The following is a 126,001-nucleotide window of genomic DNA, read 5'->3' as shown; positions in this document are numbered from 1 at the left end:
CGCTCAAGCATGCAAGTTCCTGCGCCGCGCGAGACACCGACCCGGTACTATGCATGCGCGTGCGACGTGGTGGCAGGTGAACACTTTCAGCAGAGTCTCAGACACAGAATGTGCAACAAGTCTTCTTCTGCAGCCCTGCACAGCGTTACAGCATTACACTAATGGACTGAAGACTGAATGATATTACTCAGTGGATATAATATTATTCAGTGAATGATATTATTCAACTATCATAAAGCAAAACCTTAAAGCAAAACCTTTGACTGTATAAAAAAAAAAAAAAAGAAAAAAAAAAAAAGAAAAAAAACACTACTTATTAAAAGATAGGCTAAAAACCATTTTTTGTCAGCTGAATGTAGTTAATAAGCTTGAAATGCGACTCCACCACCTCCTTTTTTTCTCATTCTACGATTTGATCAAAAGTAGAGCAAAAAAAGGTGGATTAGTCCATGCGCAATAGCTTTTAATGACATTTTTGATTTTTTAATGATATTTCTAAGGTGTAAGTGAGACTGGTTTGTGCAGGGCACTTGCTCACCGAAGCAGGAGTTGATGAAGCCGTACCACATGCAGCCTGTGCTCCCCAGCAGCCAGCGGCCGCGCACACTGGACGCGAAGCTCAGGCTCGTGCCGCATACACACACCAGCATGTCACTCACACTGATGTTCAGCAGGAGCATGTTCACCGGCGTCCTGAGCTTCTTAAATTTACAGAAAAGCACCAAGACCACAAAGTTGTTCAAAAAGCCGAAAGTCATAATGAAGCCCAAGAAGACGGAGAGCGCAACGAAGCCCGCGGGGGAGAGCTTCGGCACCGCAGAGTCGCTCGAGCTGCCGTCCAGAAGAGTGAGCAGGTCCTTATCACTCATGCTGAAGCTGGACTTGAACTCTGTCCAGCTGAGAGAACAACTATTATTTTACTAAAGCACACTACAGGGAGAAACCTGGTGCGGCACCTGTGGCCAGTAGGATGCGCTCACTTAGTGCTGGGAATTCCGAGGATCTCCTCAATGAGTCACATCATTTGACTCAGCTCACTAATAAGAACCGACTCTTTGAGTCGGCTCCCCAAAATGACTCGTTGCCATTTTTTTTACTGAACAGGACAAACTTCCCCATCATTTCACCAGTGATTATTCTTTTTCACCTAACCATGGCTGATATTGTTTCATAAAATCTCGTTCTATTTTAACAAAATAACATTATTGCATTTAAGAAAAATCTATTTCAATAATTAAAAAATAAAATAAAAATCAACAAATACAGTCAGCATCCTTGTATTAATGTTATTTTAGGCTACCTGTTGTTTCTGTGCACACAATTTCTTTTTCTCTGTCTATTTACTGATCGCCTTCCCTTTATACATGATACAACACAACAAGCAGGAGTGCAGTGGATCCTCCCTCTCACACTGCCTCATAGCTACACACAGCTGGGAGTCAATCACATCCCGCTATTCCATGCTGAACACAGGTTTCCATGGAAGCATTTTGATTACACTTCACTGCACGGAACAGGATCTTTAAAAAAAAAAAAATCTAAACGGCTCACCTAAAAAGAGCCGACTCAAAGAGTCGACTCATTCTCAGACAACACATGACTATAACCTACTCCAAACACTCTTTACATACTCTGATAGAAATTACAGTGCAGGTCGTTTGCTGGTGAAGTTCAAGTTGTCATTACTTTTCTCTTACACTTTCTTTTAGACAGCCTATCCCGGGAACAGGATGCAAGGCAGGTATACTCCCATCACAGGGCAACATGCACACACACACACACACACACACACACACACACAAACACTCATTCATTCATAGGGACAATTTAGAGTTGCCATGTTTTAGGAAGTGGGAGAAAACCAGAGAACCCAGAAGAAAACCCACATGGACACAAGAAGTATGCGAAACTCCCACACAGACAGTAATCCATTTGTTTTTTTCTCTAAATGCACACATGCACATGCAACAAGTACAGCACTTCTCCATGTCCCTGTCCCCATGTCTGCTTGAGAAATGACAGAGGCTCCAGGCTCCCCAGTGTAGGATAAGTGGTACAGAGAATGGATGGATGGATGGATGGAAGTATATATTAGTTAGCTCTGAAAGAGAAGATTGCAACATAAGAGGTGTGCATCCAGGCTCTACAGAGGATTAGTGAGAGCAGCATAGTTTCTGTAAGGGAAAGTCTGGCTGCCTTAAGCAGAGTTAGCAATCCCCCAAGTCCAGCGCTGGAGTAATCTTAGGGTCTTTGGCAAGCATAGGTAAAGCGAAACAAAAAATGTAGAAGTACTCAGAAAGTTTGTTTTAGTAAACTAATTAACATAAAATTGACACATAGCCAGCGCCTCTGATCTAAAGCTAGGACTGTTAACTATTAGATCTCTTACATCTAAAGCACTTATTGTTAATGAAACTATTACTGATAAAGAGTTTAATGTACTGTGTCTAACAGAAACGTGGATTAAACCAAATGAGTATGTAGCATTCAATGAAGCTAGTCCTCCCAGTCCTACAGTTACACGCATCAGCCTCGTCTAACTGGCAGAGGAGGAGGTGTTATAATGACATTTATTTATAATGATAATCCAGGCACAAAAACCTAGTCATAATTTCAACGAAGTTCTTTATACTAACATATCATGTAGCCAAAAAAATAAATCTACTCCTCAGGGCCATATTCTGAATTCCTTCGTGAACTTGCAGCCTTCATCTCAAACCTTGTTTTTTATACAAACCATTAATTGTTAGAGACTTTAATATTCATTTTGATACTATGGAAGACCCTCTGAGAACAACGGTGGTGTCCATTTTAGATTAAGTAGGGGTTAATCAGAACGTAATAGGACCCACTCATAATGGTGGTCACACTCTTGGTCTAATACAGGGGTTCTTCATCTGGGGGTCCAAAGCAGTAGCAAGGGGGTAGAAGGAAAACTTTTATTTTGGACAAGTGTAGATAATATGAGCATACGACTTTTCAAAGTTCTCTGTCAAGAGATGGGTGCAGAACACCAGCAGCTGCTGTTCCATAGTGAAGTATGGTGGCTTTCCAGAGCTAAAGTTCTCAGTCGACTCGATGAGCTCTGAGAGGAGGTGAGGATCTTTCTTTTGGAGAAAAACTCCCCACTAGCTCCAAGATTTTCTGATGAAAAACGGCTTGTCCTTCTCGCCTACCTAGCTGACATTTTCAGCTGAATTAATGATCCGAATACAGGACTTCAGAGTGAATCTTCACTCTTTCTGATAACATTGAAGCATGGATCAGAAAACTGTCATTATGGTGAACTCGCTTGACAATGATATCTTTCATGCTTTCCCATTACTGGATGACTTTCTGAACGAGAGCACTGTGTCAAAAGCCAACTTGCAACCTGGTTCTCGGGGCTCACCGAAATGACTTGCAAATGCAATTCCGTGAGTATTTCCCTGAAAATAAAGCCATGTCTGTAACAGAAGTGTAGATTAGAAACCCCTTTAGAGAGACATCATTGACAGGAATGGCAACTGAATTGAAGCGTCACTGGGTGACATGGAAACAGAAATGGCCCTGAAGCAGAGGTTCCCACGAAAGCCACTGGCGGATTTTTGGATATTTTTGGATTTCGCAAAACATTATCAATCTTAAAAATGGGTCACATTCACGAAAAAGTTAAGAACTGCCGATCTAATACTAACATTTGGATTAAATATAGAAAATATAGTCTATATTTCCACAGTCTGAAGCTATCTCAGATCATCATCTCATCTCATTTAAAATGTGTCTTAGTCATAATATATTTATTATGATAATATATATTTGAGTTTTATCTCCACACGGTGACTGTGAGTGTACCTAACCACTTTCCTTCTCCTTCTGCCGAGCTACACTCCTGAGCTGCCGGTGATCCAGACCTCCCCCCCCCTTCACTCTGGACCTGTCCACCAGCAATGCTTCATACTGCCACGAAAACACTTCAGCTGTTTTCCATGGACTACACCAACACACATTGTACTCACACACACGCACACTACAGTGTAAACCCATATGAGGATGGGTTCTCTGTTGAGCCTGGTTCCTCTCAAGGTTTCGTCCTATCACCATCTCAGGGAGTTTTTCCTTGCCACCGTCACCCTGCTTGCTCATCAGAGACGGCACACACACACACTTCACTTTACTTTTGTTTGTGTAAAGCTGCTTTGAGACAATGACCTTTGTAAAAAAGCGCTATACAAATAAAAATGAATTGAATTGAATAAGCAGCTTGCCATGCTACCTCATCAAACATGCGTTCACATCAGCTACTGCACAGAGTTTCATCCATAATCTCCCAGAGTTTTCAACTATAATTGGATCACTGTCTGACCCCACAGAACTTGATCAGGCAACTGAATGCTTAGAGTCAGCATTCTGCTACACTCTAGATAATGTAGGTCCACTTACAAGAAAAATAATTAGAGAGAAAAAACTAGCACCCTAGTGTAACGAACACACACAAACCTTAAAACAGACCACTCGAAAATTAGAATGGTGTCAAACTAAATTGGTAGTATTTCAAACAGCATGGAAGGAAAGCCTCCAGAGCTATAGAAAATCTCTTAGTGCTGCTAGACCAACACATCTCTCCACTCTAATAGAAGATAACAAAATAATCCTAGATTCCTATTTAATACTGTGGCAAAATTAACTAGGATTAAGACCACCGCAGAAACATGCACACCATCAATATATAGCTGTGATAATTTCATGAATTTATCAATGGCAAAATTGAAAATATCAGCCAAAAAATTCAGACTATAAATTTAAAACCAGACAATTTGATAACTAAATCTGTAGATAACAATAAAACTATATCCGATCAGCGCTTAGAATGTTTTACTCTCCTTTGAGAGACCAAACTAATTTCACTAATTTCCTCATCAAAATCGTCAACTTGTATACTAGATCCCTTACCCACATGTTTCTTTAAACAGATAATACCAGAAACAATCGCATCTCTTTTAAAAATAATCAATTCTTCCCTTATCACTGGCTATGTACCTAAATCTTTTAAACTAGTAGTTATCAAACCCCCGATTAAAAAGCCTGACCTCGACACATGTCACTTGTCACTTGTCCAACTATAGGACAATAGCAAACCTCTTCTTTATCTCCAAGATCCTAAAAAATGTTATACACATACCTACATAGCAGTAACATTCATGAAATGTATCAGTCAGAGGTCAGTCAGGGGCAGAACGTTCTCTTACAAAGGTTATGGAACAGCCTTCCACTTAGTATTCAGGACTCAGACACAGTCTCAGTGTTAAAGTCTAGGCTGAAAACATATTTGTTTAGTCAATCCTTTTGTGAAAAGTTTTTTTTTCCTAGGTAAAGGAGCACATATAGAGAGTTGACAGGCGTAGAATGTTGTGGTGAACTGGGATATTTGGAAGCTGTTGCACCCCCCCATTCTCACGCGTTCACTCAGGGTTGTTGACGGTGGAGTGGCTGGAGGCTTTATGTTACTTTCTGACTCTCCCTTTTAGTTATGCTGTCATAGCTAGTCTTGCCGGAGTCCCTGCTTGCAGTCTGCACACAATGTACATTGTCCTTAACCATTACATGACAATAAGCATACCTAATAATCTGTGTTTCTCTCTCTCTCTCTCTCTCTCTCTCTGTAACTTCAACAAAATAGACTTCATGTGAAAACTATAATGAATTTCCTGGATACAATATTGCACTTGACCATGTAGTACACAGTTATAGAAGGGAATTATTTAGAATTGCACTCTCCGGTGTCACACAGATGAGGATGGGTTCCCTTTTGAGTCTGGTTCCTCTCAAGGTTTCTTCCTCATGTCATCTCAGGGAGTTTTTCCTTGCCATCGTTGCCTCTGGCTTGCTCATTGGGGACAAATTTATAAATTAAAATTTTATATCCTGAATTTATATATTTCTGTAAAGCTGCATTGTGACAATGTCCATTGTTAAAAGCGCTATACAAATAAAATTTAATTGAATTGGTTTCAGTGAAAATGTAAAACTCAAGTCAAGTGGGTTTTTATTGTCATTCCTCTATATAGCTTATATACATTGGAACAAAATGTCGTTTCTCCAGGACCATGGTGTAAAACATAACAGAACACTATACAGACTATACAAAGTGCAGATACACAACAGTGTGAGCTGAATGCAGGACAATAAATACACAGGACAACAACTACATAGAGTAATGAACACCCAGGGCAGCAAAACAGTGTTGTACAATATCAGTAAATCGCCACTTGATAAATGAAGCAAACATGCATTTTTTTGAGGTCCTTAAATTTAAATATTCACTGATCAACATGATCAGAAAAAATCCAAGAAGTCTACTCAGAAGAGGTGCAAGGATTCACAGTACCATTTCCATGTCAAAGTTGGTTTCCATGGAAGGCCAATGTATTATTACTAACACTTAACCAATAAGAATTTTATTTCGTTAAAGCACACAAAAAAAGCTAATTGAATTTACATAATTCAAATATGTACATCTGTTCCACATGATTGAACTGAGTTACATTAATACAATTTGTTTTCGTCCATCCATCATGATTTGATCATGCAATTTCAAAGCCCTGAATGAAAGTCAAACCCTGCGCTCTCACCGAGCTCAAGATTGACGAGATTTGATAACATAATTGGATCATGTTAATATTATGTGAATTGATCACACTCACTCTACATAATTCAATCTAGTATTTAGAAAGCTGTTTAAATTGAGTTTAGTATAAGCAGTTAAATCACATTTTGATGAGAAACTTCATATTGTTTTTAGAGTTGCTGTCTCACAGCTCCAGGGTACCTGGTTTAACCCTGAGCTCGGTTTACTGTAGGTGTGGAGCTTTGCATGTTCTCATATAATGTGCCCCTGGGGTGAATAAGTAGGAATCAAAGTAACCAGAAGGCAAAAAGGTGAAGACTATTTTAGAGGAAAATAAGGTTGCATGTGTCTGCAGTTGTTTTTGTGCCTACATTTGCAGGGGTTGTTGGGTTTCAGTTTTCATTTGTACAAAGTGGCTAAGCTCCTGCGTTTGTAATTATGTTACTGCGATTTTAGGTGGCTTCTAAAAGAGCTAATGAGTGGGCTGAGACTCAAACTTTTCAGGCTGTGGAGGAGATACTAGCCTTTCTATGCCAGATTCAAGCAATGGGTGTCCCAAGAAGCTTTTAGTCAAGAATTTCCTTGGTTGGATTCTTCTTCCTCTGTGATGCAATGGCTTCAACTCATGGTCCGGACTGCTCCTTTGCCTCAGATGGTCCCCAAGATGCCAGCTACATTGCTGTCTCCCAAGGCCCCTGGAATGTCACTGGGCCTGTTAATGCCTCCACAATGTCTACTTTGCCAATAGCTGCTGAGAACCCTTTGCACTGACTGATATTAAGGTTCAAAAGACTTTTTGGTGTCAACACTAACTTTTTATGACAGCTGCCCCATTTGGGAGTCCCACTGTTTTTTCACCACGTTATGGCCATGTTACGTTTATTTGTTTTTGTAAGTTGCCTTTTTTACTATTTATCTGAGTTTGAGAAATTAAGTTATATTAATAAAGCCCTGCTTAGCTAAAACTATTGCTGTATAATCAGTTGCTTGGACCACATATTAGTAATCAGAACTTTAGCTCCTTCAAATCAGTGACTAAAATGCATAGGAGAGGACTGTCTACACTCTGCTTTAAAATGCTGGTTTAGTTTTTCTGCCCAGACAGTGTAAACAATACAAATATGCTCTTGCTAGCAGTGAATAAAAAGCTGCACTTAAGAATTTAGTTAAAAAATAAAATGGCATGACAAATATAGGACTGTAATTAGAAGAGGGAAGGAGACGAAAGTGATCACGATAAACAAATTAATGGATATTTAATGGATTTTAAGTTATATCTGCTTAGTATTTTAAGGAAAATATAATCAAATAAAATGGCACATATTTGTGCATAATCAATACAGGGGAAAAGTAATCTCAAGTGAATCATTCAGATATGGAATTCAGTATATAAAGCACTATTAAAGCTGGCTCTAAGATACAATGCATAATATAACCTCATTATATACACTATATGACTGTACAAATGGAATACAAAATCTATAACAGATGGTTCAGTAAGGACAATTTCCTGTATGACCTGAACGGAATAAATTCCCTAAATCAACATTTGGCTAACAACCATTCTACCCTGTCACATTCAAAAATGTTGTTGGGTTGAAGCTGTTGTGGAAAACTCCTAATAATTTTCTAATCTTCTAAATGTCTTTGCACAGCACTGTGTTATTCACATCAGATATGCATCGTACTTTGCACTATGCCAAAATGTGTGTGTGTGTGAAAATCATTAACTAAGATTTTTTGCAGTAACAGAGTTGAAAGTTTGACCTAAGATCTGAAAGTGTGGAAATATCTTATCAGTAAAGCATACCTTTTAATGTAGCAATTAAGCCTAAATTAGATTCTATGTCCATGGGCTATTTAGGTAAAAATAAAAAAAAAATGCTTTAACAGCAATTGCTTTTTTTTTTTATCTTTGATAGTTTTGCCAAAAAACTGGCCTCCTAATTCCAGGTAGTTCTGACTTTAACTAAATGATTGCAGATCTGCATTCAAATGTGCTATACATGTGATTTTTTTATACTCACCATTTATAATCACCATCTAATGTGAAAATTGAAATGCATGTGCCTTTCTTTATTTAGGACAATATTTCATTTCACTACTAGCATAACTGTTGGTATAAGGAAAAGTATGTGAAATGGAAAATTACTGTATGAAGTAGCCTATGTGTGAATAGAATACTGCTGTGCTGTCTACACTATGAATGGAGCTCTGTTCTCATGGTCAAGAAATCTGTACTCGACTGCTTTCCCCTACCAATATATGCACACTCTTAAAGAAGAAAAAGAAAAGAAGTCGCTTCTTAGCTTTAGTTTTAAACGCAGAGAAATGGAAAACACGTTGTATACAAGTGCTGTATGCATTTGCTATAAAGAGTACACCACTTGTGCACATTTTCGGCCAGTTTAGCTAAACCTTGTTGCTACCGCGGCAGGACAATGAATCGATAGCTGATGTCATCGCTCGTGTTGTGTACAGCTGCTTCAGAGCCCATAAGGGCAAAAACGGCGTGTGGTTGCACTCTTATTTCGGTTATTAATAGCTGGTGATGTTGAGAAAGTAGGTCGGGCTGGCATATAGTTCCTCGGAATCAGGGTCTGTCTCAAACAGTGAAGGAAACAGCTCGTAGCAGTAGTAAGTGAAATGTCTTCGTTGGAGTCATGCGTAGTAGGCTAGCTAGCTGTCGACCTAACTGGCTAGCAAGCTATCAGGAGGTTCTTGTGTGTAACGAGAAGAATGCAACGTTTTTTTTGTCGTACCGGTAAATGAGACGAAAGCACAAAAGGCTGTGAGTGCTAAAACTGTTTATTTGCGAGATAAAAGTTTAAGTTAGACAGTGTTTTAGTCTGTTTATTAACGGCTAGCTCGCTAGCTAGCAGCGCAGAAGCCCGACCTGTCCATACATGTACATGCTGTTGGACTCCTGTAGTCGCCAGCGCTATAACGCGAGTTCTGCTTGTTTTTAAAGAGAGAGACAGAGAGAGGAATAGAAGTGAGTGAATGATAGAGATTAAAGGAAGAGTCGTGCTGGAGCGTGGGTCACTCAGGACGGGATAATGCAGTAGCTGTGAGGGAGCTCCACTTCCGGCTTCAGTGCTGCATGTGCTGCATGTAGATGATGCGGATGCACTGGCTCATTACTGTCATTAACCGAAGAATTATGAAACTCCTCGTCGCCCTCGGGCTCATCGCATACATCGCCTGTGAGTGCACACTACTTACATGACATGACTCCTGGGTAATGTTATTCCACAAATCAAACTTGAAGATCCAGGTTTTTTCTGTTCTACTTGTTCTCTCTCCCTCAATTTGCCTGCTGGTTAAACTGGTTTATGACTGTTTATGAACTGTGTGTGGAGTCACTGCACACCACACCAAGTGCAAGATCAACCAGTGGCTTAGCCAGGCATTCATTTCAGTCTGGAGGAGGAAATAGGCTAAATAAAACCACTGTCATCTATACAATTATAAGTGCATTGTTCTCATAGAATACACCCTAGATGGAAGGCACCACACACACACATTCACAAACATTCACACCTAGGGGCAATTTAGTGTAGTCAGTCCACCTACCTGCATATTTTCTAGAGGTGAGAAGAAATCAGACAACCCACAGGTTGACTCACATGAACATGGGGAGAACATGCAACACTCCACACAGACAGAGCTCAGGACTGAATCAGGAACCCTGAAGCTGTGAGGCAGCAATGATACCTGTGCTGCCCAGACAAGAAGCAAGCTTCATAAAAGTCTTGTTTTGCCAAAGAGAGAATTTTAAGCCTTACATGTTTGTTGTTGTTATTGTTCCTCTTTCGGCTGCTCCCGTTAGGGGTTGCTACAGCGGATTATTGGTCTGCGTATTTGATTTGGCACAGTTTTTATGCCAGATGCCCTTCCTGATGCAACCCTCCCCAATTTTATCCCGGCTTGGGACTGGCACTGAGAGCGCACTGTTGCATGCAACCCCAGTGGCTGGAGTAGGTTCCCTGGCCGAGAATCGAACCCGGGGTGCAGCGGTGAGAGCGCCGTGGCCTAACCACTAGTCCTCCAGAGACGTTAAGACTTTATTTATGCTTTATAAATAGTGCACGTTAAGGTGAAACTTCCTCTTCATCTAACATCACATTGTTACAGGTGGACTTTTTATGGATGGACTGATTATCTGATTATCACTGATTATTACTGATTATCAGTCTCAGGGTTGATTCTAACAACATGCTGGTATCTGATCTAATATGTTATCTGATTTAACATATTTTCTGATCAGACCCACAGATGTATTTTATGCCCTGAGCTAGTGGGATGTTCTCAGAGAAGAAATAGATCTTGTATGTGGACACAGGACACAAATTGTAGTAGCCTGTCTGTTAAAGCCCCCTCTTGGTGTAGATGCTGGCGTCTACAGTGTGACTATTGTGCAAAAATAGCTTTCATATAAAGAAAATAGCGACTATATAAACAAATGCTGCATGTCATCTTTCAAAGTAATAACCTGTCTATCTGCATATGAAATTTGAGCTTTCTCTGTCTCTTTGTTGTGGAGCACGCAGTAACTGAACAGCCGTGTCACCTCAGGGCTTGTTTACAGCCTGCTGGAACTCCTCACGTAACATGGCCAAGTATTTGGGACGTCAAAAACCAAATACTTGTAAGATCAAAAAATTGTGTTCGAACAAGGCAACAGTAAAATATAGCTGACAGTTATATTATAGTTTATTTAGTAAAATGAAACATTTTAAAACCATTATCTATTGTGGTACATGTTTGTCCTTTAATTTAAGTGAGTCGACATTGGTGTTTACATTCAGTGCTTACATTTTGGGATAGTAAGACTTAAATTGAATTAGTGAAAAAGAAAAAAAAAAAAACAGGAAATTACCCTATTTTGCTCTCTGAACAAACAGGGAAAGCATATCGCCATCACACCTCTGATGGTTCACATAACTTGTCAACAGGAGCTTGCAGAGAGTTGGTTTGATGCCCATCCATATCGGATCAGCAGTGGGTATCGGCTGACATCAGTGTAATGTCAAATATCATATCAAACATGACAATGCTTCACTAATTTTTTTTGTTTGCTCAGAATCCTCATTATTTAGGTTGAAAATGGTAGCTAACTTAATGTAATGGTAATGTAATGTAACTCATGGTGAGCTAGTTAGTTAGCTAGTTGCAATAATTCATCAATAGAGAATAAGGGAAACAATTAAATATATGAATTCCAGCAGAGGGGATTGTGTAACCATAGTCCTTCTTATTCGAGTCTGGCTAGCACCTGTATTTTCTCTCCATTTGTTTAACTGTAAAGCGAAAGTGTGGTAGTGGGTAAAGAGGTGCAAGTGCTCTCCTGTTCATCAGCGTGGCGCTTCTTTGTCCCATGAGCTTAACACCTCGCTGTATTAACTACCTTAACTACCTCACTGTAGCTTAACCCACTCTCACCTGTATGAGAGTAAAAAAAAACTACATGGCTGCATGTTCCTAATTCTGAAAAGATCATCTGTCATCCACGTATGCTAATGAAAAAAAAAAAAAGTTCTAGCGCCAGCATATTGCGCCTCAGCCAATGTGTGTAGTGCAGCAGGTGGCAGGGTTCAGAATTTTTAGCTGCACACTATGTAGCCAAATGTTTGTGGACACCTGACCACGCGCTTATTGAACATCCAATTCCAGATGAAGCTCCCCCTTTATAAGAGGTTATAATAACCTCCACTCTTCTGGGAAGGCTTTCCACTAGATATTGGAGCACGGCTGTGGAATGGAATTTGTCCATTCAGCTACAATAGCATTAGTGATGGTGCGTTAGGCACTGATGTCGGGTGAAGAGGTCTGGGGTGCAGTCAGCGTTCCAGTTAATCTCAAAGATGTTCAGGTTGGGGAGTTGAGGTCAGGGCTCTGCGCAGGTCACTCGAGTTCTTCCACATCAACCTTGGCAAATCATGTTTTAATGGAGCTTGCTTTGTGCACAGGGGCATTATCATGAAAATATTTGGCAACAGTTTGGGGAAGAACCACATACGGGTGTGATGGTCAGGTGTCCACATACTTATATTTACCAAACGTTTGTCCTGAGAAAGTCAATAAGAAATATTTTTTTTTCTTTTTCTGATTGTTCGAAAAGAAGAATAAAGAATATTTTAGAGGAAAGAGAAAAAACACAGCTGAAGTGACAGAATTCCTTAAATGTTAACATAATAATAACATTCTTTCATTATAGTTATTTTTCTAGTAAGAGGGAACATGGCTCAATCTTTTATTATCTATTGATCACGTTTTCTTGTGTTGTGTTAAAGTTCACCTCAGTTAATACTTTTTCTTTATCCTATCTGATTACTCCAGGCTTGTTATGATTTGAGCATGTGTATTTCAAATTACTTGCATTACCAGTTATAATGACATTTTGGGACGTAAGTGCACTGACTGAAAACAATCATGTGCAATATGGTGCAAAATAAACCACTTCCCCCAACAGCTTTAATAGTGTTTTGCATTTTGCACAAAAATAAAGGCCTGTGCTTTTTTGATGTTGGTTAAGTAAATTATGCATCGACTATAAAAATCCATGTTGATAAATATTCATAATTTGAATTAGTTTTTGTTGACTTATTGTTGCATTGCTGTCTTGCACATAAACACATTAGTACTTAAGCTCAGCTGTTATGATGATCAGTTGCTCTCCGTGGTGCTGAAAATCCTCCTTAATGGTTTATGATTTATCACTGTTTTTATGCAATATTTGAAAAAAGTGTTTGATGGTTAATGCTCAAAACCCTCGTGATGCTGTATCAGGATTTAATTATAGGAACACAGAGAAATTGCTTCCTTTTTCTAGTAGTAAACATTTGCCTTCAAAATCCGTCAGTTTATTTCAGAAGCCAGATTGCATAATGCTTCAGTATCAGTACAATATTCAGTCCTGTTTCAGCTAGCGTAATAAATTGTATTTCCTTGACAATGCAGTTTTCCATTAGAAATAGGTGAAAGGTTTTAGTATTAAAGATGGACTTGAGGTTGTGAGTTCATCTGTCTGATCTTTAAACTATATCGATTATTAGGAATTGACTGATGTATCAGTTGACCAGTAAAACTGCCTGGTTCCACAAATGTATCGCATTAGTGAACATAATGCTGATAAAGCCCAGAAAACATGTCTCTTTTCCAGTGGATGGTGTGGCATGGCACAGCTCTGCAAATTACCTGTAGTCCTTGACACTGCTGACATTTCCATTGCCATGAGAGCTGGGCTTCACTAAGCACTGTGCAGTTTAAATGTGAAAATCATATTCATGAATGTGCTTATTTATTGGCATTTTTGGAAAGTCAGAGGAGCTCATTTTAAAAGACCTAACATAGTATATCATATATATGTGTGTGTATGTATGTATATATATGTATGTGTGTGTGTGTGTGTATATATATATATATATATAATCTCTTAATATCTGAGGTGTATAGCCTACTCTCTGTTTAATCCACAAAGACAGATTGAAATAAGTCTTCTGATATGTTGAATTGCATTGGTGACATGCTGTTAATGTTATTAATGCAAGTTTTCTTGTTTTCCTTTCTTTTCCTTTTTTTTTTTTTTAGCTGTCTGGGGAACCTACACCAACATGAGGTAAAATTGTAACTCAGTTATTCTTTCTGGATACCGTTTATTTTTCTCTGTCTATTTTTGTTTGTTTTATAGTATAAACCTGTTTTAGAAGAAGATTACACACTTTGCAAGTAATACAAGTTTGTCATTATGCTAATGCACAAGTGTATAATAAAAGAAAACCTATGACAAACCTTCCAAGATGGTTTGCTTTGTGCAACATATGCTGGGTCAAAAAATAGTGAGCAGTAAACAAGCAATATCACAAATACATAATGTACAGTATGGATAAATGCAATACAGGATATTTCTGAATCACTTACAGAGATTAAATTGTGATAAGCCAGTGAAGCACATGTTAAAGTTAAGACATGTATCACAGACAGCATTTGGAGAAAGGAGGATAACAGTTTTTTTTTTTTTTTTTAATCTACGTCTGCCTGATCAGAATGAATGGTTTAGGTTCAGCCATTGCATTGTCAGCGCTTGTCATTTAATAATGTGTGCCTGATTTGTTTAATAAGGTTTATATAAATTGAACTTATTCACATGACTACAGTAAACAAAGTGGGGTGTTATTACTTTACAGTGCTCTAACTTTATAACAATACACACAGTGCAAAAAATGCAATAAGCTCTTATTGACATTTGCTATTGACCGCAGTACGATGAACACAGTGCGAACAATTTTATATAAGCACTTGTTGATGCTCAGAGTGCGAGCAGAAAATATTTGCATCTGGTCATTAATTAACCAGTAGAAAAATTAGGAAGTGTAGTTAAACTTTTCCCCCATATTTGACTTGCCATCTCCCACAATGGACCAAACCATCAGGTGGGCTGTATATTATGATGCAGATTATGGGAACTGTGATACCTGAATGCTTTCACCATGCGTTTTTATCATTAATAAACTGTCCTGGATATTCTGGCAGAAAGATGTATGTTGGTATGGGAATAGTGTCTTAAATGTTCATCTATTTCTCTGCCACACAGGTCGATTCAGGAGCATAGTGAGCTGAAGATTGAGCAGAGGATAGATGAGGTGGGTGAAGACAAGCTGTTTATTTCCCACTCTTCACACATTTTGGTTTCTTAGAAAGGATATGTGCATGTCTTTATAATGTATTGGGACATTATCCTCTTGCACTACAAATCTATGCAACACACATACAAGAGGGAAACACTACACTCTATACAGACTGGTGTTGTTATACAGTTAGGTTTAGGTGGAATAAATAAATAACGGTGAAAAGAAAACAGGACATTGCTGTGAAGATGTAGATGTAGGGGACTGTGTCTGAGGGATTCAATTCTATTTTATTTGTATAGCGCTTTTATCAATGGACATTGTCACAAAGGAGCTTTACAGAAATATAGAAATTCAGGATATAAGTGCAGTATGCAATCAGATAGTTATAAATATTGTAATTTAGTGCTCCATAGTCAGTGTGTACATGCTTGTATTGTAAGCCTAGCTAAACATACCAAGTAGCTATATTTAAAGTACAACAGTTAATTATATGAAATTAGGTAGCCAAAATTGTAATCTCAATTAAAATATGAGTAATTGTGCAGCTCTAGCCCTTTATCAAAATTGTTTTTGATTAAATGTGATGTTTCTATTGCATTTATTCTTCCCGGTTTTGTAGAGGCAGTGCAGGTGTAGATGCTGAAATTGTGGAATCATGTACGCATACTTTACAAGCATACACTCACCGAACATTTTATTAGGAACACTATACTAATACTGGGGTAGAGCCTCCCTTTGCTCTCAAAACAGTTCTTCATGGCATGAATTCCACAAGCTGTTGGAAATATTCCTTGGAGATTCTGGTCCATGTTGACATGATTGCATCACACAATTCCTGCAGATTTTTCAGGTGCACTTTCATGCTGCGAATCTCCCACTCTTCCACATCCCAAATGTGTTCTACTGGATTCAGATCCGGTGACTGGGAAGGCCACTGAAGAACACTGAACTCATTGTCATGTTCATGAAACCAGTTTGAGACGACTTTTGCTTTATCATGCTGGAAGTAGCCATTAGAAGATGGGTAAATTGTGGCCATGAAGGGATGCACGTGCTCAGCAACAGTACTCAAATAGGCTGTGGCATTCAAGCGATGGTTGATGGTATTAACAGGCCCAAAGTGTGCCAAGAAAACATTCCATACACCACCTCCACCAGCCATTTGGTGCCAAATTCTGACCCTGTGTGCCTCAGCGGAAATCGAGATTCATCAGACCAGGCTATGTTTTTTCAGTCTTCTATTGTCCAGTTTTGTTGAGCCTGTGCCCACTGCAGCTTTTTGTTCTTGGCTGACAGAAGTGGAACCCGACGTGGTCTTCTGCTGTTGTAGCCCATCTGCCTCAAGGCTTGATGTGCATTCTGAGATGCTTTTCTGTTCACCACGATAGTGTAGAGATGTTATCTGAGTTACTGTAGCCTTTCTGTCAGCTTGAACCAGTCTGACCATTTTCGGTCGACCTCTCTCATCAACAAGACGTTGCTGTCACCAGAACTGCTGCTCACTGGATGTTTTTTGTTTATTGCACCATTCTGAGTAAACGCTAGAGATACTGTGCGTGAAAATCCCAGGATATCAGTCAACAACCATGCCACAGTCAAAATCACTGAGATCATATGTTTTCCCCATTGTGGTTTATGTGAACATTACCCAAAGCTGATGGCCTGTATCTGCATGACTTTATGTTGTACTGCTGCCACAAAATTAGCTGATTTAGATAATTGAATGAATGTGTAGGTGTGCAGGTGTTCCTAATAAACTGCTCAGTGAGTGTACATTAAAGCCAATCACCATTATCTTATCATTACTGATTTGCAGCAGCTGCTCATCAAAGGAAGAAACTGTTTAGCAAATGTGGTGCTCACATCTGCCTGACCTTAGGGATTAAACATATTTTTGCATGCAAATGAAGTGGCACTGTAAAAAGCAAAATATTTTTTTTCCCCTATTGATGTTTGAAGGTTAAACCTTTATTAATCGCTTTTCATATCTGCCTCAATTTGGCCTCCACAGGCAGTTTCCCCTTTAATGACTTTTTTCCTTAACCATAACACTTATTCTTAGACATTCACTACTTAACTATTGAATGAATTTGCATTTATTTACTGTTTGTGATTATATTGTTTTATATGGATTCCTTTTCATCTGTTATGTTGCAGCCTTTTTTTTAAATTTTTTTCTTCTTCTGATTATAGGCTGTTGCACCTTTGAGAGAGAAGATTCGGGATCTTGAGCTCAGGTATATTTGCATTCACTAGTAAATTTAGTTTTTTTTAAACTTAAGTGCCTTCACTGACATGCAGTGCATTTCACTGTCCAGAGCTTTGTATCTGCTTTTCAGCTTGGACAACTTATAGAGTATGGTCAGCGTGCAGCACAAATAAGTGGACTGACGCACAAATAGACAAACTTGTCCTTTATTAATGGTTTCTGTATTTTTTTTTTTATTAAACATGAAGTCATACTAAGTGATAACTGTCTCATATACACAGATCAGCCATAACATTAAAACCACCATGCCTAATATTGTGTAGGTCATTGTGTGCCACCAGAACAGCTCTGCTTTCACTTCACCTGTCAGTGGTTTAAATGTTATGACTGATCCGTGCACATGGATGCGTAAATACAACATGTGAGATATATTCCAAGCTTGGGGAATATTCTGCTGCCACTAAAGGATTACTAGGATTAACATGTTTGCCTGTTACTGCTAACATTAATTCAAGTGCAAGGTCTTTTGTTTACCAGTGAAATGATGCATGTAGTGAAAAGGGTGACACTTTTTACAGCACCTTTTTGTGGGCACAGTTGCCCTGGTGTATAAAAATATTTCACTTTCAATAAGGATTTATAATAAGGATCTTTTACGTCTTGCTCTTGGAGTGATCTTTGTTGGTCGACCATTCCTTAGGAGGGTAACAGTGGTCTTGAATTTCCTCCATTTGTAAACAGTCTGTCTGACGATGGATTGGTGGAGTCTAAACTCTTTAGAGATGGGTTTGTAACCATTTCTAGCCTGATGAGCATCAACAACTTTTTCTGAGGTCCTCAGAAATCTCCTTTGTCTGGGCCGTGATACACTTCCACATACTTGTTGTGAAGATCAGACTTTCTTTAAATAAAATAGGGTGCTCACTCACACCTGATTGACATCCCATTTATTGAAAACACATGACTCTAATTTCACCTTCAATTTAACTGCTAATCCTAGAGGTTCACATACTTCTGCCTCTCACAGATATATAATATTGGATCATTTTCCTCAATATATAATGAGCAAGCATAATATTTTTGTCTCATTTGTTTAACTGGGTTCTCTTTGTCTACTTTTAGCACTTGTGTGAAAATCTGATGATGTTTTAGGTCATATTTATGCAGATATATAGAAAATTCTAAAGGGTTCATACACTTTCAAGCTCCACTGTATGTTAATGTCAAGCCCACAATTATTCACCTCTTCTTCCTGAAACAGTTACAGCATTTGCATTAAATGTTTTTTGTCCTTACTCATATGTTGCTCATGTTAGACTTTCAGTTGGGATCAATTTTTTCCTCAAACCTTGTTTGTTATTTTCCAGTTTAACACAAAAGTATCCACCTGTGAAGTTTCTCTCTGAGAAGGATCGCAAGAGGATTTTGGTAAGAACTCTCTCTCATACCATTTTGATTAGCTGTTTTCACTAAGGTCCAGACTGGAGGCCCAGGAGTGTTATGTAATTATTACGGCAGTCTGTATAATCTGTGATGTCTCATATGTGCCACTCAGAAGTGCTCCATTTTCTCCTACAAATTGAATTAGAACAAGTCAATACTGAGGACATGAACTCCCTTGTAATGGAAGTGTTGTCACATTTTTGTCACATCTGTAGCAATGTAGTGCACTAAATGAATGACGCAAGTGAACAGTTATTGAATTGTAGTCTATAGAGATGGCACAGAGAAGTGGCAGGGATACGAGGAAATTAGTATAATTTGATTTGACATGGGTAATTTAGCATGTGAGTAGTACAGGATTATATGATGTGTAGAGGCTCTTAATAAGTTGAAAGAATGGATGGAAGACATCCAGACGTATTTAGTGTCACATGCTAGGATTCCTTACGGAAGCTAACCCTTGCATTCAACATCTGTTTTGAATTAGTCATTTAATAGGCTTTCTCTGGCTGCAGATCACTGGTGGTGCAGGCTTTGTGGGCTCCCACCTGACTGATAAACTGATGATGGACGGTCATGAAGTGACTGTGGTCGATAACTTTTTTACCGGCCGCAAGCGTAATGTAGAGCACTGGATTGGCCATGAGAACTTCGAGCTCATCAACCATGATGTGGTGGAACCGCTCTATATTGAAGGTGAGTATTCCCATGCTCCTACACTTTCTGGAATATTATTAAAAGGAAAATCGTCCTGGTATTTTAATGAGGTCTTAAATTCTTTGCACAGGGGGATATTTGGATGTGGCTATGTAGATAACATTACTGATGAATAGCTGTAATCCTGTCAAAACAACAAGGTCTTAACATTGTAGAGCATACGCAATGATAAAGGTGCTGTGATTAATGATTATACAGAAGATTTTCACATGGAACCATATAAGAAAATTGTTCTCTCTCAAATTTTCCGGTGCAGAAATCATGCGTCAATAATACTATAATGCTGCAATAGTATGTAGTTTTGAAATTAGTGTCTTTCTTGTAAAAGTAACACTACGTACTCAGCAAATAATGTACTTCAATAGAACAAATTATTTTGCCTACTGAGTAAAAATGGGGCAGTGGCTGTTCTTTGACAAGTTTAGGTTGTGTACTAACACTAAAACAGACATTGCTTTCATATAAGTTCTTTTTTCCTCAATTTGTTCAGACATTCTGTTCATGTGGCAGTTTTATGGTATTTGTATTCATGATGTCAGACTTTTTTCTTTCCCCTGGGTTTCTAGGGATAGGTACCTATGCTACATGTTACCTGTGTGAACAGATGTGAACGGGTGCAAAACCATTTCGTTATCTGATCACTCAGACCACATTTGCACCACATTTGACACACATAACAGGTTGATTTTTTTTTTTTTTTGTCTGCAGATTGAACGTTTTGCATACATTATGTGAATTAAATTCTCTATATTAAAAGGTGCATACTGGCCACAACATGTCTCCTCTCATACACACATTTCTTCTTACCATTCTTAACATGATTTCTGCATGCTACTACTGTATATAGGCTATTTATGTAAATTGGTCTACTAATTCACACAGCTATTCTTTTATTTATAACAATATACGTAATTATACCAGAGAAATTTAGCATCTTGGTGAAATAATGATTTAAGGAAATGGCATTTTAATACTTTAATGCAATCATATGATGCATTCATGACACATGAAAATATCAGGTGTGAACAGCTATCTAACTTGTCTGTCCACTTGGGATTGAAGCCTCAATTTAGCTGTCTTTTATAACACTGACTCTCTAGACAAGTCACTAGTCTCTAGACTTGTGTAGACTTTCTTCTAAACGCAATGCAGTTAAATGTGATTGTGTTGGATGTGCCTGTTACCTTATCTCGTTTGTAACATATGTCAGCTTTAATGCTTCTCTATTCTATTAGTAGATTCAGAAATTGATATGCCTTTGTCATGTCACCAAAACCTACTAGAACACTGTATGCTTTTTCTGTCTAAAATAGATTTGTTGTAACATTTGTTTATCATGCATTTATGTAACTTATACTAGTTCTTTACCACCAGTCTGTCCACTACAGACCTGAATTTTCAGTTACTAGTCCATAGCTGACATTGATCATGGCAGCATGGTGCCTCCTCATTATTATGTTTATTATTTATCTTGAAACCGAATGTGTTTTTTTTTTTCCCCCCACATTTTCTATTCATCCACTTTTCTGTTAACATGGGCTTAGCGAAGAGGCGTGTGTGTGTGTGTTTGCGCACGCGTGCCTGTGCATACCTCCAGTATTGACTGCACTTACCCTTGCTCTCATTCATTCAGTGTTCTACAATTGAAAGAGCATTATAGCAGTCATTCTAGAGTTTTCCAATAATAAATAAATATGTAAATAAAAAAAAAAAGCTTGACAGAACCTGTCTTGTTGCACCAGATTAGATTTCAAATTGAAATCGCTTTCCCTGTATGCCTGTGTTTAGGTACATAAATTAGTCCAGATGATGCAGTCGATTTTACAGACTACAGTAAATACAATGGTCTTCCAAGACAAAAACTAGCATTATTTGATATTCACCCATATCACAGGCTAAGATCGTATGTTGTCCTTCGATATCCATAGCAAGCATATATGGAATTAACCAAACAGCCATAAAAATTATGAATAAATTATTGTGGTCCATATTTGTGTTTTATTGATCGTTATACCAGATATGCTCCTGTTTGGATAATTATTTCATATAGATTTATACATACAGTATTTTAAATGAGTTTAGCAGAATGCAACTTTAGAGAAGATTAAGATGATGCATAGCTGTTTCCAATGTATACTGAAGCATTTTACCATTCTGTTTTTTTTTTCTTTTTAGTGGATCAGATCTATCACTTGGCCTCTCCTGCATCACCTCCCAATTACATGTATAATCCCATCAAAACCCTAAAAACCAACACTATTGGCACTCTTAATATGCTTGGTAAGTATTGTCACACAACATTCATATCATGCGATAGCAGAGTGTATGCTGGGTATTTGTGTGTGTCCTGAAAAAGAGAAATCAAACCACTTCTTTCTAACTTCCGTTGTGGTTTTCCTTTACTCTCCAAATTTCCCTTCACCCAATCCTATATTAGCTTCTCCAGCCTCAAACAGCAGGAAGAAAGAAGCCAAAGGAGTTCTGCACTCTTTGTGAATTTACCTTTATTGTACTTTGTACTGAGTTTGTATTATGTAAAGTGGGTTATTGGCTGTGTTAAAGCTCTTCATTGTTCAGCAGCTGTGTCTTGACTCCTTGCCTTATCCTTTGCCTTGTCCTGATGTAGTGTAATTGTGAATGCAAGGACACTACCTCCTTCCTACCTGTATTTTTCCTCCATTAGAAGAACAAATCACTTTGTTACACAAGCAGCCATGTTTGTTAGTAGCAAGTTTCTTGGTCTCGACTGCAACGAGATAATTTGCAATAAGAGCTATAAAATATGTGTATATTTCCATCTTAGATAATTCAGACCTGCCTTTATACATTTTATGTAGGAATTCTGCATTTTAATATCAGAGTGTGCTGCTTCATGTTATCACTCAAAAAAAAAAAAAAAAATCCCCCAAACAAAAATAAATGTGAATCTGGAATGATTTGCACAGCTGTACTGAAGTCTACGGTATTAACTGATGCCCTAAAAGCTCTGCCACCTTCCTTCAATCTCGCATTAGTAAGCTCTCATCTCATCTGGATTTTGTCACGTGAAAGATTCAAGTTTGGAGTTTGTTAATGTGAAATAAAATGTATAATGTATGTCTGACTTAGTCAACATTTAGATAAATATATATTTATAATAATAACTAATCCCTAGTTATTAATCACTAATTAATATTATTAGGTATACCCCTTAAAACTTTCATCTGAAAATATAAAAAAATGGCACTTTTGAAATAATTTAAGACTTGAGAAATAATTTCAATAATAATTAGAAAGTGATTAAAAATGCTGTTTGCTTTCCTGTGCCACTCGTCAGCACAGACTCAAACGGTGCTTTCAAGCCCATTGCAGACTGGAGTGTGCCTATAGGGTTTATACTGGGAGAGATTGGTGCCTTATGGAATTCTGGATTAATAGTCACTGAAGCATATTTGTGCTCTAAGTCTATTTTTCTCTGGGCCTTGATTGTCATTTATACTGAATCTGGGTTAGGCGACTCTTGTGGCTCATGATTGCTGTTTTTTGTTTAACAAAGTAAACAATTGATCCAGCTGACAATAGAGGATTAATTTTCATGTCTCTCTTTATCCTCAGGTCTGGCGAAGCGTGTGGGTGCTCGACTACTTCTTGCATCCACGTCAGAGGTTTATGGAGGTATGGGAATATCATTAAATAATGAAAGTGTTCATCTAAGCATTGCACATGTAAACACAATCAAAATCAAATAAGGTGCATAAACAGTGCCATCTTAAACAAAATTTATCATCATGCTTTTTAAAGACTTCCATTTTTTGCTCAGTTTGAGATGATAGAATCTGGTGTTATTCAGCTGAAATTATTGCCTATTTTCAGTGAAGCTTTTGAGAAAACTGAGCTTAAGGACACTGCTATGATTTGAAACAAAGAGACAAGTGTTGTGTGGTGATCTGAAGCTGGAGGACACGGTTAATGTCTATCTCACTCTGACACTCAGATTGACTCCCTTATAATGAGACACACACTCTCTCACACACTCTCTCTCACACACGCACACACGCATACACGCATATGCACTGTTGCTGGTTCATAGCTTACCCTCTCTCTCAGTGCATTGTTCAGCTGGCTAGACCCAGCAGGGTGTGTGACAGTGAGCTTCCTAGGGCTGTCCACTGTATTTATGTGTATGCATGTTCATGAGTTCGTGAGTAATTGGACAGCTTATCATATCAAATTAACATGTAGGTAAATGATTTGCCCTGTGTGTATGTATACATGTAGATCCAGAGGTGCATCCTCAGAATGAAGACTATTGGGGTCATGTGAACCCGATCGGCCCGAGGGCTTGTTATGATGAAGGGAAGCGCGTGGCTGAAACTATGTGTTATGCATACATGAAACAGGTATGTCTGATAGTGTTACTAATACTGTTTTAATAAATAATGAATTTATATAGTTTCCTTTTGCTGGAAGAGGAAAAGAGGAAAACTGGTCTTTATAGGGGGTAAAGAATACTAGTTGAGCCGACTAATGAATCCTAGCAGGAACTCAATCTCGTCATGTTTATTTGATAGCAGACCTGCCAGTCTTTACATAATTTTGTGTAAAGAATATCTGCATGTTTTTTTGTGATCAGTTTTTTTAAAATAAATTTTTATCTTGTTACATAAGAATCCCAGAGAGTGTCAAAAGATAAACACAGATTACAGTAACAGCAATCACAAAAAGACATCACACCAAATGGAAAAATTAAAATGCATCATACACGGTGGGTTATAAAGGGCATACATTTCAGTTGTCACTGGTTAGGTCCTTCACAATCAATGTAATCCTTGTCTGTGCCTTTACTGTAGCTGGCTTGGCCTTTTTAATCACTGCAGTGGTTTGTCTTCATGAAACTATGTTATACTAAAATAAAAGCCATTGCCTAAACATATTTATACCTGAATTGTACCATTTGTGTAATATGGTCTTTTTTTCCAGCCCTTATGCCAATGAAAACTATCCACTTCTTAGTCAGTGTAAAGGTAAAAGAGCTGTCATCACGTAATAAACTATAATAAACAGGGATTTTCCCTAAGGGTGTTCTTATCAGATCTTACAATCTCGACAATACACATTCCCAAAATTGGTTGATAATGCAGTCCCAAAACATATACAAAGTTCCAGTATCACTACATATTGGTACAATAAGGAGTGGAAACCCTAACCATTGTATACCATATGTATGGTGTAGTTTGTATGAGCCTGTGCCACATTTGGAGAAATGAGACATAAACCAATTAGTCATTGGATGTGAACTAATTGGATTATCCCAGGGGACCCCATAGGTTTTCACAGTTGATCTCAGTCTGATATATAAAAAGAATGATGTCCACGGGATGGTGAATATGCCTTTTAACTCTAAGATATTACACAGACCCAAATCACTGAGCTAATCATTACATGTAAACATGCTTTTATTTCTCCAAGCAGGATATGTAAGTGGTTGTACACCAGACAGGAGATTGTGGTTATTCCATGATGGCATGGATGAATGGAATTTATTATTTTATTATTAATTTATTAATTTAATTATTATTTTGTTTTATTATTCCATTATTTTATCAGCTGCCCACCACGCCTTCTGAGTAGTAGAAGTAATAGGACCAAATCTAAGCAAAAGATTCTACGCATTATTCCTCTGGAGGTTTGGCAGTTCTGTGTTAGGTTTCTTGCTAAACATTGAGCTTTGCTTTACTATATTGGCTCATTTTTGCTTAATTTCATAACAGCATTTGTCTGGTGCTTTTCAATCTGGCCAGAGCTTTAAGAAGAATTATTTCAGTAAGAAGTATTTCATATGCGTTGGAGCCTTAGAGTTGCAGTGCAGTCTTGCCATGAGAGAAAAACATACTGTACCGTAATTTGGCTTCGAATAAGACAGGGAGGACAAAAACCTCAAGTTGGTTAAATAAACACTCCTTATCTATCTAGAGCAGTGTGCAGAACTCACTGTGTACTTACTGACATTTGGTGAGTCCAGAACTAAGTTTCTGGGTCTGTGGTCACGTGTCTGTTTTGTTCTGCATTTACATCTGCATTTGTATGGAGCTTGGAAGCAGACAAAAGTATTTGAATGTGAATTTTGTATATTTGAATAATATACACATCACATTAAATTCTCTCTCTCTCTCTGTCATGAAAATCCAATGTGGCATCTTTTATCTTGGTAAAGTAACAGCTTTCCAGGAATGCAAACTGCCACAGTACTACAAGACATAAAAGAATCTGTTACTCATCCCCTGCAGTTTTTTTTTTTTTTTTTTTCCCCAACTTGTATATTTTTCTGTATTTGGTTTTTAAAATGGTTTTCTTTATTAGGCTCATATGTTAGATACCTATGACAAAACTTAAATTGATGTTACTATTTTATTAAGTACAGCTATTGCCACAATTTTCCTCCTTGCAACTATAGATGATAGATTTCAGCTTTTTATTAGCTACACAGTCTTCACAGCTGCCGTGCAAAATAACAGAAACAAACAGCAAAACACCAGGTGGAACCCACATAGGCCATTTGGGGTAAACAGAAAACTGTACATTTTATTTTACCCAAACTGTTCCTTTAAAAAAATACAGCTAATGCTTCTGCTTTCTTGTGGTCTGTGATATACAGTCCCCTCCAAAAGTACTGGAATGGCAAGGCCAATTCTTATGTTTTTGCTATACACTGAAGGCATTTGGGTTTGAGATCAAAAGATGAATGAGACGATAGATCAGAATGTCAGCTTTCATTTCATTCATTTACATATAGATGTGTTAAACAACTTACAACATGGCACCTTTTGTTTGAATCCACCCATTTTTCAAGTGATCAAAAATATTGGAACATGTGACTGACAAGTGTTTGTTATCCAGGTGTGCCCTGTTAGTCTGATTGTTTAAACAATTAATAGCTCTGAATGTCTACTCCTAGTTTGAGCTCTTGGTTTTATCTACGAAGACTGCTGTTGTTGTTAGAAAGGATAAACCAACATGTAGGCCAGAGAGCTGTCTGTGGGAGAAAAGTCATTTCGAAGCTGAGGAAAGAGGGAAAATTGATCAGAGCCATTGCACAAGCGTACTTTCAGAAGAGAGCTTGGATTATGGCTGCTCTGCTGATTTCATTTCCTTACTATTGATTATACACTCTTCTGAGGACACTATTAAATGAAACAGTTCCATTATACTCTAGGAAAAAGAACAGAAACATGTGATTGAGGTATATTAGATGTTGCAGTCATGGATTGTTTGAGATGTGGCCTCTGTCACTTCATATATGCTAAAGTCCTTGAGGAACATGGTAAGCAATTTAAATGGAAAATTGGGTGGATGTAAAATGTGGACGTAAAAATTTTGCCAAAAACAATTTTTTTCTTGACAGTGTTGGTCTTCCTTAAAGCCTTATGTGTGAACATCCATCTGAGTGATTGGCAGCAGCCTTTGGTGGATCAGGCTGGGTCTGATATCTTCTTGTCACTTCATCAGTTAATTTCCTATCTCCTTCACCACAGCCGAAGCCTTACTTGCTGTGTAATTTCATCATATTCTCAGCCTTTCATACATGCATAGAATTGCATGACCGTCATGGAAACATTTTTAGAAGGACAGATAACAGAATAGACCAGAGTTTATCTATAGTCATTTTCTTTTTCTCCTTTACAATTCAGTGATTTCAGATTGAGCACAACATATGTACTTTTAATGCTTTGTGTTCTACGTTGATAAATAAACATCATACAGTCTCCATATGAACACATACCAGAATACCATCCAAATACACAATACCATCCAAACAAATACCACAGGTTGCTTTTTTAAAGTTGTTTTTAAGACAATTTCTACACTTTGCTTGCATGTGAGGCAGAGCTGAATGGGTCATTTTTCTTCTAAATATTTTCCTAATGATTTCCTGGTGTGAGTCTAATCCTCCAGCTATTTAAAGATCCACAATTCATCCATTTAAATCATCCTTTTTCTCCTTGGATTCTTTGTTGACTGTTTTTGGCCATGTCTTATTTAAATGATATAATATTAGGTGTTAGCCTACTACTACTGTGCCATTCTCTCTGTTTTTTTTTTTTTCGCCTTCCTTTTTTAATCCTCTGTTAAGTTAGGGAATGTATTGGAGCAGCAGCTATAAAAAATGGAGATTTGTCACCAGTGAGCCCCCTTTGTCGCCTCAGGGTAGTCTCTTATTAGCAAACTGTCATCACATATTTCAGGTTCTCTTGCCATCTCCTTGTCTAATCAGGTTATAATCAGATTACATCTCACATGCACTTATACCACTTTGCCTCTCAACTCGCGCAAGTGTGAACACACTGACGCGCATATACACTGATCAGCCATGACATTAAATCCACCTGCCTAATATTGTGTAGGTTCCTCTTGTGCCACCAAAACAGCTCTGACCAGATCAGATTGAAATCTGAGAAATTTGGAGGCCAAGTCAGCATCTTGAACTCTTTGTTACATTCCTCAAACCATTCCTGAGCAATTTTTGCGGTGTGGCAGGGCACATTATCCTGTGTGTTCTGACACCTTTTCTATCAGAGCCAGCATTAACTTTTTCAGCAATTTGTGCTACAGTAGCTCTTCTGTGGGATCGGACCAGATGGGCTAGCCTTCGCTCCCCAAGAGCATCAGTGAGCCTTGGTGCCCAATTTTGATAGTTACTGACCACTGCATACTGGGAACACCCCACAAGACTGGCTGTTTTACAGACGCTCTGACCCAGTTGTCTAGCCATCACAATTTGGCCCTTGTTAAAGTTGCTCAGGTCCTTACGCTTGCCCATTTTTCCTGCTTCCAACACATGACTGTTCACTTGCTGCCTAATCTATCCCACCCCTTGACAGGTGCCATATATATATGTATATATTTTATTTGTATAGTGTTTTTAACAAATTTGTCACAAAGCAGCTGTACAGAAATATCAATTCAGGATATAAATTTTAAATTTATGAATTTATCACTAATGAGCAAGCCAGAGGCGACAGTGGCAAGGGAAAAACTCCCTGAGACGATATGAGGGAGAAACCTTGAGAGGAACCAAAAGGGAACCCAGCCTCATCTGGGTGATAACGGATAGTACAATTGTAGATAAATCCTCTATAACAGTGTACTATATGGACAAGTAGTGCAGTTGTGCAACTAGTAAATTCTTCACTGTTTTCACAAGAAGTCCGTGTGTGTGTGTGTGTGTGTGTGTGAGTTTACGTATGTATGTATGTATGTATGTATATGTGTATATGTATATATAAAATGTTTGTGTGTATATCTCTTCAGGAGGGGGTAGAGGTGCGAGTAGCACGGATCTTCAACACATTCGGTTCTCGGATGCATATGAATGATGGCCGGGTGGTTAGTAACTTCATCTTGCAGGCTTTACAGGGGGAGCCCCTGACGGTGAGCTTCTACACACACTGCTCTAAAGTAACACATTGTACTGGTGGCCAAAGATTTTATTTATTTTATTTTTTTTATGCTGCACCGCTATGTAACATACCATAATAGCTCTTAGAAGCAAGTGTTTTGGTGTATTGAGAATTGAACCTCTAATGTTAATGTCATTCTAATGTATGCTCTTCTTTGTTTTCTTTAGGTTTATGGTTCAGGATCTCAGACCAGAGCATTTCAGTATGTCAGGTAAGCCGTCAGAAAGTTTAAGATCAGCATTCGCTCACATGTTCACTGTGGTCTGACTAGCACAATACTGATTAATGTCGCTGATTCACACAAGCACATACAAGTATATAAGCTATGTAGAAAGGCTAATACTGGTTTGCTAGCTAGTAGTAGTCCTATGTTTGGTAGTAAAAAAGACTTTAAAATGTTCTGTTCCCCCGAGTTTACTATCAGCCTAAACTAGTAACCTTTGGTACTGTACTGGCACCAAAGCCTCTGATTCTGGTGATTGACTGTCTTAAGTAGCTTGTGCCATTTTTTAAAATTTGATTCATTTATTGATTGTAGTCAGATGTCCTTCCTATATGTCCATGTATGATATAAATAATCCTGCTCATTACAACTGACCTGATGCAACACAAGTTTGACATGAACTATTCCTTGTGCAGCTTTTTTGACTGAGCTTTGAGCTTGTGTTGCATTCTTTTTTTCCTCTCTCTTTTTTTCTTTTTTTTTTTTTTGGAAGAAATAGAAAATACAATTGCTGCTGATGGATTATTGATACAAGACAGAGACAGAGCTGATTCAAAAGGTGTTGCAGTATCTGTATATAGCCTGATAATACTTTGCTTTGATGGAGAGCAATTTGTCTGTCTATTAGTGGTTTGTAGAGGAAGACAGTTGTTCTATGGAAACAACAAGTGATGTTATCTGACCCAGAGGTGGAGTAAAGCAAGACATAATGCCAGAGAATCTGAATGTGCCAGTGCTATAGTTCGACACATTGCATGTTTCAGCATATGCTCATTTCAATATTTTAGTCACAACCAGCTGTCATGTTTATAGTGTATATATTGCATTGGATGATAATAATAATACTATACAGTATTGGAGAGTTCTATTTCTGTTTGAATTTCTATTTTTAATCATTTAATCATTCAATCACCAAACTACTGAATAATTTGATGGTTTATTAGAACAATCCCTGGAAAGTTCACTTTAATGATAATCAGGCAATTGCTGATAATTTAGGACTATTAGTCAACAAAACAAAGGCCAACAACAAAAAACATCTTCACTAAAGCCCAGATAATGTACAAACATGCATACTCTTGTGTTTTTTGTAGTTGATCCAACTTTTGGCAACGCGTTTAAGTTTTAGCTCTAAAAACATTCATTTCTAGATGAATACGTGGTTAGCATATATATTATTTAGTTTGCTGCCTGCATGAAAACAGATATTTTGCTGAAAATGTCTACTTAACAAAATCAGACAGATTTTTATATATGTGTACCCGTATACTGACCGCAGCTGAGGCCAGCTTGCACCTCACAAGAGTTAATTCATTCAGAATAGGCAATCTCTTCAAACAGCACTCAGATAATCACATGTAAACCTGCTGACCCCATCAGAAATCAATCAGATAAAGCAGTAGATTACCTTACCCAGCTTCAGCAGCTTCACTAGCCTTCTTTTTTTTTTTTTTAAATCCAAAGACTGTCTTATGGCAAAGCTTGCTTCCAGTTTTGCATTTTGTCATTAATCTGATTTGATTTACCATTGACTTGAAAAATAATGTGGTAGCTAAATAATGTGGTAACCTGATTAATGGAACATAGCTTAATTAAAATATATTTAATTGACTAAATTCACTGCTTAGCTCCGGATAGTCTACCTGGTTTTTTTTTGTCTTTTTAAAGAAAGTCCACTGATTTTGTTATAGCTATATGTGTTTCCTTTAGCTTTTCTGAACGTTGAAACTGTAGTGCTGCAGTGTTAAGCCAGTGATGAATTACACATTTCTATCAGGGTTCTCAGATCAACTAAAGGCAGGATATTCTTAATCCAATCTGGAAACAAATAATGTTATGATGTGATTGGATTGAACAGTCAACCTGATTTTCATGGCCACCTCCTTTCCTTTTCTCTATGGACATTGCCAGGAAATCACGTAATAGTTGAAAAACAGGTCATGATTGAATAGCACTGATTTCCCAAAATTCAATTTAAGCAACAGCCTATCAGTTCTGGGGTGGCCAGTGATATTTCAGGGGTGACCACATCTCTGCCCCTGAGTCTGTATGAATTTCTGCCAAGGGCAGACATTAGAGCCATCATAGGCAATTATTTAAAATAAATAAATAAATAAATACTGTATCAGAAAGGCAAAAATTTAACCTCAACGTACAGTGTTTGATTAACTAGTTTTGCCCGAATAGAGCAGCAAGAACCTTAAATGCATTCTGTCTTTCTAAATGATCTCAGGGAAAATGACTTCACTTCCTTAAATTCATTTATCAAGCATTAAAAGTTTGTGTTAAATGACCTTATTTGGCTTAGGCTCAGTCTAAAGATTTAGAATCACTCTTTCTGCATGAGAGCTTCCTCATATTCAGTCTCGCACCTCAGTGTGTGCAGATGCAGACACTGAAAAGTAGCAGTATTCCAGTAGGTGCTCAGTCTCATTCTGGCAAGTTGGAAACCTTTTGAAAGACTTTGCAAACACTCAGTGTTGGGTAGTTTGGGCGAAGTGTTCAACACAAGAATCTTTGTTGTGAGTCATCCCAAGATACAGGTTATAAGATGTTGGCTGTTTGTACTATTGGCTAAATGAATGCATTCATACTGCAGAAAAAAAGATATAGGATATGACCAAAGCTGTTCCAAAATAGGAGCCCATCAGTGTCCGGCAGCTCTTTATAGGGAGTTCTGACAGGAAGAAAAATTGGCAATAAAGTCAGTTTCTCTCTTCTGAGACTTTCACTGCTGGTCAGTGTCTGATGGAGTAAGAGAGTTGTTTGCTGCAATTTTTGATGCATTTTAAGCGAAATAGAAAAGAATATTTAAACTGCTGTGCTGTGACAGTGAGGATGACTGTAGGTAGGGTTACAAGTTCCGAAAGTGTTTGGAAAGTAACATTTGAGAAGCTATTGTAGAACCAGCGATTCGCTAGACACAGTACAGTGCAAGACTGCAATTTGATACTTTAGACACATTGTGAATAGCAGTAAGTCTGCCAAACATACAGTGGATATACAATGTCTACACACCCTGGTTAAAATTACAGGATTTTCTGGTACAAAATAATGAAACCAAGATAAATTGTCACATCATTTTCCCCCTTTAACGTGATCCAGCAACCAACAAAATTCAAGTGAAAAACAACTAGAAACATTTTAGGGAAAAAAAGGAAAAACCTACAGTTACCTGGCTGCATAAATGGTTGCATGTGACTGTGTTCAGAATGAACCAATCACATTCAAATTCATGTTCAACAGTAATTATCATACGCCTGTCATCAATAAAGTTATTCTGATTAACCCCAAATAAAGATCAGCCATTTCTGTAGGATTTTCTTGACATGATCTTGGTTTCATCTGACTGACTTGGCTCTCATTGTTGAAAGGTATCGATCAGGACAGGGGTACAAAAGAATTTCCAAAACATTAGATGTACTAAGGAACACTGTAAAGGCCATCATCAACAAGTGGAGAAAATGGGGCACCACAGTGACATCACCAAGAACAGGACATCCCTCCAAAATTGATGAAAAGACCCGAAGAAAACTTATCAAGGAGGCTGCCAAGAGACCTACAGCAACATTAAAGTAGAGGCAGGAATATCTGGCAAGTACTGGTCACTCCCTGCTTGTGACAACAATTTCTCGTATTCTTCACATGTCTGGGCTATGGGGTAGGGTGGCTAGACAAAGATATCTAAAAGATATGTTAGGTGCAAACACAAGACAGCTCAATGAACACCAAACCCAGGGTGAAGCATCATGCTATGAGGCTGCTTCTCTTCAGCTGGCACTGGTCACTGGTCACTCTAGTCAAGATAGAGGGAATCATGGATAGCAATCTATTTTTTGGCACAAAACCTGCAGGTCTCTGTTCGACAGTTGAAGATGTAAAATTCAAGTATGACAACGACCCAAATCACAAATCCAAGTCAACTGAGGAATGGCTTCAGAAGAAGAAGATCAGCGTTTTGGAATGGCCCAGTCAGAGCCCAGATCTAAATCCTATCGAAAACCTGTGGAATGACTTGAAGATGGCTGTGCACAGGAGATCCCCTCGCAATTTGATGGATATGGAGCATTTTTGCAAGGAAGAGTGGAATAAAATTGGCAAATCAAGATGTACTATGTTGGTAGACTCTTATCCAGAAAGACAGAGTGGTGTATTACAAGCAAAATGTGCTTTAAAAAAGTATTAGTTAAAGGGTGTGCACACTTGTGAACCAGGTAAAAATTTATTTATTTATTTATTTATTTATTTATTTTTTTTTTTTTAACCTCTCTCTCTCTGAAGCATTTCTACTTGTTTTTCACTTTTCTTTGTTTCATTGAATTTTCTTTGTAGCCATGTCACATTAAGTTGGAAAAAAGATCTGACACGATTTATCTCATTTTCTTTCATTTTATTTCATTCACAATAACTGGCAATTTTAACAGGGCTGTGTAGACATTTTATATCCGTTGTATTCGCATTATTATTCTTTTTTTGATTTACTATTTTGTAATTTATTTTATGATTTATTATTTTATAATTTATTAAAAATTATTCCTTACCTGATGTATATACAGTATTTTACCATCATTTCTGTGGGTAATAATAATAACAATAATAATAATAATAAATTGGTTTGTTTTTGGACAGTCTTATGAAAACAATAAAGGTTTTATCTTAATGGTTACAATGTTTTTAAAGCCAGAGAACCTACGAGGACGACTAAGGCTTTTGTGCCACTGGTATTTGGTATAGAAAAGATAATTGCTTGACTTGGACGATTGCTTGAATTGGTTGAAAATTGCTCAATTGCTTGATATAGAATAGACTGTTGCTTGATGGCACTTGGTGGATGACCTTCGGTACCTTTTGTTGAAAGAAAGTAAGAGCAATAGTTAAAGGAATAATGGCAGAAGACTTTTTTATGAAAATCACTACATAAATAAAAGGAAAAGGAATAATGGCAGAAAACATTTTATGAAAATGACTACATAAATAAAAGGAATTATCATTACAATATCATCTAGGTCTGCTACTTAATACTGAAATGATAATTCCTTTTATTTATGTAGTCATTTTCATATTCAAGGTTTCTTTACACTAATGAATAAAAAAATCAGAAATCTAGTAGGAAGAGAGGTGGAAGAGAGACGAGATTTTCGGTTGTGTCTTAAGAGAGCAGTTACGCAGCTCTGATGTTCCTTACACAGCTGTTGTCCTGGTCCATGACAGAGTTGGTGTGTGTGTGTGTGGCTCTGTCTTTGTCTGTCTGTCTGTTTGTGTTGAGGCTGCTATGGTTCTGCGACTATTGCTGAAAAAACAACTTGCATGTACTGACAAACTGCATATCTACAAATGGGTTATAATCAGTATTTATATACCTACAGTCACAGGCCATTTTAATAGGAACACTTGCACCCCTGCTCATTAATGCATTTTCCAGTCAGCCACTCATCTGGTAGCAGTGTAATGCATATAACGCATGCAGATACAGGTTACTCGCTACAGTTCATCGCTTCAGCAGTTTTTGGAATACTCAATCCAGCCCACCTGACCATCAAGCATGCCATAGTTAAAGTCACTGAGATCACATTTTTCCACTTTCTGATGTTTGATATGAACACTAACTGAAGCTCTGGACCTGTATCTGCATGATGTTATGCACTGCACTGCTGCCACATGATTGGCTGATTGGGTAATTGCATGAATGAACAAAAGTAGAGGTGTTCCTAGTAAAGTGGCTGGTGAATGTACATAGTAGATGTACCTTAAAAAAAAAAAAAGTGGCTCAATGTATGGTCATTGGATCTGTAGTCATGTTTTATATTGTAGTCTGAAATGCATCCAGTGGTTGTATTAGTGCAGGCCTGCTAGTGATGAGGACTAGACACTTGGAATTTTTGTTATTGTGAAATGGGTGTATAACTATACTTGTCAAGAGTCCAAGAGTTTGTTACTAACAATGAAGTTAACACTAAATTACAAATAGTAAAACAGAATTACTGATTATGCTTGTTTGGCTTGATTACACACAAAAAAAAAAGATTAAGATTATTCTGGAATTACTTCTTGTGTGGAAAATAAAGCATGTGCCATTATGAATTTAGTTTAGCAAATGAGTGATCACATGTGCTAAATGTTGTAACATTAATTCATCCTCCTCTCTTTCAGTGATCTTGTGAATGGTCTTGTGGCCCTGATGAACAGTAACGTCAGCAGTCCTGTTAACCTGGTGAGGATTTTAGTAATTGTTTGGTTGATTGACTGAATGACTGACTGATCGGTTAACTGATTAATTTATTGACTTATTAGTGACATATATATTAATTAGAAAGTACATAGCAGGGCCTCAACAGCTATATGGGAAATATTTATCATCTGGCTAAATCAAAAGCGGTTATAATAAGCATAATGAATATCAGTAGTATCTGATTGAATTTTGAATATTGTTTTTCAAATATAAAGTAATTTGTCCAATTAATTACTTAATTAATTATTTATGTACTTGCTTAAGTACATAGACTTACTTAAGTCTTTTTTTTAAATAATTAATAGTTTCATTAATGATGTAATGCTTCACTAATAACTAAATTTTTGGTTGTCTTTATGGTCAAAAAATTTTGTAAATGTTAATTTTTTTCATAATATTTTATATGTAGCGTGTGTAGATTTGATATTACTGCACAATCCTCATTGGTAGTGATGAGGACTGGACAAATAAAGTAATCAAATTTGTTATACTGAATTTTTTTTTAATTTATTTATTACATTTGTTAAAAAAAAACTAGAACAAAAAAAGGACAAGTTGTAATTAAATCATTCATTCACTCATTCATTAATGATGTAATACAATGAAATCTGCTGTTTCAAAGCATTTTATATTTGTCCATGTAATTTCTCATCACACAACACTGAGCACATGAACCAGAGGATAATGCACATGGCTTCACTCTCACATTTCATTTCGTCATATGTTTGCTCTGCTTTCAGGGAAATCCTGAGGAACATACCATATTGGAATTTGCTCAGATGATTAAAAGCCTAGTTGGTGAGTAGTAAAGCAGTGGATTCAAAAAAAAAAAAAAAAAAAAAGACAGCTAGGATCACATTCTCACATGTGCTATCTTCTTGCCTCCTCCCTTAACTGATGTCTGTTGTGAGTGACTACATAAATGTCATTGTTCTAACTCTGATTCTGTATTCTCTCTCTTTCTCTCTCTCTCTCTCTCTCTCTCTCTCTCTGTGTACAGTGAGTCGCAGTCATATCCAGTTCCTTCCAGAAGCACAGGATGACCCTCAGAGACGGCGGCCAGACATCCGCAAGGCAAAAATGCTGCTTGGATGGGAGCCTGTGGTGAGCACTAAATCACACTCTTAACTGCCAGAACATCTCCTGAGACATTGCTCATCTTTTTTTTGGACTTGAATTTAGACTCAAAGATGTTGGTTTATGATAGACTAGTGATAGTGTGTGAAGTATTCTTCTAGCAATTGCATGATTGATGTATCAGGTTTACTGCTTCCATCGTCTGTGTCTTTTCTCACTGTACAAAATACTAGTCTTACACCCCTCGAATGGAGCACAGCATGGTAGCTCTGTCCTACTGCTTGCGTAAAGCATAAGCGTGAACATGTGGTGCATATGTTGTAGATAATAAATACAAAATTAAGAGTATGTAGTTTTACTCTCATTGGTTCCTGACTATTTGGACACCCTGTAGAGATGGAGTTTTCAACCAAATGCTGCAGCACAAAAACGCAATGTGTGTGCCTTGAGGTGAGCACATGGCCACATGGCCGTTTCCAAGTTTGAAAAGGTTCTTCGCCCACGTAGATATATTTATATTTTGCTGAAATAATGGATGAAAAGGTGGTCAGACTGTTTTTTTGGTTGTATTTATGTTCAAAAGGTTTCTGTTTTTGATATGTAGTGTGTAGGTTTTATATACGGCACAGTCCTTGTTGGTCATGTGCTATGTTAACAATTGCTGTTACTATGGTAACCACATGAGAGGCGCAATCAGTTTTGACATTTTTATACAGAGAGTCAGGAGAGCAGGGGAGATTTGCTGTTTGCTGTACCTAAAGCCCGTAAAGCCGCAGAAACCTTTTCTGGCATTTAAACAGGGTTACTGCCCCTCCCCCACCCCCACACCTGCCCATCCAATAAAAACTATTCCTTGGGGTTTTTTGGTTGGTTGGTTGGTTGGTTTGTTTGTTTTTTTGTTTTTGCTTGTTTTTTTTTTTTTTTGGTAATATGTAATGTGTGTTTGATTTTTACTATAGGTGCCATTGGAGGAGGGACTGAACAAAACTATTCAGTATTTCAGCAAGGAGCTGGAGCATCAAGCCAATAATCAATATATTCCCAAACCCAAGGCTGCCCGTATGAAGAAAGGCAGACCAAGACACAACTAGAGAACAGGCTTTCTCTCAGGGATGCTGGGACATGTGGCCTCTAGCAGCCATTTTACACTGAGGTATTTTTCCCCCATAAACCGGGTGATTTGGTATTCTTATTTCCCTGAGTTTTTTGGAAAAGCAGCTCTAGCGAGAACTGCCTCTTTTGTGTTTGCTTTTCAAACGTGTGCCTCAGAAAAAGAAAAGAGAAAACCCAGACGCTAAATACCACGTCTTGCACTTTGGATTTTGTCAATTGCCTATTATTTAAGAAAATGTTGAAAAACTCCTCTTCGTGCTTTGTGCATTTATGCCATGCAGTTTTGTTTGATGTGATCATTTTTTACTAATGTCTTTGTTTCAGTGTTGAGATTTATTATGGAGCGTAGTGATATCCACTTTATTTATCTTGAATGTGCTGCAGTGGGACATCTGGCGCTATTCTGAAGAAAAAAAGAAAACTATGTGAAACGTGTTTCTGCTTTTTTATGTAATTTTGAGCCAAGTCTACTGTTGCCATTGTCACACTTCAAAGAGAACTCTTATGCTTTTTCTGATTTCAGGTGAAAAAGGCTATTTTAATAAAATATTTACACTGTTCGTTATTCTACTTTTTAACTCTCACCTTCCTTCATTTGTGTTTGGTAACAGGTGAAAAAAATGATGATGAAATATGATTCATTGATCATAAGGCTGATAACCAGGTTTATTAGTTCTTGTTTTTTGCTGTACATAATATCAACTGACTACTGAGTGGTCATTGAATAGAAATGCATGCACACGCAACAACAGCAGAAAACATATATATAAAAGGAAGTAAATGCAGTTTTGTGGACTTTAAACCTCAGGCATCTGAGGAGGAGCTAGATTTATTTACTTTTTCAGTATGCTTTGCTTGTCATCATTTAGGTTACACTATAAAAATGTTTTATAAAAATGATGTACTTTTTACTTGTTACAGTAATTGTTTTGCATCCTTGCATGCTTTTGATTATTGAGGGGAAGATGATTTCTCTGAAGCTATTAATTAACTACATTGCTCTATTACAGGTGACTAATAATCAATAATGTTACTGATTAGATTGCTCTGGCTCTAATCAGCGTGGGGAGTAAACCAGGCATGTAATAAAGTCATCTGTGCAGCTGTTAGTGCCACAAGGTTACGTCCATGACAAACGTCATTATTCAAATCATGTTGGTTACAACATAAGATTCATTACGCTACATATCCGTCTGTAAGGATTTGTTTATTAGTTAACGTTGTGGTATAGGGTGCAGATTGAGTGTTTTCTGCTTTGGAAAAAGTTATATTGCAGCTCACTGCACCATCTATTCTAAAGATTCTGTAGTGTGGAGAAATTTCTTTATCATAAAGGGCTTTGCTCGCCCACAGAATTGCATTCATTTTATTGGCTTTGATTAGGTCATTCCTGAGGAGAAACAAAAGCTAATAGTAGTCATAGTTGACATTTGCTCCGTGCCTGTAAGAGGTGGCGTAGCGAGGACCCATGGGAGAGTTCTCATCATAGTGATGCTGCCGTCCTTGATCTGTGGAGCGCGCATAGTCCATCCAGTACGCCAGGTCAGTCTCTAGTCTCTGAAAGAAGAATAAAGTATCACCCTCAGGCATTGAATGTTCTCAAGGGCATTTAGCTGCTGAGGTTACATGAACGTCAGAGAGTTTGAAAAGATGATGGGAGAAAGCTGCATGTATCTCAGAGGAAGCATGTATGAAGTCACCCACTGTGATTGGTAGCTGAAAGGAGAGCGGTGGGTGGGAATTGGCAATGACAAACTTAAGTGGAATGAAAGAAAAATTTTAAAAAATCCAATCACTCAAACCACTTGAGATGTAGGAAGTGTGTTGTAAATGCACCCATCACTCCAACCCACAATTGACCACCAAAACCCTTCAGTAACCTCAAAATGACATGAATATGGCACCCTTAGGGACATTAAAAACTACGCAAACTCATGATTTTTGATTGCACAATTATGCTTTGAAAAAAAAGACTCAGAAGTGTAGCTGAGACAGGTTTTTTTTTTTTTTTTTTTTTTTTTTTTTTAAAAAGATTAAGCCTCCCCTAAAATATATACTATTTACATTTCCAGGCAATGCAGAGAATGCAGATGATTAGGCCATCTGTGTGCATTTGTATGACCTCCATAAATTAATTCATAATTATTAAGTCCTGCTTAAATATATGCTCTTGATGTTGACAGACATCATGAACTTCCTCATGGAGTCACAGTGTTACTAGGAAATTCAACTCACCGCCTCATCATACCCCATGTATATAAACTGCTGGATCCACTGCTGCACATCAGGACGGCTGCGGTCCCAGAGGTTCCTCTTAGGCCTTCGGAGAGAAGCCAGGAACTGCTTGGCCTTAGAGGGAGGAACTGCCACAGCCGCAGCTGCCTTCACCTCACTCTCCGCTAGAGAGAAACAGAGAGCAGAGAGTTCAGGAGGACATGTGAAAATGGACTAAATGGTCAGATTACAGCCATGAAAAGGAATAGACCTATCTAAATGATGTAAGTATTAAGGAAAAGGCTTGAAAGATCAGAACTAGGAGAGCTGAGAGCAGTTAAGCAAAAAGTGAGCAAAAGTTGAGCTCGTGAGCAGCAGGTTATGACAAATTGGGTGACACTGGATATTCACGCACCTTCTCTCTTCTTCAGAATTTTGTGCAGAGTGCTCTGGCTGGATACATCTGTAAACATTTATGAATTTAAATAAAATTAGTTTTACATCTTCAGCAAAGTCTTTAGGAGGAAAACACAACTTGTGGGAAGGTTACTTTACAGTCTCAACTGAATTATCCCACTATTCATGAGCACTGATTTCCATAAAATGCACACGCTGCACATTCCTCAGCACTGAACACACAGTTACTGGCATATGGAGCTATTTAGCAGAGATTGTTTACAGGTGCTCCAAAAAAAGCGTGAACAATAGGTATATACAACAGCGGTGTAATACTTGAGTAAAGTAATGATCTCAATATTGTCTTGGTCTCACATTATTTTTATACTTGCAATGTCTATTTTCTAAAGCACACAGCACTGTCAGAAACCTATAGTCTCTTCTTTCCTTTCCCTTCTTCAGAAAGCCTACTCAGATTTTCTTCCCATATATTACTATTGAACATCAACCAATAGTGGCTCATGACCATAGATTTTGGTGGAGCAGGACGACATTAATAATGGCAAACAAAATAAAGTTGAGAGGCTATCAAACATGACTTATGCTATTAGATATTATAAAGTGAATTTTTAGGGTAACCCTGGAATTAGCAGTTGAGAATCAACCACTTTTTGAGTGGTTTTAGACAAACCTTTTATTCAACTGTGTTCAAGGTAATATCATTAACCAGGGCTGACAGATTTCAGCAAAATGTCCAGCCAAAAAACACACAAATACCTGAAACAAGACCAAAACAAATTAGGCATTGAAAAAAGGAGACATTTTGCTTCTTTTTCTCAGCCTTTGCATGGGAAATAGGTATTTCACACATATTTCTGATATACCGACATTATCCACTCCATAATCCCCCTTTCCCTTTCTCAATCTTTGCAATTTTTCAAGCTTGCAAAAGAAATGCTTTTGTACATTAAAGGTACACTGCTTGCACTTAGATTTTGCCTTTTTGCAGAAATGTATTAGATTTCATTTAGATGATTTGCTATAAAACAAGATCATGGCATCAGCATCAGCAAAAACAACATATTTACAAGAGAGTAAAACAGTCCTTTACAGCCACATGTTCAAAGTTAAAAGTCAAAAATCCAAACCTTGTTTGGAAGACCATAAAATCTTCTATGTAGTAAATAATGAATTGCTTCATGTGGCAGTTTCAGTAGGTAGCAAGAGAAAGGTGCAGAAGTAGGTCATTATTTTTCCACACGCAATACAGATTCCATGAATAAGCAAATGGAAGTTGCCCCCAAGCTTCCACATGCCCATCCCTTTTGCCTGGTAGATTCGCGACTGGTTTTTCTACGTTATGATGTAATATCACTTGCCTGGGACATGATCACTTCTTGTTTCAGCTTCACCTTAATTTTTAATCAAAATCACATTCTGCTCACCCTTCTGGCAAACGCTTCTGTGTTTGCAACTGTAGCACAAGAATTTCATTGTATATAGATGCTTAAAGCACTCTATGCACATGACAATAAAACTTCAAACCTTTTATTACAATTAACCCCATCCCTATTCTCCATTGCAAATTGTCCCACGTGCCCTTCACAAAATGTTCAGCTATTATTACATATTAACCACGAATTCCAAAATGTTTCTGTTTCATCAAATGAAGGTTGTACATTTGTGTATAACAGGAACATCAGTCTTTCTTTACTTCTTTAAAAATACTTCTTGATTAACATTAATTATACATGGGAATGTTACATTTTTGCGTTAGCTAATTCATTAATTGTTGAATGAAATGACTGAAACAGAAATTAAGAATGAAATGAATTTTAAGTATGAAATTAAAATCACCTCTTCCTTATTGATGAAATTAAGGAAAGGTAAATAGGTCTCCAGTTCTCTCTGTTGAAGTTGCTCTGCTGTTTGGGGATACTGCTCATATCAGGTGTATAAATAATACAGTTGGATCTGGTGGAATTATGCACTTTCTTTAATTATAAATCAGAATAGTTGACTGTAGAGTTGACTACGGAGGCAACTTTGAAAGGATGTTTATACTCACTTGATTTTTCCATGGTAAGCTTGACATTTGCATGAAATTGCCCGGAGAGAATTATGAGTGATCATGCTAGATGAAGTGAGTAAATGATAACCTTTATGACTGCCTGCAGTGTGGTTAGTTAATTGTTTATATGCCACAGCACTTAAACTGTTGCTCATTCCCTTACTTCCACAGGTATCATTGTAGAAGTTTATATATGTATGATATATGCAAATGTGTTTTCAGCAGCAGATGGCAACTGAAAATTATATTTTATGTAAATTCCTGTGGGTCTAAGAGTTCATTACCTACTTGAATTGGAATTTATACAGTTAGTAGATAATATTGATGACAATGGCACTCTGTTGTGTCTACCAGAAACATTTCTGAATGTAGAATGAACTACAGATGAATTTGATTTCTTGAGTACAACACTAGAAATGCAAGAACAAACTCAATGCTTATTTATCACTGAGAGACCCAGTTTATATTGTTCAGATTTGAAATGTAACATCATTTCATCACTTTTCACACCAGTCAAAACTGTACACTTTTAAATGGTTGCTTATGTATCTTTGAAGTCTGTTTATATCAAAAAGCACATTTTCAAAGTGTAGTTTCACAATCCCAGAGACCAAATCAAAAGCGGATTCTATGAAGAACCTGTGTAGAAAGTTAGAGTCACTAAACAAAGAGCCCTGAAAATGCAAGAAAGCATTTTTCTTAATAGTGCAAGTTTGGGCCAAATATGCATTACATTGTATTTCATTGTTCATGCATATCTACAGTTGGTTACAAAGAGCAGAATATCTGTGCCTCAGTTTCAGTTTGTCTCAGAATACAGATAAATGCATTTTGCAATGTTTCTAATAGCTGGCAGAGAGGAAAATTTTAACAGATGTCTGTGAAAGGACGCATTTGGAGGAAACATTTACCTGAGAGAGCCAGTAGAGTTATTATTGCCAAGAAAGTAAAGAGCCGTAGGTAAAGTTTTGGGTACATCATCATGGACTCCTTTCTTTTTCTCTGTCTGCACTCGTTTACCGCTGAGGGTCCGGATGCAGTGGAGAGAAAAAGAGAGGGGGAGAGGAACTATGCAAACACTCCCGGTGGAAACTTGCTCAGCTGCCTGGGGGGGGGGGTTGACTGCAAAACCAAAAAAAAAAAAGACGTGTGTGTGTGTGTGTGTGTTTTCCACATTTGACTAAGTTGACGTATTTTTTGATACTTGATACTATGCGTATGAACACTATGTGACACACAAACAGGTAAAAAAAATAAAGTAGTTGCTGTTCACACAGCCAAAAAGCAAATTTCCAGCTGTTCCAACTGTAACATCTGAAATGAAACCCATAAACTGTTTTAACATTTCTCTTGGCACTGAAGTCAATGTGTGAGGTCTCTTTCCTTTTCTCAGCAAATTTTCTAAGACAGTGAAAGAAAGACTGCAGGTCAAAGAAAGACCACATTCTATCATGAATGTGAGCCGTGCCCAATGCATTCATTCATCTTTAGTAACTGCCTGGTCAGGGTCATGGTGGTTTAAATTAGTTTGTTAAAATAGAACCAACTACATTTGTTAGAAAATATCTATTTTATAATAATTGCATGAGCAAGATTAAAAAACAGTCCTGTGTGCAACTCTACTTGAGACCAATTATGAACTTGAGTGTTTTTTCTTTTTGTTGTTTAAAAAACAAACAAACAAACAAACAAAAAAACAAAAAAACAAAACATTGTCATCTTTCTGTTTTAAGCCATGCCCACTTTGGGTTTAAATCCAAATATAGATACAGATAGTAACTAGTGGCGATACACTCTAGTGCTGTATTAAAAAATGCAAAAAAAAAAAAAAAAAAAAAAGTGCCTGTGGAGTGAGTGCACGTGATAGAGAATAGGAATTCTGGCTCTTTTCAGGGAGTCAAATCATTTTATTCAGCTCACAAATAAGAGCTATAATCTCAATTCTCAAATGGCTCATTGCCATTTTCTTCTAAACCAGACACAGTTTGAGATCTTTTGACCAATGACTGATCTTCTTTGCCTATCTATGGCTAAGCTTATTTCATGAATTCTTACTCTACTTTCTAATAAAAAAAACAACATTGCTTTGCAATAGTAAAATAGTTGTAAAATCAGCAAGGCAACAGAAATGTGCCTTGACAAATAGCTACAGTAAGCATCCCTGCATTACGTTATTGTGCTGTTGTGTCTGTGCTTTATTTCTATTTATCCTAATAATCCTTTATCCTTTAAAATTAATTTTGTAGTACAATGTTTTGCATTAGTTTTTTAAAAAATTCTTTCCTTAGGATAGTTTTAATTGAGATTAAGCCTACTTTTTAATCTTACTAAATGTATGAGTAAATGTATAAAGGGGTCAGAACCAAACAGTAGGTCTACTTGTGCAAGAATTTGGCCCCATGTCAAATAACTGTATTATTATTACTATTATAAGTTTATTTGCCAGGATTCAGTTCAGGATTTAAATGAAATCAATAAATATCTATTTACATTATTCATTTACAGCTCAGCTCTATTATTTGTATTCCATCGAGCCCACAGTGAGAACGTTTAACATCCCTGATAGCATGAGTGAGTAGTGTTGGGATTCTCTCAGTGCAATGGACGCAATGCGTTATTTTACATATAACATGTAACATAACATATAAGACATAACTTTATTTTTAATATCACACATTGTAAAGCTATGAATCTGAGAAGTGGAGATAGTTTGGAATACTGATTGAACCTACTGGAACATACTGTATATTGCTTTTCATAATCAGATTAGCATGGCAAGTCTGAGTATTATGAATTTTCTTCAATCTCAGCAGATGTTTAGTTTGTCACAAGTTGTAGAGAAGTTCTAGAGAGGCATCTGTTGACGTGCAGTCTCTGTAGTGTTTACCCGTGAAGGGGCAAAAGTTCTGCGCTGTGCTGTACACACTGCTTCTCTGTGCACTCACAGGTTAGTCAAGGACACAGGCTACTGTGCATTAACAAGTCAAGTGCAGCTGAAGGGGTCATATTTTTTCCACAGTATTTTTAACTGTAGTTTTTTTTTTTTTTAATTGTGTTGATGCATCATGTAAAAGGGGTCTTTCTTTCTTAATGGAAGCATTTAAATAGTCATGATGAGACCAAATATTATTTTAATTCTAGTTAAATACAGAACTTAAAAAGTTTAATAAAAGGATCTAATAGTTGGATTTTTCCAGCCTCAGAGGCATTTTAGGTTATCCAACCACTACGCCTCACTGTTTAACACTACTGACAAACCAGCCACTGAGAGGAAACACAAAATCAGCTGAAATATGGAATAAAACATGGCAATCACAGGGTAACTCTTGGGTCTAAGATGATATTGTATGCTACTAAAGCTCTGAGGCACTTCCTAATTAATGTTATGCCCTCAGGACATAAGCAAAGACTAGCAATTATTTGCTATGGAATTTAGCCAACTGCTTACAATTAATGGAGGATGTAAACACTGAAACACTGTTATTTTCTTTAATGGCAGACTGCCTAGAGTACATCGTGAAACAGGAGGGTTCATTCTCCTGCCAGGAGCGTTTAGTTACGCTGCTTATGAAGAGAAGTGAATTTTTTTTTCCTATTTCAGAACCAAAACAACACCTGAGTAGTAACTGGATGGGCATGTCTGACAAACCTCCATCAACCTCATGAAAAGATGATGTCTTCATATTGATTATATTAATTTCTTTACGGATTCCTTCAACAATTGTTTACTGGTTATTAATTGTTTAATTCAATGAGCATGAGTAAAGAAAGTCTTCTTTTCAGTCATCTGCAATAAGCAGAGAGATCAGCAGGCAAGCTCTGCAGAACCTTTGGATTTTCGTACAGTAGCTGCTGCATTTGCAAAGCCACCAGCATTGCAGACGACCCCTCTCACCCATCCCATCAACTCTTCACACTCCTGCCATCTGGCAGAAGGTGCAGAAACATCTGAGACACCACCACCAGACTATGCAACGGTTTCTTCCCTGAGGCAGTCAGATTATTCAACACCCTGCTGCTTGCCAAAGCTCACCTGGGCTAGCCAAACACCTAACCCAGTATTCTCTTTATTTCTGAGACACGCTGCTGCCAATATTGCTGCTACACTACACAGTAGTTTACAGTCCATGTTCTGTGTATTTACTGTCCTGCACTCATCTCACACTGTTGTGTATTTGCACTTCATGCAGCCTTGTGTACTGTTATGTGCACCATGGTCCTGGAGAACTGACATTCCAGTGTATACAAGCTATATAGAGGAATGACAATAAAAACCCACTTGACTTGACTTTCAGTACTGGTGGCTATAAAATCAAAAACCAAACAAATCAATGTTCTCTACCAAAGAAAGTAATGAGTTTCACTGACTAGGTGTTTGTAAAACCTGATTTTTTTTGTTGTTGTTGTTGTCCACTTTTTTTGCCACATTATATTTGAAAAGATTTAATGTTGAGTTTGTGGACTAATGAGTAACTATTCACTTGAAAACACATGAAAAATGGAGTCTTTTAGCTTATTAATTATCCCTGCCTTATTTGTGGTGTATTTTTTCTTTGATTGTATAAGTTGTAATGATGAGCTGTTTTGTTTTTCAGTTATGATACAGGTGTTTCTCATTTGTATCTCTTTTGTTTTGTGTTGTATTTGGCCTAGGGGTTGAAGGAGATTTGTTGGAATAGAAAATGAAAACAATTCAGTATTCTGCATGTTCACTCTTTTCATTGCTAATATGTGTATATGTAAAGACACAATACTGCTGTAAAGTTTGCATGTGTGTGTTGTTGCAAGCTGCAAGACTTGGTGGTGGAGATTGTAGTAAGATGTCGTGTCATCTTCCATCTACTTTTGTTAATGGAAGAGAGATGAGGAGAAGTAGGAGTCATTTCATCTGCTGAGAATTCATCAAAGATGACTGACTCAGCATCTCCAACAGAAACAAGCTTAAAGACTAAACACAACCTCAGATACAACCAATCACTTACTCTCTGTATTTGAACCCAGTTTCATATGAGCAAACCTAGGAATGCAACAGAGTCTGTGAAAAACTACAGTAGTAAAATAAACCTGCACAGTACATTTAATTGCATGTTCATTCATTTTGTTCATTTTTATGATGGGAGCCAAGAACCCTGAAGTTGTGCAACATAGCAATATATAATACATGAGCAATCCCACCCATGTGGTCCAATTCACGAATCACAACACAATATTTCACAATCTATTCACGTTAATCAGGTAGCTGTCAAAAGAATGAAAAAAAAAAAGTAAGAAAGATTTATTAGTGTCTGTGTATTTGGCATAGATAAGAAAAGCATAAGAGGCTATATAAAGTGAAACTCACAGAAACTATACTGTGGTGTTTACAGTACCAGGGAGCACATGGAAAAACGGCTCATTGGAAGAACACATAGCCAGACGCTGTTAGTTGTCAGTATCCTCTGACTGTTCTGGATAAGTGATAGAGTCATAACCTAAATAGCTGGTGAGAGGAAAGTGAGCCCAGTAGGTTCTTGCCAAGTCCAGCAATGTATCATATGCTCCCTGAGCTCTCAACTCCTCCATCCAGCCGTAGAAGTCTGAAGACCACATGTTCCAGTAGGGCATGATGTACGTCTCCTCACGCTCCATTTTGCTCACGGTATCTATGTTAGGAGAACCAAAAAGTTTGTTTTAACTTAGTGTGCACTGAGTGTGGAGAACTACAGTGAGGAGAGCTGTGAGGAAAACACGCATACAACCTTTTGATAAATAAATAAGCACATTAAAATAGTACCTACCTTCCAATGAATCAAGAGAGCCCTCTCCACTTTCAGATCCTGAGTGAGAGACTGATACACAAACACAAAAACATGATGCATGGAAAAGCATTGGCTCCAACTCAGACTATATATTTTAAACTATAGTCTTGATATAGAGATCCCAGCTTCAGCTCCATAGAATCTACCAAGACAAAATAGTGAATTAGCTCTGTCATTTGTGGCTTCATTGAGATGACAGATGTGTCAATATCTGGAACAGAACACGCATTCTAATTTAAAAAAAAAGTGTGAAATCCACTATATGGCAGAAGATTGTGGACACCTGACCAATCACACCCATATGTGCTTGTTGAACATCCCATTCCAGATGCTCCCAGAAGAGTCTCCACTCTTTTGGGAAGGCTCGGGCCACTCGAGTTCTTCCACTCCAGCCTCTCCATGAACCTCCTTTCGTGCACGGGGGCACTGTCATGTCGGAATATGTTTGGGCCTCTTAATTCCATCAAAGGGAAATTGTAATGCTACAGCAAACAAAGACATTCTATACAATCGTATGCTTCAATGTTTGTGGCAACAGTTTGGGGAAGAACCACATACGGGTGTGATGATCAGGTGTGAGTGAAACTAGTGGCCATATAGTGTATATAGGAAAGTTAACCACATCTTTAGGTAGGATACCTGCTATGGAGAGAGGAAGGACAATCATGGTGCAGAGTAACACTGAGATGCACAGACGAGACATGCTGTAATTCTGTCTGCAAGAGAAAGGCTGCATTTTACACATAATGCAAAAACTAAAACCACAGAAGCTGTAAAATAAAAGTATTTGTGTAGTGGTCTGGGGATAACCACTGCATGTCGCTTTGGCAGAATTCTGGTAAACAGTCAAAAATGATGAAAAATCTGGTTTCTATCAAACTTGAGTTTATCTGCCAATAACATATTTTGGCTTCTCTACTTTAAGTAAACACATTTTATGTATATGTGTATTTAAAAAAAAAAAAAAAAAAAACAGGCATATTTTTTCTTTAAGCTACTTTCTAACCATGCCTTGGTTACATGTTTGCAAAAATCATGTTGGGTAAGAAGCCAGTTTAACAAATGCAGCAGTAAAAAAGTCAGTCTGTGTAAAGATGTCTAAAACCTTGCAAATAATAAACAGGACAGAACTAACTAAATGAATCAGTGATTATTCGATTGATGGCAGCATTTACAGAGATCAGTGGCGTGAAGAGACGACGATGAGGCTCATGTTTAATTTCCATGAGTGAATTTTAATTCTAAAAAAATTATGTAATTGTTTACAATTTGGCAGTAATGTTCTTCTATAAGAAGATTAGGTTATGAATGTAATCTTTAAATGTGGTTTTCTCCCTTTTCACTTTTGAGGATAACCAGACTTTAAAATGCTAGAACTTTACTTGGGATTGTGATGCATGCAAAATGGAAACATATTTTAGAACTATATGTAGTAGAAAATGTCAAAATTGATGAGTTTTCCCAATCTGCCACATATTTAGATCATTCAGATACAAACAGGAATTGTAATCTATAAAAGTAAAAATCTAATCTATAAACAATAATGCCCACAAAAATAAGTTTTTTTTTGTCATTAGAACTAAAAACAAGCAGAATCCAGCAAAAGCGGCTCACTTATACACGAGAGGAATACAGCAACAGACATACCTGGAGATGCTAGCAGTGTGGTTCATACAGCAAGCTCTACACTGGAGAAATCCTCTAACAGTAACCAAGGTGGTATAGACAGACGCTTGTTGTATCATGCTCCTCCTCAGGTCACTGCATGGCACCTCACAGTCAGAGTGCCCTGTTTGCTTTTCCCAGGACTGTGTGCCAGTCCAGCAGCAGACTCCACATGCCCATGTGAGTCCAGCACTGAAAGACAGACTTTGACAGCACAGACAGATAGAGGAGCCCAAATAAGCACATATTTCCTCATAAACAGCTTCACAATTTACTCAAACCTCTGACAATGAGGAGTCTTGATTCTTGATAATAAATCACACATTACTGCACTGCCTACTACTAACATGGAACACTGCCTTGCATAAGTATTCACCCCTTTTATACTGGCACATTTTGTAGTGTTGCAACCTGGAACTGAAATAGACTTAACTGGGATTATAGGTCACGAATCTATATAAAATAGTCCATAATATTGAAGAGGAGGGAAATATCAATATAGTTTGCAAGATCTGAGCTGTGGATCTATCCAGCTCTTTCAGATTTATCGTTGGCCTCATGGTTGCTTCTTGGACTAATGCCCAACTTACCCAGTCACTGACTTTTGGTGGATGACCTCCAAGCAGACTCACAGTTCTGCCATATTCTTTCCATTTTTAAATAATGGATATAATGGTGCTCTGTGGGATGTTGAAAGTTTGGGATTATATTTTCAATAACCAAACCCTGACTGATATCTTTCCAGAACTTCCAGGTATGTTCTGTAACTCTGCGGACTCCCAGAACAGGTGTATTTATAAAGAGATCATGTGACACGTTAACTGCATACAGATCAACTGCATTCACCTAATTATGTGACTTCTGATGGCAACTGGTTTCACCAGAAGTCATTTATGGGTTTCACAGTAATAGGGATGAATACTTATGCAATCACAATTTTCACTTAATTGTAAATAATTTGGCAAACTATATTGATTTTACCCCTTCAATAGACTTCATTATTATGCAATATTTTCTGTAGATTCATGACATATTATTTAGTTCCAGGTTGTAAGACTACAAAATATGGGGGCAAATACATTTGTGATGCACTGTATTTTAATATTATATATGGTCAGTTGGAAATCTACCTGCATGCATAACCTCATATTTGCACTTCTATACAGGTTTGTATGTTCAGTGGTTGTTACATGCATTAATTATATTCTTCTACAGTTATGATCCTCTAAAAGTACAGTGACAATGATTTATACATTGTCAAAAGCCCCACTAATAAACATCTTCCATCAGGACTGATTTTGCTATAGGGGTAATAGCATGGATGTATGAACTACAGCAGCATTCTAAATACAGTAACCTATATTCTCACTTACCTCACTAAACTGATTATATTAGACGACACGTCTACTCTGTTTATGTGTATGAAAGAAATTACATTGAGATAATTGGTTAAGATATACTGTACCTGTTAACTGTGAGGAAATATAATTATACATGAAGCTTATTTGAGCACTCAGATTCTCCTGACATGACTAATCTTAGCTGAACACTGCCCATAATGGCACATCTAGAAAATATTATAATCTGATTATTAGGATGATGACTTTTTTTTTCGTTTCTCTTCTAGAAACAGTGACATTGTGTGCAACAGTGACACACACTGGCGAAATGAACATGAAACATGCTTAACCTACTTCCAAGACAGCTACAAACACATTTATGGCCAAAATAATGTAACAGAAATTACTAACTATAAATAATGAATAAATGCATCCCATGTGCATGTCACAAAGTAAAAGTCATCTCAAACTAGTTTCATGAACATGACATTGAGTTCTTTAGTGGCCTTCCCAGTCACCGGATCTGAATCCAATAGAACACCTTTGGGATGTGGTAGAATGGGGGATTCACAGAAAGAAGGTGCACTTGAAAAACTGTAGGAATTGCGTGATACAATCATGTCAGCATGGACAAGAATCTCAAAGGAATGTTTCCAACATCTTGTGGAATCCATGCCAGGAAGAATTGAGGCTGTTTTGAGAGCAAAGGGAGGCCCTACCTGGTATTAGTATAGTGTTCCTAATAAAGTGCTCAGTGAGTGTATGTACATTAGTCTGTATGCACTAGTAAGACTGGGAAATGCCAGGAAAGGATCTCTAGTGGACAAATTAGTATCTGGGTGTCAGTAAAACCCAGTAGATGACACCTAGTAGAATTGTACAGAAGTGTAAAGAGGTTTAATTTCCTAAATTTGACTCATCATTATACAAAATGGACCAAATCATCAGAGAAGTAGCATTTTGTGAACCTCTGGTTTAGATCTTGCTCATCAATAGCATCAAGAGATTCCTCAGAGGCTAAAAATGCACAAAATGGTGTCCCACAAGGTCCTGTTTTAGGCCCCCTAATGTTCTCTCTTTATATTCTGCCCCTTGGACATTTAAAGGTTATGTATTCCCATTCTGTAGTCTTATAATGTAATATGAGCTTAATCATTTCGCATTTTTTCCATGCAGTCACTGCATAGTAACCCTTGGGGTTTGGCAATGTAAAGGAACACAAGATTTGAGACAATGACCTTTGTAAAAAAGCGCTATACAAATAAAAATGAATTGAATTGAATTGAATTGAAAGACTGTAGCGATGTTTGCAACAACAAATTCTCAAGTAATTCTCACTGAAATTTCAGGGACCAGCATAAACGTTTTGTAAGATATTTTATCTTCAGCATTACCTTGCTGCATTTTAGTTACATTTACATTACATTTATGGCATTTGGCAGACGCCCTTATCCAGAGCGACTTACAAACGTGCTTTGAAGTCTATCAAAAATACATTCTGATACTGGCTGACTAGGTCACAAACTAGGAATACCATCAGTCCAACACTCTGTTGGAGAGGTAACAGACAAGTGCTCAGACAATAATTTTTTTTTTTTTTTTGGTTTTGTAAGTGCTAACTTAAGTACTTTATGAAGAGGTAAGTCTTTAGACGTCGTTTGAAGACTGCCAGTGACTCAGCTGTTCAGACATCTAGGGGAAGTTCATTCCACCACCTTGGTGCCAGAACAGAGAAGAGTCTTGATGCATGCCTTCCTTGTACCCTGAGAGATGGTGGGACCAGTCGAGCAGTGCTAGAGGATCGGAGGGAGCGTGGTGCTGTGCGAGTTGTGATAAGTGCTTTGAGATAAGTGGGTGCTGGTCCGTTTTTGGCTTTGTAGGTAAGCATCAGTGTTTTAAATCTGATGCAGGCAGCTACAGGAAGCCAGTGGAGGGAGCGCAGCAATGGGGTGGTGTGGGAAAATTTAGGAAGGTTGAAAACCAATCGTGCAGCTACATTCTGGATCAGTTGCAGAGGACGAATGGTGCTCAGAGGCAGACCTGACAGGAGTGAGCTGCAGTAGTCCAGTCTTGAAATGACACCTGTGTGGCCCGTGTGGAAAGAAATGGACGAATTCTTCTGATGTTATAAAGGAGAAATCGACATGAGCATGTCAGATTAGCAATGTGAGAGAAAAAGGACAGTTGATTGTCCATGGTTACCCCAAGGTTGCGTGCAGTAACCGAAGGCGAGATCAGAGAATTGTCTAGGGAGATTGCAAGATCCTGAGATGGGGATGAATCACCTGGGATGAACAGCAGTTCAGTTTTGCTGGGATTAAGTTTCAGCTGATGAGCTGTCATCCATGATGAGATGTCTGCTAGACATGCTGATATCCGAGCAGAAACATGAGTGTCTGAGGGAGGGAAGGAGAGGCTAAGTTGAGTGTCATCTGCATAGCAGTGGTATGAAAACCCATGTGAGGATATGACCGCACCAAGAGATAGTTTTGGCTGATGTAGCTTCTCAGTGACGGCCAAAAGGGCACTCTCTGTGGAGTGTGCCGGTTAGAAGCCAGACTGATTGGGATCTTGGAGGTTGTTCTGTGAGAGATAGCAAGACGGTTTGTTCAAGGGTTTTAAAAAGAAAAGAGAGAAGTGATACCGGTCAGTAGTTGCTGATGTCAGAGGGATCCAGAGTGGGTTTCTTCAGGATGGGAATAACCCTTGCTCTCTTGAATGAGGTTGGTACATGACCAGATGTTATGGAGCCATTGGCGATAGTGGTGATGAAGGAGACGAGGTCTTGAAAGATGGTCTGGAGCATTGTGGAAGGGATTGGATCCAATGGGCAGGTGGTAGGATTGCAGGATAAGATGATTTGCAGGATCTCTTCTTTTGCTAGTTTAGAAAATTGTGCCAGCGAATGAGAAGGAGAATCCTCAGTGTGTAGTGTAGGAGTATGGGTAGAAGTGAACGTCCGGCAGATTTTTTCAAAAAGTGGCAAAGTCTTCAGCAGTCAGGGAGGATGGAGCAGGAGGAGCCGGTGGGTTGAGTAGTGGAGAAGATGTTGTGGAGCTTGTGAGGATCTTGTGCAGAGGATTCCAGCTTTTCCTTGTAGAAGGCAGTCTTAGCAGAAGTCACTTCAGATGAAAAGTTGGACAGGAGAGCACGGTAAGAGGCAAGATCTGTGTTGAGTTGCGAGTTCTTAAACTTTCTCTCTGCTGTTCTTAAATCTCTCCAATTACAGCATCACACATCTGATAGCCAAGGAGCAGGGCAGGAAATCTTCCTGGGTTTAGAAGATAGAGGGCAGAGGAGGTCCATGGATAAGGAAAGTGGCTAGCTCCAATGGTAAGAATGAAAAGGAGTCAGGGACAGGAAGGGATAATTGGGTGCAGGAAGCTAAGGAGGAAGGGGAGACAGAGTGGAGGTTTCTACGAGTGGGAGAGAAGTACTGATGGCTGGTGGTTTTAGGCAGGATAGGGAGGGTGATGGTGAAGGATACCAAGAGATGATCAGAGATGTGGAGTGGGGTAGCACTGATGTCTGTAGCAGGAAAGAGGCAGCTGATGTCAGTAGGGAAAAGACTGAGGAGCATGTCCATTTCTTCAAGGAAGGCCCCTAGGGGACCAGGAGGGCAGTAGATGACAATGAAGAGAAGGTTGATTGGAGAGGTAACTGTAACTACATGGAATTCAAAGGATGAGATGGTGAGATGAGACAGGGAGAGCGGTGTGAAGCACCATCTCAGCAGACCTGTACCAGCTTCTCATAGTTCTTTTTCTTCCTCTATTTACCTATTCTGGACAATGCTTGTCTGCTTACCACTCTGTCAGAGATGTTAGTTAAAACAGAAGGCAAAAAGTCAAAGCACACTGAAATCATTTTCTGTTATTCTGCAAAACTTTTATTGAACAAAAGTATTTTACTTCTCACCACACTGTCCTCAGTACAGTACCATAATGCTGGATCTAAACGATTCATATATGCAACTTATCTTTATATATATATATTTATATATATATATATCTATATTTATGTATATATGTACATATCGTGGAAAGAAGAATTAAATAACATTGCTCAATAACATTCAGACATCATATCTTTAAAAAAAAAAAAACTCGATCAACACTCTTCTTGGTAAACAGACAGATGTGGCAAAAGTAAAAGAAACAAAAACCATTTACATTTATTATTACTCTTAGTGTTCACAATCAGCTAGGCGAGTGTGAGTGTTATTGGGAGAAGAGAAGATGTGTGCGTGTTAGGGAATTCTGAGTTGATAAGGGCACTAAGCATAGCCATACGCGAGATATGTGGCACATTTGGCTGTAGAAGGAGACACATTCTAACTCCTGGCTGGGCTACAAAGATGCCTAGCCCCTCCTCTTCCTCAATGCATCAGGGCTGATACACATAGCCCCTTTATTAAGCACCCTGAACCTAAAGAAACCCTGAAGAGCGACTTGTATTTATGGTAAACATTTGCGCTGAGTACAGTAAGAACCAAGAAACCAAGGTTCACTGTGTGCACTGAGTCAGTGAGACTGAGAGCTGGCATGAATGAAAGTCAGCATTTGAAATTGGCTTCAAGGCTGAAACAGTCTCAGGAAGATTAAAGAGCAGACAGTTCAGATTAGCAGTAGGTCTTATTTAGCTTCCGGTCCAGTGATGAAGTACATTTAAACTGAATTCTGATACAGTTGCGGACATGCAAAGAAGCTGATGTGTTCTACATATTGGCTCTTTAGGTGGACACACAATCTGGGCTGCATCCCACTGTGCACTTCATGCCTTTTTTTTAACCCCTAAAAACCATACACATAAATCAGTGCAAAAGATCAATGTATCAATCTAAATCTGAACTTAGTTGCTCATCACATGCTATGACCAAAAACATAATCCTCCCTACTGCTGCCTGATAAATTCTTATTAATGCACAAAGTGAAGTATCTGAAACAGTCTAAGTTGGAGAGAGATAGGGTCTAAATGCAGAAGCTATTTTATCAATGCGAGTAAGAGCAGAAGAGCTGTATGCCAAAGGCAGAAGGAGTGCTAACAATGATCACACAGTGAATCAGACCATATTTATTTCTAGGTCCTCCTCAGAGGCTGGAATTCAATCTTTCAACAAAGAATTTTTAACAGGCTTAACATCCAGTTTCTCCTTGACAGAGCCTGGTGAGAAAGTACAGGGCTCTGATGCAAAGTCCTTTTTTTGCCTGCCATCCAGCCCCAATGCTTGATTAAAGTCCTATGAGGAGACAGGCAGAGAGTAGAAGAGGGCAAAAGAAATAGTGAAGGAAAGGCAAAATGAGTCCAGTAGGATAGAGCCAAGTTCAGGCCAGAGGTTTCACCAGGTAGAGTTTGTCTCCCTGTTCACTGGTGAAGATGGGAGCTTTTTTGTAGTGCTCCACCAGCTCGTCCATACTTTTGAAACGCCGCTGGCCAATGCAGTAGACGCCATCCTGCAGCTGCACCTTGAAGTGTTTATTCTTCCCCACTGCCTTCAAAGACACGGAGAAATCACTGGGCTGTAAATGGGGGAGGAAGAAAGAGAGAAAGAGAGAGAGATGTGTTTTAATAAACCATATTAAGATAAAAGGATTGAACTGCATTTTGAACACTTCTCCACAAGATGGCAGCAGTTCAAGAGAACCACCCAACAGTGTATCTTTTTTTTTTTTTTTTTTTTTACTGCTTCTACTTGTGGACAAAACACTTCAGAAAAAGCTAACCAATAATAGCTATGGTATGTATAAGGATTTCTCTGTGCTTCCTGTTTTGTTATAGAGGAAAGGTGGATCCTCACCGAGGACTCGCTGTCTCTTATAAGGAAGTCTCCCTCTACTCCTCGCTCATTGAGTGCACACTCCGCCTGATGCCGTGTCACGTTACCGTAGTACCACTCCTTGCCTGCAAACCTGCCTGTACGGGACGGGCCCATGTGGCTGATGGGAGGGGAGGGGCCTCGCCCAGCAGGCCCGTCATTCAGCACAACCACATAGTTCTTGGGCACAAGGCCGATCACACCCTTGCTGTTCCTACACCTCCACCACTCAGGGTCATTCTCAGGCTTCTCCACCACCTCCATGGTCTCGCCCTTCTCAAAGTTCAGCTCCTCATCAGTAACCGAGCTGAAGGGGTACAGAGTCTGGACCACATGGAGTACTGAGCTCCCTGTGCCTGCCAGGCGGCCATTCACAAGTCCCAATCCTTGCCCTGCTCTTAGGGAGCGAAAGCCCCCCAGTGTGTCCCCTCCAAAGCCTGCATTTGTATCTGCATAGGCCGGCTCCTCACGGACATAGTTTGAGGGGAACCAGCCCACACGGCCGTCCTGGCTCCCCCTCCACCAGCCATCGCTGCACTTCTCCATCACCACCACCCGATCTCCTTTAACTAAACTCAGCTCATCATCACGCTCTGCTGTGTAGGAGAACTTCACCACTGCCGGAATGTTTAGATCGTAGATTCGCTCTGCCCCACCCACTCCACTGCCTCCTGCGCTCCCGTTGGATGGGTACTCTGCATCTGTGCTGGGTGTGGGAGAAGAATCACGTGCACTTGTCTTCCTTTTCGTTTTGCCGAGACCTGAAAGACACAAGAATTGTGGGTTGGGTAGGCATACATGAAGGGCACAGAACCAATTTAGAGGGATGGTGTAAGCTTGTTGTGCCATAAGCACACAGCTTCTTACAATGATTTGTTGTTGAGTTGTTTGTGCATCATCCATCTAATGGATCATACAACATAAACTCGTATAAAACAATGAGGTCTTGTTATATTTTTACACATTAAATACTTATTTCTCGTCTTTAAAAGCTTTATCAAGATCTACATAAGAGCATAAAGAAACAAAGATGGCCACAATGTGGCACATGTTCTCTGGCTGATACAGAACAGAGCATGCAAATAATTTGAAACGCACGTCTTGCTATGGAAGAGGTACTTGTGTCTATTTAAATCCTTGCAAATGGGACAGATACATTACCTGTGCTAAGTAGGACACATTCTGTTGTCAGATAGTGGCATATAAGACATCTCCTATACTCAGGCAACATAAGCAATTCTCCTAGACCCTCTATTACCAGAACAAGAGAAGCTGCCCTTGTTGTATGGTAAGTGTAGTGAGGCACAGTGAGTGAGTTGAGACCTATTGACTCTCAGTCAACCAGCATTCAAAGCAAGAACTGGTTTACGCACACCAGCCAGTAGAGCATGGGGTGGAGGGGGTTGAAGTGAGCATGTCAGGGCTTCATTTTGTCAAGCCCTCACTGCAGAAAGAAAAGTCTATCTGACATGTGGTGACCTGTACAATAACAGAGGTGTAGACACAAGGGAACATTTGATGCCTGTCACAACTCTCCAAGAGGCCATCAGATAAACTGAAAGGCTTTTACATCTGCACTTTCAGTACACCTGCCCGTAATGTACTTGCCAATTAATTCCTACTTGATATCAGCTATCAGCTGTAATTTCCTCAAAATGCATGACATTTGAAATTTCCTCAAAATGGATGCAATAACCTGTAAACCTCCTGAAGACTCAGCCTGGCAGCATCATTATGTGAAGCATGAACATTCAGAATAAAGGTCAAGTTTATGATGGAACATACAGTTCACGACAAGACACGGTTTGAACAGTAAATCTAGTATTACCACTAAAGTGTAAAAATATCCTACCACGTAGCTGTACAGTTGTGGGAATAAAAAAGAGACATGGGAAAAAGAAAGTCTAAAACTACAGGTCTAGTAGGTTTAGCTTTGGCTGTGAGTAGTACAGTTACAGATCAAGTCTAAAAACAGACGCTGACATTATTGATCCAGCTCAGTCATGACATATGGCAGGCGGAAGCCTGCAGAGGGAGAACATGGCCCAGTGTATACAAAGAACAGCATGCAGTTCAAACAAAGTACCAGTCAAAACTTTTCCTCTGTTAGTGATCTGAGAATGTGTTTCCTGGGGAGCTGCATGCACTTCTGAGGCTTCGGCTGACAGGGAATGAAGGCAGCAACACAAACAGAACAAAAAGCTTTTGGGAAATCAGAAAATAGAAGCACGTCCCACCAAGTGCATTTAATACGTGAGCTGAACTTCTGAAAAGGAGTAGGAGAGAAGAGAAGAAGAAGACCTTGAATGCAAGAATATTATGTGCTGGTTGTCTTAGATGTGACATAATGTGAAACTGTTCTGCAAAGTTTCTTTTGAACAAAGCTGCAGAGGGAGATAGCTGTCGATTAAAGAACAGAGGAAGAGTGCAGAACAGCAGAAGGAAGCCCCCAACTGACCAAAACTAGCATGCAGGAGAGATAATCACCATAAAACATACACACAATACAAATGCATGCCTGTACTCCATACAGAACATTTATCATGTTTGTCACACAAAATAAGCTTCCACATGTGTATTTGTATTAATAGTCTTGTTATTCTACATATAGTGTAACGAAATCTATCATATAAAGCCAATCAATTGCCCAAGAGACACAAACATATTTAACATTTAATATTCATTCTCAGTGAGAGTCAGTACTTCACCCATAATTTACCACAACTGTAGAGTTGTTTTGGAGGGAAAATAAAATTATTAATAAAGCAAAATACACTCACTGAACACATTATTGGGAACACTATACTAATACTGGGGTAGGGCCTCCCTTCGTTCTCAGATTTTGCTATATTTGGTTCCGGCAAATTGCCAGATCAAAGTATTTTAGGATTTTGACCGACACATATTCACACCTAACCTTGTCCCAGTAAACAGCCAAAACATTTACTGGTAAAGCTTGTGTGGATGTTGCTTTTGCTGTTTAACACATGTTAAACATGTTCATATATTTAAATGTGTTTATGTGTATATGTGTTATGTTTTTACTCAGTTAGCAACCTCCAGCTACTGAAAACCCTTGTCATGATGATGATAAATGATTGATGATGAAAATTCTAATTTCTCCTCCTATTTCACAATATTTCAAAGAAAGGCAATTTTGCATGAGCCTATTTCAGAGTGAATAGCACTACCTAAGGAAGACTGGACCCACCCTCTTCTACCATTCATCTCCACCTAAAGCAAAATGCTGTGAGAAACTGTTTCCATACTGATCACTCAGCTTCAGCACATAGGACTGCTTATGACAAGGGTGTGGGGAGTGAGAGTGAGGAGGCCCTTTCAAAAGCTAAAAAGACTGGCACTGTGCTGCTTGCCTTCCACCTACACAAGGGGAAAAACATGAGACAAAACTTCCATTCATTAGAAAACAGGGTTAATCTTGCTTGCAAACCTACAGATATATGGCATGCATGAACACACAACTACCACTACAAAAAAAAAAAAATAAATAAATACTAAACACCTTATAATAACCAGCGTGCATTAGGGGATATAGGAAAACGTTCCATAAAAGACCACAAAGAGGTATAACACAAACACTGAGATGGCTAAAAAACCAGTCACACTGGATGCTGAGCACTGTAAACTGAGTCTACATTTAGTCTGCATTTCAGACAGTCAGAGAGCAAAAAGATAGAAATCACTGTGTCAATCTTGCATTTGTAAGGTAGTTTATTTATCGGTATCATGGGAACATAGGAGGTAAAATCTAGCAAATATTACATCTAATATTTCATCATGCAAAATGTGCAGTGAAATTCCGTGGTCTTATACCCGAAATGAATGTATTTATTTATTTGTGCATTCTTTCACAGGTGTTTTTCATACTGTTTCCACAGACTTTGCTGTAAAAGGGTTCACTTTACCCTTTCAGACGATTGAATCAGCCTAGAAATCGGTACGGTTGTGGAGTTCACAACTGTATGAAGCTAAATTGTGCTGTACTGTTAACAATCAGTAGATAAAATATTGTTGAATATGCAACAGAATGCTGAATATTTCTCAGTATGGCTGTCCTTTATACCACTACCACACAATACCACCGCTTTAGCTGGGCTTTCTTTCTCAGAAAGCCATTTAAGATCTCTCTTCATTTACTCCCATCAGAAACGATTAAGCCTGTTTCTCGGATTATCGGCCATTTTGGGGTTATATACTTCACGTCTCATTAACAAAGACGATTAATGACCATTGATAGGAAGAATAAAACTACACAGATGATATATGGAACAATCATAATACAATCTAAACCACTGCATAACTGGCTGCCTTGAAGCTAAGTTTCTTTCAGAAATCTGTACATTTCCTAAAATCCCAGGACCAGCTCCTACAAGGTACAGACATCATTTTTTATATCCGTCAAGGGACATGTAAATGAGAATATTGTGTGATAAAATGTTAATACTTCATTAGCAGAGAAGAACTGAGTGTGCACTGAAGTTACAAATCTATTTATACACCAGGAACTATTTATACACCAGTTTTGAAAAATGATGAATCCAGAATAACACATATTCGATGAGATTCAAGCTAAATTTCACAATGCTTTATACACATAAATTTTGAGAAAGCACTCATTTCTATGGTCAAAAAAAATATATCTGCAACACTGTTACACTGGTGACAGTGTAAGCCTGAGCGTGTGTCAGATTAAATGCATAAATAATAAACTTTACCTCCTCAAAATAAACTTGTGAAAGTCTAACACAAGAACAAAACTAGTCAGCTTTTAATGGATAAAAGATATACTTCTGGTAAAATGGGCATAATTTTCTCATATGAAAAGAAAAAAGAAAACTAGTGTAAATTTTATTACAATAATTGCAGCTACAGGCTGTGCAGGTTTGATAGAAAAATCTTGTTAGGATGCCCTATCACTTACCAAGTGTATCTTTCAGGTTCTTCACAAGTGAGGCTTTCTTGAGGCTATTTTTACGCTCGACGTAGTTGGACGGGACGTAGCCTGTACGGTTGGAGGCATTGCGGACTCTCCACCAGGTTTTAGAGTCATCCAGGAGCCACAAGCGCTCGTTTTTCCGGATGTCAAGTTCCTGGTCCTGCTGAGCAGTGTAGTCCCACTTGGCTATAACAATCACCTCCTCTGTCATCTTTCATCGAGTCCCACTGCAACCACAGAAAAAAGGAGAGAAAAGGACTACATGAGAAACAATATGACAACCCAAACAGTGATAAGTACGATATTTCTCATAATCCTGATGTCTTTAAATGCATGTGGATACAACAGAGAAACTGGCTCTGAATATTTTCAGATCTGACAGGTAAAGATAATGCGTACTAGCCTCAAAGAGACATAATTCCAAAAAACAGCATCAGACCTTTCCAAAATATCTCTCAGATCTCACTCCCTCCACCCATCTGTCTCTCTAGCTTACCTGATGATACAACTGTGTTAAATAGAGCATATATAATCATGCCTGTCCTTTGTCTGAACCATAGTAATGATTAAGGTCGATTAAGGTCTACCACTCAGTTTCAGAGCTCATGCCTTCCTACAGCCATTTTATGCTACAGTTAATATTGCCCTCCTTTGTGCATTTTTTCCAATGATATTTGGCCATTCCACTATTACTTTAATGATTTGCTGTACTTTAATGATTGTGTCATTCAATCTTACCTTCAATTTCTTTGTGTATATTTTTGTATGCTTATTTCCAGTATCACCATAAAAATATAGCCTCAGACTCTAGCCGCTCCTCCCTCTCACATGGGCAAACATTATAATAATGATTATCTACAGACAAAGGCAGAAATTTTAAAAATCCAGCAATTTCTGTTACTTGTACATAATAAAGATAAATGGAAGTAAACGTCTTGGGGGGAGGGGGGAGGGGGAGAGAGAGAGAGAGAGAGAGAGAGAGAGAGAGAGGGGGAGAGAGAGAGAGAGAGAGAGAGAGAGGGAGAGAGAGAGAGAGAGATTATGAGCAACAGGCACACAAAGGAAGGAGGACATCCGTGAGTGTGTGTGTGAGAGAAGAGAAAGATAATGTACATTTACAAAGACTTAGTAACTTAATCCATTCTGTTCATGACATTAAATATAAATACGTCTTCACACAGAGATATTATTAAAAATTATAGAGCCTGTCAAAGCATGAGCAGAGCTTTTCAAAACATATTTCTATTACTAAAGGCAGCCGCACAAAGCTGCAGCAGGCATTTATAAATGAATAAAATGGTTAATGAATCTGACATTTCTCCAATGTATTGCATGGGTTATAAGATGGCACTGTTGCATGGCAGAATATGCACCGAATAGTAATTGAGTGATTAAGTATTCATGGTATTGCAGGCAAGCACACTTAAAACCCTGCACTCCTGTTGCGAGAGACCCTCAGGCATGGCTACTCAGTCAAAACAGCCATTAGAGAGGCAGTGAGCATGTTTAAGTGTGTGTGTGTGTGTTCAAAGACAAGGGCTATCATTCTGAAAGCTTGGGTACGCATCTATTTATAAATGTGGGGATACACTCAGTCCCGGCTTTTACAAAAGAGTAATGTAAGTCCTAACGCGTGGCCTCTTATCAGCTGACACCTAAGGAAAATCAGATGCATAAGAGCAGAGGAGAAATTTAGGCCAGTGCACATCTCATTCTCTCGCATTTTATTTATTAAACATTATGGCAATTCAAAATGAAATCAATCTACCAAAAGGGAACATGCCACACACACATACTCATGACACGCCCACATACATCCACACCAACACCCCTGCATAGCCATGCATGCTTACTCATGCACACACTCACACACACCAAAAAATGAAAAATGGAAAGAGGAAAGATTCTGAATCCCTTATGAGGCATTTCAAGTGGGACTGTATTTCATAAATACAAATACTGCCCCTAGAAACCATTTTCTTTAAAAGCATCACTAACTCATACTTCAATTATGAAAGTGCTGATATCTTTCTTTTCTTTAATTCTAATTAGGAGTCACTTGACACTGACTAACTGTGTTTGATTTGAGCTTTAATGCAGACCTGAAATCTCATTCATTCTCTGCTGGCACAAAGAGTGACAGAACTATACAAGACTACACTTCACATGTCAACAGAATTGAAAAAAAAAGTCAGAAAGGAGGATGCATTAGCACAAAAATGGACCTTAACAAAACATACTATACTTCAGTACATCTAGAGATGGTACCAACCTGATATGGATCCATATCTGAGCAGTATCAGCATAAAATCCTGGATTGGATATCAGAAGAAAAAGCCTATCTGACATGATTCTATAACAAGCTAGATTATTAGATGGTCAAATTTAAATAAAGAACTCAAACTGCTGATTTTTTCCCCCTTTTCTCCCCAATTTGGTCATTCACCAATTCCTACCCATGAGCCAGCTCTCCCCTATCATACGACAGCTACCAACTACCAGGGAGGGTGAAGGCAAACACGTGACATGTGAAGCCAATCAACCACATCTTTTCAAACTGCTGATCATGCTGAGTCACAGGGCAGCGTAATGCATTAAAAGGAAAGCACCATCTGCCCTCTTCTGCATACATGAGGTCACAGATGCCCATGTTTGGTTAGTGTTGCTGTGATCAACAGGGGAGAGGCAGTACACCATCCCTGTGGCTGTGACATCGCTGGGATTCGAACAGACGCTCACCTGCTTTTCTGTTGCGCCACCCGGGAGCTAGTACTCTTTCAGTACCATTACATTTGGTGCATCAAGCAATATATTTGAGAGTCCAGGACTCACAAATCTACAGTTCCAGTCCTGCTCCCACTCACCCCCTTCTGAAAAAAAGAAAGAAAAGGCTACTTTGCCTTTACTACAAATGCAGATGCAATGGAGAAACGCCTCTTTTTCCTTCTAAGATAGCTGCTACACTATGTGGCAAGGGGTTATTGTACTGGATTTGGCACATGGACAGAGTACAACAACCGAGAATACAACTCTCAGCATGCTTCAAATCTACTGCGTGGGAGAACTTTAGCTTCCCTGGATGCTATGACACTGAGAGCAAAACAGTTACTGAAAACATCAGACAAAAGCACAAAATAACACAGAGCAAAGTCTCCCTAAAGCATTTCCTGGCTGATTCAGTCCAGGCTAAAGAAATCACTGCTCCAACTGGGATGATAATATGCCAGAGATATTAGACCCCTCATAATAGGAGAGAATGTGGGAAGCAAGTTGGTTCTGCTTGGGCTATCTCATCCATATACACTCAACCTGTAAACACTGACTATGCAAAAACAAAAGATATGGAAAGACGACAAAGAACACAAAAAGGATGTAAGAGTGGGGTTGTGATCGTAAGAGAATTAATCTACTGCATGTGTTTTAAGGATAAATGTAACATGTCTGCTATGCATGTGGAGTACTAGCTGTTATCCGTAGCCTTTAGCCTTGTTAGATCCCTGCGTGATCCCTATGTCTGGAAAAGAGGGATCATTTCTCTGGCCTTCTCACTCCTTCACAGCATTACTTAGGTCTCCATGGAAATGGGAGGATGATAGATGGCCCTCGTGCCACTAATCAGAGGGAGGGAGACATGCCCACTGAAATATACGTCTGCTTAATAATGAGGATCATTAAGAAGACTGATGCCTAGGCCACAGAGAAGGACATCAATCCAGACAGCTGAAAATTCATTCAAAACCACTAGGTAGCAATCAATCTCTCTAAGCTTAATGTCACCTTAAAAGCATATAAAAACATGCAAGATCAGTTAGGAGGTAGAGCTGGATTGTAAACATCCTTTAGATTTTAATTAAAAAAAAAGAAACAGCCAGAAATAAATACGAGAACTTGAAACAGACCCAAATTTGCAGCTGCTTTCACTAGAAAACTCGCACGCAAAATGCAACAATGCAGTTTCAAAGCCACAGACCAAAGAGCTGCATTAACTGTCTTCTGTCAAGGAAACGGAAAAGCCATAATTTGACCTTGAGGAGCTTCGGTCTCTCGGGCACAGACCGTTTCCCATAACCCAGCAGCACTTAACAGTCCCATATTCTGTTTTGCACCCTAGGGATTAAAGCATTTAATACAGATAATACATCCGCTAGGCTCGAGTTCAGTAATCTTAACACACGCATTTAACCAAGCTCTCTGTGTCACACCCTTAGTGCTGACTGTACTTTTTAAAGATTCAGATGCTTTAAACTCATATGTCTATCACATCTAACAAATAATAACAAATATGATAATATAGTGAATTAACATTAGTCATGTAAACCAAGCTTTGTGTCTTCATGTGAACATCACTCCATTTCTGAACCAAGGAAAGTGCTATCAAAGCGAATATTAAAAAAAAAAGAAGAAGAAAGAAAAAAAAAAAAAAGAAATCGGAGGTCAAGGGAAAGATGCTTGAATCTGCTCTAAACTGCAGCAGGCCTGGCATGAACCCTCCAAGAGGAGTAAAATGGGTCTCCATTTGGCTGCATCAGCATTTTACACCCACTCAGGTTTTCAAGCTTCATGCACAAAGCCCCTTAAAAAAGAGGAGACAAAATGAAAAGGGACAAACTTGCAGATCCCTTGTGTTTGTCATCTAGGTCAAACTGAATTGGGAAAGGACCTAGACCTCTTTCTTTTATTTTCATTATTTCATTCCCTGTTTTCAGTTCCACCATGCTTAGAAAACCAGCACGTTCTTCTCCATTCAGCACCACATTAAACAGAACCGTTCATTCTATAACATTCCTGAACTAGGCTAAAAGAGAAGAAAAGCACCATTTGGCTCAGTGCGAGGTTTGTGGACTAAGATCTGTACCCTCACAAACACTGCACATGGTCCTCGTGACCAGTCTCCACCAGCATCTCACACTTCCTGTTGCTGTTCCATCAGCTAATTAGCCTAACACACCCACAGAATGTCTCTGATTACCTCAGAAATTACAGCAGTGTATTCTGTCATACAAAGAACGGAGAGTGGGAGGGACACAAGTGTTGCAACTAACACTGTATTAAAGAGATGTGATGGACGTCACATGGACATGCATCTGCTGAAAAGTCCCTTACAATTTCCCTGGACAAAGCTTTACACTGGACTGTGTGTTAAAACATAAACAGAGAATTCTATATTACATTTCTAAAAAGAGACCATAATTATAATAATTCTCTGCTCTTGGCTTTGATGAAAATTCAAAGCTCTGGCAGCAAGTCAGCTTTTTTTTTTTTAGTGGTTATGATATCAGGACGCTAATTGCTGAATCACGCCCGGAAAACAAATGCAGTGTAACATTAGTTGTCACAACAGTTTATAAATAAGTTCATGGGAGCATTTATAGGTAATTGATGATTATAATGGGACACAGTCATAGAAAATCAAAAGGAATCACAGGCTTTTAGTCATAATACAGAATAAAAATCCATTTCATAGACCAAATACTGGGGATTTTACTCTTATTCCTTACACCAGTGGTTCCCAAACTGGGTTCTGGTGCCCACCATGAGTCATTTTATTAGTGTTACAGTGGTATAACTCACAATCACAACAGGGTCTACAGAAAGTTTGAGAACCCTACACCATGGCATTTGAGAAGCAGTATGGATGCTACAAATATCAGGGAGTTATTTTGCATCGTAATATGAAAGTTTCATCATCGGGCACGTTTCATACACATGCACATTATAGGTCATTCAGGTGCAATAAAAATGTTTATACCACAGTGCGGTTGAATTCTCAAATCTGATTGGTCAGAAGGTGTCCATTATTTTTGTCTAACAGCATGGCTCGGACAGTAGTTCTGCCTGTAACATGAATGCTAGGTTACTATTAATGTGCTCATACTAATTTTTCTTATATGTTTTTGTTGGTAGATGTTTATTTTTATCATTTTTGGAGCAGTTTCATGTGTAAGTGCTTTGTAACAGTCACGGTAGTTTGCAAAGTTTCCCAGAGAGAAAAGGAGATGCTGGTGAGAGAATGACTGTCCATCACTGCTATAAAGAATGTGATAGCAGGTACTAACTTGTCTCTCGGACATTCCACGACATTAAATCTAACTATAAACTGCTAAAATGTGACGTATCTTTCATTAATAAATTAAACATTATAATATTTGGCTGTGATGTAATATGAAAATACTGTGGGTGTAAAAAAAAAAAAAAAAAAAAAAAACACTCCAGTGTAGATTATTTTGATATAACCGCATGATCTGGCATTTATTAATGTTTGCGCAATGTCTAACAAGTTGCTGGTGCTGTCTGAATGCAGTACAAGCGAGCAGAGGAACTGTCTTTTTAGTCATTTCAAAATGGCATTAAGATTTAATGGTTCGATTAAATTTTATATAATGATATGGTGTTGTATTTAATCTCAAAAAAAGGAAACAGAAAAACTTTTCAGTCAAAATCAGATTAAAAATGTGTAATATTGGTTCATCCTTAATTCACAAAAGGCTGCCCAGTTCTTTCTGAGGCTTTGTGAATGCTGAATTCAGTAAAAATGCCTGTGACTCTGAGGCAGACCACAAAAAAAAAAAAGAAACTAAGCAACCAGTTGAGCTACATTGTGCATTACAACACTGCATTCACCGCTGCAGTCCACACACATGACGTTCATTCAGTCAAGACATTTATAAGATAAAACACTGAAGGTCTGCCAACCCTAATGCCTTTTAGTTACCACATCTCATTCTTTTTAAACATCGATACTCTTTGTGATATTCTTTCATGATTTTTCATCCTAGCCACTCAGCTAATGAATGCATTATTGTTGTACCAAACAAAATCTCTATTGTCAACATGGGTCCTAAAGCTGTGGCAGACAATCTAGATCAGCTTGGGACCTCGGTCTCTAAAATCTTAAGCTTCCAACATGCCGCCCAAACCTACTGACATTCTTTCGGTTTTGGGATGAAAACCTTCTCAGCTGGTTAGGCTAGAGCTTGCCTTTTGTTCTTTGTAATTAAAAAAAGTTCATCAGTTAAGTATATAATTAGTTTATAATTATTTTATTAGTGTAACATTTTCAAGAAGCATCATAAAAAAAACAAAAAACAAACATACAACCCTTTGCTCTGGCATTTTATTTGTAGCCTAATAATAGATTTTTACTGAAGGTCCTAAATAAATGGCATTAGGCATTAACAATAGAGATGATACCACTTCTTCTTCTTCTTCTTCTTCTTTTTCAATATCCCAATACTTAAACAGTAAACATCAGCCAACATTAATACCCATCTAATACAGTTCTTCTTAAAACCTACTAAGCTTTAAACTGCTTTTTTTTAACTGAAACACTTCACAATTAAACTCATCCATACAAAGTATAAATATAATAAAATGAATCCTAACAACAACAACAACAACAACAAAAAACAGTCGAGTCTCTTAATATGTACAAATTTCCAGTTAAATCCAGCTCCAATTCCAATCTGATCTGATCTGCTATATTCTGCTGGTATCGGATCAGTGCTGTGTCTAATTAACAATAAAACAGGTCGGCTACCAATACATCCCAAATGTTACATTTTTGTACAGATGTGTTTCAGAGATACAATTTTATTCCTAAAAGTTATAAACTGTGTTAAACTGTCCTGGTAAACAGACATTGTATATATACACGTGTGTGTGTGTTTCCAACAAATGAAAATGTCATAGAAGAAATTAGTCAATCAATCATCATTAGGGCTGAGATTCACAGTCAGTCATATGCCAGGACAAGGCAGGATTGCTGCGACACTCTGATTACATCCACTACCTCCCACTAAATATCCTCCATCTGTGTCAGAGGTCTGACAACTCTCACGCTCATCCTGCAGGCCATTGTCATGATCCCTATTCTAGCTCTCAACATTCTCTCATGTCACTTATATTCACCCTGAGCATTTTTTCACCCACCTTCTAGCACTCAGGCTGTTGTTTGTGTTGCTATGGCAGTATATGGAGCAAGCAGGAGTAAGGGTCAAGACATTCAAGCTGACCTGGTAATACCAGGCACCATCAACACACACACACACACACACACACACACACACTCACTATCAAACCATAAAGACACAGACCAAGTGAAGGCACTAAGAATTACCACTATGAAACACAAAAAGAAATAATAATAATAATAATAATACACTCTCGGGTGCATATATGACTTCCTGATTAAGATAATATCTGTTTTTTTTTTGTGTAACTGAGGCTTTAAGTGCATGGTACAAAAGTCAAAACGCCTATAAAAGCGCACAGAAGCTTATTCAGGTTCTAGTAAATTAAATATTTCTTGGAAATTTTGTGTTTAGTCCTTTGCAGGTGAGAGCATTCTCATACCATATATTAATACATCGCCCATTCCATTATTATCCATATGTGATAATATCCTGATACACACTATGTATCAACTGCTATAACAATATAACGATGCATTATTCTAAATATCATGGTTATCTTCAAGCATCCGTCTACTGTTACCCACTGTAGCAGGTAACTGATTAAATGTTTGTTAAAATATATACACTGTACCAGTCATGTCATATTCATTATTAGAGCTGAAAGTGCCAAAATAAAATCAACAAATTATATACAGGATTAAATAATTAATAAAGAGTGAAATAAAACCTTAACTAATTAAGTGTCTAAAATATATTCAATTGATTATCTTAACATTTATTTATTTGTGTACTGAATTATTTATTTTACTATTCATTTATTTAATGCTGTAGCGTTGGTGCATGCTTATCTTTGAGTGGAGGATCTAATGTAACCGCTTATGTTTTGTCAAATCATTTTCTCAGAAATGTCCAAAACCAACTCCAGAAAGCCCTAAACATCCAGAACAGCAAGCAGTGATATGTGAAAGTGCACAGTGCACACTGAAACAAAAGCATGATTCGAGGCTTTGGATTGAAGAGCAGTGCATGTCTAACTTCTCTTCTCTTCACCCTATTCTGTATAAACATCTCAGTTGCGCTGTCTTGGAAAGCGGCTTCAGGCAACTGATATTTTAATCTGTTTTAATGACTGAGGAGCAGAAATGATCCCTCAGGTCCTGTAGAAGAGGTTACTCAGTCAGTAAAATGGGTTATTATTACAAGCTACTTGATTAAAAAATAAATAAACTTGGATATGCATCAACTGCACATGAATTTGTCACCAGACATTTTGCTCCCATTCACAGCAGTGACCAACTGGACAAAAGAGGTCTTTACATTGTCAGTATGTAACTGCGTGCGTTCCTGTTGTACTGCTTACATATATTTCTGTCTGTACAACATGGAGGAAATTTATAACTGCCACATCTCTTCTTTCTCTGATGCATGCTGCAGCTAATTTTTAGTGTTTCATCTCTGTATTAATAGTTTAGTATTGCAGTTTTTTAATAGCACATTTGAGTGGGAATGTGTATCACAGTATACAAGCAAAAAAAATAAACAAGAAATAGTCTATCATACTTCACAAAAATATTTAACTCAGAATGCCTTTTTAGAAGTTTACAGGAGTAGCCTACTTGTAAAAGAAGATGATTTATTTATAAGCCACAATTTTGACTGTCAGGTTCACTCACATCCTGCACTGTAGACCTACACACACTCCAAGCAGCGAGGCACTGGTGAAGGGAGCAGGAGAGATTTAGCTTTCCACCTCACTATTAAACTGTTACAATTCATAGAACCAACAAAGCAGTATGCAGTATGGATGCTTTGGTTCTGGAGAGTGAGTTTTTTTTTTTTTTAAATGGACTACATGATTTGCCCCATCTGAAGTTGCTCTGAAGGCATCAGAATGTTCTGCTGTTCAGACGGAAGCAGAAATTAAGCTTAAATCAGAATTTAATGCTGTAAACTGATGCTGTAAATTTAATGCTTATTACTGATGCTGACCGCTAACCCCTAAGAGAGGGTAAGAATACTTCATTTATCTGCTGTAATCAACTATAATGCTTGCACTGCAATTAAACCTTCTTAAAGACTATAAATAAATAAAGAAATATAATAATAAAAAAAAAACTTCCACAGTACTGGCATATTATTTTAATCATTTGCAGTGGAAGTGTTATAATGTATTAACATGGCAAGATGAGTTGATGGTAGATCATGCCTAAAATGGTTAAATGATAAATCTGCATCATCCACCCAAAATCCACCCCCCAGCGGAGAGACTGAGACACACTTGCATGACAGTGCTGCTCTCTGCCTCAAAATATGACTTTATGAGGACAAAGAGCAGAACAAATTGCAGAAGAGTGATTTCTGTATTCAACCAGTTAGCTGGGGGTTTGAATAAGCAAGCACATCCCAAGTCATGACTGAGGTTTATCTGATCTACTTCAGTGATAGACTCTTCCCACTGCATTTGACTGATGATGCTGCCAGACTTAATTATTTCATGGCATGTGCCAAAGCTTCATTATGAAATAAATGATCAGTGAAATGAATAATGGCATAAAAAAAAGAATTAATCATAATTAACTTAAGAATTAACATATCATCCATACTTAACACACCACAAAGCATGCTAAAAGACAAACTCTCCCATTACGCTTTCTCATGCTTACCTAGCTAATTTCTGACCTCCTCTGACCTGCCAATCAAATCTTCACTCCCTTTCCTTGCTTTCTTATTCATCTTCCTATAAGCCCATTTGTATTTTCAGTCATCATCTGTACTTCCTGTGTGGCCCCTTTACACTACACCTCCTTGCTGAGACACCCGATTTGTCCCACACCTACCTCCTTCGTCTCAAGCTGTCTGCTTATTGTTTTTTTCTTATTTCATTTTTCGCTCTGAGAAATAAATTTTCTCTCTTGCATGTGAGCTCGTGAAATCTGAAGCATGTCCTCACAAAGCATTAACAAAGTCAAGGCTGCACAGTAGAGAGGCTGAAAGTACTGCTGTACCACAGCAGAACTTCAGCACCCAGGAACAAAGGCAGGCCCAGAGAAGACCTCAGTCCCAGGACACTATGCAGGACGCTATGAGACCAGCTGATGGCCTACAGAATCATCACCCAGCACATAGCACAACTAACTGGCTCACAATCAGAAAGGCCTACTGAGGGGAAAAGAAACCCCTTAAGGCTCAAATAGTTGCAATGGACCCGACTGAGTTCTTCAGACTTCCTCCATGTAACACATGCAGAACACACCTTCATAAGACTGGGCCTACACACATTCTCAAAATAGATAACAATGCCTCTGCTTGTGAATAAACATGTTTCAGCATACAGTAAACAGGTTTTAACATGAAAAGGCAACTGAATAGGACATGAGGCAACAGGTTCTGTTTCATTCCTACATGTTCATACAGGAGAGATGTTATCCAAACCGGTGGCAGAAATGAAGCATGGTGCTACAACTTAAACACAGAACAGAAGTAAAAGGCCTGGTGAACAGACAGCAAGAGCAGAGTCATCACTAGCTACATTTACTCCAATAAACTACACACACACACACACACACACACACACACACACATATACACACATATGCACACACTATTTATACACTGTAGATACATTGCAAGCAGAGTGCTTCTAAGGCTGTAGGACATGAACCCAAATCAGAGAAGAGGTTTTACCTCCTACAGCATCAGAAGCACTTCTAAATGCACCTCAGAAGCTGATGAAGGACTTTTGTCTGAAACATCCTGCTTCTCTAGAAACTTTGTGTACTACGCTTAATTTTTTACGACATCTGCTATCATTCCTGAAGTACACTGCTGTTACTTCCTGGATTCTTTTATATACTGGATAATATATATGTTATATATGTTGAATAATAACTGAATGTGGGTTGAATGTGAGCATCTGGATCTGAATACTTTTTATATTTTATATGGGGAGCAGGGGGGTCCTGGTAGAAACGCCAGGATGCAGAGAACAAACTAACATTTGTTAAAACTAGCGTATTAACTGAACTCTTGGCTAACATGCTGAACTAATGATAGCCATATCTTACACTCTGACTTCTAGTTTTTATGGTAACAACGCTAAACGGCACTCTTTACATGCACATAAATTGGATTGGAATAACATCTAAAATCCATGTAAATGTAAACAGATTGCCAAGTCGAGGGTGCATTACTCAGAAAAACAGTTCATTTAGAACTGAAAATCAACAAATGAAATATTTTGCACATAGCTACAAACGAAGATTAAAGACATCTCCCTTCAGCACAGAGCAGCCTCAGATTGTGATCACTCGTGGGATACAAGAAGCATAAGCAACATTGTCTCCCAGCACTGCTTTGGTAAATGTCATTCTACATCCAACAATATTACACCAACATCCATTATGTATTTTACATTTTCTAAAATAACAACTGGAAATGAAGAGGACTGGGGATTAATTTTAGCTGCAAAGATACATCTCTATTTTATTTGTGCACCAAACAAGATAGGAAAGCATATCAACCAGGATTTCATCAGTTGTATTCATTCATAATGTAGCAGTCCCCTTAAGACAATGTGCATGCGTTATAGCTGAAATGATGCACACTGCTCTACACAGTCTGTGGCCAAATAAACTCTGGCACATGACATCAACGATAATCCCCTGAAGCGAGAGATGTATGTTCCTAGTTCTTTTTCTCTCCTCGGAAATACACTCTCTCATGACGGACAACATGGGAAGAAATGTAGATCTGCTTAATTCTTTCTTCCAGTTTGAAGAGAGGAAATGTGCCAATAGGTCCATATGGATGTCTGCATGTTTCTCTTGTTTATGATTTAGACAGTAAATCCCAGTTGGAGCTTGCCAGGCATAACCCGAGGCAGTAAACAGACATGTGCATAATTTCTTTAATAAGCTGACCGGGCCACTGCGGATCTGCAGAGAAACATGACAAAAGCTATTTATTTATATACACAGAAACAGCGGCATGTCAACGTAAACCACTGAATCTATATCTATGGTCATAGTGACAGGATGCAGGGTGGATTATACTCTATCTGTGAGAGGCAAGCTGAACAGTGACTACACACCCCACATTTCATTGGCTGTCTCACACTGTGTGTGCCCTTCACCTTGCGTTTGTTCCACCGAGCTCATTCTGCTCAGCGTGCTGAATAATTCCCTTTGAACATTCTCAGCCAACACTCACACCTATAGCACTGATAGGAATAACACTCAGGGCACAACAGGACCACTGGAATTTCAGTTTTAGATTCAAACTGAATGTAATGAAAATTTTTGACTATTTAATATAGACTCATTACACTATGGCCAAAAGTATATGGACACCTGACTCTCACACCCATATGTGGGTCTTCCCCAAACTGTTTCCACATAGTTGGAAGCATGGACACCTGAGATCACACCCATATGTGGGTCTTCCCCAAACTGTTTCCACAAAGTTGGAAGCACACACTTGTCTAGACTGTATGATGTATGATTTCCCTTCAGTGGAATTAAGAGGCCCAAACCTGTTCTCGCTTGACAATGCCCCTGTGCACAAAGAGAGCTCCATGAAGACATGGTTTGCCCAAGTTTCTGTGAAAGAACTTGAGTGTTCTGACCTCAACCCTACTGAAGACTTTTGGGATGAACTGGAACACCGGCTGCACCCCAGGCCTTCTCGCCAGACATCAGTGCCTGACCTCACTAAAGCTCTTGTGGCTGGATGAATAAACCACCTTTCCAGTGGAAAGCCTTCCCAGTAGAGTGGAGGTTATTATAACAGCAAAGGGGGGTACTAAATCTGGAAAGGGATGTTTAACAAGCACACGTGGGTGTAATTGGTCAGGTGTCCACATACTATTGGTCATATAGTGTAATTTAACTGTGATATTAAATCAGTCAACCTTCCACTGTGTGAGAGGGCAGTGTTGTGTGTCTGTCTACCTGCCAGACTGAGCTGAGTGGATCAAGGTTAACAATCTTACTCCATGGGCCCAAAATGGCAGTTTGCTGGATGCCTGTATTTGAAATCGCAACCTTCCAATCAGTAGAGCAGAGCCACTGAGGCACCACTGTACCCAATTAATTAACCAGTTAGCCTACAGGTAATGCATTTATTAGCAGTTTGTTTAGCTGTCTCTTAAAGGAGAAAGGAAATGGCTACACATTCATTAGCTTCATTTATTAAGAATGGGAGTGTTGCTCAGTGCTTGCTTACATTTTGAATATTTGAGATAATATTTAGTTTACAATATAGATAATATATTATTTAACTACATAACTATAATTAGTTACAGCCCTACACTGAACTGGGGATTAGGCTGTAGAGGACAGGCATCCAAAGCAGACCGTGTTCTTACCTCCTACAGGGTTCAGTCTGGCAGCGTGTCCAAACACACAGATTGCACCAATGAGTTAATGCACTGTAGTTCTGCTGAGGCAGCAGAAGCACTCCTTTCATCTTGTCACATCTATATACTTCATCTAGATAATATCTATTTTTATAACCCCTCTCTCAGTCTTATTCTGCCCTCTCATACAGGTTCTCACTCATTCTCTTTTCTCTTATTAACACCCCTCCCCAAAACACACACACACACGATCATCGTGTATTTTTCCTCTATCAAATTCTGGATTCTATCCCCTGGTTTGCTGGTATCCATCTTGTTTTCCATCTCTATCTTCCTGCACATGATGTCATTATTAAGCAATGGCAGCACAGTGAGAGCTAGAAAGGAGGATATGTGGAATTTATGAGAATTGGACACCTTGGAGTCCCCTTTGTTGCCCCTACCTTCTTTGACTGCTCTAATCTCCTTTACTTATTTCTTAAATGGAACTGATCTGGCTTGAAAAATTTCACATAAATCAAATGAAATTTATGAACTTTATGAACATTATGAACTTTTCCCAAACAGTTCTGCTCAGAGACTGGTATGCGTTTGTTCCTTACAACCTCACCTCAGCATTTCAGACTCTTGGCTATGTTAAGCAGCTGTCCATTCTTCCCCACTGCCCCATAAAACCTGCAATGCAAGAAAGCTCAATATGCGACTGCTCACAAGACTGCACTGACCAATATGGGGAAGGAGGTAAGTGTGTTAGCTCAGTAATTACTGTTCCACTCAGATGAGTCCTGAGTGAGTTAATGTGGCCTCCAAGATGCTACAAGAATCTGCTGTAGACTTCAAGGCACACAATAATTTCAATCAGTAGCAAACTGAAATTGCAAATTGGTTAAGCTACACTATATAGCCAAAAGCACACCTATACGTGCTTTATGAACATCCCATTCCAAAATTTAGTCCCCCTTTGCTATTATAATAACCTTGACTCTTCTGGGAAGGCTTTCCACTAGATTTCAGAGCATGGCTGTCCGGACATGTCCATTCAGCCACAAGAGCATTAGTGAGATCAGGCACTGATGTCAGGTGAGGTGGCCTGAGGTGCATCTAGTGTTCAGGTTCATCCCAAAGATGTTCAGTGGGGTTGAGGTCAGGGCTCTGTGCAGACCACTCGAGTTCTTCCACTCTAACCTTGGCAAATCATGTCTTCACGGACCTCACTTTGTGCACAGGGGCAGTGCCATGCTGGAACATGTTTGGGCCCTTTAATTCTGTTGAAGAGAAATTGCAATGCTACAGCATACAAAGACATTGTAGACAATTGTGTGCTTTCAGCGTTCGTGGCAACAGTTTGGGGAAGAACCACATACAGGTGTGATGGTCAGGTGTCCACAAACTTTTGGTCATATAATGTATATTCTGGTATAAAATCATTCGGGATTAATTCTACAAAGATCCTTAAACCACATAAATAATATGTGGTTATGTAGGCAAATCAGTTCTAAAAGATCAGATGGGAAGATGAACAGGAAAAGCAAAAGGAGTGAAAACAGAGGACTCGCACTGGAACAATATGTGCATTAGCTGCCAAATCCACATGGAATGTGACATTTGACCAAATGGACAAACACATGCGTGTGCAGGAAATAGAGAGGTCAGAGAGCATATCACTTCCTGTGCAAATAATGGCTGTATTACAGCAGTCATCAAAGAGATCTGCGCTTCAGCGTGGCAGAGGCAAGAGTGAGGCTGAGTGTGCTAGTAAAAAAGTGGAGGCTCAGGGCAAAGCAGTAATCATCATGCCCCGCAGCTGCTTCAGTAACTGCTTTTAACTCCAGTCTCAATGCCATGAAGGTATACAGTAGGGCGAAAAGGAAACACAGAGGAGAGTGTATGGATTTATACGTGTGGCTGTTAAGCACTGGCTCACTTAGCATAAGCAGACAGAGCTGGCAAAAGCCCAAGACTCTGATCCCAGCACAGCAGGTTCAGGTTAGGTCACTCACACAGACGAAATGCAAGAGTTCTCGCCACTCCATCAGCCCTCAGGTTCTCAGCATTTTAACCACTCCCAATACACACAGATACAGAGAGATCAATCCCTACATGTCTAGCCTCTATTCTATAATTGCCATCTGAGGTGATTTTTTTCTTCACAGCTTTGGCAAACACAATGGTATTTATTCACCCACTGAAATGTGCTGCAGGTCTGTATTGCTTTTCAAGCATTAAAGAGATATGATGCGTGCAGATTTTTGGGGAAAACATTATAGCATATCTTAATCCTTGTTGTACAACACACACCAGCCAAATAAAGGCACCAAGCAAAAAAGAGAATGAAAGCTGTGAAGGTTGTCTTAATAAACACAAGGCAGACCTGCTAAAACACCCTTGGCGTGCAAGACTGCCGTGGCACCGGTCCAACACACGCTGGCAGCTTCATCAGCATATGATGTCCTTCACATGGTAATGTGGAAAGAAAGGGTGTATGCTGGTGTGTGTGGGTCTGTAATAACATCTGAGCAATATGAAAACCTTGTCACATAATGCTTTCAGGAGCTGTTCCTGTTAACACCTCTAACATGACCATAACTCACCACTTACTATGTATGAATAAAATAAATTGAATGACACGGATTTACATGTTTTAATTAAAAGTGACAAGAACAAGATGCCCTCTGAAACATGTGTATAATGGTATGATATTGATATCTGGGGAATTGATCTAAATGAATCTTATTTACTTATCTCTGCCTCGGTCTCTTCTGTCGTTTTCTGATATGGGGATGCCATGTTGGCTATTCATATGATGGCAGATCTAAACGTCTATGGCAGAAAATAGCAGACATAGTCAGCAATCTCACGACAGTTATTCAAGAGTTAACTAATCTACCTTACTAATGAACTGTACTCACACACAGAAAATATTCACTTTCTTTGAGTTATTTTTACCTCTCAGCACCATAGATTGTGTTTAGTGGTCGTTAAAAATAGCATCACACAATGAGTTTTTTCAATTTAACATACAAAAAAAAAAAAAAAAAAAAAAAAAAAAAAAAAGTTGTAGATGAATCTCGATTCTCTCTTCTCACTTTCTCTCTGCATTAATGCACAGATCTCCAAAATCAGCTTTTTAAAGGCATAATTTAAATGAAACACCACAAAACATTCAATAAAATGTCAGAAAAATAGATTTTTTAAAAATTTTTATTGGGTAAAATATTTTGGGTTGCGGAATGGGTTGCAGTTTAGGCTAGCAAGTGTGCTGTGTGCGTACTTTAAAGCGATTGTGTGGAAACATCTGCAGATTTTTTTTAATTAGCAGAATAAAAGGAACTGAACAAGAGGCATGCTGTGTGCAAGCTCTGTCATAGCAGGATAAATTATTTTAGAAATACAACAAATCACATTGCCATTTCCATCCTGAGCTGGAGGACAAATGGTCTTCTGTTCTCCCTGCTACACAGTTGTGTTGAAGATGCTGGAGGCAAGGTACAGGATTTCACTTTATGCTTTAAAAATAAAAGATGGTCACACAGTTAAAAAAAAAAAAAAAAACACAATGTGATTATAAAAACATAATTATATTTAAAAAAATAATCATGTTGTGCCATCTTAAATCAAAATTGCACTGAATCAATGTGACTTCCACTCACACATATATAGATCTGTACTGGTCTGTAACCTTAATATTAACCAGAGAAAGAGAGAGAGAGAGAGAGAGAAGGCCACACCATGCAGAAAATACAGGGAGTTATAGCACAATACACTCTACCATATGGAGAACACACATACTGTTTCGAACAGCTCCCTATGAGCACTTATAAGAGGCGAAGAATAGTAAGCACATACTCATTAGCTGGTTGCTGACAGTCAACTCTTCTCAGATAATTGGTAGTACTTAAGCTTGTCTAGGTCTGAGCCAGCAAATCTTATTCAGCACACTGCAGCTCAAGATCTTTGAATCATTGCGATGAGATCATAACATTCACTAGATTATAACACACCTGGCTGGCCATAAAAAAAACCCCACTGACAGCAGTATAAAGACACTAGGGGAGATAGAAATGTATAGAGGATATGATAACTAAGAGGAAGAACATAAGAAATATGCTGGTCACATGTCTTCAGGGTCATGAAAAGGTGAGTTTCAATGGCATCGTGTCATTGAAAAACTACTCCAAAGGTGTAACAAAGTGGTTTCCTTAGAAACTGTTGCAGGGCAACGGTAATCTTGTAATCATAACCTCGCCCATGTTCAAAGGTTATTTTAAAGGGAAAGAAGGCTGGAGTCAGGTAGATTATATTATGTTTCAGTCTCACTGTGCAAACACACCTAATTGGTGCCTCCACTTCCTCCTGTACGACTCCCTACCTGTGCCTGAACTCAGAGGAGCAAGAAACCTGGAGAGAAACTGCAGGAGATTAGAATTAATTCACTCAAGGAGTACAATAATGGTGCATTTTATTGGTGTCAAACGTTCACCAGACTATTCCAGTCTTCTTAGTAATAACTTGGCTCTAGCAAGCAGAAAACCTGGACTCTAAACAAAATTATCTGCGCCACAAACTCTACAGTGAATGAACCCCCTGATCAAACAAAACGCCATTCGGGCTTCCAACAGAGCTGACTGACGATAGTAGCAGGGAATGTTCATTGTTTCAACCTCATCTTACTTTTCCTTTTCCTCTCTTCTCAGGCACTGATTTGCTAAAAGTTTGCATATATAAAAACATGAAAACTTGTAACAGTGGACCTCACTTAACAATCTTTTAGTAAAGTTGTGTGTAAATACACACATTAATACTGTAATAAATAAATAAATACTGTACTAATTTTTTTTTTTGCTGGATTTACAAAGGTTTAGGAAATGCTGATATAAATGCTTTCTGCATATTCGCATGTTTATGTTGATCCCAAGTGCGAAGCTTGTTCCCAACACAGCTCATTCACATTTAGAGATGCTCACAAAACTCCATAAAAGGTCAAGCACACAGAGGGCTGGAGACAAGAAACGGTGCTAAACAATGAAAGAAAAGGCAGAAAGGCAGAAGTGGAAGTTGTTTTGGCTTACTTCTATGCCAATAAAAAAAATATTTAACACCGAAAAGGTCAACAACTAGGGAGAAATTACAGAAAAGGTGAATTAGGTGTGAATTAAGTGAGGAGAAAATCAAAAAGGGACATGAAAATGGAAGAGAAAAAAAGATCTACTCTGTACCGAGGTGCTCATCATGTAGGTTACACAGGGAAACTGCTATTTTTACATTGGTTTAACTGTCTCAGCCGACGTGCTGGGTCTTAAGTGTTGCACAGTCATGGCACAGTCACAAAACATATCACGGCAAACCGAATTACAATGCCAGCATCTGTTTACGGCTTGCAGCTATGTGCAGACAGATCGGTGACATTTCTTTTGCCATAATCAAAAGATTAATTTTATGGGTGTGTGTTGGTTTGCATTCTTTTTTTTTTTTTTTTAAATTAACACCAATAATATAAAATGAATGGGTTTCACAAAATTTTCTTCAAATGGTACTCTAAGTCCCTGACCTAGAGAACTAGAATGAGGATGTGTTTTTGATAGACATGCCAATATAAATATAAAGGCATCTGCTCAATGCTGTAAATATAAATAAATAAGCAATTTAAACTTGGCGGTACAAGCCATATATAACAGTACAGTACTCAATGCAAATTATATGATTTGAACTTGATCAAGTCGAGGTTTACATTAGTTAGTCTTCTTATGTGTAAATTTACACACACTCAGGAGCATGAGCAGGATACAAACGAAATTATGTGATGCTCATGAACACCAAATTTCTTATGCAAATGCTCAGACGAATGATTTACAAATATATCTATTCATATCCGGCTTGATAAATTTGGCCCAGTGTCTATAGAGGAGTGTGCCCATCAGACATCAACACAGAACCAGTAACATACACAAAAACCTAATTTACATATTGTTTCCTCTCCTACTTTGCAAGTTACGTAATTCTCACAATTGTTCTTTGTAAATCATCTGCGACACACCCGGTACTTGCACGTGCAATTTATCCCATTGCACACGCAAATAATTGCTTGTTAGTTTGGATCTTTCTCTCCATTTCCCAATTCTTCCCTTACCCTTCAGCTCTTAAAACCCTCAAGCTCAATGTTTTCCCTTTTCCTCCAGGTTGACAGCACATTGGCAGTTGACCTTTAGCTCGCATGCTGGCTGTACGTTGTTCATGCAACTCAGAATCCCTCTCTCTTGTGGGGGATATCCTCTGACTTTGTGTATTACTGTAGCACTGCGTCTGCAATAATGCACTGCTTACATCTAGATTGAAAACTAAAAATAACTTGTGCATCCTAAAAGTAACATTTTTGCTCTTTCAGTTTTCCCAAATAAAACCTGGATATATTTGTATAAAAGTATTTTCCAGGAGAGCAGACAAGCATCTCCATGGAAATTATGGAGACACTTGGTCCCCATAAAGAGCTAAACACAAGCCCACTCACAAGCTCTGCCTCTCATGCCTGTGCACACATACACAGATATCTACAGAGTTAGGCTGGATGCATGGATTAAGTTAAGGGAAAGGGCACCATATTTGTATGAATCTAGCTGTTTTTTTTGTTTGTTTGTTATGTGGTATACAATCAGCAGGGGATATGGAGCAGAAAGACAGAGCTCCTACTGCTGGGCCGGCTCTGGATCTCTATGGGCTGGTGTTGAATTTCATCCCCCTGACTCACGCCACACAGTCCAAATCCACCAGCCATTTCAGAGAGGAAATTCAAAACCAGCCATGCAGTTAAGAGAGGGTGCAAGCCTGTGAAAGACCCTTAATTGCCCTATAATAAGCCCTTTTAAGGTGTTTATAACAGCTGAATGAATTAACGACCAGCTCACTCTACATGGTAAACGAAATGTAACTGTCTGGTGTTTTCTGTAGTATGAGAGCTCCACTCACCACATACTGTTAAAACACGGCTTAAGAAAACACTGTTCCCCCAAAAACACATGGCAGGGGATGTGTATGAGGGTGTGTAGCTGTAGAGGAGCTGAAGTAGGAGTTAAAAAAAGAGAAAATTACATTTAACAATTTAAGGTGCAATAATCCGCTGTTTAATTGGAATAATTCACACAACTGAATCCCATATGGCTTCTTATACACTACCTCTAATACTACAGCACTATTAGTATCCCAAACTGCCTTTTATAATACTACATACACTCATTACACTACTATTACTACTGCTATATTAGCATTGTTTGGACACCTGTTTTGCTCATTTTTTCAAATCATTTAGAAATTTCATACATACTCAAACGTGAAAATAAAGTATGTCATAAATTACAGTAAGAGTACTTTTCTTCCCATCAAATAAAATTATTTGTACACAAAGGTTAAGAAAAATGACTCCATGAACTTCAGTTAGATGATTAAAAAACGGTAAATACTGAAATGTGGACCTTAACAGGGTCAATAGAGAATATAGATTATGAATGGATACTTAAAGAATCATGGCACACTACACGGAAATCCAGCTGAACTGTAATTTCTCTAGAGATTTCCACCCCAGTGACAAATACGAATTCACGCAACATACAATCACATGAAGTGGCACAAGTAGGCCTATGACATGAAGTACGAGCGTTTTTTCTTTTTCCAGAAACGTCCAGTATTTCACTTCAATTCTGTTTTTGGCACGCTCTATTTTTCATCAACATGACATGATCCATAATTCACTGATCCATAATTCATTAACCCTAAGTCATGGTGTGAGCAACAAGTGGTCTGAGAGCTCATCAATGGTAAAATGTCCAGAAAGAGAACTTGAGAATCCATTTGTATTGTGAACACCAAAAGCAGTGACGTTATTTACAAATAGTTCCCTTTCAGGTCCACTTTAACAGCACTGAGAAAAATTCATTTAAAAAGACTGGAAAAACATTTCAGTTAATATATCTTAGAAAGTGCCATTCTGTAGGCCTTTCTACAAGAATTCACAAGTAACTTAGTTTCTGCTGATGTGGATGACCAGCAAAGCACTGCGAATAAAGACAACCATTTCCAGGCACACATGCACAGGTTCAGGAACAGAGGGACAATTATTTGCACAATTACTCACAACACAAGAACAATACTAGTAACATCATGGGTAAATCTGGCTCACAAATCAGGCAATGAGTCGTTGAGTGCTACCTGGAAAATAAGTGCCCACGTAGAAAACAACGACACTGTGCTTTCCATAAACTGCTATAGCACCAAGAGCATGCTGAAGTGGAAAATTATTCTGTTCAGACATTTCCTCCAACCTGAATTTCAGTCCTCACTAGAAATATGATGAGTCAGCGGCATGTCTAACTCCTGCTTAAGGATTAAGGTCAAAATAATCATACCCTGACCCGTCATCATTTGTGTGATGTATTAGATGGAACGGTTTATGAATCGGCTAGCATTCTGGGCCTTCTTACTCTAATGAAGCCATCTACTTTGGGAAAGATTACAATTTATTGTGCACAGGCAAGTTAGGGAGTAAGATTAAGCAATTTTCCACTTCAAACCAGAAATATCTGATGTGTTTCAAATACAGTACACTCCACTACACCATCCTGTATATGTCATTTCAAAGGAGTCGTGATGACATTCAGTTAATCCTGTTCCATACAATCACTCATGGTCAACTACAGTCAAAAGTCTGTATCTACATTTTTCGTGTTATTTTATGTATTAAATAAAAAAAATGCTCAGAATCTGCATATGTGTATTTACCAGTTGTATTTGTTTAGCAGTCCTCCATGCAGCAATGTAAAAGCACATTTAACTGCTAACATGTAATACATCAATATATTTACAAAAAATCCGAACCACAAACTATCTAGGGTTTGGCTGTGTTCTTGTAAGACATGGCCAAGTCTATGAAAACTGTAATTAAGCCCATTTATAGAGACGTTAAAGTATATTTAGGTCATGGTGCTGAGGGATCTCGTCATGGAGAGATTTGAGTAAGCTAGCTGCGAGACACGCAAAACACTAGCCTTGCAAATTTCACAGTTGGATACGCTTATCAGCAGACCCGCTCTATAATTTTATACGAATCATGTCTAAAGCAGCATGCTAATTCAACAATTTTTACCCAAGTTGAGTATTTCTTGGTTTTAACTGTCCATCCTCTTACTCAAATCCAAACCACTCAATAAACATAAGTGGTGTGAAAGCAGACAGAATCTCAGGCAACCGTTTGTGTCAGGCTGTTTTTATTCAGGATCACGGTTAATGTGCCTGTCCTCAGAATTATTAACCTTGTATATCATGGGTGGGGCTGAACCAGTCCAAACAATGCAGACAGTTCAGGAGATCGGCTGGGGAGTGGTGAACCCCACACAAAGCAAGTGAAAACACTGAGCGGCTCTTTGTCTGAAACTCAGTGACTGGTACTCAAAGGTTCTGGACACGAGCGTACAAAGCCATTTAACAGCATGGTTGCAATTTAGACCAGCTGTGAGATTCTGGTTTATATGCAAATCTAACTATCCATCTATCTATTCCTCCATCTAACGTCTATCTGTATGCAAAAGATTCATTTTACTAACGTGACTATGGATAAGCCTCATTCTGATTCACGGATTTATGCAAATAAAATAACAACATAATCATGTACAGTGATATCTCTGATGCTTATTTAAAGGATACCAAATATTACTGCAATATTATTCCTAAATAAACTGAATAATTGTGATGCATAATCATATTTTCAATATGGAACAAAATGATGATTCTCTTGATTCTCTTTTTATTTATATTAGACAGGAGTAGCAGAATGGGCTATTTGCACGAACACTTCTGCATAATATTCTCCACGCTTCCTGTGTTTCTGGTTCATTCACTAACTTTTAGATTAGATTTAGATTAGATTCAACTTTGTCATTGTGCAGAGTAAAAGTACAGAGCCAATGAAATGCAGTTTTCCAGCTTGCTTGAAGCGGGGGTCAGAGCACAGGGTCAGCCGTGATACAGCGCCCCTGGAGCAGATGTGGTTAAGGGCCCAACAGCAGCAGCTTGACAGTGCTGGGGACTGAACCCCCGACCTTCCGATCAGTAACCCAGAGCCTTAACCGTTCAGCCACCACTGCCAACTGCAGTATTTATCATCAGGATGGAGAAAGGCTTCAAACAGTATGTTTCATCATAAATACACAACTGTGAAGGTAAGAAAACACCTATTAACACACAAGCTAACACAGCTCACTGCAGAGTAGCTCAGGCTACTGCTAATGGGATGTTTCAGCTGAAACTGGATACTGCCCATGATATTAGTTTCTAGACACGTTACATGTGATTTTCTTTGACAATTTATCACATCTGTCTGTCTATCATTTCTTTTTTTTTTACTACGATAATTCACTATAAATGTAAATATTGCTAATGTATGCTAGCCAAGTTGAAGAAGCTTAAAGCTCCTACATTTCAAAGACGCTGTACAGAGAAGGAGAACACAGTCATTGTATTTCTTCAGTTGTTTTTAAAACCATTCATTCTTAAATACCTTATGGCAGACACTAATTCTGATCGTGTTACGAAGAAACAAAACAATACTGATAGAAGTAAACAATGGTATTGGAAATGTGAGAACCTCACGATTTCAAAACAGGAATGCGTCATAGCCGTAAGCAGCCCATTGGGTCCTAACTGGTCTAAATGACTTTAGAAAGAAGGAAGATGTTTTTTAAAAATTGTATGTTAATCCTAAAACTAAAACTCCTAATTTTGTGTCTAAGAGTAATTCACAACGCATTTTAGCGCTAAAAGCAGGTCCTAAGACCAGGTCAGAGACTCCTAAATCACTAAAGCCCTATTCGCACTGGATTAATTTTACATATGGAGCTGGGGATCTCCTGTTTGATTCTGCCCTGTCAGTCATTTTACACACTGAGCACTCATGTGCCTGGAAACATTAAAGCTATCTTTTCCCTACTGTAAGAGGATCTGTAGAAATAACCTCAGATATCTCAGCCTGGAAAAATTCTTCATGTCACGTCAATTTTTGACATTTTCTATATAATTACAAAAACTGCAGGCTTTTCTGAACTGAAAATGATGCTTTATTTACACATCTCTTAATCACAAGTAAAGTAGCGCTGCACAATATTGAAGAAAAATGCGATATGCGATAACTTGTTAAGTAAGATATACGATATGCGCTATGATAATGCCATAAGTATGTAAAATCAATATAAATTATATTTTTATATATATTTATATATTTAAAAACTGAAAATGAAATAACTAACATACATGTTTCATGTTCTTTTGAGGAAAAGAAAGCATTCTCTGCATCGCCTTAAAACTTTCTGAAGTGTTAAAATCACTCCATTATCGCAAGCCCTTGAGAAATGTATATCACGATATTTACATTCGCGATATTTCAATAATTTCAATATATTGTGCAGCCCTAAAGTAAAGTTTTAGCATTTTATTATCTGGTTACCATGGAAATTAAAAATGGAGAAAATTTAATCTAAAGATCTCATTCCAATTTCAGTGAAAAATGTGACACCTGTGTCTACACTTATAACCAAATTCACATATGGGAAAAAAAAAAAAAAAAAACAACGTTACTGCCAAATACTAAAGAATTCAAATTTTTACAATAGGATACAAGTTCTCACTTTGATTATCAGCATCATCCACATCTGTGTCTGTCCTAATCGTGGCACTAACATCAATGAGGAAATAACAGCTGACTCATTCAGTCAGTGCTGTCGGCTAAACTTCTTGTTATTATGTCATTTAAGCATTTTAATTTCATTTGCTGTCATCAGTACAGAGTTTGTATTAATATGATGTATATATACATACACATACACACACACACACACACACACACACACACACACACACACACACACACACACACACTGCTTAACCTGTGTGAATCAATCATAATTACTACAGGCATCCTCCCACAACATTGCTTAACAGACAGATGCCTGGAAATCTTATTACGTTATTATAAAACATACTTAAACCTGAATGGTAAACAATCCTAAAAGGCTGCTTTTGCTGATTAACAGCACAGTTGAGTTTTGGTATGATGTGGAACTATGCCAACAATTGTGGAGTTGTAATTCCAGTCACCTCACCTTCTGTTAACTTTGATGAAATCAGCAACACTTTCATTTTCTTTTTCTTTTTTTAAGCCATTGGAATTTCACTTAGGAATTGCAGGCAGCTACCTGCATCAGCCAGTCACTGTCGATATTCATTCATTCGTGATCCATTCCGTCATCCATAGCAATGCAGTCAACCACAACTCTAATCTAAACTTCCTTAGTAATTCCTTAGTAAAACTTGCTCTTGTCAGTTCTGTGAAGAGGTTTTAAGAGTTTTTTTTTTTTTTGCAATTTATCAGAACGTCTAGTGGTAAGATGTCAGTCAGATGCATTAAATTCATCTTATCTGACATTTCACAGCAAACAGACTGGATACTGTCAGTAGCTGGTGTAGTTTAAAAGAATGACGATTTAATAAAACCCTGTTCACCTGATACAGAGAAAATAAAGAGAGCAATTACTCTCAAAAATAGTCTCAGAAGTCTACATAAAAATGGAAAAAAAAAAGAAGTTAAAAGCTCAGAATAAAAATGCACTGTAATAGTTTTCAGAGCAACTGTTGCACTTGTATGTTAAGCATGAAGTACAACAGCTGCACCCATTTCCATAGTACCAGCCAATAGTGCACATGCAAAGCACATCTACAATAATAATAATGATGATGAGAGGACAAGTGCTATCAAAACACTTGATACAGATCATAGGATATAAGAAAAATCACAAAGAGCCACAAACAAGTGAAAAAGTCTGTTATTTCCATTCGATTCAATTTTATTTGTATAGCGCTTATAACAATGGACACTGTCACAAAGCAGCTTAACAGAAATATATAAATTCAGGATATAAACTTTAAATTTATGAATTTATCCCTAATGAGCAAGCCAGAGGTGACGGTGGTAAGGAAAAAGTCCCTGAGACGAAATGAGGAAGAAAAACTTGAGAGGAAAGAGACTCGAAAGGGAACCCATCCTCATCTGGGTGACACCGGATAGTGCAATTATAAATAATTCCCTCCTATAACTGTGTACTATATGGCCAAAAAGTGCAATTGTGTAACCAGGAAATTCATTACAGTTTACACATGAAGCCTTATTTCCACGTACAACAACTGACTGTATTAAACCCCATACACAGATTGATATGGATGCTGGTTTTGCCACAGTCAGAGGTGAACTGGTGAGCTGAAACTGATCTGTCACTCCAGCTGAGCTGTTACTGCTCTAACAGCTAAGCCAATAATACTTTATGTTATGGGGTTAGCATGTGAGTAAATGCTGAGTAAGAACAGAAGCATTTTATAACCAAGATGTGTGTCTGTTCATATTTACAATCCACATATCATATTATAGTCGTACTTTTTCAGAGCAAATGAACAGAGCAGCCAGGTGAGCACATGACTGCTGTGCCTCAGTCAGCAGTTACTGCAGTGTTTCTAATAGTATTGCCTGATTTTTGCTCACCAGTTAATTCTGTGATTTAAAAAAAAATGAGCATAATCTACTCTTAACATAAAATAACTTTTTGTACACCGTTCCTGTGCAATGTACAGGAATTGTGGGCACTTAATACCCTTTTACTCTGAGCATCTTTATACCTACTGGCTCAATGTCACAACACTATTTACTAGGAGTTTAGAGAGACAAATTATTCCAGTTCAGTGATGTTTTGACAGAAGCATTGTGCAACGGCCCCTAGCAGCGTGATAGATATTTGTTCCCTTTAAGGGGAGTATTGGAAACCTCATGAGCATTAATCAGTGTATTGTTGTACTGCTGCTGTAACTCATGGTCCTGAGTTTGTACAGAAAGTGATTGTGCAAGAACAGCTAACGTAACTGACACCTGAAAAATGTGTAAAACTGTGATGCATACAAATCCACTCTATACTGCTGAATGATGCATCAACAAGACGATCATTTTCCCTTAAATGATCCATAAAACCATACAGTATGTTGAACTTTAAATGAACACAGCTCAGGCAACTCCCTTACCACAAAACCAGAGGATTCTTGCAAGAGCATTGAAACAGATAAGCAGGTTAGCTCTACCAACTCTCCAATTAAGCTTCCTTATAAACCTATGAATACAGGATTACTGCCTTCAAAGTGGTGCACTATTCGATTCACTAACAGCACATAAGTCTAGCAGGTGATATCCTAACTGTTTTACAATTCAATTACTATAATGCAAGGAGGTCTGAGAGTGTGCTTAGTGAAGGGAGGAAGAGAGAGAAAAAGAAGGCATCCAAAGTAGCAGGGAAGCAACTCAGTGCAAAATAGTGTCTAGAGTCATTTGTTAACTAGTTGCCTGCATTATTAACCATATATTAAGTCATCAACTGCATAAACCTACACAAAAAAGCTACATATACAGTGTAATCCTAAGTGCTCAAACAGATTTTTAGGCTAGCATTAATCACATGACCTTGAAGATATCAGGGTCAACTTTTTTGTTTACTTTCGCAAAAGCAATCTGCTATGTTTAAATGTAATGCGCTTCACAGCGGTGCAACAGCTCGATGCTGTAACTATAGATTGCGCTACTCGTTCTGATTCCTGAAGCCTGCTGCACTACACACATCAGTCGAGGTGTGATCTGGGTGATGGGTTTCACTAGGTGGATTAATTACCTTTCATGGATGACAAATGATTATTTCAGAATCAGACATGAGAATTCATGAAAGTAATGAAAATGGAGTCACTAGACCAAACGTGAACAAAAAGTTTTACAATGTGAAGACAGAACATCACATCCAGCCAAAACGTTGGATTGTATTAATGCACGCACTTTGCTTACAATCTCACTATAGGTTATTAAATTACTTTGGCAACCACTTGGCAGCCTAATTGGCTAGGTTTCCAGACAAGCAAGGGATAAGATTGGGCAAGCACACTAGAGCATTTCACTTGCCCAGTGGAGAAGCTAATGAATTTATGATTTCATCATCCCCTGAAGTTGCTTGTTTTCTGTGCATCAGTTACATTCGATAATATTGGAACACTGTTTAAGTTGCATGAAAGTTGGTTTAATGCAACACACAACCAGTTATGTAAAAATTTCACATGCAAGGCCAGTCTGATGGGAGTTCCGATGTCCAAAAATGAGGCTTCATCTGAGATTAATTCTTGGCAGCGCAAAATCATGACGATGGAGTTTATTAAAAAGGCACTTGAAATCTGATCTGAGCTGCATCATATAATATCAGATCTGTACGAGATTTCAGTACTACAAATAAAAGATATGCGGAGCCTAAATGAGATGAGAAAATACCAGATTCAGTGTGATTTTTGCTGTTCACACTGACATGAAAAAAAAAAAAAAAGACATCTGTTAAACATCAGGAAAATTTGATTTGGGCCATGTTTCCTAGCAGTGTGAATGCAAGCTGAGTGGTTTTGGGATCAATGGACACCTTTAAAAACAAAACAGATCTTATGTGAAATGAAATTATATATATATATATATATATATATATATATATATATATATATATATATATATATATATATATATATATAATTTCATTTCACATAAGATCTGTTTTGTCTGATCTATATATATATATATATATATATCAATCAATCAGAGTTTCCGTTAGCCGGTAAATACTGGTTTTTGGCTGTTAAACATTCCCAGCGTCTGACAAAATCAAAAATTGTCAGACATAATGTCCGGTAAAAATATTAACACGAAGCAGGCATACATTACACAAAGTACATTCACAATTTCACACCTAAATAAGGTCTCTGACTGCACAGTTTTTTTTCACGTTTCTCCTGTAACATGTACTCTGATTGGCTCGCTATTACATCATTGATACTTACGTAGTTTGCATGTGTGCGTGCGTGGTACATAGCTAAAACATTACAAGACAAGCTAGCATGCAACAGAGCAACACCGAAATATGTCTAAGAAAACAACTCTTCATCATTTTCGATATCCTAACCGGCCAGTTGGTAAACGGCAGGATGAGGAGCACGATGTAGTCCCTGAGCCATCTGATAGCGTCGCTTCACCTGCAAAGAAGCAGAAATCTCGGCCATTTAGACCCAAATGGAAAGAGAAATTTCCAAGGCTAAGATATGAGACTGTCGATGGGGAGGAAAAAAAAATGTACTGCTCACACTCTGTAAGATCAGGACGAAAGAACAGTTTCAATATTCATGGTTTGTTATTGTTGTATCGCATATACTATGCATAGTCCAAAACGTTACCGTGCAAAATAAACACGGAAACAAGATGAACAAATTTTTTCCAGTTTGTCCGGTAAACTTTATCATTCCGGACACATTGGCCGGCACCAAAATTTCTTAACGGAAACTCTGACTCTCTCTCTCTCTCTCTCTCTCTCTCTCATATATATATATATATATATATATATATATATATATATATATATATATATATATATATATAACATACATACACACACAAACATACAGAGTGTCCCAGAAGTCTCCACACATAGGGGAAATTAACACTTTTTAGCAAAATGTCTTCCCAAATTTTTGATCCTTAGTTTATATATATATTTTAGTTTACATTATATATTTTTTTCATATAGCCTTTAAAAATACCTTTGACGAAAGAAGAACGTATTGAAAACATTCTCATGGCTGGATCAGGAAGCTGTCGCAACTTTGCGATGGACTTTAACAGGAAATATGGGAAGCACCTCACACACACAACACTGTTGCCAAACTTATTAACAAATTCAAAAAGACTGGAAGTGTTGCGGACCAACTGAGAAGTGGACGTCCACGAACATTCAGTGACGACGGCTCAACCGACAAGCTGCTGGCATACACAGTTCCCTATGTATGGACACATTTAGGGACACCGTGTGTGTGTACCGTGTGTGTATACATAAATATGCATATATACACATATCATAAATATAAACAGGGTTTAGAAATGAGTTGCAGATCATAAACACTGATCCACAGAAGTGTTCAAATGACACTAAAGCTTCAGAATCAACAGTTTAATGCAGACAGGAGGAAAAATCACCTCACATACATCTACACAACACATCAGACTTGAAGATTCAGCCTGGGAAATGGCTCAATCCGTGTATAATATCACTGAAACTCTTTGATATCTGTAATGCTGGAGTTTCAGGTACTTTTGAGGAAGAACAGCTGGTTAATAGACAGTTATATTGAGGGAAATCTCTCCACACTGCCACATGCAGTAAGCTGCTGTGTGAGGAGATGAATGTGGCACAGACAGAGATCTCGGATACTTCACTTCATTATTCCACGAAGAATAATAAGAGTGCAAAGAGTTAAGAGTTAAGCTACAGAGAGAGTGTGTGTGCAGCTGGAAAGCGTTTTTATCCGTCGTGTTCACACACACACACACACACACACACACACAGGGAAACTGGCGCAGAGCAATCAGCGCGTGTGACAAAAGGCTACTGGTCGCTCAGCCAACAATCATCTGATTTCTGATCTAATGTGTGTGTAAACAATAAGAGCGACACACAAGTGGACGATTTGCTACCATACACAAGAAAACCCACTACACCATTCAAGTGACTTTACAGTAGATAAGCGTTTCTAAACGCCACATTTCTACGCGCTGTATGAAAGGCGTCCTATTGTGAAGAGCTAATTCAGCACAAAAAAAGCCCAAACCTGACTCCAAGTCATTATCTGTAAACAACTCGGCGGCTATTTCGGAGGATTTGTGCTCGAAATATCGCGTACCTTCCTTTCACTTGACCAAACACACTGAAGCAGATGACAAGAAGCTCCATATTTGCCACGGCTCGCCTCTACAAGCAGCACAGCCAACTTTAGCAAAGCCCTGAAACTACAGTTCAGATTCCGCCTGCGCTTACCGTGGAGCAACTCCTGCCAGGTCGCGTTCACAGGCGACGGGAAAAGCACTCAAGACACCAAACAGCCCTGTGTGTGGCCTGGGAATGGAGCGTCAGTCCGGTTTGTGTCAGTTTCTCACAGGTTTGTCAGTGTACGTGTGTGTGTGTGTGTGTGTGTTTGTGTGCGGGCCCAAGCAAGCAGGCAGGCAGCAGCTCGCTCCCTGCGCGCGACACTCTCCGCCGGTGACGTCACCAGGGCCGTGCTACAAAAGAGGGCGGCGCGCGCCCAGTGTGGGCCAGCTGGGACAACCATCCCATCTATCCATATACCTCCAACACTGCTACTACTGCTACTGCTACTTCTACTTCTACTTCTCCTACTTCTCCTGTCCAAACACCAGCTTCAGATTAACCATTACAGCTGTGCTTCCTGTGTTTCTCATTCTCCTTTGTGTTTCAGTAGAACACAATCTAGAAACACATCTTCAGTGTCACAAAAACATTACTGAAACAAGATAATAGAAAAATACTCTAAAGCATGGAGCTCCCAAACAGCTGAGTCACGCTAGCAAGCTTGTACTAGTACTTCACAGTACTTCAGACGCATGAAACACACACATGAATCGCAGATACATCATCAGAGAACTGTTATTTTAGAACCGTCATCACAGATATGTCTTTGCAGATGTCATCGCAGATACATCATTACAAGTATGTCATTATAGTGCGTAGTGTTGCTGCTTCATGGGTCCAGGGTCCCGGGTTTGATCCTGAGCTCGGGTTACTGTCAGTACGGAGTTTATGCACGTTCTCCCCATGTCTGTGTGTGTTTCCTCTGGGTGCTCTGGTTTCCTCCAACCTTCCAAAACATACCAATAGGGGTGTGTGTGTGTGTGTGTGATACCATGCGATGAACTGTTCCCTCAGTGTTCCCAGAATAGGCTCTGGATCTCCCGCAACATTGATCAGGATGAAGTGGTTGGTGAATGTGAGTGTGAGTGAGGTGTTTCACTGCAGCTACATCACTGCAAATTGCAGATGTGTCAATCACAGATATATTACCACAGATAAGTACTTTATCACAGATGCATCATCACATATATGTTAGAGTTTACTGTCACATCACAGTTTACACAGTTTACCCAGGATGAAAAGTACAAAAGGTGAATGAGGTTATGTTACAGAGTTCCAAAGCAGTCATTTAAAAAGAGCAGATCTAGGAGAAGAAGATAACATTGTGCATAATGGAGAACTGTGTAGAATATATAATAAAATTCTTTATTACCAGTATACTGTATATTGCACTGTGTATATTGCACTGGTTAATTTCATAGTAGATACAGTAAATAAATCTGCATAATTGCAGTGTAATCCTTCATTAAAGTGACAAGCAAATGCAAACTTTATGTAACATGTCGAGTGCAGTCTGTGCATTACATGCAGAGTGTGATGTTTAATGTCCGGCTATGAGATTGTGCTGCGATTCAACAGTCTTATGGCTTGCGGGGAAAACTGTCTCTGAGTCTGTTCATGCATGTAATAATGCTGCGATATCATCTCCTAGAAGGCTGCAGCGTGAGAAGGTTGTGGTTTGGGTGGCTGGGGTCTTTTATGATCTGAGGCACTGTGTTGAGTAAATGTCCTGGAGGGAGGGAAGCTCACTTCCAGTGATACGTTGAGAAGTTTGTACTACACGCTGCAGGTTTTTATGGTCAAGAGCAGTGCAGGTTCCAAACCAGCAGTGGATACTACCTGTCAGGATGCTCTGTATACTGCAGGCGTAGAACAATCTGAGGATTCTGGGGCTCAATCAGGACCTCTTTAGGCACCTTAGGTTGCAAAGATATGAATGTACTTCCTTCACAAAAGCTCCAGTGTGCTGTCCTCAGTGTACTCCAAGGACTTTGAAGCGGTTGACCCACTCACTCTACTGTTTACAGTAAGTGATTTGTGGTGACGGCTTGTTTCTGTAAACTCCTTATCATTGTTGGAGATATAAGGCCTATAAATGTGAAGTCATCCGCTGATTTGACAGTGATCTTGAAGTTCCTTATGGCCACACAGTCATAGGTGTACAGTGAGTAGAGGAGAGGGCTTAGCATGCATCCTTGAGGTGCACCTGTGTTAAGGGTTCAGGGTGAGGATAGGTTCCAACACTTTCACCCCGGCACCCCAGACTCCTGTCAGGAAGCTGACGATGCAGCTACACAGTGATGGGTTCAGACGCACATCTCTGAGCTTGGTGTCCAGTCTAGAGGACGCTGTGGTGTTGAATGCTGAGCTGTAATCTACAAACAGCATTCTCAGCATTCAACACCATAGGGCCCTAAACACAAATACCTCATTACAAAAATGTAATGCAGGTATGTCATTGCAAATGGTCTGTGACCAAGTAACACTTTGTTCTCTAATACTATCTGGCAAGTAGTTGATAGCCACCCAATTTATATTTTATATTTGTAGCTAGTGTTGCCAAGTTGTGCAGTTGTTTTAGATCATTCTAGCCAGATAGTAACTAATGGTAGGTGTTTAGGGTGTGTTTCTCTGTGTTCTTGTACTATGAACTCAGGTCAGAGTACGCTGAATGAAGCACCTGCTTGCTTTCAGTGTGTTTTTATGCTCTGCCCTGTATTTTGTCTAGTGCATACAATTATTTAAAATGAATATTTATTATTTTACTTTTAATACTTTTATGGATTTATAGCCCAATTTTTGATTCCATATTGCATATATTTGTGTAATACTGTTGTCTAGAAATAACTGATATATTCCTTAATCTCTCATTTAATTAAATAAAGTTCCTTATTTAAAATGCTATCGAAAGGGTGCAGGATATTTCTTTTATCATTTACACAGTGAGGAAAATAGATTTAGATTGCACAGGAGCTGATAGGGACAGAGAGACAATATATGAGGTATTGACTTGAATCAGTATGGTAGCTGGGTCACAGTCACTCAATATCACCTGAAGGACATACGCCATACTGCTCTGGCTACCCTGTAGAATAAGTAAGAGCTCAATGACAAGTAATCACATTTAAAGACTGCTAAAAGGCAGTTCAGTAAGGTCAATAAGATTCACTTTTTCTGCTAGTGGGCTAGAACTATAATGAGGGAATTCACATTTAGTAGTGTCAAATAGTGTCAAATTTACATTTCCTTTTCTAATAGTGGTGCATTACATTATAAACTCAGTGCCTGCAAGATGTGGGGATTCATAAATCTTAATAATATATACGTATATCATTTATCATTCCAATTCCCTCTGTATGGAGGGAAGTGCCGTGCATTGTGAGAAGTTTCTGCTTGTTGATATCACAGCTTCCTTTTTTCATGTGGCCAGATTATTATGCCAGCTGGCTATCTAATGACTGGCAGGACAAACACAGCGATGCCTTTGATGTTTTATTTCTCATTCAGCTGGCTGTTGAGATCACGGGCCGTATTCAGAATCTTATCTTACCACTTACAACCTTTTCTCACGAAACTGCTGAGAGAAACGTTTTCTAAAAGTTAGAGATTGTTGCTATGAATGACAGAGTGTGTTTCATGAATGAATATCAAGTCATAAACGTAATCCACACAATATCATAAAAATAACACTTAGCCCTTAGCACACAAGCCATGTATGTGCTTAATTTGAAATTGTTCTGTAAATGATGTGGTGATTTGGAGATTAAGATTTTTGTCCCCTTCTACCCTAAAGGTGTATATGACAGACATCATAATGCTCCACAGCACTATAAATGGTATCGCTAGGGCTCCATATGCTTAGAGTCCACCCTCTAGGGTCCCATAGGCTGACTCCAGTCCCCACTGGTTTATTACTGTGTTTCTAAAAGACAAGGCACATCCATCCACCATGATAAAGGAGCTGTGTGTAGAGTTCCCTCTTGTGTTTGAAAGATCATCACTATGAGTCTATACATGAAGCAGAGTTATAGTACGTGCCTGTGAAAACAGTAGGTGTCACTTGAGCTAAAAGAGTTGTGGTTACAAGCTTTGGTGATAAGCTTGCTTTGCATGCATTGGTGGCCAAATCAAGGTTTTCTTCCCAAGATCATATCACCCAACTTTGTGAATCAGTGTTGTAGGCTTTAATAATGCTGAACCTGCAAATTCTTCCTTGCTGTGTCTGATACATGCCTTGTGTTATTATTTGGACCATATAGCAGCCATCCAATCCTCAGAGCAGCTGTTTAGCGTTATGTTAGGTGCTCCCTGATGCTCCCAGAGGACACCCAGCTCCTACTGTGACATGCCACTGTATGAGAAGTGTCTCCCCCTCGTGGTCCTTATTCCATGCCCATAGAACTCTCATAGAATCCTGAAGTGTCTCCCCCTCATGGTCCTTATTTTATGCCCATAGAACTCTCATAGAAACCTGATGGAGTTTGAAATAGCCTCAAACAAAATTAAGTCAAGAGGCTATTAAACTTGATTTATGTTATAGGCTATTATCTAGTCAATTTTTAGAGTAACCCCCATAATAGGCAGTTGAGAGTCAACAAAATAGTCAGCCAGTGTACATTCTAGCAGGTTATTTTGAACAGTTTTAGATTACAATAGAAATGGTTCTGTACATCATAGATGCACTAGCTGCACTTACACTTTGTATCTGTTTGTGAAAATGTATTAGCTTTAATTCCATTTATATAAAACATGATGGAAAAAATGAATGGAACATGACAGAGGCTTATATCTGTCATTCGCAACATTTAAAAAAAATAGTTGGTCAATCAAAAAGATGTCAATGGAATTTAAAGTGTATGGAGTTGTGAATGAGGACTTAAACTGAAATTATGAAGATTAATATTAATAGCTGATATATGTGCTGGAGCTCTGCCTCACCTGCCCCTGTGGACGAGCTGCCACTGATTAGGAAAATTAAAATGGCTTTAACAATGACTTTTAATTTTTATGTAAGTTACATCATTATTTAAAAGTGACCACTGGCTTAAATTAATGTTGATTAATATTGATGTTCTCTCATTACTGTGTGCTCAAATTCAAATTTTATTTGTCACATACATAACCTTACACAGTACGACTTGCAGTAAACAGTAATAAATGAAACAAAGTCAATATCTGGTGTGACGATCCTTCACTTTTTTTTTTTTTTTTTAAATAGTAGTCTCAGGTACAATTTGTACAGTTTTAGAAGGAAATGAGCTGTAAGTGTTACTGAGCATCTTGCAGAAGCAGCCTCAGTTCTGGAGACTTTGACTGTCACACTTGCTTCTTACTTTTGCAGCAAAACCCAGCAGCTTTCATTATGTTTTTTTTTGTCTGAAAAGTGTCTCTTATGTAATCTGCTGCTTTCTTTACTGACATACAAACATTTTTCTGTAACATTTAATTTCGTGCTGGAAAACTAATGTTTGGAATTCTAAAATGTTTTTGTAATGAATCAATAATGTAGAAGTCATAAAATAAAAATCTATAACAAAGTTTGTACAAAAAAAAAATAGGGTGACTAAGACTTTTTCACAGTACTGTATATATATATATATATATATATATATATATATATATATATATATAGATAGATAGATAGATAGAGATAGAGATAGAGATAGATATAGATATAGATATGGATTGTGGCAGCAGCAGTTTGTCAAGCTCTCTAGAAGACCCATCTGATTTCATATGCAATGTTGATCTGATGATAGCTGCAGCTGAGAGGATCAGACTCATGATCTAATGTTCAGTGGAAAGTCTCCCAGAGACAACCTGTGACCACAAACCTCCAGTGACTCGTGAGGTGCTCCAATCTAAGGCTGTGAGCCAAGCTGTTCTGAGCAGTGCTGGAGTCTGGAAGTCGACTGAAACTCTGGGGAGTTGACCTGTAATCTGGATTCCACAAGTAAAGATACTGTGGAGAATGTTTTTTGAGTATGTGGAGATGGTATCAATATCCAGTCAGACCTTCCACCCTGCAGAAAAAACAAAACAAAACACACATTTGACCAACTTTCTGGAATTTTAGCTTTAACTATATGAATCATTTAGAAATGTTGATTCACATGTTTACTTTACTATATGGATAGTTAATATGTTCTAAGGAATCATTCAGCTGTAATAAAGACAATAGAAATACAAACTTTTAAAATAAAATGAAACACATTACCAGTGACTGAGATATAAAGCAGCAATACTACCTACTCCAGCACCACAGCACCCCATGCACTAACTTCTGTTACTAAATTACATTTACATCTGGCCCTGAATTCTCCCCTTTCATTATACATTACAGATACAGATGCTGCCTCCTCTGCAAGAGAGGAGGATGATCATATCCCAGATAGAGTAGAACATTTGTAGTAAAGGAAGTGGTTTGAGTGCCATCCCTCTAGTGGGAAGAAAATAGAATAATTGAGGTCAATTAGTTTTTGTTTTCTCTGTCTGATAAATGGACTTGTAGTATACAGAAGTCCATGGCACAGAGACAGAGTTAATTGATTAATGAGATCCTTTGTGAATTTGGAACAAGCAAATCCCTCTTAATTACGGCTCATTAAATGGGGTTGCGGGTAATGGCATGAAATGCTCCCTGAAACACAAAGCTTTGTTTGTTTGCAGAGTACAAACCGGCTAATTTGGTTCAGATACTATTTTAATGGTCCCTTCAGAACCATTAAAATGCAATTCAGAAAAGGATGCAATGTTATCTTACAAAGAACAAGAAAGAAAAATAAATCTATGCATATCTATTCTTTTGTGCTTATTAATCTTGGGATAAGGTTCAAAGCACTCTTAAGGGCCATTCTGCTCATAAAATGGCTGGGAAGGAGAGGATTATGGGAGACGAAGAGAACATTATGTTAGACCAGAGTCAGTCAGCCTTGGCTGTGCATTGCACAGCCGAGCACTATTATTCAAATCCAAACCTTGAGGCATTAAGATAGACCAGAATTTTATAGTAGTCAATTAAAGCAAAAGAGATATAGGAGCATTCTTTCACACTTAATACCTTGAAGAAATTTGAACTTAAAAATTGGTCATTTTTCTTATCATGTAACCTTAGTAAAGCCCTATAATGTAGTCATACAGCCAAATACCTTGTATGTGTGCAGTACAAGCTAAATTCTTGCAGTTTTAGCTCCCTCTGCTGTTTCATAATGACATGTTTATCCACATAGTTTTTGACAAAGTTAAGAAATGATGGTGTTTCGTTTTACGAGCCTATAATCTGACTATTACAGTGAATAATTACAGCAAATATTAACAGCTAATATAATTCACAGCTGATTATTCTAAGAAATACATGGCAATAAATTAAACCATTAGTATAATCTACCATTATTTTTACTTACACTATATTATTATTATTATTATTAGTAGTAGTAGTAGTAGTAGTAGTAGTAGTAGAATACTGACATTGACAGTGCTCCTTACTCTTTAAAAAGCTTCTTTATGAGTTCTTTTAAGGTCACATAAATGGTTAAGTGTCCTTACCTTCCAAAAAAGACTTCTCCTTGGAACCATTTCTGACAGGGAAACACTCTGTTGTGGGCTTCTAGGGAGAACCTTTAAGGGGTCTCCCAGAGGGACAAAGAAAGGACCTTTAAAGGTTTGACATTTTCTAAGAGTATACTCCTCAGATTACATTCTGAAGTTGAATTTCTACCAACAGGGGGTGCTTTAGTCTTGACCTTAACAACACCTCTGGGTTCAGAAGCAACTAAAAGCAATTGTATAAAGCAAAGACAGAGTAAATCAACTGAATCAACAAAATTACACAGTCAGCTGGAGAACAGATAACACAAAACCCATGACTGTCAAAGTGAATTTTCTCAGTAAATGTTTCTTTGTCATTTCAATTTATAAACATTTATATGGGTCCATCTCTATTTAGATTTTCATTTAGTCATTTTTACCACCCCATGATCCTGGTTTATTTTGCATATCTATCTTAATTAGAACCTAAATCTGATTTAATCACAATTGTCTCAGTTCCTGTACACAGCATTTTATTTTAAATGAAGAAACGACTTGTAGGTATCAGTCTCTGCATGTAGACACATATGTGCATACTCTATTAGACAAAAGGGTTCTTCAAGGGTTCTTTAGGATTCATTGGATAATTGAGGGTTCTTAGCTTCATAAAAGTTTGTACTTGGAATCCGAGTTCCAAGAGAAACTCTTTTTTGTAGGGATCTAGGTAAAAGCTTTAGGGGTTCACCCAGAGGGACTCTCCTGAACAGCCCTTAAGGGTACTAAGTGTAGTTTAACTACTAAGTTTACTAAGTTTAACTGTTCCCAAAGTAGTTTTCCAACTTTTCCAATTCAGATCTCATTAGAAATACTGTTTGTCTTCAAGAAAAAGAAAACACATATAGATCAACCTATTTAAATTATTACAAGCTGGATCACATTTACCAGACTAATCAAGATAACATTGCTTAAATGTAATAAAGAGCATTTAAACGAATAGATGGAACATATGTATGGCCATTTGACATAATTACACAGTCATCTACCTGTAAAATTATTAGCAGTTTGATAAAGGATGATTAAAATATTCTGCCCTTTATCTTCTCATCTATCTACATCCATTAATTATCTGTAAGACAATCTTAGGCCTGGAAAGAAATATCATGGAGACTAGGAAGGTGTGAAATGTTTTCTCCTAATGACCCATCACCACACTCATTACCAGCTCACCAAGCAGTGTCCTTTTACTATCAAGGTCATTCCAATTGACTACATCTGTTCATTTCTGCCATCACTGGTATCATCCTCTCCTTGGATTTCTGACTGAACAGTTTTCAGGCAGAGACAGAGAGAGAGAGAGAGAGAGAGAGAGAGAGAGTGAGAGAGAGAGAAAGAACTGTAAGAACTCAAATATACATTGTGTGAACTCGAAAGAATTCACTGACGTCAAGTCTAATATCTCAGTTGGTCTAAATCGAGGTAGGAACACACAAACACCCATCAGGCCAGCTAATCTTAACAAGCATATTAATGAATCCACTTAGTTTACTGTGCCTAATTTTACATACATGGGACTAGACTGAGAACTCTTAACGAAATATATACTTTTTCTTTAAGCTTTATCCCAACAGTACATACACTATGTGGCTAAAAGTATGTGGACACCTGACCATCACACCCATATGCGCTTGTTGAACATCCCATTCTAGATTTAGTTCCCCTTTGCTGTTATAATATCCTCCACTCTACTGGGAAGGTTTTCCACTAGACTGTGGAAAGTGGATGTGGGAATTTGTGCTCATTCAGCCACAAAAGTATTAATGAGATGATGTCAGGTGAGAAGGCTTGGGGTGCAGTCGCCGTTCCAATTCATCCCAAAGGTGTTGAGTAGAGTTGAAGTCAGGGATCTGTGCAGGCCACTGGAGTTCTTCCACTCCAACCTTGGCAAACCATGTCTTCATGGACCTCGCTTTGTACACAGGGGCACTGTCCTGGAACATGTTTGGGCCCCTTAATTCCAGTGACGAGAAATTGTAGTGCTAGAGCATACAATCTAGACAATTATGTGCTTCCAACTTTGCAGCAACATTTTGGGGAAGAACCACATATGGGTGCGATGGTCAGGTGTCCACAAACCATTGGCCATACAGTGTATCTCTGACTGTAACCTACAATTCTTCTCTCTAAACAAAACTTACAGGGAAAAACAAGACACTTAAGACATAAATCCTTATGTTAGGCTACATAGAATACAATGCACTAAGGTGTATTCTACTCTACTCTATTCTATAAACAAGACATTTGAGACATACAGTATAGAATAGAATAGAATAGAAAATTTAATGTATGCACATTGTAAAAAAGTGTGAAAATGTTTTAATATTATGCTGAATGCAACTAATAATGTAATGATTTATCCCTGCAATAAAACTGTATATTATAAGTGAAAAATATTTCATGCACTTCATAATTTTCTAGATAATGTCATGGCTCTTACATGAACTAGAACAACAGCCCCTATTCATACCATTACAATGGTGCTACATCAGTAAGTAATCACAGTGTGCCTGCTGAGAAAAAGAGCAGCTAAAAATGTAGTCTTCCATAAATGAATCTTGAGTGGCACATGTGGCATGGCAGACATTGTTCATTAGTGTGAGGAATTTTTGGCTTCACACTCTCACAGCCCACATGCATCTGTAAATTACATAATATTAGCAAGGGTCTTTAGGTTGATAGAAACTTCTACATCACAGCTTGCATTGCATGGGAAATATGAGTCAAACCTTGAAATGGAATAATGAGAGTTACATGCCACCAAGCCCTAGTAATTTTATCCAGGATTAGCAACCTTCAGATGCAACCCAAACTGTTCTGTGGAGCTGGTAGGAATGGTACAGCAAAACATTCATCTGATACTCAGAGCTATTGGCCCTCACCCTGTCTCATTCTCTATTCCCTAATCACAGTTGAGAATCTGGAGAGATCCATGTCCTGGTTCCTGCCCCCTGTCTCTGAATGCTGATCCCCAGCTGTCCTGACCTCAACACTGCTTGATTTAGGGGGATAAACACTAACAGGGAAATGGTATCTCTTCATCTCTATTAATATGGAAGGTCAGATCATTTGCCAAAAAGTAGTGCAGAGTATTTGTCCAGTGGGACCAGCTGAGTGTAAGGTACCATGTGCTACACACTAAAGACATACATTATACATACAATTAATGCTAGGATTTTTTTTTTTACCCCAACTGATGCAGCTGATCACATCAGTATTATATGATGTTAGGGCAGGAGGGAGATTCGCTGTCCGTTAAGATAACATATGGAAGATCAGTCATTCAGTCAGAGGAGATAACCTGGAACATCTGACATGTATAGAGCACTTGAAGCCCAGAGAGGAGGTTGGAAAAAGGGATGAGCTCCCAACACCTCAAAATAACCAGCACAACCATGCAATCTATATCCACTGTGGTTAGAGGGTCTAGTGTGCCATACAGGCTCAAATAACTCAGGCCTTTGCTGCTGTGACTCTCACACAAACAGGAGAATACAATATGGAAACACAGGGTGAATTTTAATAGGTATTAGACAACAATGCATTCAAGATCTTATCTCATGTGCACCATATGCGTAGAAAATCAACAGGCAGAACTGATGAAAGAGCTACTGCTGTAATCATAAATACTTTTCTGTGCTTATTCCAGGACTCCTATTCACAATATGCTCATACCAAGCATTCTTTCAACATACTTAGTACTATTTGACTTTATAGTATACAGTTGTAGGAGTGTAATGACTTATAATCCCACTATCAGGGGTCACCCGGGAGTGGATGTGATCCCTTTTGAGTCTGGTTCCTCTCAAGGTTTCTTCCTCAAGTCGTCTCTGGAATTTTCCCTTGCCAGTGTGGCCCCTGGCTTGCTCTGGCTTGCGGATCTAAATCTACGTCTGGGCATCTGTAAGGCTGCTTTTTGACAATATCTATTGTTAAAAGTGCTATACAACTGAATTGAATTGACATAAAGGGCAGACTGGATCATGCCATACAAGCATGTATTGTATTTTAAATGTGTGTAAATTAATAAGAATATACATAAATGAAATCTCTATTGTAGCCTTAGTTCTGTTAATGTTGTCAGAAGCAGAAATTTAGTATGGTAGCTTGCAACTGAGCCAATGATGAAAATTCTCACATATGGACTCAATCAGACTCATTTTCAGTTACTTGCATTTTTTTCCTTTTTGATGCAAACTTCGAGCAACAGCCTACGATTCTTTTTCCAAGAAGTTTATTTTCAGGCTCCAATTGTTCAGTACACATTATGCTGTAGCCCAGCCAGGATTTGCTAGTATGCGTGTGTGCGTGTGTGTGTGTGTGTGTGTCTATCTTGGAACACTCTTCTGAAACCCTACCTCTTGGTTAGGAAAGCCCTCCTCTTCCCTTAACCTTGCTGTGGAATGAGATTCTATAAATAGTTCCATTGGTGCTGAGGGGAGTTTCAGGAGATGAGAGGGGACACAGTGAAGAGAACTGATGGGAAAAAGAGACAACATCTGGTTATGTAAGAGCAGTTTGGTACTATGTGTTAGATTGAACACAAAATTTGGTGTATGGGTGGGGAGGCTGGAAAACCTCATCTGTGGGCAGATGGTTTGAGAAAGCAGGAACAAAAACTACATCAGCGGGCATAGGAGGAGTAAGAGAGAAAGCTGGGGGAAATTAAATTAGCTCAACCATCTACAGGACCTACACCCCCACCAGGCACATGAGACAAGTGAGCCTGAAGTACGAGAAGAAGAAAACAGTAAATATCATCTGACTTCAATTTTCTGCCTCATGACTGCACATGGGATTGGCCAGGCTGAAACTACCCTCTCCTTAAATGACTTCTTATCTCAGACTATGGTTAACTCAGTAAGCACAAAACAGCAGTCCATGAATGAGTGAGATAGAAACATATTTGGGTGGAGTGTGTCCCTTCTGCAAAGCCAATGGAAATAGTGTTGGCTGGGGTGGAGTTGTAGAATGTAAGTCTTCAGGTTTCTATTTTGATTATCTTTGAACATATTATAAACTCTAGATCAAACCACTTCATGTAGGACACAGAGGATAAATTCTACATCTCACACATGCAATTTGTGAATTGCATAATTCACCACCCTTGACGTAATATGTCGTAAATCTATGCAAAATAGCCCATAAGATTGAAGTGGGGAGAAAATTAATATAGTTTGCCAAAATAGTGATAAATAAAATTTGTAAAGTTTGTGATTGCATACATATTTACCCTTGTTGCTATGAAACTCGATTAGTTACCATCAGAAGTCACACAATAAGTTCACTGGAGTCCACCTGTGTGGAATGACCCAGAGTTTGTTAAAGAACAAACCTAAACAAACAGCATCACAAAGACCAAGGAGTCTTCAGTACAAATTTCTGGAAACGTATCAGTCAAGATTTCCTTAATGTTCCAAACTTTAAACATCCCGCAGAGTACTATTAAATCAATTATTAAAACATGGAAAGAATATGGCACAACTGTAGCCATCATAGGTCAGTGACTGAGTAAGGAGGAAATTAGTCAGAAAAGCAACCAAGGGGCCAAGGGTAACTCAAAATGCTACCACCACCATACTTCACTGTGGGGATGGTTTTCTCAGTGCCATGAGCAGTGTTGAGTTTCTGCCAAACATAGTGATTTATGAAAAGGCCAAAAAGTTCAAATTTTGGTCTCATTAGAACAGAGAACATTTTCCACATGTTTGAGTCCTTTAGGCAAACTCCAGAGAAGATCTTTGTATGTCTCTTCCACGAAATTCAGCTGTGTGGAGTGTCTGGCTATGGTTTTCCTGTGATCAGCTTCTGCCATCTGAGCTGTGGATCTCCCTAGCTCCTTCAGGGTGAACCTTAGCCTCTAGATTGCCTTTCTAACTAATGATCTCTTAACCTGGTCACTGGATGTAGTCTTCTCTTCTAGGAGGAGTCACAATTCCATTTTTTCTCTGGCTCCCTCCAGGAACAGGTGTATTTATATTGTGATCAGGTGACACTTTAATTACACATGGTTCAACTCCATTCAACTAATTTTGTGACTTCTGATGGCAACTGGTTACACAGAACTAATTTAGGAGCAAGGGTGAATACTTATGCAATCAAAATTTTCACTTATTTTATTTGTAAATAATTTTGCACAGTATATTAATTTTTGCTTTGTCTTTAATATTATGGGCTATTTTGTACAGATTCATGAGATATAACCCAAAATAAGTCCATTTCAGTTCCAGTCTGTAACACTACAAAAAGTTCAAGGGGTAAATACTTATGCAATGCATCAGTAGGCATAAGTATAGAAATGTATATGAACATATGTTTGATCCTTCATTCTTCATCTTGAACACACCCTTTCAGTGAACATGGACATCTGCAAAAGCAGCTTGCTCTCGTGTTTCGCCAGGATTTTGACAGGAGGTTCCATTTTCAGTTGCAAAGCATAACTTACTGATCATGGATAAGAGTTAATTGTTACCAAGCTGTATGGCCTCAGTGACAGGCTGTAGGGAATACATCTATCTCGTCCACACGAAACCGAGATGCTGGTAATAAATTAAGCCCTCAGTTGACATGTGAATGATATACCAACCACATGTCTTCATTGCCCATCTGTTGCTTTGACGATGAAAGGACTTCCCAGACTCGTATCGTCCAAAATGCCATCTTTCATCACTTCTTCTTCTTCTTCCAGGAAATCTTGTACCATTTGAGGGTTCCACAGAGACACGCTTGGACTGTGCCCATGAGATAGACCTGGACTACTTATTCTTTCATCAGCAAACACTGCATCCAATAGATGTGCTCTTTTGTAGACCATGTCAAAGGAGTAAGGCCTTTCACTGCCAGAAATAACACAGTTTCTTAAATGGTATGGGAATTAGGGATTCACATGGTAGTACACTTGCTTCATTGGGGACAAAAGGGAGGGAAGGTGATTAGGAAAGTGAGAATAGAATACAGCAACTGAGGGGAGTCATGAGAGATGGAAAGGTGTAGTTCCAGAAAACCTATCAGCAGTTGGCCAGGAGAAAACCCTTCACAGTTCTCAAAAAGGACAGGGTGAGACAGAGGGTCAGGTGGGGAGAGATAGAATGGCAGAGATAAACAGTTTTGGCGATGTACAGGAGGCGACAGTGAGATTTAATTATATACGGATAAGAGTTGAAAGGGGTAAATGTTAAAAAAGGAGTTAGATGAAATGTGTGAGGCCCTTTTGACATTTCAACTCCATTAAATACTTTTTATACTCCCTTCACTAGAGAAACCCAACACTAGGTCTTGCTGTACTGCATTACACATGTGTGTCTAACACAGTGATCCAAATCAGACAGCACCAAACACACTTCTTATCAGATATGCTATAAATAATCTCCAAAAAAAAAAAAAAAAAATTAAGACAAGTTCCTGAAGCAATAATAAACAACAGGTTAGGTAAAATTTTAATTAAATAATAATAGAGAACATTTTTATATTACATAATTAACAACAGAGAGCATGGATTGTCTCTCATTAGAAAAGTATGAATGGAATTCCATACACATTTGCCAGATGTTTGCTTTCCAGCAGCACCATCAGTATAAATTTGCTTAAAATTAATCAGAGTTTGTGACTGTAAAGATAGATGCAACATATTCTAGAGGCCATTCCCCTTGATTTGTATAAACATATGTCCTTTTTCTTCAGCCCATCACCCTCACTTGCCAGTAGTTATTTATTATTGCATTCTTCAGGACTTGTATTACATAGAATGCTTACAGTAAGAGTACTGCAGTCCATTTACCAGCTTCACCCATTGCCTTATTGAATTGGCACTACTTAGCTGCCTAAAAGCACTACTCAGGTGGTAAAATAACTACACCTAAGTGAGTGCAAACAGGAACATAATCAGCAGCAAGTTCACTATGTAGAATAAGACGTGCATGTATATTAACGAATAACTTCTAGCATGGATGCCCAAACTAGACTACAATGAAAGGCCTTAAAAGGGCACAGGATTGAAGAGGGTGTGTGTGTGCAAGTGGGCTTTATCTGTGGTAATACTGAACTGTATATTTATAGCTCATCTAGATAAAGAGTGCCTGTTCATACTCCACCACCTCAATTAGCTGCCCCATAGGTGGAGTAATTCAATCAGGATCTCCTAGAGCACTGTACCACAGACACCCTGCTCAGTCCAGCTAGACTCAGCACACAGAAAGGCTGCTCAGTCTCTAAGGTAAGAACTACACCTCACACAGGTAGTCTGCTAACCCTAAGACTAACACACTACTGTTACCTGGACTGACATTACTCAAATACCAAAGATAGCTGTGAAAAGAATAATATTTCTTCTCTTTTTCTCATTTCCTAACCCAGTACTAACACTGCCAATAGAAGATCTCTATTACAGTCCACTTTCCAAAGCAGAAAAAAGAAACTCGCTAACATGAAACAGAAACCAGAATCCAAAAGGAGCAATAGGATGAATTATCATCAGACAGACCAGCATGGTATGAATCCGAACATTCTGGAAAACTCTTCTTCCTATCTTAATCATTAGTGATGCTGTCTCATATTACCTCCTCTACTCTCATTTTCATCTGTGTAATAAATCGTATGGAAGGAAAACACAGCAGATCTTTGCACACACACAGCAAAGGACCCCACTGACATGCGTTATGTGTCATGTAAAACTTGCACAGAGAGGCATCTGGATGGATGAAGCACAATTTTCCTGCCTTCTTTTGGAATGATGTAAGATTTAATTAAAAAAAAAAAAAAAAAAAAAAGTAAAGCCATTAAAAGCCAGATGATTTACTGAATGTTATTGCTTATCCTTTTTAAGTCAAACTGTGTTTTTTGTCTCTAGACTTCATTCTTTCATGAGATCGAATTGCATTACTAATACTAAATACTGAACTAATACTGGAATACTAAACGTACCCGTTTATTTGTTTGAGAAGGTCATGAAACCAGGATGATGGTAAATTGCGTAAAAGAAAAGAAAGAATGGGTGTTCTCGACTACGGTGCAATAACATCTGCAATGAGAAGGGAGTAAGATTTTATAGGATATTTGGTCATGGAACTAAGTCACATTGAATTATTATGTATGTGGCCTAGGTAGGGTGGGATGTATGAAGGTTAAATTTAAAGTCCTAACAGATTTTCTGGCTTGTGCAGCTTGTGGGGAACCCTTAAATGTTCTTTGAAGATTCTACAACAGAGAGTTTCCCAAAATTGGTGCTATGTATAATATCATGTAATTATAAGGTGCACAATTTGACAGTGGGCTGCTATAATGTTAACAGGCTGTCACAGGCATTGTATGTAACACTCTACTCTATAGAAACAAGGCCCCTATATGCGGTCACATTCTCCTCTCATTTTTCTAAATATATAGCTAGACATGAGGAGCGGATAATTGGGTTGTGATCACTAAGTCTGACTCTCATGGGAGAGTTGCCCACCTGTCTCATTGAATGTCTCAGAAAGCTTTCAGCATCCACCACAGGACTCTGCCTTTGTGTAACAGGGTTCTGTGACCATGGCCACAAAGTTACTAAACATAGCCAGAGATAGTGAAAGGCTGGGAGATTAAGGGAACACATGGCGCCAAAGATGAACTGACAGAAAGGTCTTGGGGTCAGTATGCTAGTGCCAATCACTAGGTGACCAAATGTTGTATATTAATAGAAATATTTAGATCACTTATGATATAACTCATGGTTTATTCAAAAGCAGATGTGGGGGATACTCTGTCATCCTCAGAATGCCATTTTGAGAATGTTACAAAGGGCAGATAGCATATATTTTATAATTAAAAAGTGGATATATTGCTTATTGGATTGGTTTGAATATTTTTCTCAAATAAATTTGACCTTTAATCATCAGACAATTCAATGTAAAAGTACACAGAGAGAAGGAGAGGAGTCAAATGGAGAGTCATGAAAGTGAATCAGAAAAGAGAGGAGAGCAGGCAGGACCAGTAGATTGCCTTTTCATAGACTAAAGAGGGATTAGGTAACAAGATATCCTTTGAGATCACAGGGAGTAGATGGACCATGATGAAGGCACAGAGATAAAAAGGTATGCTGGACTGTAATTGTTCCTTATCATTAAAAACCAGTTTTGTTCATCCATAATACATCAATTGTAACAAATATAGGGACTTTTTTTTTTCCTTTGGCCAGGAGTGACTCCTACGACTATAACATGGTGTTTGATAACTTGTTGGATTGCAGTAATTAAAATAGAAATTATTACAGTGTTTGGGCACTTGTGGTAAAATAACTGAACTTGATTCAAATCAAGTTCAAAAGCAGCATCACATTACAGCTTAGGATCAAAGACATAACTCTACTTCAGCAGCTGTATAACATTACTAAACAGTGCACAGCAGCACTTGTGGTCTGGTTAATGTTTTATTTATGGAACTAGAGAAATCTTTATTTTATCTAATAAGATGAAAAAAGAGATGGGAAAGAATACAAAGAGAAAAGCAGGCTGGAGGAAAACAAAGATCACGCTGGAATCTCAGCTGATGTGTTGCCATCAAAACTTAAAGAAAAAAGCACAAGCATCTTGAGTAATCCCTGGTTCATGTGTAGGAAGGTAGATGGAGAGAAAGGAAACAAAGCGTGAGAAGGAAATGTGATGAAATGACATGCGTGCTACTCTAATTAAACAAAGGCAATAGACCAATAGAAAAACAATGATATCATGTCTTGGAGGAAGACCGAAAGCTTGGAGTGCAGAAAAAAAAAGTATAAATACCAACAGAGTGGAGTGAGAAATTGAAAAGAAAAAAAAAAAGTGAGAGGAGGAGCAGTGAGAGAAATTGTAGATGAGAAAAGAAAACTGAAAGAGGGAGTTTAAGTAAGAGGGCATACTTCTCCCAGTTTTCTGAATTTGCTGCCTTATATGGTCAAACTGTGGAAGGGGATTTGGTAGAGAAATGCAGCTCAGGCAGCACACGGCTTCAGTCAGCCTCATGCACTGAGTGAGTGGAGGACAGAGGAGCAGGGTGGATGTGTGCAAGACTGGACACACACACACACACACACAGCAGGACAGTGAGGACAGCTGGCAGTGTGTGAGATGCGTTATGGCGTCACAGGGCTCATGGCAGGGATAAGCAGAGGAGCTTAACACAGCCAGGAACGAGAGAGCTGCAGATGTGAGTACCCGCTATTCCAGCGTGCCAACATTCTCCATCACTCACTTTATCTCTGCCACTGCCTGCCAGGAACGGTGGCATTAGCTTTGGAAAGGTTTTTCAACACAACTTAAGATCTATTTTTAGTGTTCTCAGACCATTTTTCAAATGCAAGTTTTATAGCAGCAGTTTAACAAGTTTTCCTTTTCATATGATCCATGATGGCAGATACACAAAAATGACTTAACCCTCGATCAGATTGGGTATTTAGAGTCCACTTGCCTACACACATTCCATATTCTGTTCATTTAGAGCTATAGCCGGGGATATGGAGTAGTAAAGTCAGGACTGCCATTGCTTCATCCACAGTAGCTATGCCACTGCAGTTCTGTTTTAGCACCACACTTTTTTGTAGGATACAAGAATTGAGGTTTCTCACAGACTGATGCTAAGATAGCAACCAATGATATGCAGACCAATAAACTTCCATGCATATATGACTGATCTCTGACTGTGATAGTGTGATACTGAGGTGGACAGGGGGTAGAATATGTTGACCTCATGGCTTTTGTCTCTCATTTTCTATCTGTCCGCAGGAGGAACGATGACGGAGCGCTATGACTGTCACTACTGTAAGGAGTCCCTGTTTGGGAAAAAGTATGTCCTGCGGGAGGAGAACCCGTACTGTGTGAAGTGCTATGAGAGCCTGTACTCCAACACCTGTGAGGAGTGCAAGAAGCCTATCGGTTGCAACAGCAGGGTAATTTGGTGCCTAAACACACTTTAATTAGACATGTAATGTACATTTGCACATTAGCTTCCTGTAAAAGGTTGACATAGAACCCTCTCCAGTAAGGAAACACTCTTCTGTAACACTGTCTACATAGAACCTTTTAAGTTTTTAAAAGCCACTGACCTCTACAGAAACATTAAACATTCATGAGAAAGTTATCGGAAAAAGAAATGGCACAGAGTAAACATCATTAATGACACATAAAGTAACGCTTCAAACTCAGGTAATAGTAGAGCGTACTATTTGCGTTGCATGAGACAGCACAGAATAAATAACACTCACACACACACGGCAGATTAGATTTATCTGAATTATGTTATCTCTCTGTATAAATGACAAACACAATGCATTCAATTAACCTATTACTGACTGCATCAGTGCTATGTGGGGGAAATCCCAGCACTACAAAGTTTAACCCTACAAACTCTTCTGTAACTGAACGTCCACAGGACCTGTCGTATAAGGACCGCCACTGGCATGAGGACTGTTTCCACTGCTTCCAATGTAAGCGCTCACTGGTGGACAAACCGTTCTCCACCAAGGACGAGCAGCTGCTGTGTACTGAGTGCTACTCCAACGAGTACTCCTCCAAGTGCCACGAGTGCAAGAAGACCATCATGCCTGGTGAGGGAACTCAATGTGGGAATCACATAACCTACTGTCTGGCTTTACTTTGATTTAACAAATACTTTTCTCTCTTAGAAAATACAGACACTCCAAACGAACACAGTCACAATACGTTCTTTATTGCAGTCTAATAAATGACTGTTTTCCAGACTGGGCAAACAGCCTAGCTCTTTGGGAGTATAAAACCGTTCCTCTGTAGAAATAAATATATCACTTTAAAACAACACATTACATTCTCCTCTTGCCACTGGAAATATTTTAGCTTACAAATTAACTTAAGATGGATTATGTACACAACAGATCACATCTTGATCTCTAACTCCTGCTACAGTGGGTAACGAGAGTAACGCGAACTATTAGTTCACTGTTAGGGGAAAAGGTTCATTCTAGCACTTTAAAAGGCTTGGCTTGTCCCTCTGGTGGTGTAAAACAGGGCTCAGTGAAAATCTCCTTTAGGAAACAAAGAGTCTTTAACTGTCAAAAGAACTCTTAAGGAACTTTTCTCCCTAATAGCGTACACACTGTTAACAAAAGAGCTTCAGAATAATCATGAATACCACAAAGCTGGTATTAATTAGACAGTACTTCATGACATTCTTTTTAGTACTTAAAAGTAAACCACTTACTGAGAAATCACTCCAAATCAGATCGTAGTATCTGCACCAGAGCACTGGAAACGATCTCAAAACCATGGCCAAAAAAAGATAAAATAAAAATAAAAATGGAGTAAACAATTGCACTGAGCAGTGGGTATTGTTAGGGTTTCTTTCTAAACTATATTGCTCTAAAAGATAATTTGATTAATCGTGCCTTCACAATCTTCTCCAATAAACAAAATACTGCATTTAAAAACGGCTGATTTTTTACAATAACTGACCATGAATCACATCAACACACATCAAGCTAGGATTGCATTTGAGGACAGTTTTTAGAAGCACATTCATTCCTGTACCTATCTTTTTTGCAGGATCCAGGAAGATGGAGCATAAGGGCAACAGCTGGCATGAGACCTGCTTCTCCTGCAAGCGCTGCCAGCAGCCCATTGGTACCAAGAGCTTCATCCCCAAGGACAACTGCAACTATTGCGTGCCCTGCTATGAGAAGCAGTTCGCTATGCAGTGTGTGCACTGCAAGAAGGTAGTCTGTTTATAAAAGTGGTTATTTCATAACACATCTATGAAAGTGGTTTCTTTATGGTATGGGGCAATTTGCTGGTATGTCCCATCTGCGTCCTGATGGGAGTGTTCACTTCCAGGATTAGAATGTCCTCATTCACAAGGAAAGAAGGCTGACTGAATGGTTTGATGAGTATAAAATGATGTAAATCAAATTATATGGCCTTCATAGTCACCAGATCTCAACTCAATTGAACATCTATGAGAGATTTTTGACCGATGTGTTAGCGCTCTCCACCACCATCATCAAAACACTAAATTGAGGGAATATCTTTTGGAAGACTGGTGTTCCAGAGACTTGTAGGAGCAGTCCTGGCAGTGGCCCAACCCTTTATTATCACGCTTCATGGTGGTTTCTCATTTAAATTTGTCACTCGTCTTTAGAGGTGATAATACTCCTCAAAATCTGTGAATTCTGGGAATACCTCCAAGCAGCAGTGATGACAGAGTGTGTAGCACTCTAGTGTCTAATATAAGCATTTTTTCTATACAATCTTGCATAAGCTGAAAATAGGTTGGAAGCTTACTGAGCATCTCACAAATGCATACTGAAATATTTTCTCTCTAGCCCATCACCACTGGAGGCGTGACCTACCATGACCAGCCGTGGCACAAGGACTGCTTCCTGTGCACTGGCTGCAAGCAGCAGCTCTCTGGCCAGCGCTTCACATCTCGTGATGACTTTGCCTACTGCCTCAACTGCTTCTGTAACCTGTACGCCAAGAAGTGTGCCTCCTGCACCTCTCCAATCAGTGGTACGCATGCATCTGTTTTCTGCAACCACAAGGCAATGACAAATAGTTTAGATATGAAATTTCATAACATTCCATATCTGTTAGGATAAATACAGAACAAGATCTGGTATGAAAATGTCATGTTCACAAATATCTGTGTTTTAGGGCTTGGAGGGAGCAAGTATATCTCTTTTGAGGAGCGCCAGTGGCACAACGACTGTTTCAACTGCAAGAAGTGCTCGGTGTCTCTCGTGGGCCGAGGCTTCCTGACCGAGAGAGATGACATCCTGTGCCCCGAGTGTGGCAAAGACATCTAAGAAGAATTCATACAAATTAGAGAAAAAAACCTAAAGCACAGCAGCATGGGGAAATCCTGATACTCTTATATCATAGCTATGGATTTTAGCACCACTGATTAGAAACATGTACTATTTTAGAACAGGCAAATTCACTTTATCCTCAATAACAGCTTCAGCACTCAAGAGTACAATAAATGTCACCAGATATATTTTGCCTAGATGTTTATTTCCTTTATGGCATGAGCAATAAGAGCTACACAATTTAAAAAAAAAAAAAAAAAAAGATAAAAACATTAGCTTTGGAACTTTAAAAATAGATTATGATGTTTAATATTAACACACTAACCAGTTTAAAATGAACTCTGATAGTGAGCCTTTATGAGAGCAGAACTTGTTCCTATTTCTCACGGTCATCTAATACAGTGCGATAAATAAAATAAAGAGTAGTAAGATTCTGCCTGGAATTTTATCTGTGAAGATTTCTCAGTAATGCTTGTACGTATCAAACAACATATGTATCAAGATACAAAACTTATTAAAACTTTTAAATTCTAAGTATTTTTCTGGTGTCCCATTCTGGAAAAACTGTTTCCAAAATACATAAGTCTCCAACATTTCAGTGATAGGGACTTATAGCAGTAAACACAAGTCAACTCCTTGTTATAGTGAGTAAAAGAGAAAGAGCCCCATCTAGAGCTCCATGTGGGAAGCACTGGACTGGCAAATAAGGAAAAATCCATGTACCGTTCTTATCTCCCAGATAAACCAAATCAAATGTACTTGGTGGAATAACTTTTTACGCTTGTCAAAGGCATTAAAATGTCAAGGTAAATTTAATTTTACTCCTGAATTGCACATTCAAACGAGCATTCACAACTGCTATCCTGTATGTTGTCACTGAATTCAAAAGTGTCTTTTTCTGAAGTGATGACGGCGATCTCTGAAAAGAGCGGCATAGATCTCATCCCCAGACTGACATTCCACCATAAAATGTGCATAAAAGTAGAATGAAGTGGGAAAACTGACTTAGTTGTTATATCTATAATTGGATGGGTTGTATAATTAGAAAAGTGTAATGAACAAATCATTATTTATTCAAGTAAAAAGGACATTTTTACAGTGTTTAAAAGAGAAAGCCATCTTTGTTGTCTTTTAGAACCTCATAATACAACACCGGTCAAAAGATGCTCATGAGGAAAGTCTTTTAACACTCTACTGGCACAACTATGAGGATCTCAATGAGCATGTGGGTGGACATCTAAATTCAGATGCACAAGCTCATTATCCGCATTATGGCCTCTTCTGCCACAGGACACACGGCCGAGCGACACACAGCCATCAGAAATCACTGAAAGGCACTTCTTCCTGTTAGCACTTCTGATAGGCTGACAGAAATCATGGCCATGTGACATGCTGAATCTTCTTTTTCACCTCAGGTGACTTGAGTTCCTGTGTCAAAACAAAAAAAGTCATTCATCATAATGCAAATTAATCTCACAGCCATGACCCACATACATGCAGAGAGAATTTACTTAATTACAGAAGCATAAGATTGAAGAAAACTGTATTATGCACATGAATGTGACTGTCACAGTATCTGTGAAAAAACAAAATCTCAGTTGCATCTATCTATCTATCAGCATCTGATATGGCTCCACACATCTCTGTCAATAGATGAAAGCTAGCCAACTAAGTCTATCTACCTAAAATACAGTGCAGAGAACAAATCGGTCACCTCTGATCACTTCTGATGTGCGCACTTTAAGAAGAAGAAGCCTTTATTTGTCACATATACATTACAGCACAGTGAAATTCTTTTCTTCAAACATCCCAGCTTGTTAGGAAGTTGGGTTCAGAGCGCAGGTTCAGCTATGATACCATGCTCCTGGAGCAGCAAGGGTTAAGGGCCTTGCTCAAGGGCCCAACAGTGACAGTGTGGTGGTGCTGGGGCTTAAACTGCCAACCTTCTCATCAGTAACCCAACGACTTAACTGTTGAACCACAATTTTACTAGTGAGCTGTGTTTTCTGCATATTTAATGATCTTGTCTGTGTATTTTATTCGAACACGTTAGACACGTTAGGTTGGTGTTAGCATGCTAGACATAATAATAAACACAATATACACACCGAGGATGAGCAGACACACTGAATGACTCACTTTGGCCTGATATAACAGAGTTTTTTAGTATATAAAAAAAGAAACTCCCCAACTTTCCATCTCTAGCTCAACAACTTCACACCTGGGTAAAGATATAAATTCCACCACAAGGAGAAATCGGCTATCATTTGCTATCTTTCTCCCAAATTAGACAACAAATAAATGCCTTACCTGCTCAGAATAAAAAGGACTAAATCTGAATGTATTTTTTCCCTTTACAGTATAATATCTTTCATGCTTTTTATAATATCTTTCTTTCCTGATTGCTTTGTTTACACTCTCATGAACTCTTTCCTGATTGGCTGTGGCTCCTGCCAGTCAGAAGTCTGTAGTCAAGACTATATAGTCTATAGTCTATAGCCTACTTCCTGGAGTTTGTGCATTAAGGCTCTGTAATAGGTTGTATATATACTCAATGGCCACTTTATTAGGAATACAGTACTAATACTGGATAATAGTAGAGGGAAGAGCCCTCTTTGATTATACCAACAGTTGACAAGACAGTTTGGGTCCATGGATTCATGCTGTTGATGTGAAATTCTGACCCCCCCATCTCCAAGACACAGCAGAAATCAAGATTTATCAGACCACATGACATGTTTCCAATCTTCAGCTGTCCAGTTTCAATCTGTCTGCACTCACTGTAGCCTCAGATTCTTGTTCTTGACTGACAGGAGTAGAACGTGATGTGGTCTTCTGCTGTAGTAGCCCATCTACCTCGAGTTTTTGAGTGTCGTGTGTTCTGAGATGCTTTTCTGCTCAGCATGTATTTAAGTTATTGTATCATTCCTGTATGAGCATCAGCAGTTTCTAAAAAACTCCAACCATCCCATCTGGCACCAACAACCATGAAGCAGTCAGAGTCACTGAGATCTGATATCTCCTCCTGTGATTAAAAATTGGTGTGAACCTAATGTGTTCCTAATATAGTGGCCAGTGAGTGCATGTATCTAGGTTGTGATTACTTGGTTATTCATAAAAATCCCTAAGACTGTAAGTGGAACCGGTTTATAAAGTGCTATAATGAGCACTATAACTGAAACACATCAGTGTGTACGTTCTGACTGTACTCACAGAGCTTTCAGGCACTCCTGAGCTAGGTGCTCCTCGCTTTAACTTTGTGCTCATGCAGTTGGACTGTACTGACGATGGAGCTGAGGAGCTATTCAGGCTGCCGTTTCCTGTAGGACTCCTGGCACTTCCTGCTGAGGCCTGGGAGGAAGATGAGTTCGTGGAGGACCCTGAAAGTTTACGTATAGGGTTACTGAGATTGATGCTGGAAGGTGGGGACTTTAAGCGATCTGTAACTGGTAAATCATCAGCTCTCTTTAGTTTAATGCTGCCAGTTTTGGTGGAGCTGCCATCAAACACGATCAACGGCCGCTTCCTGCCAATATCTGTGCTCGAGCTGCAACAAAAGCAGAAAAAAAAGGCTGTGTGTTAAGAGGAAATACAAGAAAGGTTTATACGATGTTTCACATGGGTATTAGTTATTAAAGAATAAACTTTCTGGGATCGGTCACCTGTGTGTAGTGGTCGAGCTCTGGCGTGGATTTGTCTTCTCCACCCTTTTTCCCCACCTGTTATTGGGGAGTTCTCGTTGTGGTAGCGGGATAACATGCTGGATATACAACTCTGTGAGGTGGTCAGGGTCTTCACTTTCAACTGTCTTTATCTTTTTCTGGAAAAGAAATTTCAGAAGGTCATAATTCACTTAACTGAATGTCTTGTAGTTGTATACTAGACATGTAACTTTGTATTTTAAAAAAAAAAAAAGTTAGGAGTTCAAAACAAAGTTAGGAGCCAAAGTTACAATCACTGGGAAGCACATAATGGTAATGATGTACCAATCTGATGCTGAATATCAGTATCAACCAACAGGTCAGATTTCACACATTATTTCGATCTGATATCTGGTATATTTTACAGTGCAAATGTGGGTTATATTGACTGACACAAACACAAACAGGCTTAAAGCATGTCACCATCATGCCTCTGATATCTTGCATAACATGGCAACAACATCTAGCAAAGAATTGGCTTTGTTACTAAGAGGATGTCAGTACAGTATGAGTAAACAGATAGATACACAGACCTCTGAGATCACTACCTTATAGAAAATAGGAAAAAAAAAACTGGGATTGATGTAACTCTATCAAACAGTGACAAGTAACTAATAAAATACAAATTAACATGAGTTACAGAAAAATAATCAATGTTGGGGTGATGTGATGCCACTACAACCCCAAAATCTATTCTTTTCCAATAGCAGCCTGTCCAGATGTGTTTTTCCCCCTCTTACATCACAGCCATTTGCCAATGATTACAATTTTTAATAATTAAATAATTTTATCACTTATAAAAAGGAGAGACCACCGTTCCCTCACCAGCCTCTCTTTTAGTCTCTCTTTTGAGAATGCAGCTTGTTACTGAGAAATGTCATCCGTCCTGAAGACTTTCCCATGGCAGAAAACTGAAAAGTTACAGCCTTAACTCTGATTGTTATAAAGTGCTGACACTGGAGAATCCTTCCAAAAAATGCTAAATAAATGTCTCTTAAGGAAACGTTTCAGCTTAGCAAATGTTTTTGTCAAACATATTGAATGTTTTAATCTGTCTATGTGGCGTGTCCAGATTACAAATCCCAGTGCAAGGTGTTACTACAGAAACAATAAAGTATTATGCTGCCTTCAATTCCAAGGTGAACGCACATGAGCGCCACCACAATCCCGTAATTACAACTCTGAAACTCGTATTTTTCTATGAGCCTCGGCTGTCTGAGTTGGGGGAATGTCAATAACAAAAAGTCATTTTGGCCCCAATATGAGTGTGACGTCTACAGCCGACGGTAAGATGAAGGTGGTAGGCTAATTAATTCATGTTAACAGTTCAGTTCTTTATTTTCTGAACACACATCATGTCCTAATTATGAAGTCGGAACTAGTACACATGAATTTCCAAGGAGAATCTGAAGGCAGCATTAGAGCAAGCAAATCGTTACAAAATGGGTTCTAAAATCTTGTTTTTGAAGTTGTTGTATAATCGTCGGTATGTGCATACCTGTGAGCTCATCACAATCACACCGATCAGCCATAACATTAAAACCACATGTGAAATACTGTATAGGTCCTGTTTGTGCCTCCGGAACAGCTCTGACCCTTCGAGTCATGGACTCCACAAGACCTCTGAAGGTGTGCTGTGGTATCTGACATTAGCAGCAGAGCCTTTAAGTCCTGTAAGTTGCAAAGTGGGGCCTACATGAATCGGACTTGTTTGTCCAGCACTTCCCATAGATGCTCGATCGGATTGAGATCTGAGGAATTTGGAGGCCAAGTCAACACCCTGAACTCTTTGTCATGTTCCTCAAACCATTCCTGAACAATTTGTGTGGCAGGGCGCATTATCCTGCTGAAAGAGGTCACTGCCATTAGGGAATACCGTGGCCATGAAGGGGTGTACTTGGTCTGCAACAATGTTTAGGTAGGTGGTATGTGTCAATGTAACATCCATATGAATGCCAGGACCCAAGGTTTCCCAGCAGAACATTGCCCAGAGCATCACACTACCTCCGCCAGCTTGCCTTCTTCCCATAGTGCATCCTGGTGCCATCTCTTCCCCAGGTAACTGATGCACACACACCCAGCTGTCCACATGATGTAAAAGAAAATGTGATTCATCAGACCAGGCCACCTTCTTCCATTGCTCCATGGTCTAGTTCTGATGCTCACATGTCCATTGTAGGCGCTTTTCGGTGAACTGACTGTTCCATTGTAATGAGATAGTCAGTGTTATTCACTTCACCTGTCAGTGGTTTTAATGTTATGGTGTACACTGAATTCTGTATTCATCCGCCACGTTTTAAACCAATTACACTGTTACACTACAGTTACAGTAAAACTGTTACTCTACAGTTACAGCAAAACTGTTACTCTACAGTTACAGCAAAACTGTTACACTACAGTTACACTACAGTTACAGTAAAACTGTTACTCTACAGTTACAGTAAAACTGTTACACTACAGTTACAGTAAAACTGTTACACTACAGTTACTCTACAGTTACAGTAAAACTGTTCCACTACAGTTACAGTAAAACTGTTCCACTAGTTACAATACAGTTACAGTAAAACTGTTCCACTACAGTTACAGTAAAACTGTTCCACTAGTTACACTACAGTTACAGTAAAACTGTTCCACTACAGTTACAGTAAAACTGTTACACTAGTTACACTACAGTTACAGTAAAACTGTTCCACTACAGTTACAGTAAAACTGTTCCACTACAGTTACAGTAAAACTGTTCCACTAGTCACACTACAGTTACAGTAAAACTGTTCCACTACAGTTACAGTAAAACTGTTACACTAGTTACACTACAGTTACAGTAAAACTGTTCCACTAGTTACACTACAGTTACAGTAAAACTGTTCCTCTACAGTTACAGTAAAACTGTTCCTCTACAGTTACAGTAAAACTGTTCCACTAGTTACACTACAGTTACAGTAAAACTGTTCCACTAGTTACACTACAGTTACAGTAAAACTGTTCCACTACAGTTACAGTAAAACTGTTACACTAGTTACACTACAGTTACAGTAAAACTGTTACTCTACAGTTACAGTAAAACTGTTACTCTACAGTTACAGTAAAACTGTTCCACTAGTTACACTACAGTTACAGTAAAACTGTTACTCTACAGTTACAGTAAAACTGTTCCACTAGTTACACTACAGTTACAGTAAAACTGTTCCACTAGTTACACTACAGTTACAGTAAAACTGTTACTCTACAGTTACAGTAAAACTGTTCCACTACAGTTACAGTAAAACTGTTCCACTAGTTACACTACAGTTACAGTAAAACTGTTACTCTACAGTTACAGTAAAACTGTTCCACTAGTTACACTACAGTTACAGTAAAACTGTTACTCTACAGTTACAGTAAAACTGTTCTACTACAGTTACAGTAAAACTGTTACACTACAGTTACAGTAAAACTGTTACTCTACAGTTACAGTAAAACTGTTCCACTAGTTACACTACAGTTACAGTAAAACTGTTACTCTACAGTTACAGTAAAACTGTTCCACTACAGTTACAGTAAAACTGTTCCACTAGTTACACTACAGTTACAGTAAAACTGTTACACTACAGTTACAGTAAAACTGTTCCACTAGTTACACTACAGTTACAGTAAAACTGTTACTCTACAGTTACAGTAAAACTGTTCCACTACAGTTACAGTAAAACTGTTCCACTAGTTACACTACAGTTACAGTAAAACTGTTACACTACAGTTACAGTAAAACTGTTCCACTAGTTACACTACAGTTACAGTAAAACTGTTCCTCTACAGTTACAGTAAAACTGTTCCACTACAGTTACAGTAAAACTGTTCCACTACAGTTACACTACAGTTACAGTAAAACTGTTCCTCTACAGTTACAGTAAAACTGTTACACTACAGTTACAGTAAAACTGTTCCACTAGTTACACTACAGTTACAGTAAAACTGTTACTCTACAGTTACAGTAAAACTGTTACTCTACAGTTACAGTAAAACTGTTACACTAGTTACACTACAGTTACAGTAAAACTGTTCCTCTACAGTTACAGTAAAACTGTTCCACTACAGTTACAGTAAAACTGTTCCACTACAGTTACACTACAGTTACAGTAAAACTGTTCCACTAGTTACACTACAGTTACAGTAAAACTGTTCCACTACAGTTACAGTAAAACTGTTCCACTACAGTTACAGTAAAACTGTTACTCTACAGTTACAGTAAAACTGTTCCACTACAGTTACAGTAAAACTGTTACTCTACAGTTACAGTAAAACTGTTCCACTACAGTTACAGTAAAACTGTTACTCTACAGTTACAGTAAAACTGTTCCACTAGTTACACTACAGTTACAGTAAAACTGTTACTCTACAGTTACAGTAAAACTGTTCCACTACAGTTACAGTAACTGTTCCACTACAGTTACAGTAAAACTGTTACTCTACAGTTACAGTAAAACTGTTCCACTAGTTACACTACAGTTACAGTAAAACTGTTACTCTACAGTTACAGTAAAACTGTTCCACTACAGTTACAGTAAAACTGTTCCACTAGTTACACTACAGTTACAGTAAAACTGTTCCACTACAGTTACAGTAAAACTGTTCCACTAGTTACACTACAGTTACAGTAAAACTGTTCCACTACAGTTACAGTAAAACTGTTCCACTAGTTACACTACAGTTACAGTAAAACTGTTCCTCTACAGTTACAGTAAAACTGTTCCACTAGTTACACTACAGTTACAGTAAAACTGTTACTCTACAGTTACAGTAAAACTGTTCCACTAGTTACACTACAGTTACAGTAAAACTGTTACTCTACAGTTACAGTAAAACTGTTACACTACAGTTACAGTAAAACTGTTCCACTAGTTACACTACAGTTACAGTAAAACTGTTCCACTACAGTTACAGTAAAACTGTTCCACTACAGTTACAGTAAAACTGTTCCACTACAGTTACAGTAAAACTGTTCCTCTACAGTTACAGAACTTGTTCTGTTCAGGTGATGTCCTAATCTCTGCTCATTATGTTGCTCAGCAACCAGATCTTACTGTTAATACACTACACTGCCTGGAAACAGAAGAATGAATATAATTTAGTGTGAATATTATTAACAATAAACTAAAATATTCAACGAACACTGGGTTTTTACAATAACTTTTTGTCACCGTGTTATAGGAGCACTAATCCACTCGTTAGACGTGTGTTACAGTGAACTGATCAACTAAAAGGTGTTCTCACACACTCACACTCACACACACACACACACACACACACACACACACACACCCGTGTTAAACATGTCTAAGTGATTAAGTAGTTAAACGCTCGGTAACAGCTCGCAAAGTCGCAAACCACTTGCTAGTATCGCTTGTAGTGGATAAGGCGAGGTTAGCTTTGGCTAATCGGTTAGTGATGTGCAGGAAAGGTGTACATGTTTATCTAACCTCGTGTAAGACCAGTTTGAGAAAATCCAAAGACAGAAGTTCGGGGTGAAGCAACAGATCTGTTTCTGAGACATCACCATCAGAATTGCTCATTTTCTCGTCCCGTCTGTTGCTGCAGGAAGCCATTTCCACTTCCGGAGAAACACGGAAGTGTCGCCTTTTTTTTTTTTTATTACTATTAGCCGAGGATTAGCAATGCGCCTCCTACTGGCCTGGTGGAAAACCTTTACCAATCTTTTTATATGTATGTGGGCAAAAAAAAGGCTTGTGATTTTACTCAGTAGGTATTTAGGACAAAATTTATATATATTTGAATATCCCATATATACATATATATATATATATATGAAAATGTCAAGCCCAAAATGACAAATATTAAGCTTTTAATGGTCTTAACAACAAATGATTGGTCAGGAAATTAGCAAG

At 38.4% G+C, this 126,001-nt stretch overlaps 6 protein-coding genes across 9 annotated transcripts in view; 2 read left to right on the top strand and 4 right to left on the bottom strand.

Moving 5' to 3' along the window:
- Window positions 1-1,099, bottom strand: part of tmtops2b (teleost multiple tissue opsin 2b) — a 12,012-nt gene extending 10,913 nt beyond the window's left edge. Inside the window, exon 1 of the mRNA XM_026912466.3 lies at window positions 539-1,099. Coding sequence (XP_026768267.3) covers window positions 539-869 — 331 coding nt within the window. The 5' untranslated portion in view covers window positions 870-1,099. The remainder of the gene's footprint in view (window positions 1-538) is intronic.
- A 7,932-nt stretch (window positions 1,100-9,031) lies between these two features.
- uxs1 (UDP-glucuronate decarboxylase 1) lies at window positions 9,032-38,248 on the top strand. 2 transcript variants are annotated; one of them, XM_034304859.2, is made up of 16 exons: window positions 9,032-9,398; window positions 9,579-9,813; window positions 14,201-14,228; window positions 15,204-15,252; window positions 17,434-17,477; window positions 18,817-18,877; window positions 19,408-19,588; window positions 21,785-21,889; window positions 23,204-23,263; window positions 23,867-23,988; window positions 28,898-29,017; window positions 29,214-29,257; window positions 35,420-35,480; window positions 36,239-36,296; window positions 36,499-36,602; window positions 37,535-38,248. In XM_034304859.2, the coding sequence occupies exons 2-16, from the start codon at window positions 9,726-9,728 to the stop codon at window positions 37,664-37,666; spliced, it is 1,257 nt and encodes a 418-aa protein (XP_034160750.1). In that variant the 5' UTR covers window positions 9,032-9,398; window positions 9,579-9,725; the 3' UTR covers window positions 37,667-38,248. The 2 variants fall into 2 exon arrangements, with proteins under 2 accessions (XP_034160750.1, XP_034160749.1); XM_034304858.2 differs by having other exon boundaries at window positions 9,032-9,813.
- Window positions 38,249-38,325: 77 nt separating this feature from the next.
- On the bottom strand, window positions 38,326-43,441 carry ecrg4a (ECRG4 augurin precursor a). Its single transcript, XM_026912598.3, has 4 exons — window positions 43,281-43,441; window positions 40,318-40,365; window positions 39,924-40,087; window positions 38,326-39,245 (listed from the first exon to the last, which is right to left on the bottom strand). The coding sequence occupies exons 1-4, from the start codon at window positions 43,351-43,353 to the stop codon at window positions 39,096-39,098; spliced, it is 435 nt and encodes a 144-aa protein (XP_026768399.3). The 5' UTR covers window positions 43,354-43,441; the 3' UTR covers window positions 38,326-39,095.
- A 3,987-nt stretch (window positions 43,442-47,428) lies between these two features.
- On the bottom strand, window positions 47,429-94,409 carry nck2a (NCK adaptor protein 2a). Of its 2 annotated transcripts, none has more exons than XM_026912954.3 (7): window positions 94,167-94,409; window positions 61,930-62,171; window positions 56,970-57,748; window positions 49,815-56,691; window positions 48,807-48,883; window positions 48,147-48,197; window positions 47,429-48,011 (listed from the first exon to the last, which is right to left on the bottom strand). In XM_026912954.3, exons 2-4 carry the CDS (start codon window positions 62,153-62,155, stop codon window positions 56,497-56,499), a joined length of 1,200 nt encoding a protein of 399 aa, XP_026768755.1. In that variant the 5' UTR covers window positions 62,156-62,171; window positions 94,167-94,409; the 3' UTR covers window positions 47,429-48,011; window positions 48,147-48,197; window positions 48,807-48,883; window positions 49,815-56,496. The 2 variants fall into 2 exon arrangements, with proteins under 2 accessions (XP_026768755.1, XP_053090378.1); XM_053234403.1 differs by lacking the exon at window positions 94,167-94,409 and adding an exon at window positions 64,217-68,100.
- Window positions 94,410-109,694: 15,285 nt separating this feature from the next.
- Window positions 109,695-116,955, top strand: fhl2a (four and a half LIM domains 2a). 2 transcript variants are annotated; one of them, XM_026912621.3, is made up of 6 exons: window positions 109,695-109,851; window positions 113,369-113,532; window positions 114,015-114,189; window positions 115,160-115,329; window positions 115,936-116,122; window positions 116,267-116,955. In XM_026912621.3, the coding sequence occupies exons 2-6, from the start codon at window positions 113,377-113,379 to the stop codon at window positions 116,416-116,418; spliced, it is 840 nt and encodes a 279-aa protein (XP_026768422.3). In that variant the 5' UTR covers window positions 109,695-109,851; window positions 113,369-113,376; the 3' UTR covers window positions 116,419-116,955. The 2 variants fall into 2 exon arrangements, with proteins under 2 accessions (XP_026768422.3, XP_053090442.1); XM_053234467.1 differs by lacking the exon at window positions 109,695-109,851 and adding an exon at window positions 112,134-112,793.
- A 518-nt stretch (window positions 116,956-117,473) lies between these two features.
- Window positions 117,474-125,737, bottom strand: c5h2orf49 (chromosome 5 C2orf49 homolog). The gene is made up of 4 exons (XM_026912623.3): window positions 125,576-125,737; window positions 120,084-120,241; window positions 119,635-119,968; window positions 117,474-117,849 (listed from the first exon to the last, which is right to left on the bottom strand). Exons 1-4 carry the CDS (start codon window positions 125,699-125,701, stop codon window positions 117,796-117,798), a joined length of 672 nt encoding a protein of 223 aa, XP_026768424.1. The 5' UTR covers window positions 125,702-125,737; the 3' UTR covers window positions 117,474-117,795.
- Window positions 125,738-126,001: the final 264 nt, after the last annotated feature.

The sequence above is a fragment of the Pangasianodon hypophthalmus genome, chromosome 5 (genome assembly GCF_027358585.1).
Source record: "Pangasianodon hypophthalmus isolate fPanHyp1 chromosome 5, fPanHyp1.pri, whole genome shotgun sequence".
In the NCBI taxonomy this organism is placed as follows: Eukaryota; Metazoa; Chordata; class Actinopteri; order Siluriformes; family Pangasiidae; genus Pangasianodon; species Pangasianodon hypophthalmus.
This window is presented reverse-complemented; position numbering and strand designations above follow the sequence as displayed.

Coding starts and splice junctions, on each gene's coding strand:
- c5h2orf49 (XM_026912623.3), bottom strand. CDS start 125,701: ATGGCTTCCTGCAGCAACAGACGGGACGAGAAAATGAGCAATTCTGAT. Junction 119,969..120,083: donor AGCTCGACCACTACACACAG/GTGACCGATCCC, acceptor CTTTTGTTGCAG/CTCGAGCACAGATATTGGCA. Junction 117,850..119,634: donor CAGGAGTGCCTGAAAGCTCT/GTGAGTACAGTC, acceptor GTTTTGACACAG/GAACTCAAGTCACCTGAGGT.
- uxs1 (XM_034304859.2), top strand. CDS start 9,726: ATGATGCGGATGCACTGGCTCATTACTGTCATTAACCGAAGAATTATG. Junction 17,478..18,816: donor ATTCGGGATCTTGAGCTCAG/GTATATTTGCAT, acceptor GTTATTTTCCAG/TTTAACACAAAAGTATCCAC. Junction 21,890..23,203: donor TGGCACTCTTAATATGCTTG/GTAAGTATTGTC, acceptor CTTTATCCTCAG/GTCTGGCGAAGCGTGTGGGT.
- fhl2a (XM_026912621.3), top strand. CDS start 113,377: ATGACGGAGCGCTATGACTGTCACTACTGTAAGGAGTCCCTGTTTGGG. Junction 113,533..114,014: donor CTATCGGTTGCAACAGCAGG/GTAATTTGGTGC, acceptor GAACGTCCACAG/GACCTGTCGTATAAGGACCG. Junction 114,190..115,159: donor CAAGAAGACCATCATGCCTG/GTGAGGGAACTC, acceptor TCTTTTTTGCAG/GATCCAGGAAGATGGAGCAT.
- ecrg4a (XM_026912598.3), bottom strand. CDS start 43,353: ATGATGATGTACCCAAAACTTTACCTACGGCTCTTTACTTTCTTGGCA. Junction 40,366..43,280: donor AACTCTACTGGCTCTCTCAG/GTAAATGTTTCC, acceptor AAATGTTTACAG/ATGTATCCAGCCAGAGCACT. Junction 40,088..40,317: donor AATTCTGAAGAAGAGAGAAG/GTGCGTGAATAT, acceptor GTTTCTCTCTAG/CGGAGAGTGAGGTGAAGGCA.
- nck2a (XM_026912954.3), bottom strand. CDS start 62,155: ATGACAGAGGAGGTGATTGTTATAGCCAAGTGGGACTACACTGCTCAG. Junction 57,749..61,929: donor GAACCTGAAAGATACACTTG/GTAAGTGATAGG, acceptor TGTGTCTTTCAG/GTCTCGGCAAAACGAAAAGG. Junction 56,692..56,969: donor TAAGAGACAGCGAGTCCTCG/GTGAGGATCCAC, acceptor CCCCATTTACAG/CCCAGTGATTTCTCCGTGTC.